This window comes from Ricinus communis, chromosome 8 (genome assembly GCF_019578655.1).
Source record: "Ricinus communis isolate WT05 ecotype wild-type chromosome 8, ASM1957865v1, whole genome shotgun sequence".
NCBI classification, from domain to species: Eukaryota; Viridiplantae; Streptophyta; class Magnoliopsida; order Malpighiales; family Euphorbiaceae; genus Ricinus; species Ricinus communis.
The window spans coordinates 19343955-19488133 of NC_063263.1; the positions used below are offsets into that span (position 1 = coordinate 19343955).

The 144179-nt window shown below is 29.9% G+C and overlaps 11 protein-coding genes and 1 long non-coding RNA gene across 23 annotated transcripts in view; 8 read left to right on the forward strand and 4 right to left on the reverse strand.

Moving 5' to 3' along the window:
- The window catches only part of LOC8280413, a 7042-nt gene extending 2307 nt beyond the window's left edge, over positions 1-4735 (reverse strand). For both annotated transcript variants that reach the window (XM_002533396.4, XM_015727944.3), the window contains exons 1-9: positions 4569-4735; positions 3761-3837; positions 3166-3241; positions 3008-3080; positions 2871-2922; positions 2330-2391; positions 831-894; positions 158-215; positions 1-55 (exon numbers count right to left, since the gene is read on the reverse strand). The exon at positions 1-55 is cut by the window's left edge and continues 32 nt beyond it. In XM_002533396.4, coding sequence (XP_002533442.2) covers positions 1-55; positions 158-215; positions 831-894; positions 2330-2391; positions 2871-2922; positions 3008-3080; positions 3166-3241; positions 3761-3837; positions 4569-4660 — 609 coding nt within the window. In that variant the 5' untranslated portion in view covers positions 4661-4735. The remainder of the gene's footprint in view (positions 56-157; positions 216-830; positions 895-2329; positions 2392-2870; positions 2923-3007; positions 3081-3165; positions 3242-3760; positions 3838-4568) is intronic.
- A 1913-nt stretch (positions 4736-6648) lies between these two features.
- On the forward strand, positions 6649-7290 carry LOC8280415. Its single transcript, XM_002533395.4, has one exon. It carries the CDS (start codon positions 6682-6684, stop codon positions 7081-7083), a length of 402 nt encoding a protein of 133 aa, XP_002533441.1. The 5' UTR covers positions 6649-6681; the 3' UTR covers positions 7084-7290.
- A 10864-nt stretch (positions 7291-18154) lies between these two features.
- On the forward strand, positions 18155-30767 carry LOC8266750 (protein SEMI-ROLLED LEAF 2). Of its 2 annotated transcripts, none has more exons than XM_002533003.4 (20): positions 18155-18444; positions 18776-18944; positions 19509-19583; positions 19950-20065; positions 20555-20669; positions 20855-20983; positions 22122-22169; positions 22311-22489; positions 22582-22778; positions 22878-23170; positions 24116-24265; positions 24352-24711; positions 24805-24951; positions 25905-25980; positions 26672-26799; positions 26927-27115; positions 27588-27728; positions 27805-27933; positions 29676-29876; positions 30261-30767. In XM_002533003.4, exons 2-20 carry the CDS (start codon positions 18810-18812, stop codon positions 30417-30419), a joined length of 2967 nt encoding a protein of 988 aa, XP_002533049.1. In that variant the 5' UTR covers positions 18155-18444; positions 18776-18809; the 3' UTR covers positions 30420-30767. The 2 variants fall into 2 exon arrangements, with proteins under 2 accessions (XP_002533049.1, XP_015583218.1); XM_015727732.3 differs by lacking the exon at positions 18155-18444 and adding an exon at positions 18458-18570.
- Positions 30768-33323: 2556 nt separating this feature from the next.
- Positions 33324-38512, forward strand: LOC125370821. The gene is made up of 3 exons (XR_007216902.1): positions 33324-33984; positions 36289-36353; positions 37151-38512. It is a non-coding gene; the product is annotated as an uncharacterized LOC125370821 (long non-coding RNA).
- A 7537-nt stretch (positions 38513-46049) lies between these two features.
- LOC112536880 lies at positions 46050-46709 on the reverse strand. Its single transcript, XM_048378395.1, is given in 4 exon segments — positions 46050-46099; positions 46102-46183; positions 46186-46539; positions 46650-46709. Coding segments are annotated over 4 exon segments (546 nt in total).
- A 5932-nt stretch (positions 46710-52641) lies between these two features.
- Positions 52642-61870, forward strand: LOC8266749 (ATPase family AAA domain-containing protein At1g05910). Of its 3 annotated transcripts, none has more exons than XM_048377829.1 (11): positions 52642-52802; positions 53952-54224; positions 54822-54923; positions 55009-56856; positions 56940-57128; positions 57647-57789; positions 58629-58874; positions 59592-59778; positions 60829-60894; positions 60965-61214; positions 61351-61870. In XM_048377829.1, the coding sequence occupies exons 2-11, from the start codon at positions 54000-54002 to the stop codon at positions 61743-61745; spliced, it is 3651 nt and encodes a 1216-aa protein (XP_048233786.1). In that variant the 5' UTR covers positions 52642-52802; positions 53952-53999; the 3' UTR covers positions 61746-61870. The 3 variants fall into 3 exon arrangements, with proteins under 3 accessions (XP_048233786.1, XP_048233785.1, XP_048233787.1); XM_048377828.1 differs by having other exon boundaries at positions 52643-52802; positions 53866-54224; XM_048377830.1 differs by having other exon boundaries at positions 52646-52802; positions 53891-54224.
- A 1278-nt stretch (positions 61871-63148) lies between these two features.
- LOC8266748 lies at positions 63149-72838 on the reverse strand. Of its 4 annotated transcripts, none has more exons than XM_015727736.3 (11): positions 72685-72838; positions 71480-71664; positions 69889-70414; positions 69441-69591; positions 68334-68444; positions 67135-67483; positions 66127-66339; positions 65641-65710; positions 64932-65107; positions 63917-63983; positions 63149-63769 (listed from the first exon to the last, which is right to left on the reverse strand). In XM_015727736.3, exons 2-11 carry the CDS (start codon positions 71630-71632, stop codon positions 63621-63623), a joined length of 1965 nt encoding a protein of 654 aa, XP_015583222.1. In that variant the 5' UTR covers positions 71633-71664; positions 72685-72838; the 3' UTR covers positions 63149-63620. The 4 variants fall into 4 exon arrangements, with proteins under 4 accessions (XP_015583222.1, XP_015583221.1, XP_015583219.1 ...); XM_015727735.3 differs by having other exon boundaries at positions 66127-66345; XM_015727733.3 differs by having other exon boundaries at positions 66127-66369.
- A 9310-nt stretch (positions 72839-82148) lies between these two features.
- LOC8266751 (NAC domain-containing protein 41) lies at positions 82149-83159 on the forward strand. The gene has a single exon (XM_015727730.1). It carries the CDS (start codon positions 82149-82151, stop codon positions 83157-83159), a length of 1011 nt encoding a protein of 336 aa, XP_015583216.1.
- A 35021-nt stretch (positions 83160-118180) lies between these two features.
- On the forward strand, positions 118181-119546 carry LOC8266392 (NAC domain-containing protein 100). Its single transcript, XM_002534072.3, has 3 exons — positions 118181-118390; positions 118505-118758; positions 118952-119546. The coding sequence occupies exons 1-3, from the start codon at positions 118243-118245 to the stop codon at positions 119303-119305; spliced, it is 756 nt and encodes a 251-aa protein (XP_002534118.1). The 5' UTR covers positions 118181-118242; the 3' UTR covers positions 119306-119546.
- A 2133-nt stretch (positions 119547-121679) lies between these two features.
- LOC8266393 (endonuclease III homolog 1, chloroplastic) lies at positions 121680-127755 on the forward strand. Of its 2 annotated transcripts, XM_015728351.3 has the most exons (11): positions 121680-121935; positions 122073-122185; positions 123210-123273; positions 123680-123748; positions 124432-124550; positions 125400-125466; positions 125944-126035; positions 126164-126301; positions 126388-126492; positions 127061-127147; positions 127280-127755. In XM_015728351.3, exons 1-11 carry the CDS (start codon positions 121788-121790, stop codon positions 127421-127423), a joined length of 1146 nt encoding a protein of 381 aa, XP_015583837.1. In that variant the 5' UTR covers positions 121680-121787; the 3' UTR covers positions 127424-127755. The 2 variants fall into 2 exon arrangements, with proteins under 2 accessions (XP_015583837.1, XP_015583838.1); XM_015728352.3 differs by lacking the exon at positions 123680-123748.
- A 420-nt stretch (positions 127756-128175) lies between these two features.
- LOC8266391 (protein farnesyltransferase/geranylgeranyltransferase type-1 subunit alpha) lies at positions 128176-130822 on the reverse strand. 2 transcript variants are annotated; one of them, XM_048378079.1, is made up of 5 exons: positions 130459-130822; positions 130235-130344; positions 129297-129453; positions 129054-129149; positions 128176-128787 (listed from the first exon to the last, which is right to left on the reverse strand). In XM_048378079.1, the coding sequence occupies exons 1-5, from the start codon at positions 130699-130701 to the stop codon at positions 128356-128358; spliced, it is 1038 nt and encodes a 345-aa protein (XP_048234036.1). In that variant the 5' UTR covers positions 130702-130822; the 3' UTR covers positions 128176-128355. The 2 variants fall into 2 exon arrangements, with proteins under 2 accessions (XP_048234036.1, XP_002534116.1); XM_002534070.4 differs by having other exon boundaries at positions 129333-129453; positions 130459-130820.
- Positions 130823-141194: 10372 nt separating this feature from the next.
- LOC8266394 (gamma-secretase subunit APH1-like) overlaps positions 141195-144179 on the forward strand; it is a 3989-nt gene continuing 1004 nt past the window's right edge. Inside the window, exons 1-6 of one of the 3 annotated variants that reach the window (XM_048378033.1) lie at positions 141268-141393; positions 141605-141783; positions 142666-142691; positions 142766-142851; positions 143484-143609; positions 143828-143955. In XM_048378033.1, the coding sequence (XP_048233990.1) occupies positions 141637-141783; positions 142666-142691; positions 142766-142851; positions 143484-143609; positions 143828-143955 (513 nt within the window). In that variant the 5' untranslated portion in view covers positions 141268-141393; positions 141605-141636. Of the gene's footprint in view, positions 141394-141604; positions 141784-142665; positions 142692-142765; positions 142852-143483; positions 143610-143827; positions 143956-144179 lie in introns of all 3 variants that reach the window. The other 2 variants (XM_002534069.4, XM_025159939.2) reach the window with 2 other exon arrangements.

The window sequence follows — 144179 nt, forward strand, 5'->3', positions numbered from 1 at the left end:
TAAGACGCATGACTGTCCATTAGACTTGCAAGCCGAATCACAGGACTCACCTTGCCTATCAAAAACCAAGGATAAATTCATAGGAGTAAGCTCCAATTGAATAATTCATTTGCTCAAATGGAAACTGAAGACAACTACCATCATCATGCTAACCCACCTCCCAATTATTACATTAATGCCCACTAGTCTTGCCTCTAGTTGTCTATAATTGGCACCTGTTTCAGTCAAAACGCAAGAGAACTTAACATAATGGGAATTGATAAACAATGCCAACATGGATAAACAAAATTAGGCTCCACTGTCAAGAGCTAAACTGTCAAAAGGGATCCAACAATTTCCCTTTCTAAAATGAAGAAAGAGAAAAGAAAAGGATCATTCAGATTGTGCTATTAAATCACAGTTTAAGGATCCTACTACTAATTAAATTCATTGATCCGTGAAACTTACCAAACGGATATACTAAGAGAACAAGAAAATAAAAGAAAATAAAAATGCTTAACTAGATTACAATTTGCCCATCCCACAACTCACTGGAAAGAGAGAGGTAGGCGTTTGGTAGTGTAGAAACTAGATTTAACGCAGCAAGAAACAAATCAAAATATTGCTAAACATAAAACAAAAATCCTCTCCTTCACCTACCGACTCCTCCACAAATGAAAAAAGAAAGAAAGAAAAGAAGAAAAGGTTAATATAAAAAGGTTACAAGCATACGGAAAAGTACAAGAATGTTCTACTCAATTTAACTTATAGGCACTTCGTGTTGCTAAAATATGTAATTGGTATAAAGCTGAAGGCTAAGGCTGAGCAACATAACAGAAAAACCTACACACCTGTAGAATTTGATGGCAGGGAAAAGCAGTGATGGAAATCACTCAGATAAGCATTTTCGTGAACCTGCAATATTCATACTTATTTCAGGTGCAATATCATTGCTATTATTAACAAACTAATACGATTAGCAATCACATTGAAATCAGATATAAAAATTTCTGTTCATGTTAGCATTTTACAAGGCTACCAGTTGGAGGCAGCATATAACTATATTTACCTCAAGTTTTAATTCGTCTTAACGTGTTTGACATTAAGCCTAACAATGATTTCACAAGTACTAACATATTATTATGATTATCATCATTGCCATCATTGTGGCAGTTGCTCATATTATTTTGCAACCATAACAATCGATATTATCTCTTTTCATAAAAGTTAATCAACAAGCAAAGAAAGAACTAGTATGCAGAATGCATAAAGCACAATAACAAAAGTGAAGTTACAACCTGCTATGAGTATAACTTGCAGTATATGATACAAATGAAACTCAAAGCACTTGTATCTTGACATTGCTGAACAAAATAAAATAAAATAAAATACCAAGGAATAACCACTTTCATATTAACCAAGGAGATTCTTTCCATAAAACACAGTTAAGAAAAGCTGCCCATATCAAATCCATAGTTTGCCTTCTTTAATTCTTTTGCAGCCTCAAAAAAAGTTCACCTCTCCTCAAAAATCCTAAAAGAAATTGTCCTTTGTTTCTATCTAAGAGACCTTTACAGTTCCTTATTTCATTTGTCGGAACTGCTTATAGCCTTGAACACAAACAAATGATATTACATGTCTTTTCATGTGAATAACATTTTCATCTTGCTTATATGGACCTAATTATCACTAGATCATCTTTCCAAAACATACTAAGGCACTAAAAATATTACAGAAATGCTTGTCCATATGAAACATCAAGAGGAAAGGAAAATAAAATGTGAACACAATAAGATAATAAACAGAGACCAGAGTGCAAGAATTCCATGATAACCAAGAATGAAATAGGAAAGACAATGCAAAGAACTACAGTCATCCAAACAATTAATGATCACTGTATCTCCATTTTCTACTCTTACAGCAAACTCTAAATTTCTAAAGAAAGAACCCTGCCTTAGTGCCATAAAGTTCCTTCAAGTAAAAGTTCAAAACCAATTTCTTGTTGCTCCTTTTCCACAGATTATATTCACAGACGATATGTGCAGAGCATAAGTCGCTCTAGAATATGATCCATTAACTAAAGCTCCAAATCTTGGAAACAACTCCAATGAGTTATCCTACTTTCCACTACCAAATGTCTGTCTTTAATTGCATAGTTATTCAATACTTAAAAAAAAAAAGAGCCTAATGGGTTAGTCCTCAGGCAGAGATCATGCCATCTTCCATCTGTTATTTAAAAGGCTAACATTCTAGATTAAAACACTCCAGTCACCTCTAAGGGATATCATTCCAAACATTATTTTATCAGAACATTCAGAGAAAAAATACTAAATCAGTAAGTAGAACTCACCACACTCTCAGAATTATGACGGCACCTCCCAGCACAGAAATCAAACGTACTTGTATATGTCCCTGCCATAAAAGAATGCAGATGCCAGTTATCATTATAGAAAGTATATTAAATGGTAGGCATAAATTTCTCTCATTTCAAGTCCCTTCAAAATTGCAGGCTCAAACAACAAGTGGACCTCATCTGTGAGCACCAATCACAAATAGCAATCTCCTATCAAAATTTACTATTTTTTATTTATACAGCTTTCAACTCCTCAGCAAAGTATCGATTGTCCAAAAGTTTCTTGCATGAGATCCAACAAGTAATTAACCACCCCTGCTACCCCCCACCCCACCACACAGACACAGATACAGACACACACACACAAATCCAGTATCTTCTCAGTAAAATACAACTTAAGTATATTCCGGATTACATTGTCTATAGGAACCATCTCTGCTGTTAAGCATCATTTTGAACATTTTTTGGCAATTTAAGTTGATTTTCAACCTTTTTCTGACATATAACAGAAGGGGGAAAATCAATGAAAGAAAAAAACCTGCAGTTGCCGGCTTGGCTATTTTCAACTTCATGACTTCTTCCTCCTGTGTCTGCAGAATAAATCCAAGCAATAAGTCTCATTCTGCAGTTTACATGATAAAAGCAACCAAATCCAATAGGTATTCAAGAAAATACCCTTGCAGGATTCAGGCAGCATGAGACACAAAATTCATAGGAATTGCAACAATGTGAAAGAAGGTTGCATCCACTGCAACCAAGAACAAATTTTTCATTAGCTTTTCTAATTGTTGTAAAAGGAGAAAACCTCAGAGACATGCTAAGAAAGAACTCACTGACAAGAAAATTTCTCTCCTCTCACAGGGCAGCAGCGGGACTGTGGATCTAATGATAGAGCATCACATACATGGCCTAGAATGCAAAAATTAAGATGAAAGTGGGTTTAGTTCAAGGAATTAATATACAGGATAATAAGTCCAACACATTCTCAAAGAAACTGCAAATTTTTTTTTTCCCATTTAAGTTAGTCAATCATGCATTTCAATGCATCATTACAGGTTTCATACCTCATACATCAGACAATAACATTTATATTATAATAGTATTTGCATTCTGTTATGCTATTATGTGTATTAAAGATAAAAAGGTGTTTCAATGCATATTTCATGGGTTGCAGGTTCTGAGAGGGTATCTCTTCAAAATATTTTGAATTTAACTAAAGTTTTTAAGGGGAAAAGCTTTTCTTGTCTTTTATTAGGCTAATCTTGCTTAGCTTTATCAAAACAAGAAAAACAATTTCCATCAGTTCATCATCTATTAGAAAAAATTTATTACTGTAAATGATCTTCATAAATGCATTTCAAGATCCTCAAATAAAAATCCAAAAGTAGAGCTTGATAAAAATACCAAAGAAATAAAGAGAATTCTCACCATTATCATCAGATAGTAGAAATCTTCCTTGAACAGTGGTTCTGCAAATTTTCATTTCATGAAAGCCAATATCCCTCCTGCAGTTCAGTAACAAGAATCCACAAATATATACATTATTCAGACAATAGGAACTAGAACTCAAATAGAGAAAGGAAAATAGAAAAGAAGTAAAGAAATTCAATCTGAAATCATATCAACTCTGAAACCGGTGCTTCCTTTTAAAAAAGAAAGTGGATAAATGACATTTCCTAGTAAATTTGTAAGGATTTTAACCATCTATTTATGTTTGCTTCACTTCTATTTCTTTCTTCAAGGGACGTTCTGTTTTTATTCTACTTGATATAAAGAGGATAAGGATTTTAGTCCACTCTACTTTGATCAATCGAAATGATATAGTCAGTAAAATGGCAGCCCGAGGAATCTTACAATGTATCCATCTTGAAAACCCCAGGGTAACTAAAACAACTACTTATGCCACACAGGCCCTTGATCATCTCAATGCATCTCGCTACAGAAACCCTATTCTTTCTAAATCTCTTCAAAAAAATAAAAGGTTGTAGGTTTTTCCAGTCTATTAGCAATAAGTGGAATTCCTATTGAAACTAGTAAGATGGTTTGACAAAATCTTGAAATCAATAATCAAGAAACTGAAAAGTGAGTATGGAAACTTAAAAATTTATGCAAATAATCTACATTTTGGAGTTCTATCAGCATCATGAACAAGAAGATTCCCAAAAGCCACATGCATTAGCATGAAATGAACTGGATTATTCAAAAGAATTTTTCTTTAAAAAGATAAAAGTCATACCTGATTGAAAAAATTACAGGTAAAAATTGAAGGATGAATAGAGGGAAGAGTATACAGGGTGCATTTAATCCAAATTTCGACATACTTCTCATTGTTATCGCAGACTAAAATTTTTGAAGATTTATTGAAGATCGATAAATTAGGGTATTTCCCTCTTCTTCTATTAAAGAACAGTTAACCGAACAAAATGGGAAAAAAACACCATTTATAAGCCCCTAGACTTTCTCAGTATTGCCTATTACACCCTGAATTTTTATTCTGTCATACTGAATTTGAGGACTTCTTCCTTTTTTCTTTTTTGTTTTCTATGGCTAATTTATTCTATTAATATATCTAAAATATAATAAAGGCTCAACAGTACAAATAATTTATAACTTAATAACCTATAATAAAACTTACTATTTGTTGCTCAACATTGTTCAAACATAATTACTACTTAAATCACTAATTTAATATGTAGAAATACCTCTAAAATATATTTTTTAGTAAGTTATTAAAAATAAATAATATATTTGGTTCTTAAAATAATAAATATAGAAAGTCCCTAAATAATAAATTTAGATGAGATTCTCAATACACTAATTAAAAAAAATTTTAAAAATATAAAGTTTAAATACGATATTTACAATTTTCTCGAATAGATATTATAAATCTAGAGCAAATATTTATTAAGTTGATAGTTGAATTATTCTTTACCAAAAAATGATATTTGAATTACTTAAATATTATTTAAAGATTTTTTTTTTTAGAAAAATAATAAATATTTTTTTAATCATCAATTTTGTCATCATAATAAACTATAATTTTATTAGATATTTTATCTACGTTTAATGAAAAGAAATTAGTTCATCAAAAGAGCAAATATTTATTAAGTAGATAGTTGAATTATTCTTTACCAAAAAAAATAATATTTGAATTACTTAAATGTTATTTGAAGAGTTTTTTTTAGAAAAATAGTAAATATTTTTTTAATCATCAATTTTGTCATCATAATAAACTATAATTTTATTGATATTTTATCTACGTTTAATAAAAAAATTAGTTCATCAAAAGATTAAATTTAATTAAATATTAAAATTCTTCAATATGTATTTGATTTAATTTGTTTTTAAGAATTTATATTTTTATTAATTTATTAAAAAAAAGTATATAATTTTATCATGTTATGACTTAAAATTGAAAAATCGAATTTTTAAGTTGATATAATTAAATCTCTATAATACTTAGAATGGATATACAACTGAAAATTTAAATGTATCAAATTTAAGATATAAAATTTTTAATAAATAATTTATATTTGATACATATAATTTTTATTTTGATATGTATATTTATTTTTTAATAAATAAAATTTCTATTTATATTTAATTGTATTATTTTTAATTTAATATTAATAAATTATATTTTTAAGTAAAATAATAATTCTACTCTTAAAAAATAATATTTTTATATATTTTCAATATCATATAAATTAATAGATTAATGTTTTAAATAATTATTTTTGAAACCAATTAATTCTATTTTCATTAATTAATAAATTAAAAATTTTAATTATATAATAAATTTTAATTTTAAAATATAATAATATTACTTATATTTATAGTCATAGTATTTATATATATTATATTAAGATCAATTAAAACTGTGTTTTAAAATAATTGAAAATCAATAAAACCTAAAATACTAAAGAATCAAGAAATAATATTATTCTTATTTTTTAAAATATTATAAATAAATATAAAAATTAAAAATTATATTATTTTTATTAAATTTGTATGTTACTGTTTATAATTAAAATAATTATAATAATCATTTATGAATAAAATATATTTATAAATTAAAATAAATTTATTATATTAAATTAAATAATTACTATAGATTAAAAATTAAAAAATCGAAAGAAATTCTTTGCTTACCTCGAATGATTATAAAATTATATGAATTATATATTTATACGAATAAATCATATATTAAAATTATGTAATTATATACTTTGAATCAAATTAAAACTTCAATTCGAACGACTAAATAAGTTTGATAAAACGTTGTCGTTTTAGGCAGCTAAAGCTATTTACGACCTAGCAACGGTATCCCATCATCTAACCTCGCGAAAATGGCAGGGAATAATCAACACCTGCTACGCCTGGTTCTCTCATGCCGCAAAATCACAGCTCAAGTCACAAATCCTAACACCTCAACAATCATAGCCATGGCTTCTTCAACTGAGCAAGAATTCCTCGCGCAATATCGGGCCAGACTCAACCGATTCCCTCGATCTCACAACTTTTGGGACGCTAAAATGGCGTCTCGTGTAGGCGAGAAGTTAGGGTTTCGACTTAAAGAAATTGGAGTCACTAGCATAAATATTGATCTCGATGAAGAGCTATCCCGTCCGATTCATTACAGGAAGAGAGTGTTACCGTTGTTTGATTCGGTGAAACGCGTCGGTGTTGACGTTGGTGGAGTTGATAAATTGGGAGAGATTGGGCCTGTCGAGATAAGGATTCAAAGATGAGCTCCTTTTGTTTTTTCTCTTCTCTTAATCAATTGTAATTTTATTTGATTTGATTCTAATTTGAGAGGCAATAATGAAAAATAATTTAATGATTTTTGACACTAAAGATATAGAGATGCAATTAAAATTGTATACTTTATGTATCTAAATTTTGATGTTTTGAGATGTTAATAGTGAATCTGAATGGAAACCCATTCTTCATTAGTATTTGGAAAGTCTAAGAATGCAATTGAATTGAATTCTGTTAGTCAATTCTTGTGTTTGGAATGTAAGTAGGCATGGCATTTTAAAAGAAATGAAAACAGACTACATAAAAGACATTTTTTTGCATGAATTCAAGTTGCAGATGAATCATTCTAAAGCTCGGAGTGATTGTTTGAATTGACCGAACTGGAGTTCTATAGGGCATCATTCTAGTTTTCAGTTAGTTTTAGATAGCTGAGGAGAAATCTAGTAGGATGATGATTCACTGAGGACAAATATTCTCTAAGAGTAGAACCTTGTAAAGTAAACGCATCGGTAATGAATTGTTTTGCGAACTGATATCATAGCTCAAAGAAAGAAAGACGGTGGAGGATGGGAAAATAGAGACAGTCAGCTAGAAGCTTTATTCTGCAGATGATAGATCAGATCCTTAAGTTATATAAGATTATTCCAAAGAAGATGGAGAAGCGCACTCGGAGATGGGAGGTAGACAGTGTCTTTATGAGGCAATAGGTAATTTGCAGATTGTAGGGTGGTAGGCTTGGTTAGTAGACTACTAATAATGCTGTGGAATGATTTGTGCTCGAGTTCCTTTATACCCCTCTCTCTGCTCTCTCTATTTGAGGACATTCTTACGAATCAAATCTTCCATCTGTTTGGTTTTCTCGGATAAACTTAATGTTGTTTTTGCTGAGCTCTCTTTGTTATATCAGTTCTTCTTTTGGCTAGTTACATAGTTGCTTGGGTGGGGAACGTTCATCACATAAGGTCCTCCTCAGGTGGTCTCTCTCCTCTTTTATTAATAAAAACGACTGAGCAAATAAAAGAGGAGTCCGCTCGAACGTTATTTCTTCTCCAATGTATTTTCCACAGGATAACATTTGACCTCTAAATGCACAAGGTTCAATTATCTCAATAAGATAAACAAAAAAAGGGAAGATTAAATTGGCATCTTCTGATATGAGAGCTAACCATCTTAGAGGTGAGGAAGAAATCAATTTTGAAGAATATAATGGAGAATATGAAAGAGAAAAGAAAAATGGAAATTATCAATTTGAATTTGATGATAATGACGTTGAAGGACAATATTCAGCTTCATGATATGATTCATTGTGCTTTGAATTGATAAGTGTTTTAAGTCACTTTAATTTAGTATAACTAAGATTAAGAACTTTACTTAATTTTAGTAATTATGATTATCGCAAATGAACTATCAAGTGCTTTCGAATAGTCAATCCTTTGCAAGTTTCAGGAAGAAAGTTCTAGAATATATTTTTGATTGTAGAACTATTTTGATTTTGATTCAGGCAGATCATTATTGCTAAAGTTTACAGCTGTATGATTATAATCATATCTTAAGTGAAAGTTTTGCTTTAGTTAGTTTATCAAAGTTAATCAAAGTGTTCTTTTTGGGCAAATGGAAACAAATTTGGGTTACAAATTAATGGGAAAATTACTATCATCCCTTTAGGTTTGTCACAATGTGCAATTCCAATTTTGCATTTTCAAAAGTGAATTAGTGCCTCTCTTGTGTTTGTTTTTATTAGACATTTGATAGATTAGATCTTAGTATTTATCAATTATTTTTATTTTTTATTTTTTAATAATATGAAAGTTTTATACTGCGCATTAAGCGTAGATTTAATTCTACTATTCGGTTATCACTTAAATTGTCATCCTCCATCTAAAATATAAAATGAATTTGAAACGTTAATATACCACTGTACCAAGATACTGAGACTAAATAGCCATTCAAAGAAGAAAGCTAAAGAACTAAACATCTATCTTGATGAAACGTTGAAAATTAATGAATTGGGTCAATGCAAAGTTCACTAATGGAATTTGACTTAATTCCAACTAATATCATAATGACTAAAACTAACTATTTAATTAATTAAACTGTTAATATTGATTAATTATTTGATTTTTTTTAATGACATAAAATTTCTAACACATATTGATTTAAAGAGTCGTATCAACTAATTAACCCGGTCTAAGATTATGAAAGCACTAAGCCAATAAATATAGATTTAAGTTTATACCACTATTATTTATTTATATTTTAAATGTTGATTTAATGTAGTTACTGCTTTAAATTGATAAAAAATTTAAATAAATTAATTACATACATTATTATCATAATTTAATACTAATCATACGTAAAATAATCTTTTAATAACACAAAATTATATATTCCATTTTTGTTAATGTTGCTAAACTTTATATTAATTTCTTTCAATTTAGTTACATATAAAAAATTACACAATTGAAAATAATGTTATTGCTAAATTATTCCACCTTAAGTTTATTATTTATTTATTTTAAGTAAAGTCTTATAAATATAATAAGTTGAAAAGATTTAAGATATTATATAGTTACTTTAATTATTAAAGAAATTACATAGTTATTTTGAATAACCTGTTTTGCAGACGTTTGGTTGATGTTTAATTGATGTAAAGATGGTATAGTATATATTGGATTGATGTTTGGTTGATTTTCCAATCTATAAAAAATTTGTCTTCAATTTCTTTCCTTTGGCTCATTCTATTTTTCTTTTGGTCTCTACTTCAATTTCCTTACAACGCTAAAAGTAATAATTTCTTTTGTAATGAACCTATATTAGAAATAAGAAAAAATTTATTTTCTAATCCATATTTGTTTAGATTTTAATTTTATTCATTGATTTTATTTATTTTTTTTGTAATTGAATGATTTTGGTAGTTTTTGGTTGATGGTTAGTTGATATGTGATTGATTTTATAACTAGTATGGTCGATGTTTGGTTGATTTTTAGATTTATGAAGAATCATCGTCAATTTTTTTCTTGAAGTATTATTTTTTTAAGATTTCAACTTTATTTTTCTTTTCTGATTTTTGTCATTTCAACTCTTTTTTTTATGTAAAAGAAAAAAGATTGTCATTTTAAATTTTTATTAAGATTTATAGGATTTTGCTCTTTGTAAAAAGTTTAGTTTTATTTAAATTTTATGTAAAATAAATTATTTTGGTTTAAACTCTTATTTTTTGCGTTAAATTGTTTTGGTTGATGTTTTATTAATTTTTAGATATATGAAAATTTATCTTTATTTTTTTTACTTTAATTGTTAATTAATTGTTGAATACTTCCAAAATAATAGTATTTTTTATTGAAAGTGTTGAAAAATATTAGAAATTGAATTTCAATTTCACATTAATGATTTCTTTCCTCTTTAAAAAAAAATTCTCATCCTGAAGTTGAAAGAAAAAATAGAAAATTCTATTAATATAAATAGAGTGAAAGCTCTTGCATAGGGTGGAAAAATTACTTTCTTTTAAGAAAAAATTAACTTTTGTGCAATAAAAAATGAATATTGTAAAAAAAGAAATATATGAATAATTAAGAAAATATCTTTCCTTATAAACAATTAAAAATCTCTATAACCAAAGAAAATATATGTATAGTATAAAAGAATAAAAGTAATATATGAATAATCAAGTAAATATTTTTCTTATAAAAATAAAAAATTTCTAAAATAAAAAGATAAAAAATGTGTATAATATTAAATAAGAAGCTGGCACCTTACTATCATATTTATTTCTTTCTTTTCCAAATTCTTTCATAAATTGAATAAAATATAGTAATACCGTATTTTTGCAAAAAAAAAAAGTTGGATAGAATACTTTTGTGAGCTTGTGTATTTAGGGGTATAAATTTTATTAATTTTGTAAAATTCTCAAATTTATAATTTTATAAATTTCTCAAATTAAATTATATTCGAAAAATCAAGTAAAATGGAATATTTTGATAAGTCTAAAGAATAAAAAATTATAAAAAAATTATCATTTACCGTCATATTAGCTCAAAAAATGTCTAACACAAACTATGAATGAGACAAATTTCAAATTTTAATTTGGAGGGAATAATTTTTTTTAAAAAAGGGTCATATTTTCATTGAAGCCATCCATATTTATTTAGTTTATGTGAAATAAATATTTTTTAAAAATAAAAGAATAAATTAGATTCATATAAGAACACATATCTTAAAATTAAAACAAAAATAATTATTTAAAAATCTAAAAAAAAAAATCCACTAATCATGTTTCATTTCATGATTTTATTTCTATCGGATGTAAAAGGATATAGCAATATTCTGATATTATTGAAGTTGAAAATAAAAAGCATATTTTTGCAAAATTTCTTACATAAAAAAGGAAATTTTTGTAAGACTTTTCTTCTTAATGTAAAAACATTATTTTTGTTGTTATAAAAAGGGGTATTTTTGTAAACAACCTAAATTATTATCACCCTCTTAGATTTGTCAGGATGTATGAGTCCAATTTTTTACATTTTCAAAAAGTGAATTAGTGCCTCTTTTATATTTGTTTTTATTAATTGTCACCCTTCTTCATCTATTTTTTTTTTTATGTTAATAGATTAAGTTAAATGACTTAATTGGATAAATAAAATTCAATTTAGTCCTTAAATTTTTTATTATGTATCAGATTTGTCCAAAATTGAATTTTATTCCCATTTTGTAAAACTTATTTTATTTTTACAATAATTTAATCTTAATTTGTAAAAAGAAATTAAATCAATAATTTTGACTATGATTTCTCAATATAAATTTAACCTTAATTTTAAAATTTCTTAGTATAATTTAACTCATCAATCAGTAATTTATTCTTCAATTCGTTAAAATTTCTTCAATGTGAAGTCTAAGTTATGGTTCAATAATTGAGAAAAATGCCACTCTTTTTACCCTCCTTCCTCTTCTCTTCCTACTTTCTAAAAGGCTTCTGCATGAATGAATTCCATTTAGTCTAAATCAACTAATTTAACCGCTCTTGTCTATGCATATCATATTATCTGAGTTTTTATAAAATTAATTATTATTTTTCAGTAAAATTTAATTTTTAATTTTAGAATTAGGTATCAAGCTCGTTCAATTTTTTTAATTGAACTAAAATAAAATTTTATTGTAGACGAATTAATTTTAATGTCTAATAAAAAAGAATAATTAATAATTTTTATTTGCACTAGTTCGCTTTTTTTTTTTAATTTTTAGTACAATTTAATGTAAAAAACTAAACAATTCAAAAAGACACTTATATTTAAATAATATTGTTAATTTAATATATCATTTATTTTCTTAAATTTTAAAATAATATATTTTATAAATAAAAATGATTTAACTATTCTAAATAACTTTTGTTTATAAAGAAACCAAAACTTATAACTTCTAAGACCAAAATAAAATCTTACTACAGTTTGATAAAATAAATAATTTTTTTTAAAATTTGATATTTAATAATAAGTTTAAAGATAAAATTATAACTTTTTTTATCAATCTAGTCTTTAATTGTTACGACTTTGTGGAGAGAATAGTAATTAATCTTTATATAAAAAAACACTCGAAGAAATTTTGTTATAATAAAAAATTTTGAGTCTCCGTGTAAAACCTGAAATGATAAACCATAATTAACCCAATCAACTAAATAACATACTTTCTAGTCAAAATATTTGATCCACAATTTATCTGTACTAAAAGACTTTGACTTGAGGCCAAATATGTGGATAGCATTCAAAGGGTAAATTGCATAAATGGTACTATAAGTGTTGCTATTTTATGAAGTTGGTACCCTAATTCTATAAAAGATCTCTTCCCACATATAGGCCGATATTCACTCCAATGATCAAATTAGGTAGTTGCTTTGGTAATATGAGGTGAAGTAAATTACAGGTGAATAATTTTATACATCTCTCCTCTTACCACTTAAGTCTATTATATATATACCTTAATCTCTTACTTCTACTCGTACTTGGACTTCTCTAGACTTTGGGTGAGCCGAATCTTAATACAATCATATTTACTTTGTAAGATAGGTGAAATCGTATTGTGATAGAATTCTTCTTTTCTTTGCAAAATAGGTGGAATTAAATTGTAATAGACCTCTCATTATCTTTGTAAGATAGACAAATTGTATCGTGATAGGACTCTCTTTCTCTTTGCAAGATAGATGGGACTGTATCTTAATAAGACTCTCATCCTCTTTGCAAGATAAGCAATGTATTACAAAATAGGCAGGACCGTATCATGATAAAATTCTCACTCTAGATATGCCTTATTCATCAGCTTTCATTAGAGAATTCATATTTAGGATTGCTTTAGAATCTTGATATGATTTTTCTTTTCCTTGTTCCAAGTGTTATATAGACACGGTTAACTACAATTAATGTAGCCTCAACAACATGTGTAAAAGTATGAATTCTAAAAGTTTCTGGCAGCATATATTTTTATTCATATAGTAATTTTTGAAACTTAAAATATGTATTTATATTTTAATATATATATTTATTTTTAATATATAAGATTCAAATTTATATGTAGTTTTATAAATTTTTATTAATTTATTAATTAATTCACATTACTGATTAAATATTTAATCTAATTCTAAGAAATAACATATTAATTAACAAATTAGTTTTCAAATTAGATAAAAATTCTAATGTTATCCTAACACATAACATATTAATTACATTTTAAAATTATATTAATTAATAAATTAGTTTTCTAATTAGATATTATTCTAATTTTAGAAAATATATCTTATATTTTATATTATATTTACTAATAAATTAATTTTTTAATTATATAATAATTTTTAATGCTAAAAAATAATAATATTAATTATATTGATAGTAGTAATCTATATAATACTAAAATCAATTAATAATTATTTTTAAAAATAATTTCTATATTTTTGTAATAATAAAATCTTAAAATATCAAAAAAATTTTAAAAAATATTTAATTTACTGTTATTTTTAAAACATTATAAATAAATATTAAGCATTAAAAATTTTATTAAATTTTATTTTATAAATTATTTTTATAATTAAAATAATAACAATAATTATGCAACACATGAGCATACTATTAATATATTATAAATATATTACAAACTTAAAAAGAAAAAGCATGTATTGAGAAATGATTGTAAAGTTAAAATTAAAAAATAAAATAAAATAAAATTAACAGCAAACGTTGATGAAATAAACTATTACAAGTATGAATAATGTGTTTGTATACTAACAAAGAGAAAGGACAAAAGCACAACTAATAACTAAATACAAAAAGTATGAAAAGATTAAGATCCATTGTTCTTATAGCATATTTAGTTGGCATCTACCTTTGGCCAAAATTATACATCCCATCTTTACTTTAATGCCTATTTAGGAAGTAGTTATATATCAAGCCATTTTGATTTGATGTGCCACATACATAATCAGTTATATATACTAGTTCAATAAATTTAATTTATTTTTAGTTAAATTTAAATAAATTTAATTATTAATCAAACCATCTGTCACAATCGCTTTCAATTTTACTTTTCTACTTACAATTAGTTTTCATTTAATAATATGGATCTCACATAAAAAATAACCTAAATATAATTATTGATCAGACCATCTATCACAGTCACATTCAATTTTACTTTTCTACTTACAACTAATTTTTATTTAATAATATGGATCTCGCATTAAAATTAATAAATAAAAGCTAGCATACGGATTCGTATTGATGTTTTTAACTAAAAATGATAATCAAATAAATTTTTTATGAACCAAAATAGAAGTTCAAATTCATGTTAGTCTGAATTGAAATTGGCTTCAACTTACAACGAGCAAAAATCAGAATTGCCTAATGAAATGAAATTAGTCCTCAAATCTCAATTCCTGAGCTCAAGAAAAATAAAAAGCAAATAGCTAGTAGTATGAATCAACCGAAGCATGATCATGCCTACATATATAAAAGGATTGAACTCTACACCAATAAAGCTTTCTCATTAGATAATGACAACCCAAGTATCTTGAGACAAAACCCATGTTTTCATATTAAAAAAAAAATGGATAAAGGTGACAAAAAAAAAAAAAAAGGAAATTCCTAGAGGAACCAACTTTTCTATTGCAATTGTAGTGTAGATCACAATGCCTTCCTTTCAAAGGCAATAAAAGTAATATTGCCTATGGCCATCATATCATAAATAAAGGTGACAAAATAAAGTGGAAGTGGTCATCAATGAGCATATGCCTTGCCTTGTAGTCTTCTTCTTCTTCTTCTTCTTCTTCTTCTTCTTCCTGCTAAACAAGACAAACCTAAATTGCCTAAGCAGCTAACTGTAGTTTCTGTTGCCAACATTTATTAGTTAAAAACAAAGATGAAGGGGAGATTGCATTTAGGGTACCAATCTCACCAAACTCTTCCTTTCCTGCTTTTCCAACTTATTGTTCCTAATTAAGATGGACAGTTGGCCTTCTTGTGAAATGACCCTTTTGGCTCCTCTTTCTTTCTCTATTTTTTAGATGCTTAATTGATACCATTACTTAAGAGTTGTTGTATAGCTGAATTTTTATGATCAATTTCCCTCACATATTGATTTTTAGTTAATGATCTGGGTTATATATATAATCATATGTTTAATTTGATGATAATATATGATTGAATAATTGTGATGGTATAATTACATCTAATTATTTTACTAATAACTTTTCTCTCTAACACTTTATGTATGAAGAATATGTTCTTTTATATGATTGAACAAAGTTTACTTATCAATTTCTTCTTAGCAAATCATGGATTGCAACTACAACTTTGGGATTCATGTTGATTTTATTCGTTTGTGTAACTGTCTAAACTAACTAGAAAGAAAGTGGAAAAATAGTTTAAAATTTTATCATCAAGATATAGTATTCAGTGGAGTTAATTATTTCTTTTAAGGAAATACTTATTGATGAAAGCAATTAAAACCTCATCAGCCTTTCTATTCTCTTTTCTTTTATTTATTTTTTTACTTTCTTTTTTCTAATTATTTTTCGTCAATATTTTTTGATAATTGCCGATCCTCTTTTAAATCGATGGTAGTATTTTTTATTTATTTATTTATTATATCATTATATTTTAATCAATAAACTCTGTTTTTTCTTTATTATTATTAGGATTTCTTGATTTCTCATTTTCTGAAGTATTATTTTTTTGAGAGATTTTGATTATACCATTTATAAGATTTAAATACTTTTTTATGGATGCATTCTGAAATTTCATGGAGCTATCTTGCAATTGGATTCATTTAAAAACTAAATAGTTAACTTGTGATTTAAAATAACCATCGAAAAAACTGTGCAGATCGGCGAGTTACAAATTAAAAAAACTCTATTAATGTGATTAAAAAAGATAAACACAAACTTTTACTATTTAAACAAAGTTTTTTTACAGTTATTAATTATAGCAATTTTTATTTTTATTATTAATCAATCATATTTTTTTATTTTCAGTAAATAATAGATTCATATTTTATATTAAAAAAATATAATATTTAATTATAGAACTACTGACTTACAACACAATTAGAAATTGATTTAACCTGTATTCATGATAATTAAATATAAATTTTATTAGAATATATATGCTTAACATTACATTTTTATTTTTGGGTTAATAAATACCATGGCACTTCAAACTTAATTTTTTTATTCAAGTTCCACCATTTATTATTATTATTATTATTATTAGTATAAAAATGTCAGAAATTTTACATTCAATATATTGATGTCATAGGCAACCAATGCATATAAGTTAAATATGCAACTTCAATTCCATTATTACCAAATATTATTTTACCCTTTTATTATTATTATTATTCTTACAAAATGAAATGTATTATATGTTGAATGTATAATTTAATTTACAAAATTAATTAAGGAAAGAAAAGTGACAAAATAAGTAAAACCTCAAAAGGGAAAATAGATTAAGATGAGGGGCACTTTGGTCAAACAAAAATTACGAAAAGTAACCCCCTTAAATCGCGGGAGCCCGGGACCGTTGGAATTTATATAGTTTAGACGTGATGTTATTATTATTATTATTATTTATTTTTTAAAAAACCTTTAAATTTTGATTTTTTTTTCTTCTAATTTTTAATAAATGGAACAGCTGTGCATGTTCCCTATTATTCAGTTTTCTCTTCAAAAATGCTACACTGACAGACTTTCACCTGCTCTTCTTTTTTTCTTTTTTCTCTTTCATCAATTACAGGATAACAGGAAAACGATCACAGCTCCACTGACAGAAAAAGCTGTAAGTGAATTTTAGTTCAAGATTACTAAATAAATTTAATTAATTTTATTTATATATATATAAAAATATATATATTTAAATATTTTATTAAATTAATACCGACATACAAATGAGATATGATTACAATAACAAATAATTAATAGTTAGATTTTCTAAATAAATTGAACTAGAATACTTGATATATAGTTACTAATTGCATTAAATTATATTAAAATATTTTTATACTCAAATTTATCGAATGTCATATTATAATTTAAATTAATTTAATAATATTTCATTTAATTGAATACAATATAATAATTTATGTAAATTTTTCTAATAATATTAAATTAAAAGTTTGAATACATTAAATTAAAAAATATAAAAGAATATATTTATAAATAAATAATAAAAATAAAAAATAGAAATTAATGAGTGATTTTTTTTATAAAAAATCATAAATCTTACATTAATTGAAGCGTCACATAACAAATATATTTGAGTAGTTGGAGTTGGACTAATTTGAGTCTTATTTTTGGATTAATAGACTTAATTAACTCTGGTGCATTCACAAATATTGGCTTATTTAGATATTTATTTATTTATTTAACTTTTTTTTGCTCGAGAGTTGAGATCCTACCACAAATAAGTGGCTGTCACCATTACAATGATACTGTCTGTAAGACTATCATGCCATCTGGAATTTTGTTATTTTTTCTTTTTGAAAAATTATGACAGAACATTTCTCAAATTTAACTGAAAAATATCAAATATTTCAAGTTGAAGGAAAAAAAAGAAAAAAAGAAAAGACAGCCCTGAGGGAGATGCCAAAAGGCCTCTTCTTTCCCTCATTGGCTTTATTTTCCTTCTTTTTTTTTTTCTTGAATTTTGTTTTTATTAAAAAATCCAGTTCAATTTTCACTTTTTAATTTTTTTTTTTCTCATTTGGCAATCACTTGTATTGTACCCTTCTGTTCTGTTATGATTTCTAGCTTCCTGGCAATTTCCACATCGTGATCACATATCCTAGATTGTGTCTAACTAAAAATTCTCTCATTTCAATTGGTGGGTACCTTTTGTCTTGTTTTCATTTTTTCATAATTTGGCTCCAATTCTTGTTATTCAGTTTTTTCTTTTTGTTTTTGAAGTTTTTTAAGTTCTTGACCATAGAGTTCTGCTGAATCTTTCTGGGTTCGTGACATTCTAATAATTTTGATTCTTGGAATAGCCAAAACTCCATCTGCATTTATTAAAAGGCTACTATTTCTTATTGATATTTTGCATAAACACAGTTCTAGTGTAGTTTTGTGAATTTTAGCTGTATTGACCATTTGGGTCAATGAGATATGAATTATTGATGATTGAAATTTGTTGCTTTCTGGATTGAATTGTGCAGAGAACAGAAGAAAGCTTTTGAATTTGCATAGAAAATGGGGGTTATGTCAAGACGGGTTTTGCCCGTCTGTGGCAGCCTCTGTTTCTTTTGTCCTTCAATGCGAGCGAGGTCAAGACAGCCTGTTAAACGTTACAAGAAGTTCCTTTCTGACATCTTTCCTCGTAATCAGGTAGTGTTTTAATTTTATGTTTCATGTTAATTCACTTGAAATTGTCTTTGTAAGCAATTCTATTGTTTTTAAATTCCTGGGCGAATATTGGAGTGATGTAGCTTCTTTCTTTGTTATTGCTTATGGAGATGATTCCTGCGTTGTTATACTTTGAAAGTTGAAGTGGTTAAGTAGTGTTGATCTAGTGGATTTTTTAATCTATAGAATATCAGCTTCTTGGCGTATATGAACAAATGTTTTGAGTTTTCATTTCATTATTAGTTGTGTAAATTTCACAACCACTGATGCATTGTTTATCTGCAATCACGAATGTTATCATTATCAGCAATCTAGGATAAAACTTGAAGTGAAGTTTAGTGGAATTCTCAGGGTGAATAGATTAGATAATGGTGTCTTGCTTGTGAAAAATGTTTGATGTTTCTGGTTGTCTCTCCTTCAAGGTTCTTGAGGACTTCTGATTCTGAGCGTCCATCCCTCTCCCTTTCACCCAATAGGGATAGAAAGAAAATTATTTTAATGTGAAATTAGAAATTTATGTATGTTTATTTTCTGTGATTATTGCAGGAGGCAGAACCAAACGACAGGAAAATAGGAAAGCTTTGTGATTATGCTTCAAAAAACCCATTACGAATTCCTAAGGTTTGTTTACCATAACTGTAAATGAATATGCATTGACATTACTAAGATTTAAAATTTGGTTTATTATTTTCTTTGATGGATTTGAAGGGGAAACAATAGTTTGAAGTTACCATGAAGATCGTTCCTTTTTCCCCTTGCTATATACCCTTCTCCCAGCACTGCTATCACACCATTCAACAGCTATCTGATTGAGCTATGAACCATTCTTGTCTCATTTTTATTTGCCTGGTCCTAATTGCACTTTTGATAAACTATAACGTCGTGATAAAATTATTTAAATTTCAGTATGAAGCTCTAATAAGTGGTTCAAGTCTATTGGTGAGTTCCAATTGCATGCGCTTTATCTTTTTCCAATTATCTGCACAGATTACAGAGACATTGGAGCAAAGGTTTTTCAAGGAGTTGCGGCATGAGAATTTTGGATCTGTGAGAGTTGTGGTATGCATTTATAGGAAATCGTTATCGTCATGTAGGGAGCAGATGTAAGTTTCACACTTATTGTAATAGATTCAAGTTATCATACTCAAAACGAGATAAATATTCAAAACTAGCTGGAGATGACCTTGTATTTTCATTGTAATGTACCAAGCATGCATTTCAATGCTCAGATTTTTTGCTTTAAGATAATGCTACATTTTTTATGGTGCTCACCCATCCCTTTTCAAAAACCAAAATTTGATGAAAAAAAGAATGAGAAGAAAAGTTAACGATACTTTGTGTAATATGCAACTGGAGGAATGTAGTCTAGACTCTAAGAAGAGAGAATAAAATCTATTGAAAATGTTAGGTAAGTAAATAAGAAAGGAAGATGCATGTATTTAAAAAACTAAAGGATACTATTATGTTATTGATGACTAGACATGAATACATGTCAAAATGAAACTTTATAATGGTATGATGGTGCTTCTATTTTTGTAAATTAAAGCTATTTTTATTGCTGACATTTTCTGGAGCTTGTCATTGGTTTGCAGGCCACTATTTGCCAGTAGTTTATTGGGGATAGTGCGGACTCTTTTGGAAGAAACAAAGCAGGATGAATTGCGGATACTGGCTTGCAATCTTCTTGTCGACTTTATAAACAGTCAGGTTTGTAATGGATAAAGCTTTTGACATAGGCTCGGCCACTTTGCAAAATGGCATACCCAATTAATTGGTCTACAAGAATGATAATACTGATTGGCAGTCTGCATGTACCACAGTTTAGATGATCTGTTTCTTAATATTAATTTTTGCCTTTTCTAAGGAGATGCTAACTTGTTGATCGAAAGTAGACAGATAGCACACACATGTTCAACTTAGAAGGCCTTATTCCTAAGCTCTGCCAATTAGCTCAAGAAGTGGGTGATGGTGAAAGAACTCTACGCTTACATTCAGCAGGACTACAGGCTTTGGCGTCCATGGTATGGTTGCCCAACAAACCCCTCTCTTCTTTTTTTGTTCTTCTTTTCTTCTTTTTCTTATTCTATTCTTTTTATAATATTTTCCCCTAGATTCAGCACTACTAGAAGTACTTTTCTTTATGGTCTGTACTAATTTATTTGCCATAGTTTGATTGTTGAAAGAAATCCAGGTGATATGCTTTAGTTAGCAGTGATTAGTTTGATATTGCCGTCAATAAGAGTTAATTATCTCATTCTTTCTTACCTTTGCATTAATCATGATAATCACGAAGTTTGTAAGTAGCAATCCACTTCTATGAGTTGTTTACTTGAACCAAATTAAGTATAGTTTATGAGTCTACCTAGTGGTTGAAGGATGGTAACTGAACTGGTTCCATTGTTTCTTCTCCTTACTTTTGTTTTCCCAGCTGTTGAATCACCTAGATATTTTTGATTCAATCCTTTCCCTCCTCTTTCTCCTTAGCCTCTGAGACTAAGGGCTTTCAATTCCTAAAGAACATAGAGTTTTACAAAGCCATTTCCCTGAGTTTCTAAGAAATAGCAAATTTTTTGATTTTGTAAGCTGCCATGCACCTTTTTTAAAGATGACGCAGTAAAATGCAATAGAGTGATGGCTGTAATGTGTTGCAATTGCACAAACTGCTTATGGACTTCTTATCAGTGTATATGGTTCATCCTGATGTGGAAACTGGTTTCTAATTGTTTGAGTGCCTTAGCAGTTGATTTTATGTACTAGAGGCCAATGCAGTTTTCTATTCATTTTTGTTATGCATATTAGATCCAATATTACCACCTAATTCTATATACGACCTGAGTTTTCCCAATTGTTAAGATTGCAGTTAGAAACTTAGATCTAATCTGCCTGTAATTTAAATTTGATATGGTTAATTGGATTAGATTTGGACCCTGACTTGACCTTCAGAAGGTAAATTTGTTCTATTCTAACCTTTTTTCACCAACTTTCTCTAAATACTGTATTCCTAGATACAGGTTTATCTGTCATTGCTGTTTCATTTCAATCTTCCTTTTCTTTTATTCTGATTGTCACCGTTATAAGCCAGAAACTTTGTTATATGATCTACTGTATGCTCATCTTTCCCTCTTTATTGATGCCTTCTTAACATTGTGTTATTCGTAGGTGTCTTTCATGGGTGAGCATTCCCACATCTCAATGGAGTTTGACAAGGCAAGCAATGGTCTTCTAGCCTATTACTAATGTCTTTGATAAAGAAATAACAGATATGTTACAGTTAAAGAGCGAAACCATTAGGAAACTTACAGTTGCTGGCTTATGCTAATAACTGAAACTCATTTTGTTTTACAATAGATTATATCAGTCACTTTGGAGAACTATGTAGATTCCCAGACAAACCAAGAAGATCCCAAGGGAGATCAATGGGTCCAGGGAGTGCTTAATGCAGAAGACAAGGATTCATCTTTCCCAGATATTAGTAAGAAGGTTTCCTTGCCAGGACACACTACCAAACCCGATTTGGACCCCTCAATGTAAGGATTCATTTTATTGAGTCCATAACAGTTAAGTTGAGTAGAAATAATTTTTGTTAAATTTGCATCTTCCTTTTTTGCCACTGAAACAGGGATACTTCCAGAAATCCATCTTACTGGTCTAGGGTCTGCTTACTTAACATGGCCAGACTGGCAAAGGAAGCTACTACAGTACGGCGTGTGCTTGAACCTCTGTTCCTTAACTTTGATGCCAATAATCATTGGCCTCTAGAAAAAGGAGTCGCCTACCCTGTTTTAATATATTTGCAGTCACTTTTGGAGGAAGCAGGTTATAGTGGAATCTTGAAGCACTGTATTTTCTAGAAGCATAATGGTTCTAGTATTCGTTTCTTCTTATTTATATTTGATATTTTTGTTTCAACATCAGGAGAGAATTCGCATTTGCTGTTAGCTAACCTGGTCAAGCACTTGGATCATAGAAATGTTGCCAAACAACCTCTTGTACAAATAGATGTTATTAATGTCACCATGCAGCTCGGAAAGAATGCAAAGCAGGAGGTCACAGTTGCAATAATTGGTGCAATATCTGACTTGATTAAACATTTACGAAAATGCCTGCAAAATTTGGCTGAAATGTCCAGTTCTGGAAATTGTACTGATAAACAATATGCTGATCTTCAGTTTGCCCTAGAGAAATGCATCTTACAGCTCTCCAATAAGGTTTGTATTGGTTCTCTTCTTTTTATTTTCTCTTTTTCTTTATTTTTTTCCTTTTTTGTGTGGCCATGTCTTGAAGTTCACCTTAAGTTCGTAGCACTTTCCATCTCATTTATGGAATTTGATGACCACTACATATTTATAAAACCAGTGTTTGTCATGGCTTAATTTTATCACGCACATTGTGGTTTCTGAAACTGCCAATCATGCTAACAGTTACAATTCAGATCCTTTATATCCATAATGCTGCTTGTAAGCTATTTACTTCTTCTATTTCTGTATCTCATATATTCTACTTTATTTCATCCATATGCACACCTAAAAGAGATGTGTACTTCAATATGATTCGAATGTAAGAAAAAGAAAATGAGAAAAAGAATTGAAGGTGCCTGTGTTAGTGTATGTGATACCCATACTTGAGTCTTTGCAACATTGTTTTTTTTTTAGACCACATTATGGAATCATGTTTGATACTTTAACAATTGCCAACTTGTACTCTTTGCTTATACCACGGAAATTTGATGAGGAATATCCAATTTCATCATCATAATGTACTAAGACTTTCTTCTTGGACAACTACTGACAACTGAACTATATTTGTTATTTCTTTTCAAAGGTTTAATTTAGAGCTCCATATAGTTAATTTTATGTTTAGGTCATCTTAAGTTTGTTTTAAAATATTTTCTTTTGCGGTATGAAATTCACCCTTAAATGCAACTCTATTTGCCTATATCTAATGTTCAAGGACAATACCGACCCTTGATTATTTAGAATTGCGGTTATCGTCACTTCACTGTGCATATTGTACTGTAAAGATAAAGAAATGGCTATAAATTGGGTTCTAGTAAATACGGTTCATAAGCGAATGTCTTTTTTGGTCGCCATTACATATGTTCCATTTTATGTCAGGTATATAATTACTTTACACAATGCAATTGTGATTAATAGGTGGGAGATGTGGGGCCTGTACTTGATAAAATGGCTGTGTTCTTGGAGAACATTCCAGCTACTACTATTGGAGCTAGAACCACAATGTCTGCCATTTGTCAGACAGCAAGGATTATCGCTTCCATCCCTAGTGCATCATATCAGAAGAAGGCAAGTAGGCCAGCTTTTACTGTATTGCTTCCTGTTCGGATCTTGTTAAACATCTATGATTTGATGTGACATTTGTAAATTTTCAGGCTTTTCCTGATGCTCTATTCCATCAGTTGCTCATAGCAATGGTCCATCCAGATCATGAGACGAGAGTTGGAGCTCACAACGTATTATCCGTTGTGCTTATGCCATCCTTGCTTTCTCTTTGGTCAGACCAGAATAGTAAAACATCAGAAGCTTTTTCTGAATTTTTTGGTTCATGGCGGAAGTCAAGGGGTAAGAGTTTCTCCTTTCAGGAAGAAAGCAAGGATAAGGCAGACTCCACGCATGAAGGGTCAAGAGATGAAAACAGTCGGATATTGGATGTGGGTGCAAAAAGATTTAGACAACATGACTCTAATGGTCACTCAAATATCCTTAAGGATGCTACTACAGATGGAAGAAGTGTAAGAACCCCTACTTAGATTTATCTTTTGACTAGGATTTCTTTGTTTTAAATCTTATTTGATTGTCTGATGTGATTAAATTATCATCTGCAGCAAACTTATATCCGATTAAGTAGTCATCAAGTCAGTCTCCTGCTTTCATCAATATGGGTCCAGGCAACATCTGCAGAGAATAAGCCTGCAAATTTTGAGGCCATGGCCCACACTTATAACATTGCTTTGCTGTTTACTCGATCTAAGGTAAGTCATCCTCACAGCAGTGTTGATGTGGCCTGCATACACTTCAGTTCTCTTGCCTTCTATCTAATGTTTTGATCGATGGCAATTTTTGGGCGGTGGTTTCTATAACTCACTATTGTACTTCATGCAAGCAAGATTTTGGTGCTTGTCCATCAATAAACTTTGTATCATCTTAGTCATGACTCTTAAATCATAAGAAGGCATTTTATGTATGCAACTCTGAGGATTACTAGACAACTGCATGAAAAGAAGTTATTTTTAAAATTAGATGATTTGCCGCTAAGGATTCAGCAAGTCAGTTGCTTCTCCATTGTGACTGGGTGAGAACCCTGGGGAATAATTTGGTAGATGCAAAGAATTTAGAAATGGAGCTAAGCTTCTTTGTAGATCTTGAACGAAAGAGTTGAGTTGTCATGTAGTTAGTCCTTTTTTGATAACTAGGAAAGTGAGAAATTCCAAGGCGTATGAGTATAAAAATTCACCCTTGAGTATTTCTGAGAAAATTTTCAGGGAATTTGAGTATTAAGAAACACCTTTGAGTGTGAGTCTCAGAAAAATGAGATACCGTACGATTTTTATGTAGTAAACCTTTTGAACCTTGTTCTTTGTTGGCAGTTCTATAAGTATGACATTCTGTATTCTAAGTTTATGCAGGTGATACCACCTATTTATATGTGTTTAATATCTTTTATCTGAGAATGAAAGTTAGTAATGATCCATGGGATATTATGTACATAAAGTTTGTTATCTGATGGTAGCCTTAACCTTGAGGATGACAATCGCAGAGAAGTTTCTGTGCAGACAGAGTTTTAAATGTCATGCTACTTTGTGCGAATCTTTTTGGCATGCCTTAGTTAATATAAGAATTTGATGTGTTGGTCAAATGCCACGCCATTTTCATTCATATCTTCTCAGCCATTCTGAATTGTGTTGAATAACTTTGCTGATGACAGACTTCCAATCACATGGCTCTAGTTCGGTGTTTTCAGCTGGCATTCTCTCTTAGGAGCATCTCTATCGATCAAGATAGTAAGTTGGATATGTTAGTAAATAGTATTTGTTTAATATTAAGCCAAAGATAACGTTTGTTTAGAAATAAAATGGGTGATCATTAGGCAGGTCTACAGATGATTACATTCATGAGATCTGAAATTCAACTGAAACACTCCCACTTACACAAGTGTGCAAACAGATATAGTAATACTTCTCTAAATTGATACCCCAATAACTAATATCCTCTTATTTTCCTTGCATTTAATTTTAAGTTGAAGATATGTACCATCACTGTATTTGATCTTTTGACTGGAGATATAAACCAAGCTCATCATAACATACCTAAGACTAAATATTTAGGACTAAATTAGCATGAAGAAATGTGTCTAACTACCTAGAAGTATGCAGTGAGATTATATATATGAATTTTTTTTTAGTAGTTCTACAAATTAATAACCTCTGCTATTAAGTAAACTATTATTCAAGGGGTCATATTAATTTAGAGAGGTATTACTGTACTTTTTATATTTGTTATCCCTTCTATCTACATTCCTAAATCTATCATGTTTGCTCCTTAAGTTTGCTTCTTAAGTTTGCTCCCAAGACCTCCTTTTTCATGTTTTAAATCTTTGTGATTCATGTATTGGAAAAAGGTTTTCTGGGTGACAGTCAGAGTAGTTAATTGTTAAAATAGTTCTGATTTATGTATCTTGTATGCACATTGAAGGAGGTCTACAACCGTCTCATAGAAGGTCTCTCTTCACCTTGGCTTCGTACATGCTTATTTTCTCAGCAAAGGCAGGGAATCTTCCTGAGCTAATTCCTATGATCAAAGCATCTCTGACAGAAGAAACAGTTAAGTTCTCTTTCCATTCTCTTTAAGATAACAAATAAGTTTAATTTATTGTATCTGTCTACGTCTAATGTCTGTTTTTTTCTAATTTTCTTCTAATGTTTATGCATCAAATTATACTTTTGACAGGCTGATCCTTATCTTGAGTCTGTGGGCGACATCAGGCTTGCAGAATCTGATAGAGGGAAGATGGTATATGGATCAGAGGAAGATGATATTGCTGCATCAAAATCTCTCTCAGCAATAGAATTGGATGATCATCAATTGAAGGAAACTGTGATATCTCAATTAATGACAAAATTTACAAAACTGACAGAGGTGACTTTCAGATTTATACTTATGCAATTTATAGGAAGATAAAACATGCATCCATTTGTCCAGTGGGTTCTCAAAGGCCAAATCATATATTAACTAGTGGATATAGTTTCATAGTGGTTAATGATTACTCTCAGCAAATCTCTGACATGCAAAGACAGTGATTGTTAATGAAGTGCACACTTACTTACATGGAGGTACTGAGAGAAAAGGAAAGGATGCATATTTTAGGAATTTATGAGTGAGGCTGATTCTTACATTATTGATTCAATGCAATGCTGCCATTGGATTAACTCAGAAGAAACCTGGATTATTTCAATCATACATGTGCAGCACAATGTTGAATTATGCTTAATTTGGGGTTGGTCTAATGAGAAAACTACTCCACAGGGAATTGTATAGTTAGTTGTTGAGTTTTGATTTTAAAGGGTCTTCTCAAAAGATTTCTAATATATTTATTGATTTGCCCCTCAAGGGTGAGTTATTGGGCATAAAGACGCAAGTTCTTCAGGAATTCTCGCCAGATGATGCATACCCATTGGGAGCTCCCTTGTTTATGGACACGCCGAGGCCAAGTTCTCCTCTTGCCCAAATGGAGTTTCAGGCTTTTGAAGAGGTAACATCAATAAGGTAGTTTCCAATGCTAGGTAACATGGCAGTAACAGAGTTTTCTTGTTGTGGTTTACTTTCAGATCATGCCTGCAGCTTCCTTGACAGATGATGAAACCATCATTGAAGCTAATGGGAGTCAGTCAGCTCGCAAAACATCGCTTTCTGTCAATACACTAGACATTTTAAGTGTCAATGATCTTTTGGAATCAGTAAGATAATCGCTGCTTTTCTTTTAATATTAGAGTGACAATGATAACATCTATCTTGCTTACAATATGTCCAACTTTTAGTTTTATCAATTTGGGCTAGATATTAGTTTTATGGTACAATCATATTTTCCACTGGACTTCCAACCATAAATATTATTAGCTTGCTGATATCATCATTAGTCAAGAGTTATGAGCCCATATTGTGTTTAAGAAAAGCGAATGTGGCATTTATTTTAACCTCTGGGTTTTATATGATGGCTGCGGTGTCCTATTTGGAGTGGCCCCTCTTCTTTGGCACCCTTACATTCTCTTGGAGGTTAAGTTCATGCCACATCTGCTCAATATGGATAACACAACTCCTCTTTACCATCCACATCAACAAGTTAATAGTAAATTTGGACAATATATACTTGCATTATTAACCAAGATTTGTGGCCTAAATTTAAAATTAAATAAAAAAATCAGATATCATAAACAGCACTAAAATTTGGGATGTTTAGGTCTTTATCTTACATCTAACTGCTTAACAGATACAATTTGCTTTCCTTGACTTCAGTTCTTCCCTGTCATGCCAATTGTTAGGGGTGGGCATGGCCAGGTCATAGTAATATATTAGGGCTCTAGGCTGGTCCTGGATTCAGACTCAAGGGGGACAGCCTGAGCCCAACACTACTAAGAAATTTATTTCATTGAAAAGTCTTTATATCTATTGTCATCTTTAAAATTCTATTAAAAAAATATTAAATTATGTGTTATTCTATTTGTCAAAATTATACAAGATTCTTTTATTTTGTCTGGTAACGTAATTTATAGTATATAAGTATTTCTATTCATATTGGGCTCAGGCCAGCTGGCCATGCTCACCTGTATCTGCTATATCTTCTTTTGCTTTTTGTTGGTTAGGGATTAGGGTAGTAATTGAGCCAAGTCGAGTCAATATAGTGTCTGTTTGTCAGGCTTAGAATCGACTCAACTTAAAAAAATTGAGGCCCGAAACTTGACTTGACTTTAGCAGATGTTAACGATTCTCAAGCTTGGCTCAATTCAACTTGATTATCAATATATATTCAATTAAAAAGATACAAATCACCTAATTAAGGTTCAAATATGTCTGTGTAATCTCATGGTTAGATAACATGTTGCCCATGTAGTTACTAAAGTTGATGGACTTGCATACCTGGTAATGATATGGCAGATTAGCAAGCCTTTTCTTTTTCCTTATGAATTATTCCAGGCTGGGACTCGGATGACCATTTACCCACAATACTTGCAATTGCAGAAAATAAAAGTTCTGCACTACAAAAAGAAGTGAATTTAATTGGTTTACCTTCAGATAAAAATTGCAATTCCTCTGAGTGTTATTATCCATCAAGCAGTACAAATTTAAAACGCCAGAAATATTAAGGAATATTTAGTTCAATTGTAATTCATGAGTTATCTGTCGTTTAGATCCTAATTCAAGAGCCCAAAAAGTATTACTGGAGTTCAAATATCATTTATAAGATTTAGCCATAAAAGGAGACAAAGGCAGGCTAATATTGCAAGATAGAACAAGGTATTCATAATAGACAATTATTCGTTTTATCTGTTTCCAGTTGCCAGTGTCAGATTATCAACCTTTGCTCGAATCTTGTTGGTTTTTATATTATACATCAATAATATCTTTTATTGTTTTCTTCTTCTTGATTCCTACCTGTCTGTTTCAAACTTGCAAATTATTTGGGTTTTTGTAATAACTGCAGGTCTTGGAAACTGCACGACAAGTTGCAAGCTCCCAGGTTTCCTCCACACCTGTACCTTATGATCAAATGATGTCTCAGTGTGAAGCTCTTGTCACAGGCAAGCAACAGAAGATGTCAATGCTTCATAGCTTTAAAACTCAGCATGATGCCAAGGTTTTCCCCACGGAAGTTGAAAAAAGAGGCACCTCAGCATTTAACGAGGTGAGTTTATTTACTAAATGAACATATTGATATGATGAAATATTTTTCCTCGAGTTTCTGCTTCTCCAAGCACCCAAATATGACAGGCAAATGGCATGTTTAGGTCTCCAGGTAATAAATTATAGTGCTTGTCGGCATCATCGATAACTTGAAGTTGATATGTTGGAACATTTTTTTCCTTCACTTTGGTAGTTCAACTGATATCATTTCAGCAGCCACTCCTACAACCTGATAAAAGATTACATGTCAATCCCATGATCTTTATTAAAAAGTGAACAGAAAGCTTTTTGAATTATCTTGCATCACAACATATCGTATCAAGAATTCAATGATTATATGTTTGTGTATACTTGATGACATGGCATTGTTTGGCCTTTGTTCCAGATAGTGGAGCATTCACCAAGTGAATTGAAGCTAAATAATAACGATCAAACTAAGGCATCGGACCAGCTTGCCCTCTGCTCAGTCGAGTATGGACCAAGTTCTTTCAAATTACCACCTTCAAGCCCCTATGACAAATTCCTGAAAGCAGCTGGATGTTAAAGATTCACCAATGTCTTTTTGTGTCTATATCGTGTTCATCTTTTTCTTTTTTCTTTCCTTTCTTCGAGTTTATTGTCCACCATTTTGGCCTATATTCTTTGTCAGACCTTTTTTCTCCATTTATTTATTTAGCATTAATCGTAAATTCGTGTTAAGTTTAATTAGATGGCTCTGCTCTGCTCTGCGGCCCCAAATGTATGGATGGGAGGGAAGGAGAGAAGTGGTATTACTTGGAAGACATGTCATAGTGGCACATTGTTTTGAACATTATAGGAAATTTTTATTTGTTAATCACGTTGATTAATAGATGTTTATATGAATATAAACACCTGCTGATTTGTACTCAAAGGACATCAGAATATTTACTGGGTTTGCTATATACGTTAATAGATGTTTGTACCAGTAGGCTTCAAATCTGATTGGCCAGGCATGTGTTCTTTTATCTGGCCAAGCATGTATTAAAATATTCCTGCAAATGCTGTGAATTTGATGGCTTTTGCTGGGGGAAAACAAGGTGTTTTTGGTATAATCAAGAGCTTTCAACACTTTATGATTAGATACTAACAGGAATTTACTGATGTTAAGTAAATGCTGATAAGCAAATATAGTTTTACAATTTAGAGAAAATATAGCCTAATGTCATTCAAATTAAAAGAAAGAAAAAGAAAGACTACTGGGAGTCTTCTTGATCCAACATTAAGGTGTTTCTTTTATTACAGAAACTCCTTGAATTGTAAATATAGTAACAATAAATATTTCTTTCTTTACTTTTCAAAAAGGATTTTGTCGTGGTATCACTGCTTGATATAAGTTTAATATAGTATAAGTTGAAAATTGATGATATAAATTTAAGAAATAAAGTGCAATTTGGCCACTAATTTTGTCACACAGGCTTAATTTAGTTATTTTTTAAATTTATGGACTTTTTAACTCAAATCTATGTATATTTGGTTCAAATTAATTTTGTTTTGAAAAGAATGAGCTCTCCTGAAAATAAAAAAAATAAAAAATTATAATTTTTTAAAAATATTTTATAATTTTAGTGACATTAATATAATTAAACAATAAGTAGCTATTACCACTATAATTCTTGTTGAAATCGTTTTTACTTTTACTGTCGTCGATACGGCTGTTATTATAATTGTCTCTTTCACTATCCTTATTAGGAAAAAACAATAAGAACGCTGTAGTAATATTTATTTTTTATTAATTTTTTAAATATCAATATATATTTTTTATATAATAAATTAATATTTTTTATTTTTCATTCTATCCACTCTCTTTTTAGGGGGTGTAACTCACTCTCTTATTTTTATAAAAAATAGAGCTAATTTGAGCTAAATATATAAGAGTTTGGATTAAAATGTCTAAAAATTTAGAAAATTGCTAAACTGGACTCTATTCCTAAATTTAATATAATATAATATAAATTTTGAATTTTAATTTAATTTTTTTTAAATCAAGCTAAATAGATTTTAGAGGTACTAAAATAAAAAAAATATATACAGAATATTGAAATTTAGAAATAATTAAATAAGGATTCACTTAAACAAAATCCTTCTTTTTCTTTTTTTTTTCTAAAAAAAAAAAAAAAAAATCTTTTATATGCATATCTAAATTCATCATTCAATAAATTTAATAATAAAATAATTAATAAATTGAAATAATAGACCCATTTTATAGGTCAAAATAAAGCATTATAATATCTGAATTTAATTCAATATTCTTTAAAGGATTTTTTGTTTAATGGAGAAATTATAGATGAAACTTTTTCATTTGTGAAAAAAGACTTATTGTTTGTTAAAATGCACAATTGTGGGTAATAATAATGTCTTTTATGTAGTGGCCATCCAGAAAACATTTCTTACAGATTTTAAGAGAATCATACTTCAAAAGGTACCATTAAAATGAGAGTATGCAAATCATTCAAAGAAATTATGAAATATTTATACACAAAAATTATGAAATCTTATAAAAAAATTAAAGGGTTAAAATATTTATTTTAATAAAAATTTCAAAAAGACAATGTTAATGTGATCTTTTATCTTACGTTTTCAGTATGCGTATGCTATCAAATTTTTCGGCTGAAATATTTCTATATCATTTCAATAAGAGATAATTTTATATATAATTTACATTTATAATGTAAATTTTTTAAATTTAGTAATTACAAATAAATATCTTCAAAAAATATAAGTTCGGTAGTAATTACTAAAGTTATTGGTAATTATTAAGACTTTAAAAGTATTAATAGAAGTAATTAGCAATTGGCCTAAATAGGAATTTAAATAGAAATATGTAATAATTTTAATAATTATCTTAAAATTCATATTTTAAACATATAAAGATATAATAATTAATATAATAAAATAGCAATTATTAGCTTATACTAAATGATTCAATTAACTTTAGTGAATATGATAATAATAAAGTAAAGTAAGTATTTATTAAAAAATGTTAATTAGAGCTATTACATTTAAATTCTTTACATTATAAAATAAAAATATAAAATGTTAAATAAAACTTCTTAAAGGAGAAATTAACATACAAGGGCATTAAATATAATGAAAGAAAGTATTAATTAGTAAGTGTCAAGGAAAAAATAATAATTATCCTTTTAACTTTTTTTGGAAAGGATTATCCTTTTAACCTTTAATTCAGTCAATTTGAGGATATTCTTTTCCTCTAATTTTAATATAACAGCAAAGTAATGAAAAATAACAAAAAGTAATATAAAAATAAGACTAACTTGGATAGTACAGAAAATATTAAGGAGCAAATTGTAATTATTCCTAGCGTTTGAAGATCTCAACGGTAACTTTAGAATTTAAAAACTACATAAAAGAGGAATCCAACGTTAACATTCTCTACGGTAACACAGAGTTTAGATTTCTTCTTCTTTTCTTCTGATTTCTGACTTTTTTTCTTCTTTTAAGATTCTCCTCCTTCTTGTTCCTCTCCTGAATTCCGGTTCTGATTTTCTACTTTTTCTTCTTCTGAATTCTTGTTCTGATTCCGATTCTTCTTGTTCTGAATTTTTTTTTCTGATGCCAATTCCTCTTCTTCTGATTGTATAGTTTTCTCCATTTCCCAAAAAAGTTCAAAAATTCATTTATTGAGAACGAGGCGATTGGGCATTTTCTATCAGAATTATACAGACTTGTTCTCGGTTTTTCTCTAATTTTTTACAGATTCTTTTGAGCGAGAAAACATAATTACTTTGGACCAAGAGCAAAGATGTTTGGAGATTGAGATTCTCCGATTGGTTTAATGGTTTGTGACTCAGATCTATGGATAATCCCATCCGTGTTTTCTTAGATTATATTTGCTGGTACTAATAATCTCTTTTTCTTTGATTGATGAGACAGTAAAGATGCCTGTGGAAGATTAGATTCTTGGGTGTTCTTATATCACTTGAAAAGGGTCAAAGATTATATAAATCTCATGCAAATAATGGTAAAACAAGCTTTTTCAAATAGTTATCAATGGTAAAGAATCTGTTTGGCACCTGAGATTGAAAATTAATGGCACTGAGATTATTAGTCATTTGGGGATTCCTATGCCGGTACTCATAATTCTGCTTTGATTGCCTTCTTATACTTTTATTTATTTTTAAATATACAATTTTCTTTTCGTATACATACTTGTGACTGTGCATGATTTGTTTACGGTAAAAACCAAGATCGAGAATGGTTCTTTGGCACCAAAGTAATTGATATTACAAATCTGAGTTTCAGGTTTTTGAAAAAGAAAACTTGAATTATGGTTTTTTTTTTTTTTTTGAGAAAAGAACTTGAATTATGTTGGATTATTATACTATGAAGTAATTTAAACGTTTAACAAAGAATACAATTAGGAGATTGATTGTATGACGTTTGAAGTCTGTTTGATGTGCCTTTTTTTTCTTTTTCTGAAGAAGTTTGATGTATCCTATTTGCTTTATTTGGGGCGTTGTTTGGGGCAATATTATTTTATTGAGATATATATAGTGTGAACTTCTTGTTGCTAATATTATAAAATATACTAATATGATAGTAGCTTTTAATTATTAAATTTTATTTTTTTAAGAAAATATTAAATATTTACATCAGAAATCACAATTAAAATAAAAGTTCAAAATTTAATATAAAAAGATAAGGAAAATTATTTTTTATTAAACCAAGAATGTTTAACTATTAGAAAAAAAATTGCTAAAAAAAATTATTAGATAAAAATTTAATTTCAATATATGACTTTATGGGAATATTTATTTATAAAATGTCTAAAAATAAAAGGTGTTTAGGTATTATCTTTCATATAACTCCCAATTTATTTTTCGCACACATAAATTCTTATAAATTTAAAGTTTTATTTTCAATTATTTAAACAACAATAAAATCTTAATGAATTTCTCATAACTTTAATTCTATCAATTATTTTTTCTATTAAAAGAATAAACCGTAATGAAAAATTGAATGGCTATTTTTTCTATTCAGATGTAGGATTTGATGCTTTTTGACCAACAATGAAAAGTAATTGATTTTCTAAATTTCTTTGAAAGGTTGGATAAATAACTCAACTATTTAATCAAAATTATTTTTTCTAGCTTAGATTCATAACTTTAGGCATTGATGTGCAGTTTTCCTTCAAAGGTATATAATTTTGTGTAGCACAAATGTCAAGCAGCTCTAAGATAAAAGGTCATGGTCTAAATCTATTTAGGTGAAGCTACAATGTAGTCGTAATTTTAGGACAGGAGTCTAAAGTCTCAAATAAGGTCGTAGAAATGGATAGAGTTAGCTATGTTTACAAGATCTCAAAGTCTAGGATCTATAGGGGTATCTGGTGGAAGGTGTAGTAGGAGACACATAAGGTGTAATAAGGGTCCAAGTCGAGTAAGGTTTAGGTCTATTTAGACCCTTAAGAGTCTAAAATCTCGAATAAAGTTTAAGGTCTCAGGGAAAGGATAGAGTCGGCTATGCCATCCTTGGTAGGGTCTATGATTACTACATAGTTGTAAATTTAGGATAAGAGTCTAAAGTCTGAAATAAGGTCATAGAAATGGATAGAGTTAGCTATATTTACAGTTCTAAGTCTTAAAGTCTAGGATCTATAGAGGTATCTAATGGAAGGTGTAGTAGGATACACGTAAGTCTATTTAGATCCTAAGAGTCTAAAGTCTCGAATAAAGTTTAAGGTCTTAAGGAAATGATAGAGTCGGCTATGCTATCCTTAGTAGGGTGTATGATAACTACTCCATAGTCGTAAGTTTAGAATAGGAGTTTAAAGTCTCAAATAAGGTCGTAAAAACGGGTAGAATTAGCTATGTTTACAGTTCTAGATCTTAAATTCTAGGATCTATAGGGGTATCTAGTGGAAGGTGTAGTAGGATACACGTAGGATGTAATAAGGTTCCAAGTCTAGTAGGGTCTAGGTCTATTTAGACTCTAAGAGTCGGCTATGCCATCCTAGCTTTAAATCGAGTGTTTTTTGATTATATAGAAACTTTGAAGAGTTATCTAAAATTTTTCTTCTTTTAGTTCGATCTGAATCAAACTCTATGTTAGTATAATAAGAGAATATATTTTATTGTTCAGTTTCCATCTTTGGTTTGAGTAAGGTGGATTGTTTTATAGGGATATTTCTCTATACACCTCCAATTGAAACAAAATCAGTTTTAAATTATATTAGACACATAAGATTAGTGATCTGGAAAGTTTTATCATGAAATTTGTTGTATAGAAGTTTTGGTGGATTTTCAAATTCACCCTATTAATTTTTTCATAGTTGGCAGCCACACATATTTAGATAGTTTAGTGATGTTATCATGCTAGATAAAATTCTATTATTTTTAGGTGTTTAAAAATAAGTGAATTATGATCTATTTCAGCTAAGCCAATTTGGAATGAGGGTGACACCCAAGTTAATTCAAGCAAAGGAAAGGGAGCAATAAAGGTAAGTGAATAACTTAATGTTCTATATGAATATAACACAAAATAAATAATTATAATTTATTGTTAAATTGACTGATTAAGGGAAAAATGTATATAATATATTAATAGATATTAATTTTTATTTATGGTAATTTTTAATTATAGTTTTGATGGGTGATTGTTTTCGAAATTAGATTGTATATATGAATGTTGATTGGTGAATTCGGGTGTCCTGTTATAATGCAAACAGTATATTTGATTTAGTCATATATGGAGTTTTATAACTCTAAATGGAGTGCTACTTATTGCTATAGAAAATTTGAAATGTAATTTAGAAATGTTATAGAAATAGAGGAAGCTTGATTTTACTATTTTGATGGTCAATCTAGATCATACTTTCTATTGCTTAATTTTATTGACAGCTTGACCATAGTGGATTGTTTTTTATGTTTATCTTCCTATACACATCCAATTGATGTAAAATCAGTTTCAAATCAATTTAGACTTGTAATATTACTGATCTGGAGAATATGGTTTTGGAATTTCTGTGTGCGATATGGAATTCCCTATAAGATTATAGTAGGCGGTGTGCGTATGGGGATTCATGAAAAAAAAATTATTATTATGGAATTAAATATAATTCATAAGTTCATTGTTGTCCTAGGAAAATACTATGACAATGTTTATATACACATTATAAAGTTATAATTAAATATCAAATGGTTTGATGCTTGATAATACTACATGTTATTTTTCATAGGAAATTATGTTATTCTTTTGCTGAGTTGCAGGTTCACTCCTCTGCATTATTTTTTTCAGGATTAGAAGAATTATAATTAGTCTTGACGAAACATTTGCATCTGTCCCACTAGCATTGTGTCAGGTAGGTCAGCAGGAAGTCGCCCTCAGTTTTTCTTGAACGTGACATGTCTAGTGGATTTTGTTATCATGTATAAAACTAGTGCATTTTATGTGTATATAAGAAAAGAGTACTATTTGATGTTGTGAGCTTTTTGGTGTGTGATTTGTATAACTCATATAAATAGTTTTTATTATACATATTAATTTTGAGTTAAAAGTTAGCAGTTAATGAACATTTTATGTATCAGTCATTTTGCATACAATGTATACCTGACATCCTTTACAGATGTTACATTTAGTGGTATCAGAGCACGGTTTAAAATTTATCGGGATAGAATTGTAAAAGCATTTAAAGGCATGAATGCATATACATGTTAGGGATGCATATGAATGCAAGAATTAAAAATAAGTGTTTGTATTTTTAATAGGATGAGTAGAGAGGGACAATCGAGAATCCTGCTGACCTAAGTGAGTCTGAGTCTGTGTATGGAGTTGAGCATATAAATGCACCACTTGGTGCTCAGGAATTGCCACTAGTAATGCAGCAATTTCTTGAGTCTTTGCAGCAAATAGTGAATCGGGTAGCCACTCAGCTAGTCCAATAACCAATAATGCAACAAATGGCAAAAGTTAGAGAAATAGAGGCTAAAGATAAAACTTACGATAGGCTGAGAAAACAAGGAGCTACAGAATTTGAGGGGATCACTGATTCTGAGATAGCAGAAGAATGGTTACGGGAGACAAACAAGGTGTTGGATAGGCTGGATTGCACACCAGAGCAAAAGTTGAAATATGTTGTATCTTTGTTGAGAAGATTGGCTTTAGATTGGTGGGATCTGATTTTAGGAAGTAAACATAGACCTATGACCTTAACTTGGGATGACTTCCTTAGGGAATTTGCAAATAAGTACACACCACCAATGTATAGAGATCGGAAGAAAATGGGGTTTTTGAGCTTGGAATAGGGATACATGACAATATCAGAATATGAAATGCAATTCTCTCGATTATCAAAATATGCATTAGAAGAAGTGGCTATAGAGGATGCAAAACAAAGACGGTTTGAAAAAGGCTTGAGAATGGATATTCAGAAAAAGATTTCCTTGAAGCCACCAAGTTACAGTACTTTATTAGAGGCTGCATTGAGGGTAGAAGAATGTTTGATTGAGAAAGATGCAATGATAGCTAAGAAAAGAAAGATGATAAATGAATATGATGGTTCAGAAAGGAAAGGAAGAGACATTTCTTTTAGAGGTTCCGGGTATCAAGGGAGTAGATATTATAGGAGAGGGGTTAGCCAACAAAGTATGAGTAAGTCTGCTACAGTGACATCGGTGAGGGCAAGTGGTTCTGAGTAGGTAGAGTAAGAGAGGTGAGGGAGGTGTTTCAGTTAGTCGTGGATATAGTTCACCATGTGCTAGATGTAATAGGTTTCACATGGAGAGTGTTGGGGACTAAGGCAGATACTTTGTTTTTACTGTGGTAAGCCGGGGCATATAGCTAGAGATTGTTGGAGTGAAAATCGAGCTAGTGAAAGTCAAGTTTCAGGACAAGGCAGCATAGGTGAAAATATGACTCATGGAGGAGGAAGAGATAGAGGAATGGGACGAGGAGGAGGTTCTAACATAGTACAGGCTGGACAGATAGGCCAACCTCAACAATCACTGCCCCAAGCTAGAGTGTATGCAATGACAAGACAGGAAGCACCTTTTGCAACTGATATTGTGACTAGTAAAATCTCTATTTATGGTTTTGATGCTTATACGTTAATTGATCCAGGATTAACATGTTCATTCATTTTATATGAATTTGCATTGAAAAACCACAACGATATAGAAACCTTGGGATATAACATTTGTGTATCAATGCCTGCTGGGGGTACTGTAATTGTAGATAAGGTTGTCAAAACTTGTCCTGTAATCATAAATGGGAACACACTGTATGCGGATCTAGTAGTGATAAAAATTAAGGAATTTGATGTTATTTTGGGAATGGATTGGCTATCTAAGAATCATGCTATAGTAGATTGTCACACAAAAGAAGTGATTATTGAGACCTCAGTACAGAGAAAGATAATTTTTGTGGGTGTAAGAAATATTGTTTCAACTTGTTTAATTTCGGCTACTGCTACTTTCCATTTAATCAAAAAGGGTTGTGAAGCTTATTTGGCTAATGTGGTGGATATATCCAAAGTTAGTCTAGGAGTAATGAATATTCCAGTAGTGAAGGGATTTGTAGATGTATTTCCAGAAGAACTACCGGGTTTACCTCCACATCGAGAGACAGACTTTGAAATAGAAACTATACCTGGAGAAGCACCAATATCAATTGCACCATATAGAATGGCACCTCTGGAGTGAAAGAATTAAAGAAGCAGCTGGAAGAATTATTAGAAAAGGGGTTCATTAGACTGAGTACATCACCCTGGGGAGCTCCAATATTGTCTGTAAAGAAAAAGGATGGCAGTTTAAGATTGTGCATTGATTACAGGCAGTTAAATCGTTTTACCATAAAGAACAAATATCCTTTGTCGCAGATTGATGACTTATTAGACTAGTTAAAAGGAGCAACTGTATTCTCCAAGATTGATTTAAGGTTTGGATATTGGCAATTAAGAACTGCAGAGTCACACATACCAAAGACTGCATTTAGAATACGATACGGGCATTATGAATTTATTGTGATGCTATTTGGACTAACAAATGCACCTGCTGCTTTTATGTCTTTAATGAACAAAATATTCCAGAGGTATCTAGATCGTTTTTGTCATTGTGTTTATTGATGATATATTGATTTATTTTGAAACTCGAGAACAACATGAAGAACATTTGAGAATAGTGTTGCAGATTTTGAGAGAAAAGCAGCTTTATGCAAAATTTAATAAATGTAAGTACTGGCTAGAAGAGATTGCATTCTTGGGCCATATTGTTTCCGAAAATGGTGTACAACCTGATTCTTCGAAGATCGCAGCCGTAAACGAGTGGGAATCCTCTAAAAATGTATCAGAGGTACAGAGTTTTCTAGGATTAGCTGGATATTATAGGAGATTTGTTGAAGGATTTTCAATCATTGCTAAACTATTAACAAACTTGCTAAAGAAGAATGTGATATTTAAATGGGATGCTAAATGTGAGAAAAGTTTTAAAGAATTGAAGAAAAGACTCATTTCTGCACCGGTTCTAACCTTACTATCAGGAAGTGGTGGATATGTAATTTTTACAGATGCATCACAACAGGGATTGGGGTGTGTGTTAATGCAAAATGGAAAAGTCATTGCTTATGCTTCTCGACAGTTAAGGAGTCATAAACTGAATTATCCGACTTATGATCTAGAATTGGCAGCAATCGTGCATGCTCTAAAAATTTGAAGGCATTATTTATATAGAGAAACATTTCAGATTTTCACTGTCCATAAAAGTCTGAAAAAGAGTTAAACTTAAGACAAAGAAGGTGGATGGAGTTGTTAAAGGGTTATGATTGTACTATAGATTACCATCCGGGAAAAGACAACAAAGTTGCTGATGCTTTGAGTAGGAAAACCATTGAGAGAAGTGTTGGAATGACTTGTCATATAGTATAGTCATTGGTAGAGCTTAGAACATTGCATGTAGAAATTGCACTTCGGGATGATATACTTCTTGCAAGTATGCATGTCAAGCCTTTATTAGACAGTAAAATTCAAGAAAGGCAGATGGGTGATCCATATTTAAGAAAATTGAAGGATAAAGTGTAACAAGGAATGCATGAACAGTTTGCATTGAGACACGATGGAATGTTGTTGATTAATGGACGTATTTGTGTTCCAAATATAAGGGAATTGAAAGAAGAAATTCTAAATGAAGCCCATTATGCACCCTACGCAATGCATCCGGGAAGCACTAAAATATACAGGGATTTACGATCTTTTTATTGGTGGCCTACAATGAAGAAAGATACAGTTGAATGTGCAGCAAAATGTTTAACATGTCAACAAGTAAAAGCTGAACATCAGGCACCAGCTGGTAAGCTTCATTCATTGTCTATAACAAAGTGAAAATAGGAAAAAATAATGATGGATTTTGTTCTGGGATTGCCTCGAACCTTTAGGAAGCATGGTGCCATATGGGTAATTATTGATCGACTTACGAAATCAGCTCATTTTCTACCTGTGCGACAAAGTGATTCGCTAGACAAATTGGCAGGAATATATGTGTTAGAAATTGTAAGATTACATGGAGTGCCAACATCAATTGTGTCAGATAGAGTTCTGCGGTTTACATATCATTTTTTAGGAAGTTTGCAAAGAGCTTTAGGGACAAAATTACATTTCAGTACAACATTTCACCCCCAGACGGATGGACAATCAGAGAGAACAATTCAAACATTATAAGATATATTAAGAGCTTGTATGCTGGAATTTAAAGGGAATTGGGATGAGCACTTACCATTAATTGAATTTGCTTATAATAACAGTTATCATTCGAGTATTGGTATGGCTCCATATGAAGCTCTATATGGCAGAAGATGTAGAAGTCCTGTTTGTTGGGATATGGATGGGTTATGACAATTAGAAGGTCCTGAACTGATATAAGAAATAGTAGACAAGATTCAAATAGTTAAAAAATGCTTAAAGGCTGCACAGGACAGACAAAAGAGTTATTTAGACAAGCATAGCACATGACAGACAAAAGAGTTATTTAGACAAGCATAGAAGAGAGATGGAGTATGAAGTGGGTGAAAAAATATTTTTGAGAGTGTTACCATTCCTAACCATATAGTACAAGAGTCAGAAATACAGTTAACTGAAGATTTAAGTTATAAAGAAGAACCTATTGGAATTCTTGATAGGCAGATAAAGAAGTTACGTAACAAAGAAATTCCAATAGTAAAGGTTAAGTGGAGTCGACATTCACCAAAAGAAGCTACATGGGAAGTGGAAAAAGACATGAGAGTTCAATACCCTTACTTATTTTCTGAGAATGGTGAGTCTCATTTAATTTCGGGGACGAAATCTTCTAAGGTGGGGAGAAAATGTAATGCCCATCTAATGCATTTGCATTTATTTTTATAACATGCATAACATATAGATATGAGAAATGCATGAGATATGTATGGTATTAATGCTAATGTTAAATAGAAAACGATTATAAATGTTACAATTAAGTCCATAATAAGAATTAGAAAGTTAAAGGATTAAATTGATTAGTGTTAAAAATAAAAGGGTTAATTAAACCTAAAAAAAATTAATATAATAGAAAAGAGGAAGAACAAAGAAAAGGTGGTAGTTCTTCTTCCTTCTTCTTCTTCTTTCTTCTTCTTCTTCAGAAAAAAAAATCTGAATTTTTCAAGTGGAATTTGAAGGTTTAGAATTCATTTTAGATCTTAATCTTCATCTACAAAGGCTTTAGATATTTATTTGGTAAGTAATTTTAATAATTTATTGAATTGAGTTAGGGTTAGAATACATAGAATTCGAGCTCTAAAGATCAAGTTTTTTCCGTCTTATTATTTTGATCATATCTTGAGCTAGGAAGCTTTAAATTAAGTGTTCTTTGATGATATAGAAACTTTGAAGAGTTACCTAAAATTTTTCTTCGTTTTAGCTCGATCTAAATCAGGCTCTATGTTAGTATTATAAGAGAATATATTTTATTGTTCAGTTTCCATCTTTGATTTGAGTAAGGTAGATTGTTTTGTAGGGATATTTCTCTATACACCTCCAATTAAAACAAAATCAGTTTTAAATTATATTAGACACATAAGGTTAGTGATATGGAAAGTTTTATCATGAAATTTGTTGTATAGAAGTTTAGTGGTTTTTTAAATTCACCCTATTAATTCTGTCACATTTGGCAGCCACAAATATTTAGATAGTTTAGTGATGTTATCATGCTAGATAAAATTCTATTATTTTTGGGTGTTTAAAAATAAGTGAATTATTATCTATTTCAGCTAAGCCAATTTGGAATGAGGGTGACACCCAAGTTAATTCAAGCAAAGGAAAGGGAGCAATAAAGGTAAGTGAATAACTTAATGTTCTATATGAATATAACACAAAATAAAAAATTATAATTTATTGTTAAATTGATTGATTAAGGGAAAAATGTATATAATATATTAATAGATGTTAATTTTTATTTATGGTAATTTTTAATTATAGTATTGATGGGTGATTATTTTCGAAATTAGATTGTATATATGAATGTTGATTGGTGAATTCGGGTGTCCTGTTATAATGCGAACAATATATTTGATTTAGTCATATATGGAGTTTTATAACTCTAAATGGAGTGCTACTTATTGCTATAGAAAATTTGAGATGTAATTTACAAATGTTATAGAAATAGAGGAAGCTTGATTTTGCTGTTTTGATGGTCAATCTCGATCATACTTTCTATTGCTTAATTTTATTAATAGCTTGACCATAGTGGATTGTTTTTGATGTTTCTCTTTCTATACACATCCAATTGATGTAAAATCAGTTTCAAATTAATATAGACTTATAATATTACTGATCTGGAGAATATGATTTTGGAATTTCTAATATGAAATTTTTGGTGTATTTTTGAATGTGCACTATTAAATCCGCCATGTTGAAATATGGTATGTTTTTTTGTATATCATACGTATATTATGGTTTCTTATATATTGTGGAGATGTTGATTATTTAAATGGAGTGGTATATTATATATATAAATATAAGAATTATGGTTGGATAAATGTAAGGACACAATGCTACTTATGAATGAGGCAAGACTGTATGCGATATGGAATTCCCTATAAGATTATGGTTGGCTGTGTGCGTATGGGAATTCATGAAAATAAAAAGAAAATTATTATTATGGAATTAAATATAATTCACAAGTTCATTGTTGTCCTAAAGAAAATACTATGACAATGTTTATATACACACTTTAAAGTTATAATTAAATATCGAATGGTTTGATGCTTGATAACACTACATGTTTGATTATGTTATTTTCTATAGAAAATTATGTTATTCTTTTGCTGAGTTGCAGGCTCACTCCTTTGCATTATTTTTTTCAGGATTAGAAGAATTATAATTAGTTTTGACGAAATATTTGCATCTATCGTACTAGCATTGTGTCAGGTAGGTTAGCAGGAGGTCTCCCTCAGTTTTTCTTGAATGTGACATGTCTAGTGGATTTTGTTATCATGTATAAAACTGGTACATTTTATGTGTATATAAAAAAAGAGTACTATATGATGTTGTGAGCTTTTTGGTGTGTGATTTGTATGACTCATATAAATAGTTTTTGTTATACATATTAATTTTGAGTTAAAAGTTAGTAGTTAGTGAACATTTTATGTATCAGTCATTTGCATACAATGTATGCCTGATATCCTTTACAGGTGTCACATTTTTAGAGATACTTGTATAACCACATTAAATGGCATATTTTGCTAAACAGCCTCTAAAAATCTACTATTATGCATTTAATATTTGTTATTCTTGAATTAATTTCTGCAGTTTTAGTTGTTGTAAGAGCTTGAATGCTCTTGTGAGGTTTGAGTGTTAACTTAAACTCTTATAAGAGTTGTGTATAAGCTAAAACTCAAAGTATAGTGTGAGCCTTAAAATATTAATTAGGAAGTGAGCTTGAAAAACTCTATTTGTAAAGACAAATAGTATAGGATACGAGGGTGTGAATATATGTAAGATTATATAATGTACAAGTAAAGTTAATAATAACATGTGGTGCATGCAAACCTATATAGTAAGGGGCATGATGCATCATATATAAGTGGGTTTTAATCGTTTAAGGGATGGTGAAGCAGAATTGACAATTCATGTTGTCGTATTATATAAACATACTATGTCAATATAAAATTAAATTGTATTATAAACATACTATGTCCATAAATTTCTTCTAATTGTGATAACAAAATAATCAAATTCCTTAGTTTTATAGTTATCAAAATCCTATTGAACTAATATACAATCGACCTTGATAGATCAAGAAATGATTAAATATGAAAATTATTAATTTATTAAGTTCACAATGCAACTATTTACTTAATTGGCATAAAAAATCAAGTTCTAAAATAATTTCATAATTTTTTGGTGGCATTTATGTTAAATTTCTTTTTATACTCAATAACTTTTAAAAAAAATATATATTTGGTAACTAATTTTAAGTATTAAAATAACAAACACCAAATATTTATTGAAAAATTTATTTTATTTTACAAATGAATTCTTATATTTTGTATGTTAAATAATAATTAGGATTCACTTCAAATAATATTATATTTTGAATAATTTATAATAAAAAGAAGTCATAGTAATAAGTTATGGTAATACTGGTTGTTATGCTAATAGCAGCGTCGGGTAGCTAAGTTGGTATGGAATAATTGTTGTATTATGGAAAATCCTTCTCTATACAATCACTCTCTTTAAAATCCTGGCTTAATAGGAGCCTTTTTAACCACTATACAATACATTAGTAGAAGTGTGAGCGAGTTAGTGAAGGTGCTTAGGCTAATATTGTTGATGTGTAGCCTTCATTCTATTACATACACAGAGGTTACGAAGTCACTTAGCTCGACTTTAGGAGAGTCAAAAGGGAACGTCATACCTATATAGAAGAATCGATGTTTGCTCTGCTATCTATTAGCCTAACCTTTTCACTCCCCTACTAAAAAGGGGAAAAGCCGCTTTGTACCACTGATAAACTACTTAAGATTCAATTTAAAAGGCCCTACTTAGTTTCATAAGCTTTTGTCATTCATTGTCAGTCAACTATAAGTAAGGTTTGAGGCCCCCTTTGAATCCATAAATCTGAAGAGCATGCTTCAACAAAAAGATGGTCCCCTATACATTTCATTCTTTCTATAAGGGAAGAAAGTACCCCCATCATGGTGAACCTCTTCTTATGATCGGGATGAGATAAATGCCTCCCAGCCGGGAGCGAATCGAATCAGAGTTTCCTTAGGTAACCACTGACCTGCAATTATCCTTAAACTTCTGTCGTTGGTAAAAAAGAAGTAAAAATAAACATACACTCACTCGTCGTCTTGTTCTCTACCGCGAATTAAGATAACTCGCCAGCTAAGTCAGGTTGGAGCAACATTTTTTGAGAATATATTACCTATCTTCGGGGACAAGGGGCGGAACAGTCTCTCAATCTACTTACTGTAGCCTAGGAATAAAAATATTTCCCTAGGCATTTCCTCTTGCTACAATCCCCTTTATAGGATGTTGTTTGGGCCAGGAGCCATAATTAGTTGTTATTTTCATTTGGTTATTTTCTTCTCGTTGTTAATACTAGCAAGATCTAACCAGATGATGTCTACCGGTTGGTATTGAAAGGACTCTTAGTATCTGCATACCCAAAAGGGGGATGCTGATTAAAAAATAATCATTTTATTTTTATTTATTGCTCTTCTTTAGCAGTGGGAAAGGGGTCTTATCTATCTACCTAGCTTTGGTAGATTTCCCCTAACACAATCCATAAAAATTCCACGAATCCCTTGGTAGATATGTCCAATGACACAATAGCAGTGTCAAAATCATGCATAGTTATGGGGCAATATGTAGGAATGCACATAAGAGTATATAATAAACCCACCCTTTTATTCATATTAGTAAAGGAACTAGATGCATAAGGAAAGTGCACGTTTGTGAGACCTTAGTCGGGATGCATAGAGGAGCCAACCTACGAGTAAAGAATGGCAACGATAGTTTATAGCTTGTCTTTTCTTTGCTTTCAAAAGTGATGTGGTGTGTAGTGAGCTTTCTAGCATAAGGCAGACTTAAAACTGATTTATAGTTTGCTTTGCTCTAGAGGGAGCTTCCCGAGTCAGACCAACTTGGCCACTAAGTTGTCTAAATGGATTGTATTTATTACATCCACGGGCACTCTTGAAGCTTACTCGGATGGCGACAGAGAATTATACTCGAATGAGTTTTTAAATTTTAAATTCCTGGTAACCAAAATGATTGATATGTCGTTTGATGTTTCATATAACGTGCCTACCATAATGAGCGTAATTTTTCAATTTTGCTTTATTAAATGACCGTAGCGTCCATTCTCCAAAATGTTCCTTTGTTTATTTGAAGGACATTTTCAATATAAGAATGGCTTTATAAATTTATCCTTTCTTCTTATCATTTTTCCAAATTTGAGATTTTTCATTAACTTCCTCGTCCTCTCTTGTTGCATCTTTTGCAGCTTATGTTCTTCATTTTACTTTCCCTTTGAGTCTTTAGAGCATATTTCATTGTTTGCTACCAGTAAGTACCTTCTTCTTTACTTATTTTTTGTTTTTGGTATGTTTTCCGTTTCTTTTATCCTCTGCTATAGGTTCGTCCTAACACCATTTTGTCAGGGTCTGTAAATGAGGAAGAATTTACTTCTCATAATGAAGAGGTGAACAGTTTTGAATCCTCCTTAGAAGGAGATGATAATGATAATCACCTCTATCCCTAAAAAATGAACTTAACTTACTTAGGCTTTGTCTATAACAAATAAAGGATTCACGATCCTTACACCTTAAAAGAGTTCCTATATGATTTTTTAGGCAATAATACACCAGAAACTGGACATATCATTCTTTACGAAGATCACCTTAGATCCACTAATTAAGTCGGTTATTCAATATATGAATGTCGCCATCGCTCAATTTCATCCCAACTCTATTCACATACTAATAGCATTTAAACAATTATGTAAAAACTTTAAGATCGTACATTCTCCATATCTATTTTTTTAGTTTATATCTGATTGTTCGTGCATCTATTTCCAAGCTCGGTCCAGAAATAAAATTTTAGACGGGCTTATGTCTTATGTTCATAATTGGTGCGATCGCTTTTTCTTAGTTGCCTATCCTATTGAGTTTATCAACTTATCGAAGAGGTGGCATATCCCCCTTAAAAATTTGATCAAACTTATTTTGAGGTAGAATATTCTTAATTAAAGAACTCTAATAAGTGTTAGGAAGAAAGGGGTTTCCTCTTCTAGTTTCTCTTTTGATCTCCCAATTTTTGAAAAAGTTGCATGTCTCTTAACAACAAGCTGATTTAAGCGCTCGACCTTTAGGTATGCCTTCTCGGTAGATTTTGTTCGAGCTCATTCTTTCTTCTATTTCCTTTGTTTTCTTATGGGATTTCTTTATTTTTTATGTCTTGACTTGCTCTTATGTCCTTCTCTCTTTTATTTGTAGTGATTAATTTCAAGCAACTAAAGAGGGCCAAGGCTAAGAAAGGTAAAAAAGTAATTAGCACGACCTTGGCTCCTCCTGCCTCGACTTTTTACTAACCTCGAGCATGAAATTCCTCAAGACAGCTCGGTCTTACCTAACTTTCTACATCGAGCTTGTTGTTGGCTCTAACCTCTCTTCCTCCTCTAAACTATGCTCTAGGTTTAGGGTTAGCTATTTATCATTAATTATCAAAATATTTCTTTTAATAGTCAATAGGAATCAAGAAAAGTAAGTAAGAAAGAACTCATCTTAGGAAACTTTTTTAGAATGACAGTGATTTTCTAAAGACGCTTTTGATAAATCAAACACCATAACAAAATCTAAAAAGCATTAGATTCATATCCAATCTTTGATTCCACCTTATCATCATCTCTAGAGAATCAAGGGATCAACACAATACAGTGATAACTTGAGGGTTTTCAAATTCGGCATCATCAACATCTTTTTCTTTTTTCTTTAATTTTTTATGAGTTTAAAAACATGATTAGGGTTGATTATTTTTTAATGCTCTATGTGATTTATGCTTTCAAATCTAAGGTTTTGTAATAGTTTAACATGTTTCTGAAATGTTTATGCATGCTGGATTTTAAATATGATAACATGATCTACATTAGGTTTTGAATCTATAACATTTTTATTGTATTTTAAATATGATGAATTAAATAATAAGGTTAACATGTTAGATTCATTTTGCCTTTATGATAATTCATCTAATGATGTGATTAGATATGATTTTAGGATTACATGATTAGTTTTAGGATCTGCTATGTTTTTGTCTCTTATTAGTTTATCATCGTTTGATATTATTTATATGTTTTGGCTTTGTTTTATTCAATTTTTATGCTTTTTTCATTTTGATTTTTTATATATAATCATGTTTGATATTTTTTTGTGCATGTGAATCAGCTTTTGGGCGAGCTGGAGACTATGCAAAATCGACCTAATCAAGAGCCTCTAACAGATCAACTCAGTGACTTTACCAATCGGTTATCTTCAATTTTTGCCCTAATTTTAGAATTTTTGACCCTTTCTGGTGATAATCTGTACTTTATAACTTAAATTAGTTATTTTCTTAGTGTTTTTTAGTTATAGAAAAGTTATAATAGTTAGTTTAATTTTCTGCTTCATTTTAGATGTATGGTAAATATCTGAGTATTTGACTGCTAAATAAAAAAATGGACATATCGATATTAGACTTTAAAGTTGGACATTGACATGAAAATTGTAGTCCATTAGTTCATAAGACGGTAAATTGGACTTAAATTAAAATTTATATAGACTTATTGGGCTTTTGCCATGTTTTTAACTAATTAATGGACTAACTTAGAATAAAAACGCATAATTTAGCCTTGACATGTAAAAAAGGGTAGTCCATTTAGGTTAAAATTCCGGTAATAAAAAATATAACTTGTAATTGGGGTATACTATGTGGACCTCAATATATAATTAAATAATTAATTAGGTTAACAATTTAAATGGAGATTAGGTTTAATTAGATTGGGCTAGACCTAGGTGAACCTCACATATTGTATTGGTTACTTGTAGAAATATAATTTTTATGTTTATGGGGAATACACCGTTAAACAATAAAATTAAAAATAAGGATACACAAATAAGGAAGTTGGCTTTCGGATCCATCTTTGGATATGGCGAAGCATTCTTATGTAATCGAGAAACGCCACTCAAATGGTAAAAGCATCCCGTAGAATTATCTAGGCGACGACTCTTATCTTTGCGCTAGTCTCTATGACTAGTTATTACGTCCCCTATTAGATTGAAAAGTCTTGTTTTGTCATAGTCGCTATTAACACTTGAGTGCACGTCCAAAACCGCCGCCTATACTTTATAAATTATAGTATATTACTTTGTCCATTATGAAATAAGTGTCATTTTAAAGAAATTTTTTCTTATTTTAAATTAGGCCTAATAATAAATTAAATATTATATTTTACACTTTTAATAATTGTATCCCATTATTTTAAAAATTTTAAAATAAATACCTATATTTTTAATTTATTTTCAAAAATATTTTTTGGTAACAATTTTTGAAATATTATAATGAAAAATGATGTGGCAAGTCAATTTTACTTACTAACATAAAAATTAATAATATTATGTGTAAAACTAATTGATTCTATTTCAATGCCTTCGAGTGCCTGTTAAAATTAAAACAAACAAAGAAACTACTTATGTTTTGCGCATAGAATCATTTTTTTTTGCCTTTCTATTTCGTCATTACCATATCATGGGCTGTTGGATGGGAATCCGTGTGATGGTTCATCAGTGGTTTCAAATATTCTTCGCATCCATCTTCAGCTTTGTGTTCGTCAGTAAAAAAATTATTATATTTAGATGTAAAATATGTGAAAAATGGAGCATTTATGAAATTTTTAATAGTCATATTCTTAAGTTTAGGATAAACTATTTTTGCTGATTCATAATTATTATTTTTTTAGTAAGTATAATCGACTTCCTATATTATTATTTTTTATTATAAAACTTCAAAAATTATCACTGGAAAGTATTTATGAAAATAAATTAAAAGAAGGAGTATTTGTTTTAAAATTTTAAAACAATTGGATAAAATTATTAAAAAGTATAAAGTTCATGATTTAATTTGTAATTAAGCCTTTAAATTATTTGTTGTTTTAAGTAACTAATGAAGTATTAATTACTTATTTTCTAATTTTATCTTTATTCATTGTGAGAGAGAGTATTAATGAGTAGGAAAAATGAAACTCAATAAAGTGAAAAATAATTTTATAGAAATTTTGTATATTTTAATAAATTAATATTTCTCGTATAAAATTAGTTTTTGTTATAATTGAGACGATTTAATATATTTCTTAATTATTGAGTGTTAGCTTTAAGGGGACTTATTTAGAATATAAAGAGTAGTTTTTATGTTGTCAAATTGAGACTTATTAAATTTTAAATATATTGAAATTTAAACTTTATATATTTTATTAATTAAATATTTTATAATTTTACTTTATTAATCGGAGCTACTGATGTTCGATTATGACCGGTTTGATTTTTTAATCTTTTTGCTTACCTTTAGTTATATGGGATAGGCTTTTCAAAAATTATGTTACAAGTAAATGAATTGTTAATTTAAAAGATAGTTGAAATTCTAGTAAGAATAAAAAAAAATAGAAAACAGAAAAGAAGTGGCAAATACCAATAAATTTTATTTTATTAATACTAAAACTAATTTTAAATTTTGAGATTTCAAATTTAAATAATACTTTATAGAAGGAAAGCACATTTAATTGTTAATAATATATAATATTTATTTAAAATAATAACAAATATAAATTTATAAATAAATATAGTTTTAAAATTTTTTTTAGGCTAAATGAGGAAAATATAATTACATTGATAATACAGGTTTAAATTTTTTAAAATTAAAAAATGAACAAAGAAAAAAAAAGAATATGAAAGAAATGTTCATTTTTTTTGTCTTTTTGACCTTTTAGTAAATGGTTATATCAATTTTTTCAAAAAATGCTGCTTTTTTTAATAAATTTATTGATATATATATTTTACAAATGAAAATGATATTCCTATAAAATCATTTAATTTGAAAATAAAAGTATTATTATAATTAAAAAAAGATTTTTACAAATAATTTTGAAAATTAATGATAGAATTCATTAATAGATATTCATATTTAATTTAATCCAATTTATATAAATTAATTTTTTTTTATTTTTTTACTACCGATTTAGTTTTTATATATTTTACATTTTATTACCATGCTTATATAATAAGTGCGATTAAATTATAAGGATGGAATTTGATAATTTCTGTTTTTAAAGGACACCTCTTTTACACCTACTTGTTTGACAATCTAACTTTTTGTATTAATTTAAATAAAATAAGGGTGCATTTAAGTGTGGTAATATCCATGGGCTTGCCCAGCAAATATCCATTCATTCATCGCCACGTTATAAATTTCAACACCAAAAAACTCAAATCACCACATTGGAAGTCCTTATCCGACGTGGCAAATTTCCAAAGGCTTTTTACACGTTACCACCAAGGATTCGTAGAAAGAAATATATAGAAAACGTGCGCACGTTGACTGGACCAACCATAAAATTAGGTCCCACTCCATAGAAAAAAGAGCTCATGTCCTAACTCGGTCCCTAAAATTTTAAACTAACCCAATGAGTAACTCATTGAGTGGGACTCAGTAAACATACTCGGCCTCCTTAGTTAATATTAGGTTTTTTCTATTTATGAATAGGAAAAAAAAAGAGAAAAAACCAAACTTGGGGTTTTAGGAACTCTCTCTCTCTCTCTCTCTCTCTGTATCTCTATTCCTCTGTTTCTATTTTATATATTTAATCTCATAACAAGGCTTGGCTTGCTCTTTCTGTGCAGCGAGATCTCTGATCAGGTAGATAAATCTCCACCATCCATTTTATTTATTTATTTTCGTTTGTTTATTTGAATAAAATGAGCGATTGGTATGATTTGTTGAGACAGTGATACAATTTTAAGATTTTGTAACTGTAACATTGCTATTGTTCGATTTTAGAGATGTTAATTTTTTTTTTCTAAAATGGTTTTTGTTTACTTTATTGACTGCATGCATTACATTAATTATTTGCGGTTAATAATCTATGAGGTTTTCTGTTTTTGTTCTTTTTTGAGTTCACATTGAAATGAAAACTGAGAGGTTATTGAAATTAGAGGGGGTTAGGTTAGCTTCTAAAGTTTATTAGGGTTATTAAGTTGTAATCTTTGAAATGCATGCACAGAATGAGATTATGTTTAGTCAATGATGAGCTAAGAACAAAATTAGGTTTGTAATGTATAGTCTAAATATGTAAATGCATTTTTGTGTGTGTACTTGTTTATGGTTATGCTAACATATGTAGGCATGTGCATAGGCATATAAAAGTTACTGTTCCTGTAAATATAGTAGTGTGTTTTGCTTGATTCCCATTTCTTTTTATCTGATGGTTCCTTAATGTTTTTGGTGTGTTTTGTGGGTTAACTTGACACCTTATGCATTGGCTTAAAATTTAAGGCTCTGTTAGGGGTGCTTTTGGTTTTTCGCCTTTAAAGATCTCTGAGGCTTTCTTTCTTTCTTTCTTTTGAAATTTATTGGTGCTTTTGTTTCCAGGCATCTCTGTTTCTCTTGCTGCTTTTGCTTTAGTTTGGTTTTGGAATTCTTTCTTTAGGTTTTTAGCTGATCATTTCTGATTGCTGCTATTGTTTCTGGTATTTTAATCTGCTCTGGAAAGATCTCTTTGTAATTAGTGATTTGCTCATTCTGTGTTCTGAGTGTTCCTTAAAAAAAAATAAAAATTCTCAAGATTTCTGTAACCGGGTGATTGATTATTTTGTTATTTCTTTTTATGCACCAGTGGAAGTATTTAGTTTACATATTCAGTTGAGCTATCAATATTATGTACCAGTTTCATTTCTGTACCTCTAATTAGGGCTTAATGTAGGGCCTCGTTTTGGAATGTTCTTCAGATGCTTGTTTCCTTTGGATCTTAGCTGAAAACTGCGTTCATTGTTTCTCTGATGAGGTTAGGCACTTCTAGTTGCATGGAAGAGCAAAATCACTAGATCTAGCGTGCATATGCATTCAAAACGTTCTGGTCAAGGAGATGGGCCTGTATCTAGGCCAGTCCGAACTAGTGATAGACTCAGGAGAAGGCCAAAAGTTTATGGTCGGACATATTTGTATTACACTCCAACCATCATTCGCCCTAGGAAAAGTAAACCTAAGACGAGGACAGCTGCTTCTCGAATTGCCAAGATGCTGTGTCCATCGAATCGGCCAGCACGAAGTCCAAACAATAATGTAAGTTTCATCCTTTAACCATTTCCCTTCTTTCTTTTTCTAGAATTTGATGATATTGAATTCATGTTGGAGGAAAATAAATGGCTCCTTTCAGCTGATTGAGAACAATAATTATGGTTTGTTAAGTTTCGGATTTGCATGAGCCCATTTTGTGAGGATGGACCTATACAAAATCTTTTCATTTCTTCTTTTCACATTCTTGGAGTATGAAATTAGCCAATTTATGATTTTGTAATGTGTCTAATAATTTTCTTTAGCATTCCTCTTTTTAAGGATGTGGCCTCCATTAGATTATTTTCATTTTTGGTTAAATTAATCTTTTGGGTTTGAGAACCTGGATTATGTATCAAAGGATTAAGTTTAAGTGCCAAAAGGCCTTGGAAAAGTTATCCCTGATCTGTAAAGCTTAAAAATGAATGGAACATGATGATGCAAATTAACTTTCGACATCACTATGAAGGTCACTTACTATTGGACCAACATGTCTTCTTATCTGGTGTAGTCTACTGAAGAGAAATTAAACTAAAATCTGTTTTATTTTCTCATTTAGTTGCTTATTCTTACTAAACATCTGCATTACTTTCACTTTTGTTGCAGTCAGGTGCTTCCAATCTTCGACGCTCGACTCGAAAGAGGAGGATTTCTGTAAATCTTGAAGATTATACAGATAGTTCTGGATCAGAAGATGAAGACTTGATGGTGAGGAACTATACTCATGCATACACATTAATTTGTGGGGATCATTTACCAAGTTTCATCAAACTTTGGGTAATTTTGTTTTCAGAAACCAACGTTTCGAAGATTGAGGAACCGCATTGACAATAGTGTTAGTCAAGATGAGTTATCATCTCCAAAGCGTAAAAAGATTGCGGAGACTAGATCAACACCTAGACGTGAAGGACTACGGCCACGTAGGTCAAAGACATTAGCACGAGAAAAGTTGAATTTAGAATCTGGTGATGAGCAAGATACTTTTGACAACAAAATTATCGAAGATGAGACTGAAAATGGGAACGAAATTGATGATAATGATGCAGATGATGGTCAGAATGATGGCGAGGCTGAGGATGAGGGTGATGGAGAGGGTGAGGATGAAGGAGATGAAGATGGTGATGACGAAGAAGGCGAAGAAGAGGAAGAAGAAGAAGAAGAAGAAGAACAAGAGGGAAGAAGGAGGTATGATCTCCGAAATCGTGCTGAAGTTCGTAGGCTTTCTATGGAAGAAGGTAAACAAAGGCCTCGGTCTCCACGAAGGGTATTGCATCAAGGAATAGGGACTAGGGTTAATAGGGATGTAAGAAAGGGTGGATCACGAGTTCACAAGCGCCATCGTATAACGAGAGCTGAAGATTCTGATGACTCCCTTCTTGTGGATGAGCTAGACCAAGGTCCTGCTATTCCTTGGGCTCGAGGAGGGAGCAGATCTGGTCCGCCTTGGCTCTTTGGGGGACTAGACATGCATGGAACAACAGCATGGGGACTGAATGTTGCGGCATCTGGTTGGGGTCATCAGGGTGATAATATTGCTGCATTGACTTCTGGGATCCAAACTGCTGGGCCAAGCTCTAAGGGAGGGGCAGATATCCAACCTTTACAAGTTGATGAGAGTGTAAGTTTTGATGACATAGGTGGGCTATCAGAATATATCGATGCTTTGAAGGAAATGGTTTTCTTTCCCTTATTATATCCAGATTTCTTTGCTAGTTATCACATTACCCCACCAAGGGGGGTTTTGTTATGTGGACCTCCTGGCACTGGGAAAACATTGATTGCCAGAGCATTAGCTTGTGCGGCTTCAAAAGCTGGTCAGAAGGTTAGTTTTTACATGCGTAAGGGTGCTGATGTACTTAGCAAGTGGGTAGGTGAGGCTGAAAGACAATTGAAATTGCTTTTTGAGGAGGCACAAAGAAACCAGCCATCCATAATTTTCTTTGATGAAATAGATGGTCTTGCTCCTGTGAGGTCTAGCAAACAAGAGCAGATTCACAATTCTATTGTTTCCACTTTGCTTGCCTTGATGGATGGTCTAGATTCACGCGGACAAGTTGTTTTGATTGGAGCAACCAATAGAGTTGATGCCATTGATGGAGCCTTGCGTCGGCCTGGTCGGTTTGATCGTGAATTTAATTTTCCTTTGCCTGGGTGTGAAGCTCGCGCTGAAATACTAGACATCCACACTCGGAAGTGGAAGCAGCCTCCTTCAAAAGAACTGAAATCAGAACTTGCAGCTAGTTGTGTTGGATATTGTGGTGCTGATTTAAAGGCACTATGTACTGAAGCTGCCATCCGAGCTTTCCGTGAAAAATATCCTCAAGTGTACACAAGTGATGATAAGTTTCTGATTGATGTTGACTCAGTCAAGGTTGAAAAGTATCATTTTATTGAAGCCATGTCTACAATTACCCCTGCTGCCCACAGGGGTGCTGTTGTGCACTCTAGGCCATTGTCTTTAGTAGTTGCACCATGTCTGCAAAGACATCTGCAGAAGGCCATGGATTTTATTTCCAATATATTCCCCCCCCTTGCATTGGCATCAGAGTTTACCAAGCTTTCTATGCTTTCATATGGATCTGCAATTCCTATTGTGTATAGACCACGGCTTCTGATGCTTGGTGGTGAAGGTTCTGGCCTGGTAATTATCTTGGAACCTCTTGATTTTAGTAACTGGTTTATGGGAACCTCAAACTAAATATACTTACTGATATAGTTTAACAGGATCATCTTGGGCCTGCAATTTTACATGAACTGGAGAAATTCCCTGTTCATTCTCTTGGACTTCCATCTCTTCTTTCAGACCCCAGTGCAAAAACACCAGAGGAAGCATTGGTGCATATATTTGGGGAAGCGAGGAGAACAACACCTTCGATCCTTTATATACCTCACTTCAATCTTTGGTGGGATAATGTAAGCTCATTCCTCCTTTTTTTTTAAGAAAAAAAAATTCTTAAAAATATTTGCTTGGTTTATTACTGAATGAACACAACTTTTGCCTTATTCACTTTTCTGGCCTAATCTATGGAACTGCATTATAATGGCCTATACTTCTTGTACTTGTTACAGTTATATCTAAAGTCTAAATTTCTTTTGGATAGTGGCATGGCTGTTAAAATAATACTTCTTAATGAAATGATATATTGTTCGGGTTAAAGAGGTTATGTTGATTCAATATATACTCCATCAGATAGAAAAAGACTGCATTATCACTTGGATGAGATTTTAGATCTTGATACAGCTATATTTGATATGTGAAATAGGCCCTATGCATTTCAAAAGAATTGGCCAGAACTGTATTTCGTGCACACCCCACCCACTAATACGAGTGTTTCCAAAAGCCAGTCTCAGTTTCCCCAGCCCACCCCCTCCCCAGGCCATAAATTTCCCCTTGTGTTTGTACTCTGAGTTCGTTAATATTGATGTTTCAGGCACATGAACAGCTGAGGGCTGTGCTATTGACTCTATTAGAAGAATTGCCATCTGACTTGCCAATATTGTTTCTGGGAACTACTTCAGTTCTACCTACTGAAAGTATAGAGCTGCAGCATGCAGTATTTCCTCAACGATCCATGTATGTCCTACTAATTTTCCTAAACCATTTTTTGTTTCAAATTATGGCACATCTGATAATTTCTTTAGCATAATATTGATTCATGGCAATTTCTTTTCTCATTGAATTATTAATATCATATGGAATGAATACTTCTTTTTTTTACATTAAATCTTGTTTTATTTTCTCCTTCTATTCAAATGCTAGGCAGTTCTTTAACATACAATTCTTATTAGTTGTAGTCTTTTTTTTTTTTTTTCTGTTTTATCCAAATATAATCAATGTTGAGCCTATATATGCTCTATTGGATTGTAACATGGAAACGCGTCAGATAACAGAGACTAAAAACAAGCTGAATACCTTTAAGACCTCGTTTTGGATTGAGGGATTTTTCAAATGAGTAACTTTATGAAATCCATGGATTTAACCTAAATCCAACATTTGCCAAGAAAGAAAAAAAAGAGGTCCAAATCCATGGCTTTTAAGAAATTTCCATATCCTCCAAAATCTCTCATACCTCTAGGTATGAGAGACTGTTATGATATTTCTTTTCCAATACTCTCCCTAATAAATTTATTCCCAAAATTATCCTTAACCCTAAACAAAAAGAAGAAAAATTGAACCATCAATTCATTGTTTTTATGTTTAGTTCAAATGATGGAATTTTTGAACTCCATAGATTCATAATTCCTGGATTTTAAATCCATAGATTTTAGCTAAATCTGTAGATTCTAGAATCCCTCAACCCAAACGAGGCCTAAGTTTCTTCCAGTGCCTTTATTGGGTCAGTTTTATGTATCAGCTTTGACAAAGTTTCTTAAATTCAGTACTATAATCATAGATTGACTTTCCATTGTCAGCTATGAAGTGGGCATACCATCAACTGAAGACAGATCTTTGTTTTTTGAACGTTTAATTGAAGCTGCTTTATCAGTCTTGTTGGAGGGTGCGACCAAGAAATCCCAAGAATCAGAATCCCTTCCTGAACTTCCCAAGGCACCAAAAGTGGCTAGTGGCCCAAAGGCCTCAGAGTTAAAAGCTAAGGTAGAAGCTGAGCAGCATGCCCTTCGTCGAATGCGGATGTGCCTCAGAGATGTTTGCAACCGGTAAGATGATCTTTAGCTTGTCTTAGTCCTTCCTCAGATTGTATAGTTCAGTATTTTCTGGACTCTATTTTTTGTCATGAATTGTATCTTGCCTCGTGGCTTGAATTAGGGACCTAAGTTACCTCTCATCATATGCTAAGAATATTTTGAATATTTCTAGTCTCAGCTGTGGCGAAGAAATCAGTTTAAGTATATAGGATTTTCCTATTCTTTTTCCGTATAAATCTAATAGCTGATGGTATCATGGAGATGACAAATGTTGGCTAAAAATTGAGAAAACTGGGATTTGATATCAAGGAATATTTTAAAATGTAAATGGGAAAGATAGAGCACCTAAGCAAGTTAATATTCTATTGTGGATTTATAATCTGTACATATATGCAATGCTGGCCAATCTCTGCACTTTGTTAAGAAAATGGAAAGAAGCACCTCTGATGAGTATGATGAACTTGGGCAAATTGCCAACCAAATTGATCAAACAAACTTATTAAGATAAACATAGTTTTGTTATAAGAGCATACACGAGCAAAACTAACAAAACCCCCTTACTCAATAATGACATACGGCATATGAAAAATAATGAAAATGAGACTAAGCAACCTCTCTAACTTTTCTTTCTTTTCAAAGAATCTCCTGGCTGATCTTACTTGAAAATCATGGTATATAAGCTTGGTTGATTCTTTTTCTCCTGTTTTTTTTTCTTTCCTTTTGTTGCAGGATATTGTATGATAAGCGGTTTAGTGCCTTCCATTATCCTGTCACAGATGAGGATGCTCCAAACTATCGCTCAATAATCCAAAACCCTATGGACATGGCTACTTTGCTGCAGCGTGTTGACTCTGGTCAGTATATTACATGTTCAGGATTCCTGCAGGATTTCGATCTCATTGTGACCAATGCAAAGGTATGCTCTACTAATGCTTTTGCTTGTAATTAAAATTCATTCGACTAAAATTTTTTTTGCCTTTTTCTTATTCTTTTTCTTCAAAACTCCTTGATCTTGATTTATTAGTAATTAGTGGTTGATAACTCATAAGGGGGTTTGACACTGCCACACATATTAAAGCAATAAAAATTACTCAATTAGAAATAAATTGCATAAGAGTATTTAGTGAGCATATACTCTGTCCAATACATATTGCATGTTAGTACATGATGTGCATCATTCATAATTATATTATCTTCCGAATCACATGTACTGTCTCTGCAGTTTATGATATTTGTTGATGATTGGTATAGGCTACTCTGGTATAGCCTACATGTCTGTTTAGAACAATTTTTTTTTTGAAAGGGTTTAGTACATTTGTTAGTATATACAACATTACCGTTTTAATGAAAAAGGATACTGTATAGAGCAGTGAAAGCATTAGCAAGAAAAAGAATACAAGCTATGATATCAGAAGCTAGTTTCTCTGCTATTGCTTAAAAAGATAATTTCATAATTATAATTATTGCTACCTTTTAGCTGACATTAGTTTTTATGGATATTGGCATTTTTTATTTGAAGCGGCAGTGTCTGTTCAAACAATTTAGCAAATCCCTTAGGTCAAAGTTAGGCAGGCTTGTATGGTGAGAAAAGTTAAGTATGGTTTAAGCATGATGTTTAAGTTTAGCAGTTTCTAATTGATGTGCTGGAAATTCTATAATTTTCAGCCTGTAAAAGTCTGAGATCTATTAATGACATGATCTTTGTTTTGGAATTCTATTTTCTACCCTTTGGTGCTTTGTGCTTTGTGTCTGCTCTTTGCTCTGCCGTCTTCTACTGTACAGTGCTGAACTTAAGTGAAGTAGCCAATTTTTTCTTTTCTCACTTCCCTGCTGCTTTGGGTGTTGAATTATTCAATACTCGCTATATAGTTCTCTTTCCCATGAAAATATGATGGGTGTTATATCGAATACCAGTTTTTGCATGCATAAACTTCATTTATGTATTATTTTTGTGTTTGAAACTCAGGTGTATAATGGAGATGATTACAATGGTGCTAGGATTGTCAGTAGAGCTTATGAACTTCGGGATGCAGTAAGTTCTTCTGTTATCACATCTTGTATCTCCTGCCTCACAGGTCTCATAAATCTGTCATTCTTTTTAGGTGCATGGAATGCTGTCACAGATGGACCCTGCACTTGTTGCCTTCTGTGACAAGATTGTTGCTCAAGGGGGTCCACTTCATGTGCCAGATGATTTAGGGGGATCTATCTTTCCTTCAACCCCAGTGGTGCAGTTGGGAGCTGTTACCAGAGCAAGTGCTCGACTCCGCAATGTCCAGCCAGAGGTTAATCTGGATCAAAGCTATGAGGCTTTGAAAAGGCAGAAGAAAAACATTGATGTTGCACATGCAGGTAATGGTCATTCATTTGTTGGTATTTACAATTTCCTGCCTATAACTTTAAGCTACTTCCAGAAAAGAGGTACTGGACTTCGTTTTTGGAAGAATTATGTGATCCCTTAATTACCCTTTTGCTTTGTAAAAATCAGCTTCAACAGCAGAAGACAAATCACGAAACATAGATCCAGCACAAGCAGCAAAACCATCAGAAGAACCAGGGACAAATGACATTAATTTTGAAAAGCCAGAATCCTCATCTGCCAATGGCAATCAGCATGAAACTTCTGGAGAAGCTTCTAGTGATGCTGAAGGGAGTGGCTCCCAAGATGTTACTATGTTGGATGCTGAAATGTCAAGCCATGTGGAGTACATCAAGCGGCTTTTTATCGAGCGCACAGAAAACTATGGCATTCCAGAGCTTGAAAGGCTGTACACGCGCATAATGAAGGCCATTTTTGAATCCAAGGACACAGTTGAAGACGACCCTAAGTACTCAATTTTGAAGGTTTTGGTGAAATTTGCTGAGGACGAGGCAAATTTCTGACCTTCTCTCAATAGGAAAAAAAAAAAAAAAAAGAAGTGATAGGAAAAGGAAAAAAAATTCTTGCAGTTAGTTGATGTAAAGTCGGGATTTTCTTTTCTTTCAATGGAAAATTATTGAGTGTAAAATAGCTCTTCTAAAATCCCCATACATTCATTCCCATTTTCGTTAGCTGAGCACAAAAGGTGCCAAAAGTCTTGCGCATATTTAGGGGTAGAGTATTCCTTCAACAATATTTAAATCACATAAATGGAAACTCTCCTCCCTAAATTCCAATGTGTAAAGCCTTATAAAGTTCCTTTAAAAGAAAATCATTGGAATTGATGAATCATAAGAGAGTACTAAGGACTACAAAAGGTGATTATTCAGAGGGGGACGCTTAAAAATGATTTAGGGTTTAGGAATCACGTTAGTTGGAAAAACCTTGTATGTCGTTTCTATGCACATTTTGGTAATTCCCAATTGCTGTATGTGGACGATAGTTTTAGACGTATATTTAAATGTTTTTAGCGATTATGGTACTGTAAAATTTTTTAATTTAATTAGAAACACGATAATTGGTCACAGAGACCAACTTCCTTATTTAAGTATTTATATTTTTAATTTTATTATTTAACGGCTCATTTTTTATAAAATACAATATGAATATCTTTTGCATACTGAGCACCACAGTATGTGAGGTTCACCTAAGTCTAGCCCATAATTCTCATTCATATTATTAGCTTAAATTAATTATTCAATTATGTAAAAAGAAGCTAATATAGTGTAAACCAATTACCAATTATGCTTCAGTTATCAAGTATTTATCCTAGTTGGGCTACATTTTTACATGCCAAGGCTCGATTCAGTTTTTGTAATCTAAATAGATTAATTTATTGATTAAACATAGCAAATCCCACCTAAATCTAAATGAATTTTAATTTAAGCCTAAATTACCAATATTTAATCTAATAGATTATAATTTACATGCAAAACTCAATTTAAAGCCTATGTTTAGGTATTCAATTAATCAAATATCAATTATTTGCCACTAATCAAAATAAAGCAAAAAGAAAACAGTAAACTTAAATTATTACAATCTTTTTTACAACTAATAAATTAAAAGAAATACTAATCTAAGTCCGAAAAGGAGAAAAAGAACGACAATAAGACTCGAAAATCACAAAACATGATAAATTTTGGAAAACTACCGATGAATTATACATAATAGCTAATTGGTCTGCATTGTGCAAATTGGCTCTACACTTTTATCCAAAGCCGATTTCGGTATATGCAATGAGGGCCATTTTTGAATCCAAGGACACAGTTGAGGACGACCCCAAGTACTCAATTTTGAAGGTTTTGGTGAAATTTGCTGAGGACGAGGCAAATTTCTGACCTTCTCTCAATAGGAAAAAAGAAAAAAGAAAAAGAAAAAAGAAAAAAGGTCGGAATTTATTTTTGAGTGAAAAATAGCTGTCTCCCTCGTCTAAAATTGCTATACATTCATAGTCTGTCTGAGCACAAATGGCGCCAAAAGTTTTGCACATATCCATGAATATCAGAGCGCTGCCAGTAATTGTAGGAAAAGCTCGTATGGAGTGAACAAGTAGTTTGCTATATTCTCGTTTCGGTAGTTAATGATTGTTATGTTATGCACGAGTACTGCAACTATAATTTCTATTTTCTTCTCCTCCCCATTGCTTTTATCTTTGTGGGGTTGAGAGAAACATCTAAATACTAAAGTATCACAACTCTAAAAAAAGAAAAAAAACTGATTTCATCTACTCCATTTGGGATTTCCCAAGTCTTAAATGGTAGGTTTTTGCCGTCCAAATACATTAAAGAAGCCGGGTATCTCAAGCTAACCATGGCTACTGTCATCTCATTCTGAAGGATCTACTGGACAATTTCTGCTTTATGCAATTCGGACAACATCTGCAGAGCAGCTGATTCTCTTGCTTCATGTGGATGAGGATGCAGATCACCACCACCAGTTGAGTACTCACAATCTTTCCCTTTCACAATTACATTGGCTTGAAATCCACCTTCAAAGACAAAAGAACCACATTACGTTTAATGAATATGGCATGGCTCGATGTGCACTAAACAGCATTTTACTTAAAATCTCCTCTCTTTTTCCTCCCCTCTTTTTTTTTTTTTTTCTTCGCCATCATCACGGAATTTTATATTACCATCTGGTGCGGACACTTGATAAGTTGGTAATATCCAATTCTTTTGACGACATAAATCATCCAATTCCTGCAGAATCAACGGTAAGTTCATTAGGTTCAATGTAAAATGAAGTATGTATTTCCATCTTTTTTCTTCAAGAAGAGGTATGGGAAATCTGCAAACTATCTGTAAACGCAATTTTAACCTCTACAAGACATTTATAAGCATATGAATCAAATTATTGGACCAAACAAACAAGCAAATAGCTAAACTTCTTTTCCTCCATTTTTGTGCAGAAGACACCCAGAAAGGGCTCGAGATAAGGCTTTACTCTAAACACATAAAATCCAGAATTGAGTGTCAGCAGACAATTACACAAGATTAACACTAGTAAATACTTTCATACTTTGAATATTTCTTCTTGTAGTTTGAATGAGTATACTTCATTTTCTTTAGTTGTTCATAGCCTCTTGATGCGAATACTAATACTTGTGGTGAAAGCCACCAATTACTCAACATATAACATACTAAGAAAGCTTTGCTTACTTATAATACTCAATCACCGTTTGACGCAAAGATCAACGTTTGTGATTAAGACCCTCAGTTACTAAGTGACTAAACACTAGCGGAGTAGAAAATTAACTCAAGATTCTCATTTATTCAATGGAACAATTAGAGACACAAGTAAACACAACAATCAATAAGAAAGGACTTGTATTCTGAAATTATCTAAAAAAGACTGTTGAACTTCCAACTAAATTTTAGTAATTTTATGTCTTTTAAGGCCGCACTTGCTAACATTGCTGTCAAATGCAGCAAAGCCACACAATCACCTACTATAAATTTTGTGCACCCACCCGCAGGTAATGCCCACGCTAAGATGACATGGGGAAGTCTACCATGTAAAAATTGAAGTATAGAGCACCATTTTGATAGTGCAAGAAGTAACAATCAATCATATAGGTACTGGTATTTCATATAGCTTAAGTTTCAAGAACACAAGCAACGAGACAAACTAAAGATGCACAAACTTGCCTGACATGGATTTTGCTTATTCGGTATATTGGCAGGCAGTCTTGTACTTTTGATCAGTGGAGTTGAGGGTTGGTCCTCCTTGCAATGTTGAGTTTCTTTGACAAGACTTATTAGGGATACATCATTACAACCCTCTAGGAGTGATTCTATCTTCAGGGCCAAATCACCTTCACCACCTGTTATTAGAAGGAAAACAAACACTAGTTTAGATTTGGTCTTATACCTACCTGCAAAGTTGAGACCATGGAGGTAAAGTACAGTCATAACAATTAGTTTAAGAGAAAAATTTAAAAAAATTAGAGCTGTTGGATTCCTGTATGTGCATTCAGTACATGTGATACACAGACAATGACCAAAACGTGAATTCTAATTATGAAAAATGCAAAGTGACTATGCAACTGAAGTGAGTAATAAAAGAAAAGACTAGGGTAGCAAGAAAATTTTCAAGCCATGTAGACATTTCATTCTTTCTTTTCTATCAAATGGAACTTTACTAGTCATTTGTTAGTTCTACTAAGTCAGGACTCTTCAGTGTGTTTGCAATGAACCATAAGATACAGGAAGGATTCTACAGGACAAGTCAATCTTACCAGTATATACCAGCAGTAGGCTAAGGTTTCTGATCCTGCTCATTTGTTACTCTAATGGAATACATTTAAGAGAAAGGAAAAGGGATGAATGAAAGTGCTAGATGGAAATCAAATCATACCATTCAAAATTGTCTGGATATTTTTATCACATTGGGCAATCTGATCTTCAATGTCTCGCAGCTGTAAACACTGCATCCATATGTAAAATTTTTTAACATGATACTTCCAACACAGAGAAATTCAGAAATCTGGGAACTTCAATCACAATACAAATGTGGAAGATGCCAATTAAAATAATAGCTACAATATGCATCCTATTTAAGGTGATTTGGTTCATGTATATTATTGACATGGGTACCAATATATAATTGGAAGATGTACTTAGTTATAACTGATATGTTTAGGTACAAAACAATCATCTATCTACTTACATTGACCTATGAATTACCATCCTATTAAGAGAACATTTAATAGAAAATATGATCATGCTAATTACTAATCCAATGTGCACGTTGTCTGCAGTCTATGTGCAAGTTGAGAGTGTAATCATTTAAAAGGCACATTTGCATGTTGAAAATGGTCAGTTGTAGAGAAAAGCATCATACCAGTTTAGCTCTTTTGCTTAAAACCACTTGCAATGCAGCTTGTGAGAGTTCCTGATCTTTTGAAGCTATGACAGTTCGTAATTTATCAAGATCATTGGAATTTGAACGATCCTTAACAATTGCATGACCATTTCTTGGAATCCCATCTTGATCTGAGGAGGTCCCTTTCAAGTCCTTGTTTCTACTGGCAGCAGGTTCATCTCTGCTAATTTTCTGCCTCTTCAAAATGTCAGCCATATTAGCCTACATACATAGTGGCAGCTCACATGATAACTACTAAAAAAATTAAGAGATAACTACCAAAACTCCTAGACAAGAGTAACAACATAGGAAGACACCCAAATGCAGGCTTCAGCTCTACAGTGATAAATCTCAGATATGCATGCAAGACACAAGCATGTAATAGTTATTTATTTCGACAACTAGAAGATAGTTACTGAAGAATAACTTAAGATATATATATATATATATATATATATATATACCTCATATTCCAGCAACAAATTGTTGCCGTATCAGGTAACCATTGCCCCAGGCCAGAGTTACACAAATAGATGATAAATCCATTAAATAGCCTTCAAAATCACCAGAAACAACACGATTTAAATAGCTATGAGTAGAAAAAGGGAAAGTACACATGCAAGTGAAATCTGCAGAAACTTGCACATGTGCAAGACAATAACAGAACTGGGAAATCTTCATTTTATCATTGTCTTCCTCCATATCAAATATAGCTCACAGCACAAGCATGGATCAGTATTTTGATGATGATTATCACAAAAGCCAAGAATCATAAGAAAAAGAAAAACTAAAGGAATGAAGGGGCAGCTGAATGACTATGATAAAACAGTGTGCATGGTAAGTTATTTGACATCGATTTCTTTTACAAGCACTCAGTATTTCTACAGTGAATTATTAAGAATTATATTCATGCACATCCAGAATTAGAATAATAGAAGTATGCTCCTAACTAAATTGATTTTTATATGCAAGTAACAAAAATCTAACCTTATCTACTGAACCATTTGAAGACCCATCTAGAGAAGTCTTCTTTTGGCAATTCTGAGGTTTAACTTTACTAACAACATTTGTTACTTTGTCTTTGGTTTCAGCATGAGCCACAAAAGAGTCGTCCACTTCCATTTTGCGGGGCCCATCAATATCATCAGTCAAATCAACCGCATAAAATCCATCATCCTCACGCTGCTTTGCTGATCCAGAGCCTTTCTTGCTACCTAGATCCCCATCGTGTGAACTTTTAGGAGCTTCTGGTATACAAGGTCTTTCTATCCTTTTGGAGCTGTTAACATTTATGGTTTCTGATCCTGGGTTCTGAACTTGCAAACTACTGGATTTCCTGTTGAAAAGACAAACCTGAGAATTGATAGTGTAGCGGGAGTCACCCCTGTGTCATAAATGATAAGTACATGGACACAACCAAAGAAATATTTTAAAGTATTCAGTGGTAAAGCCACGCTTATAAAGGGGACAATGGCCTCCCTTGGTTTCTGTTAATACAAATACATAAACATTGTCAATGTATTAAGTTTAACACTATTTTTATATTGGATGTATTTAACCCCTTACTTTTCTGTTATATATTATTCTAATAATTTTAGGATGTAAACAAGTAGATTATTCATGTGAGAACTTGGAAATTTCTTTTCATTAAAGTAAAATCTACATATTAGATTCATGAATGAACCTAAATTTATTAATGTGGAAAACCGCTTGTTGATTTAGATTTAATAATGACTTATACATATTTCATATCCACCTAAATAGGACATTTATTCACATTCATAACTCTAACATAATTCATGAATGTAATAAATCAAAGATAATATTGTATTGTCAAATCCTAATCATACCATTTCATATTTCTCCTTTCAAATGCAATATTGAAGTCAAATAGGAGTGCAATGTAAAATTAAATAACAAAAGTTTCAAATCACAGAAGTGGGAAGAAGAAATAGGTTTGGGAAGTGAATAGGTGAAAATCAAGACTAGCAGAAAAGCAAAAAGTTGGCTTTCTATAAGGTAACAGATATTTGGTTGTTTCTTTAGTAGCATCTTTCACACAAAATCTGTTATACCTTATCTTACATAGGAGGCATTATTTGATCCAACAACAACTAGGTACTGACTAATACCGATAAATTATAAGCTTTCAGTAACAGAAACAATAACGTATCAGAAAATTTTACCTGGCGAGCCAGTCTGAAAGGATTCCCGCGTAAGGAAGCAAATGGAAGTACTCAACAACTGAGGTATGGATCCATCGGCTAGAACTCCTTACAAACAGAGGGCCTTGCAAGCTACTCAATAGTAAAGGCCAGTTACTTTCACAGTTTTTTCTTTAGTGATGGAGCCTTTGATGGCTTCAACTGAAGTGCTATTTTATGGAATAGAATTTAACTACAGGGAAAACTCCATTCGGGACATAAATCATCATAAAAGGTAATTCCTCCAGAAATTCCACCATACATTACATCACAAACGGCATTCTTAATCCCAAAATAATTATCAATTAACCATTCCAGCAACTAAGAATTAAAAAGGGAAAAAAGAAAGTATACCCAATATATTTCTTTCCAACGTCATCGTCTAACTACTAGATTGATTTCATATTTTCTTTTGTTTCTTAATACCTTAACATTTAATGATTAAGAAACAAAAACAGAAATATAAACTCTCACTACTTATGATGCTCGAGCCAATAACCAAAAAATTTGCAGGAAAAAGATTCACCTAACAAATATTACCACATCATTTTTATAGCTGTTTCTCTTAATCATATATCCCAAGATAAATGAAATTTGACAAGTCTTATAGCAGCCAAAAAGGAGAAATATTTAAATTAAAACCAATGACAAAAACGCTTAAGAACTTTGGTCCCTGAGCTAATAAGCAAGAAGAAAACTGTCATGTTAGAATATGCTGGATTTGCAGATCATTTCAGCTTCTGCATAAACATACAAACACACAATCTGTATGCAATTTACATAGTTCAAATATGTTGTAATGCACATTATATTTTTCCTATGCAAACATATAATTTTATAATAAACATTTCCCAGAAACATAAAGCAAGAATTCCATTTGTGTGTAAAATAACAAGTTACCTAGTTTTGATAGTAGAGGAATGATCTGCCAAAGTCTAACAGAATATATTTGATTCAATATACACATGAAATACTGCAGAAAGCAGGAAAACCAATTTCTCATCCAACTTTAAGCCACAATGAAACCTTACATAGCGAAACCAATATAAAGTGCATTGCTAAAAGGGGAAGGTTTTGTAGTAACCAAACCTATTAAGAGCATCTTCAATAGGAGTTTTGGTAATGTTATTGTTGTTTGATTGGGCATACTGCATTATATAAAAGCATGCAGCTGCCTTTTCTTTACTCGTAGAATATACATCATGTCTTTCCAAAATCAAAAGGTCATTTTGATTAATTCCTGTTCCAACATGAGGATAATATTCAATCATCAGTTTCCACTAAAGATTAAAATACAAGCCAAGATAATAATAATGAGTTTTAGGAAATACACAAACCTAAGCGGTGGGCTATAGTTGGAATATCGAATTTTCCGTTAAGCTTATAATTTACTGAGCTTAATTAATAATTCCATATGAATTGGCACCTCAATTACAAGCTAGTAGCAGGATAAAGCTTAACCAGCATTAAAATTGTTCAAAGTTACCTACATATATAAATAGTATTGGAAGCTAAGTTATATTCTATAATCAATTACCCGTTACTTCCTTGACTGCTGAAAACGCAAGTTGCTGAAGATCCGCCTCATCAGCTACTGACACATTATTCAAAGGTTTTCTGATAAATCTTTTCTTCTTGGTTACATGCTCTGGGTCAATTGTACCCCTTGAACTTTTATTAGAGAGATCCATATCTTTCTCAATCACCGACCAAACCCCTTTAGTGATGGAACCAAATTTCAGTAAGCAATTCTCCTTCTTCAAATCTATTAGAAAAACAGCAACCTTGGAAATTGGCCATCCCTCAATGGTTGGAGCTTGCCTGGATGCATCTAGGGTTGTTGATATATCACATGCATCCATAATCATTTTCTCTGTCAGTGAAACCTCTTCTTCCAGGTTATCCAGCTCAGTATCATTCGATAGTTGCATTAGTTTCAGATGTGCCAGTAAAGTAGGTCTCAAAATTACAGCTAACTTGCAGAAGTTCTCAAAACCTAGATATTCTAAATGGGGATGTTGCTTCCGGTAGTAATAATTATACAGTAACACAACTGCATGAACCTGAAGAAATCAATCGCAACAGGAAAGAGAGAAGTTAAAGAGTGAGTACTGAGTGATAAGTGCTAAGTAAACTAGATATCCCAAACAAACAGTACCTTATGGTGACATTTACAGATATTAACATGTGAGTATGCCTCTGTGCACATTCACATCCAGCACAAATGATAATATGGAGAATGGAAAACAACACTCCAGGGATGGCTAACAAACAAATAGCATTTAATATTTATTTTTGCTCTTTTATTCAGTTGAAGATACTTCTAACAAATAATGCAGATGTAATAAAGCATTTCTTAGAATATTGTTAAGATCTTTACCTAATATTCCTTTCTGTAATAAAGAACTAAGAATGCTTATGTGTGAGAGAAGGGAAAGGAAACAAGAAATATATTGTTTGATGTTATATATACATTAACGAGAATGTGGGTAATCATGTTTTACGAACAGGAAGAGGGAACTTCACTTGGTGCAGAGTTTAGTATAAAACATGGTGGGCTCTTTGGAGCATTATAACATGTTAAATTTGTTCCATTTAGCCAGGTTAATGAAAGTGAAGGTATAGTTCTTAATTGGAAGTCCAAATGAATTGAAGTCCAGTTAGCCAGTCCACTATAATTTCTAATAACATTGTTTTCTCAATACGGAGAATCAGCCAAGCGAACCTATATGTATTGGTCTTTTTTGTCCTCCATTGCAGTATCCAAATTTTTATGTAAAAGGAAAAACCACAAAAAGGAATGCCTATGTGCAACTCAGGCCTCCAAAAGAAATTAACTTCACAGCTTCCACCAATAGAATCACGATTGCATATATTTTAAAGCTCACTTTTCCTGCATTGCTCTTGAACAATTCCTTACGTGATTCATATGAGTTAAAATCATAAACGGCAATGTTAATTTTTTTTTAATAGTTTTCTGAAGTAGTTACCATAACCTAAAATAAGTTATCTAAAAACAAAACTTTAACAGAAGACCAAACACCAAGAAATTTACAGTAGTAATTGCAAAATTCCAATATAAGACAGATAATCAGAAGAAAAGGTCAAAGACAGAAAGCAATGGACACCTGTTTTCCAACTAATTCCTGATCGAACTGTGTCGGTGTAATCCTTGCAGCAGATTTTGAGGGTAGCTTTGGATCAACCAGGTACTCTAACAAGGTGCTAAGAGCATCCTCAGTTGGGCACACATCCACTGAATCCATGACCTCCAACATCATTCCAATGACGACTCGCCCTCCAATTGCTAAATCTATAATGGTGGTGATGAAACAATCAATTAGGGCTTTTAACTCCTAGGCTTTGTCAAAGAATGAATCTTAATTTTAGCAGCAAAATATACCAACACAGAATTTTTATTTTTCCCTTTATGAGGTAAATATACTAGTTACATGCTGTTTCATCAAATGATAGCACAAAGTCCTCGCGAACTTCAGGTCACTAACAACTTCGCACTTACCTCAGATTAATTTCTTCAAAGAAATCAGACCAAACAAAAAGTTAGATCATTCATTTTTTAGAGACCAGAAGGTAAATGAAAGTTACACAGCCTAATTCAACACCTTCGGCTATTTCAACTTCACACTAAATATTATCTTTATCATTTTTCTCTTGAAAAAAGTCAAATTAAAAAAAAGGAAATAATAACTTTTGGGGGACAAATGTAGCATCAAATATGAAATGCAGATGGTAACTTTCTTGCTGTGTCACTTGGTGTTTTAGGAAAAGTTAAGAACTTTTCACGAGAGAAGTCAAATCTTTTAAGATGGCTTTCAATTCATAGAATAAGAAGATAAGCTTCAGCAGAAGATTGCAATCTCTTTACACCTCAAAATCTTTTACTTCCATTAAATGGTCAAAATTCAACCTTTATCATTAAAAGAAAAATGCCCAATACAAACAGAACATTATAAGTCCAATAAAAATATAGCAAGAATATACCAAATTTAAGGATGTGAGTCTAACATAAGACATCATAAACACTAGACAACCCAAGAACCAGAAAAGGAAAAAGCTCAAAAAAGGATATAAGAATGAACTCAAAGAAATGTGGGCACATTAAGGTAAGAAATATTACATGATAGGATGACGAAGGAAAACCCAAAACTAAAGACAAAACTAATATGATTCAAGCTTAAAACAGAATACCCAAAACCCTAAACAAGTGATAGAGCTAAGGAAGTTACAATTCCTTTGAAGCAAAACCAAAATGCAAGCAAGGAGAGAGAAAGTGATCAAAGAAAGTAATAACTGAGAGAGGAGAGAGAGTTACCAATTGAGGAAAAAGAAAAAGCATAAAGTCTGCTAGCAAATTGGAAATTCTGTGACTTTAAAAGTGTGAGTGATTCTTATGCATGTCAGTAGTCAAAGAAAGAGTGAATGCTTTTTGTGTGTGTTTGTGTACTACTTGACAGATGAGAAAGAGAGGAAGGCGCCAATTACCATTTAATCACATCCAAACAATGTCTATGTTTATGCTAAAAAAATGGAAAAAGAAAGCTTAAATATGTTTTAATAGGTGTAATTTTTTAAACAAATCATCAAATAGCCCCTGAATTTTTAATTTAGGGCTAAATAAGTTTAATTTCGACTATTTTAATAAATAGATCCATAACTTCTATCTAAAGGTTAAATAAATTCAAATTTTGACTAAAACTAATGAAATTGATGGCAACGGTGTTAATGATGGTTTAGCAAATTCAACGATGATAGTGAAATAGAACAATAATTATTAATTTTTATCTTTTCAATAAAATATATAAAATTTTAAGAAATTAAATTATATTTTATTTTATTTTGATTATTAATTAATATTGTATAAATTTTATTTTATTTAACTAATTTAAATAATGAGTATGATAGATATATTCATAATTTCTTCAAAATCTGGACCTATTTTAAATAGAAGTTATAAGCTTATTTATTAAAATAGTTAAAACTAGACTTATTTAGTCATAAACTACAAATTTAGGAGGGTATTTAACCCTTTATCCAAAATAATACTTCTTTGTCCCAAAATAAAATAATCTACTTTCAATTTACACTAAAATAGGTTTCAGTCTTTTCCATAGTTGGTAAATTAATTTTACTAAAACACCTATTACTAAATATTTTAAGTACCAATTAATCACATTAATTTTATTTGACTTGCCAATTTACCTATTCTTGCTATATAAATTTTAAGTATTGAGATTCAAATGAAAAAGGCATAATTATAAATTAAATCTTAAATTTTATATTTTTTAATAATTTTATCCAATTATTTCAAAATTTTAAAATAAATATTCATATTTTTAATTTATTTTTAAAAATATTTTCTGATGATAATTTTTGAAATTTCATGGTAAGAAAAATGACGGAGGAAATCTATTGTGCTTATTAAAAAAATTATAACTATAAATCAATAAAAATAGTTTATCCTAAACTTAACAAGATGGTCATTAGAAGTCTCACATATGTGCATCATTTTACACATTTTATGTAACACTTTTTCAAGATGTAGCTCCTCCAACCAACATAATAACACAACCCAAAGTGGATCATTTACTATCTTGGCATCTTGCAAATAGAAATCAGGATACCCAATGATCTTTAAATTGTCTGATCTTTTATATGTTAGCATGAAGAATTTTATTCTCTATAAATACTGCATAACCCTTTTACCTGCTTTCCAATGATCCATTCACGGGTTACTTGGGTATCTGCCTAACAACCCCACTATAAATGCTATATTGGGATGAGTACGAACTTGAACATACATTAGACTTCCTATTACCGAAGTATATGGAATTTTTTACATCTATTTTATTTCAATGTCACTCTTGGGGCATTATGTGAGACTAAACTTATCTCATTTAGCTACAAATGTATCTTCAGGCGAGCAATCTTTCATGGCGAATCTACTTAGCACCTTTTCGATATAGCCTTTTCATGATATGCCAAGAATACCTTAAGAGCAGTCTTGCAGTATTTGTATGTCTAACACAAAAGAGGCATCCCCAAGATCCTTCATCTCAAAATTCTTAGTGAGAAATTTCTTAGTTTCATGCAATAAGCTTATATCATTACTAGCCAATAGTATTTCATCAACATACAACAGGAGGAAGATAAACCTACTCCCACTGAACTTGTGATATACATAATCATCAATTATGTTTACCTCAAAACTATATAAGGTAATCACTTGATGAAATTTATGATACCATTGGTGAGAAGCCTGTTTGGGATAATAGATGAATTTCTTTAATTTACAAACCGTAGAATTTGAATTTTTTAAATTCAAAGTCTTCTGGCTGAACCATGTAAATCGTTTCATCAATGTCTCCACTGAGAGATGCTGTTTTTACATCCATCTGATGTAGCTCTAAATCAAAATGAGCTACAAGTGGCAGTATTATCCTAAAAGAGTCTTTAGATGAAATTGGAGAAAAAGTCTATTTTTAATCAACGCCTTCCTTTTGAATGAATCTTTTAGCGACTAGATGAGCCTTGTATCTTTCAACATTGCCTTTTGAATCCCTTTTGATTTTAAATATCCATTTACAACCAATGGATTTTGCTCCTTTAGGTAATTCAACTAGACTCCAAACGTCATTGTTTTTATGAATTTCATCTCCTCTTGCATGGCATTAATCCAACGTTGAGAATCAGAACTTTGAAGAGCTTCACGAAGGTTGATTGGATTATCTTTTACTAAGCCTGCAAAATCTTCTTGTTCTAAGACGAATACATAATAATCATCTAGAATCGCATTCTTCTCTTTCGTTAGTTTACCTCCTTAATGGCACTTCTTGAGGTTGTTGAGTTTGTTGTATAGGAAGAACTTCATTATTATCTTAAATTTGAGTTGTTTCTTGAACAATGTCAAAAATTATTGCCTGGTCAATTTTAATAACAATATTGGAAAGAGAAATGAATTTCTCTGCTTCAAAGATAATTTTTTTCATCAAAAGATACATTCATTGATCCTTCCCCCACAAACTCCACATCCTCAAGAAATCTCGCATTTTCTATCTCAAAGAGAGATCAGGTAGTGGGATTATAAAACTTAAATCATCGAGAGCGTTCTACTTATCCCACAAAGTAGCAACTAACTGTCTTAGGAGGATGTATTTAATTAAGACTTTTATAGACTTTTTTAAAATGAACTACTTTTAAAAAGTTCCTGAGTTTTTAATAATTTTTATAGTGTTCGTGATTTTATGAATGACTTTCATAGACTACTTAAAAATACTTTTGTAGACATTAATAGACTTTTATTGATTTTCACATACTATTATTTAATTATTTAAAAATGAATATAATCATTTTTTTCATTATTTTCTTCATCTTTTTCATTTTTTTCATTTACTTTAAACATATTCCACATAATGTTATATGCAATTCATACATAAGCAACATACTTCATTTGTTGTGTTCAATTCATATCATTTTTAAATTTTCTACTTCATAACATGAACACTATTTTTTTTTTGTCTAGAGAATAATTTTTTTTTAAAAGAAATTATCATATTACAATTTGTCTCCAATTAAACCACCAAATTCATATCATACTCATACTCATTCTATTTTATTTATTAACTTATTTGATAAATACTTAAACTAACAATAATCACGCTTACTAATTATTTGATAAATACCTATACTAACAATCACGTTTATCAATAAAAAAAGTATCCAAATAATCTTTCTAATAAAACCTAAAAGTCTATATATGATGGGGTTGTTTGCTCAAAACAATTCACTAAATGCTTCATTTAAAATTCATATTTTTTATGATGGCCCTTTTAAAATTAAATTAAAAAATTTTAATTAATTTTTTTATATGTATAAGTACAAGAAAATATTATTAATAAATAATTTTTAATTTCTGAGGTTCATCCAATTTCTTATATTTTTTAAGATGGAGAATATAGTGAAGAGAAATGAAAACGATACTGGAGGAGAATTTAAAAAAAAAAAATGAGTTTTCAAAAAAAAAATTCTATTGAAATCTTGAAGAAAAATGAAAGAGAAATCTTAAGAATTTTTATTCATAATAATGCATAAAAAGTCATTAAAAGTATATAAAAGTCTATGTCTATAAAAGTCAATGACTTTTTAAATACTAACTTACTTTTAAAGACTTCACAAAAGTTGTACTTGAATACTCCATAATTTCTATAGACTTTTTTAAAATTTTTAAAAGTCTATATTGAATATCCCATGACTTGTACATAATCTTTTCAAAGTTATAATCGAATACGCCATGACTTTTAAACTCCATCAAAGTCTTTAAAAGTCTTAATTGAATACACCCTCCTTAAAGTCCAATTTCTTTTCATTGGGCCTATAAGGTCTTGCTTCAGTTGGACATCCCTAAATGTATAAGTGTTTTATATTGGGATTTTTACCGGTCCATAATTCATATGGAATTTTAGCTACTGCTTTGTTAGATACTCTGTTAAGGATGTATATTATAGTCTTTAATGCTTCTCCCTAAAGAGATTCAGGTAAAGAAGAATGATTGATCATACTTTTTACCATGTCCTTAAGCATCATGTTTCGTCTTTCAGCAACACTATTGATACTGGATTTACTCGACATAGTGTACTGTAGGATGATACTTTAGGAAGTTAGCAAAAGATCTTGAACGTTGTTCACCTGATCCATCATATCTTCTATAGTAATCTCCACCACATTCAAATTTGACAGCTTTAATTTTCTTACCAAGCTGAAGTTCAACTTCAGCTTTGTAAGACTTGAACACATCTAGAGATTGAGATTTCTTACTTATTAAATATAGATAGCCATATCTTAAGTAGTTGTCTATGAACGTAATAAAGTACTGTTGACCATTCCATGCTGGTGTAGGGATGGACCACAAATATCCTTATGTATTAGTTCTAAGACTCCTTTTGTACATCTATTGGCACCTGATTTCTTTATGTTTGTTGTTTTTTCCTTAATGCACTTAATACAAACTTGAAAGTTTGTTAAATCAAGGGAATCAAGAATTCAATCCGACACAAGCCTCTGAATTCTTTGTTTAGAGATATGGCCTAAATTCTTATACTATAAAGAAATAGAATTCTCAGTTAATTTATGCTTTATATCTTTTGAATTTAGAGAGATATTAACTTCATTATTTTCAAAACCACAAAAGTATCCATATTTGTTCAAAGAGAAAATAGAAACTAAATTCCGTTTAAATTATGGAGCAACAAAAGTCTCAACTAAATCCAAATAACAGCTAGTATTTAGAAATAATCTAAAATGCCCTATAGCTTCCATATGAACTTTATTGCTATTGGCCACATAAATAATTCTTTCAACATCAGTTGGCGGTTAACTCCAGAGGCAGCCCTGCATAGACATGTAAGTAGTAGCACCAGAATCTAACCACCAAGCGTCTATCAGTATAGAAGCCAAATTAGCTTCAGAACAAACTAAAGCAAGAACTTTCCCTTCTTTGCGCGTCAGACAACATATTTGAAACTCTTTCTTTATGTGTCCTTCCTTTTACAAAAAAAGCAAGTGAATGTATCACTTTACTTCTTTGCCTTTTTCTGCAAAGGTGTTACAGTTGAAGTATTCTTGACCCCCTTTTTTTGTTATTCTGAGAGGTTGATGCTAAATGAGCACTTTCAGTCTTATCCCTTTGGATTCTTTTCTCTTCTTGCACATATTGTGAAATGAACTCATTAAGAGTCCATTTATCCTTTTGAGTATTATAACTCATCTTAAATTGACTGAATTATATAGAAAGAAAAATCAGAATTAAATACACGAGTAAATCTTTATTTATGTCTAAATGTAGTGCTTTTAATTTTTCAGCAATGTTTGACATTTTCATAATGTACTCTTTTATATTTCTTTTTCTTTTATACCTCATAAAAATCAAAGCAATGAAATGACTATTTATTTTTTATTTCTCATTCTTAATAAAATACTATTATATTAGTATAAAAAATTAGTTAGGATTATTGCTCTCAGAAATAGGCCGCGGAACCTGTCAGCTGTAGCAGCAGTGGACTGATTCTTTTTTTCTTTCTTGTTTTAGAAAGGGGACTGATTCTTAGCTAGGAACATGACTATAATCAATGCAGGCAGTGGCTACAAGAGTGACTGCTAGTTTTACCTTTTGCCCTTGCAACTTCAGTTTGTATCAAGACACAGTTTTGCAACTTTAGTTTCATATCATAACTGAGTTTGTTCTGCTTTAAATGAACAATATTGAAAAACTTTTTATGATTTTATTTGTACTTTCAATATTTTTAATAAAGAAAGAAGCTCGTAAAGTGTGGAGTAATGCAAGTACATTTATCTGGTTATAAAAAATCAGCAGAAAGGCTCAAGTAATGCAAGTTAGTAAAACATATTGACCATCAACAATTCAATATTTAGACTCTCTTTCTTTTTGCATAAAATATTTTATCTCTATAAAATACTTATTATAGAATTTTTTTTAGAAAAATGATTTTTTCTAGTAACTTGATTATTGAAAATCAAAAGAGAAATTATTTTCTAATATTTAATTGGGAAAGCAATTTTCTTTTCAATAAAAAAGAATATTGAAGTACTTAAAATCCATAAAAAATATATTTTTAATTTATAATTAATTATATAGTCATACTAAAAAAAATGAAAATCAATGTTTGTAATTACTAATAATTGAAATATAATAAAACTTTTCTATAATGATACCCTATATAGGAATAACCTCTATATAGTTATAAAAAAACTTCGGTTTCAATTTAGGCCAGTTATAAATAAATAAAAATTTCTATATTATAATAAGTTATATTATTTTTAAATTCCATTTAAAAAAAATATTACTCTATAATATATATATATATATATATATATATATATATATATATATATATATATATGACTAGGAAGCCAATCCCTTAGGCTCCGTATCATATTCTAAATCGCCATCAGAAGCTCGCACACAAGCCTTGCTCGAACGAATCAAAGAATTTCTCAGGAAGCAGAATGCTCATATATATATATATATATATATATATTATACTATATTTTTTCTCATAAATTAATATAGCAAGATATTAGTTGCTATCATTTCACCGACATTTAAGTTCAAAAAATGTTTTAGTACTCAAACCTCTATTAAGTTATAACCTACTCGTAGTCATAAATTTTATTTGATTATAAGTATATTTTATTGTATTAATAGATATAATGAATTTTTAATTATTTATATAGTTAATTAAATTTTATATAATCTTATTTTTATTTTTACTTTTATGTTTTCTTTTTAACTATAAAATTATTTTTTATTGTACAATTCTTTTTGAAAATGCACTAAATATTGAAAAATGCAAAAAGTAGATAAAATAATTACTAATAATAAAATACGTCATTGTAAAAGAAAAGATATTATAGGTAGAATAAAGAATTTGGATTGTTATAACAAAGAAAATAAAATATTATATTTTGTAATTTAATGTAAGAAATTGCCGCTATTCGGCCTCCTGGTCAAAATGCGGGTGCTGGAATTTTTCCAGGAACGGTAAGTTTTATACTTCTTCTGCTGATATGCTAACCTTGTCTCACGTCAGGAATCATAACCCTTTGTGGAAGATCATTTGGAAATGGCGAGGTCCGTATCGCATTCAAGCTTTCCTTTGGCTGGTGGCTCAATATCGTTTGCCTACCAAAGCTCTTTGTATGCGTCGTAATATTGTCTCCTCCAGTATGTGCCCTTTTGTAATGAAGAAAAGGAAACCGTTCTCCACGTTTTCTAAGGGATTGCCATTCTGCTCGCTCCTTATGGTTTCACTTTATTGCTCAGAATGATTGGACACGTTTTTGTGCTATGCCTCTGAATGACTGGTTGCTCTCTAATCTATCCAGTCCCTTACTTATGATCGAGATCAGATTGATTGGCGGCTTCTGTTTGGCTCACTCGTTGGTCTCTCTGGTTTTGGAGAAACAAACTCGCGTTCGATGGAAATGACAATAACCAAGAAGATTAAATTCACTTCTTTAAGAGAAGATGTTTGGAGAATTTAGCTAGTGAAGAGCATTACAGTTTGCTCTTTGAAGCTCGAGTGAAACGTGTGCCTGGTTGGGTGTCCTGGTCTAAACCACCTCCAGGCGTGGTTAAGTTTAATACTGATGCTGCGTCTTGTGCCCATAATGGCCTTACTGCTGATGGAGTCATTAGGCACTCAAGATGATTGGATTATTTGGTATACGCTCCCTTTAGAAGCTGAATTGTGGAGCTTACTGCACGGTTTGAAGCTTGCGTGGGATATGAAGTTCAGAATAGTTGAGGTTGAGATCGATTCTAGTTTGATCGTGTAATCTTGTAGGCAACTGCAACGCTTGAGTCAACCGGATTAAAGATTCTCTTTACCAGGACTGGGAAGTCAAGTGTGTCATGTTTTTAGAGAAGCTAATCTTTATGCTAATAGATTGGCCCAGTTTGCTTTCCACATGGATGCTGGTTTTCACATCTTTCATTCTCCTCCTGATGATCTGTTGGGGACTTCCTTAGGTGATATTCTGGCCATTGTAGGATTAGAGATGTTGCTATCTAGTTTCTTTGTTCTGTTTGGGTTTCTTTAGCCCCTCGTTTTCGACCAAAAGAAAAGAATGTCCTTGCGTTACTTATATATATATATATATATGAAAAATATGTAGTGTCTCTTTCTGAAATGATGGTTATTCTATGTTTCAATTGAATAGGTATCCTTCTTTTGTTGAAACACAAAGCACTCAAGTCCATATAGTAATAAAAACTTGGGTTTTCTTTCTTTTCTTGCTATGCTTGACAGGATAAAATAATTATTATATCATACAATAAAAACTTAGTTTTTTATTTCTTTTAAAATTAAATCTTTTGATGTTTATATTTTATCCTTTCATTATTGTACTTAAATCATATTATGATAATTGCAATTAAATTTTGACAGTTATTCCTTATCCTAGAATTAACATACTCAAAATAACTTAAATTTGGTGATATATTATAAATGACCTTTAAAAATAGTTAATTACTCATTTTTAATTAGAAAATAATTTTCTGTCCAAAAAGTATCATATTAATATTATAATTTAATATCAATTTATCTAACTGCAGTTTTTTTTGAGTAATAAATTATTATTACCAAAATTAGAGTTAATTTATAAAATTACACTTTAATCTAAAAGTAAAATATTATTAAATCAAATTGATTTTAGTATGGTAAATGACTTATATTCTAATTATATAATGGCCCCTTATCCTAAAACAATCACATCTTCTAAAAGGGCAAATAATAATATAACACAATTTTTTATACTATTTAAGTTGCTTTTAAATTATTAAATAGTTTTAAAGAATTAATTCTTTTTTAAAAATTTCCTTAAGGAAGAATGACTCTCACTCTCCCATTGAGGGGCTATTTGAATAAAAAAAGAAGAGTAAACTAATGAATTAAATTAGCTAAGAAATTAAAAAGGAGCCAAATTAAGCTTGTCCAATAAATTGGGGGCCAAATAGAACCTTGTTCCTCATTTATCCAGAAAAAGGAATCCCAAACGAAATCGGTTTTATCCGAAACAAAACCAACCGACTATTGCCTTATAAATACTCACTGCCCTGTCCTACGTATTGCTCTCATGCCAAGAAAGAAAAACTGAGTTTCAGTAATCTTAACCCTAACCCTAACCCTAACCAACTTTTCTTTCCTTTTTTCTCTTCTCTTGGATTTCTATCTCGCTCAAGAATATTGAACTCCAACAACAATGCAGCAGTTAAAGGATCAAATTCCAGTTGGATATAGATTCAACCCTACTGACTGTGAGTTAGTAGGTTATTATCTTTTCAACAAACTCAATGGTTGCCTTTTACCCATTGACAACATGTTAGTGGCTGATACTAACTTGTATGGCAAGGACGAGCCGTTGCAATTATGGGAGAAATTTGGAGGGAATTGCTCGTTTTATAGTGATGGAGAGATTTACTTGTTCACTAAGTTAAAGAAGAAGGGTTCAAGAATCTTGCGAAGCGTTGGTGCTGGTGGTACTTGGCATGGCGTGGATGCTGGAAAGCCTGTTAGAATTAAGACTAATAGAGGGCAGTTGATTGAAGGAACCAAAAAATGTTTTAGTTATAGAAATCCAAACTCTATCCATGATGGTTGTTGGATTATGCATGAGTTTTCTTTGTTTGATATCAGCTACGATTGGGTTCTTTGTCGTCTCAAAAAGAATTTCTCTACTGATGAAACAGGTGTTTCTGATAATGTGCCTGGGATTAAGAAACGGGTTTCATCCAAGAAAAGGAAAATTGTTCATTTTGCAGGTGACTTCAATAATTCTGAGTTTCTTACATCCGACGAACGTTTCAAGGTTACTGATGTTGTACTTGCAGAACAAGCGTTGTCAGGTTTCAGTTCTAATGGGGCCTCAATTGCAGTAACTGAACAGGGCAATGAGATCGTAGTAGCAGAATTCAATTCTGAGGGTGTTATATCAAACAAGAGTTTGAAGGCTGATGTAATTGTTGAAGAACAATCTAATGGGGCCTCAACTGCAGTTACTGAACAAAGCAATCAGTTGTTGGGTTCTGACGATTTGATTGAACGGCTGATCAACACAGATCTTGCTAATTTCACTGTTGAGTTGTTAGGGGATGATCAAAGCTTTACACAATCGAATGATTTTGCTGAGCTTGAACCATTATTTCAGCATGATTCTTATTTTTGTCTATTTAATGGAAGAGGATGGATGCCTTCCTATCAACAAAAAGAATGATGATGGTGATGGTGATTAGCTCAAATTCTTTGCTGGGTATCAACAATTTTTTGTTGGTAGCTGATTAGTTGTTTTTCCTTTTGATCTTTTGGTTTGTGGTTTTAGTGTAAGACGAAAGAATTTTGGAATATTAAATTTAATAGTTAGATGCTTGAATGCAATGAAGGGGGAGTTTGATTTTTTTCTACGTATTTAGTCTCTTAGGAATTTTTATTATAATGTTTAGAATAATATTTTCTAGTATGCTGAATTTATTTGATTCATATATGTAAAATCCTAGTACCTCATATGCAACAGCCTTTCCCTTAATCTGCTATAATTCTTGTGCTTGATCTGCTGCTGCTGCTGCTTGCTTACTTCGCTTATAGTTGGAATTAATTAAAAATGCCGTTTAGATTACACTTCCTATAATGGTAATCAGTACTCAGGTTTTAGAACCCTCTTTGGTGCCTTTCAAATGCTAATTTAGAAAACCTAATTTGAAACTATGGCGCAATTTATCGGTTCCCCTTTCTAGAGAATCAAATAGCATTGAGAGAATTCCAGTGAGGCCGAAAAGGAGCATAATTGATTTCGGGGCCTCCAGCACCCTCCTGAGCGACTTGAGAACACTATCTCCTGTGCCAGGAATGCTAGACATCAAAGGAGACATACCACAGACTGGAACGAACTCTGAAGAATCACCATATTTCAGCTACCAAGATTCCAGCAGCCTATAGAGGCTATATCTGTGAGTTTCTCTGTCTCATTGATTTCATTATAATGACTCCTGAAAAGTAAATATTGCATATTCAAGACACATTTCAATGAAAGAAGCTACTAAATTAGTATAGTACACTAAATCCTGCAATTTCCAATTTCATGAACAAGCCATTTTGTAATTGAAATATGCATTTCCAAAGATTGACCACAACTGTACATTCAGCTAAATTTGAGCTAATGTTTTACTCATCAATCCTTTATCCCGTATGTTTGATACTCGTTTAGCCCCTTTTTCCCCTTTGTTCGTTAGAGTTAATAACGTCCATTTGTCAGCTTAAATTTGATAACCATGATACATCTCAGGGCTGTTATACTGACTCTTAGAAGAATGGCCATTTGACTTGATATTATTGCTTGGAAGGAACTAAAGTGAGAAGCTACCATCTGCAGTATTTCCTCCATATTCTATGCAAGCCCTACTTATTCTTGTAAACAATTGTTTGCTGTCTGTACTCTCTTATGCATCATCGTGATCAATCGCAATCTCATTCCTCATCACACTGTTGAGTATGAACAATCTTATATTTCCTCAACTTGTATAATCATAATCACCTATCAAGTAGCGACTCATCGCTGAAAACAGATCTTAGCATTCTAAATGTTTAAATAAAGCTGCTTTATTGGTCTTGTAGGAGGGCATGACCACAATCCCTTCTGGACTTTCTAAAGCACCGATAGTATAGAGGCCGAGCAGTATCCCCTTCACCAATTAATACGAATGTGCCTCAGAGCTGTTTGCAACCCCATGAGATGAATACTCAGTTGGGTTATGACAGAGATAAAGATAAGCAAGAACACCATTTTACATGACATGAATTCCTTAATGTCTATCAACAACCACCGATAAACTAGCATTACTGAAACATGCACCAGCTTCCACAAACTCAATATGGCAATCCTTATTGTCATCAAACAACAACAATAGTTAGAACCAAATGAGGAACACTCTTTTTTAGCACCCTTCGTAATGTAGGAGTGTATGAACATACTTGTTACTTTTGAGTCTTTTCTTAATCCTAGTTTTTTTCCCAGGACATGTATTAATAGTTAAACTCATTATTCTACTATTTTTTTATTAATAAATTTAATAAAATTCTATGAGAATTTAGATTATAGTCTCCTAGCTCTACAAATACTTTTAGATAGTAATTAATTAGCAAATAATGAATCTATTAAAATAAATTATTAATAAGATATTATTTTTCCTTTGTCTAAATTTGACAGGCCACTCTCGTTTTATACATAAATTATTAAATATAAATTTTAGACCTATATCATTAATTCGTGTCATATTTTTTTCTAAAATATTCTTATTACACCTTTTTTTAAATTAAATGAATCACACACAAATATATATTTTATTAATATCGTTTCGGATAACTGATAATTAGCTATTAAATTAATAATTAAAAAAAAAACTATATCTTGGGGTCGATAAACAAAAGTATCAAAATGAGATGAAAGATTTAATAGAGTTGAAATTTTAGTTAAAAGGTTTCTAAATCTATAAATATTTTAACTTAATAAAAATTAAAAATATTTACTTAATCAATTAACGTTAATACTATTCGATTTGAATAGATCAACACTTATATAGGGGTTATGTTATAATCTAAATTATTAAATATGAAAATTTATTTTTAGTATCAATTATTATTTTAAATTTGTTATCCACTAATTTATCATTATTTGAATAATTTAATCTTCTAACAAATTCATCTTGTTGTATGCTATTTTATAAACGATTGAACAGGTTAAGCTTTGCGAAAATCCTTCCATTTATAGTTTTCTAATTTTACACTTCACCTAATTATTTATTTACCTTTTTTATTAAATAAAACTATTATTAAATCTAGAAAATATTATTAATTAAATTGTACCTACTAATGACTAAATCAAATCATTGTTATAAAAATATTGGAATATTTTACTAAATTTATTTGTCCCTTTCCCTGTTCCCTCTTCATACTTTCATATATCATATTAATTTTTAATTTTTCACTGATGCAAATTATACATAATTTATGATTATTAGTTTTTCACTGATGTAAATTATACATAATTTATAGATATTGAACTCTTCAATTATAATTATTTTTTTATTTTTATATATAGCTATGCATAATTTTAAAAAAAATTATTTCAAGAAATTAGTTATCTAATTAAAAATTCTATTTTTTTCTTACACCGCATAAGCAATTTAAGCACCCACTATGACTATTGCCAAACTCATTTTTCACATCCATAATTAATTAGTTATGTGTAAATCAATTATTGTTTTTCGGTTTCATGTGTGGGAATATGAAATTAAGAAATAAAATAATGAATAATCAAAATATAACTCCAAAAATATTACTATTCGATTTGAATAAATCAACCCTTTCTATTTATAATCTTAACTATTAAATATGAAATTAATTTTTAGTATCAATTATTCTTTTAAATTTGTGATCTTCTAATTTATTATTATTTATTTAAATATAATCTTCTAATAAATTCATCTTGTTATATGCTCTTTTATAAACATTTGAATAGGTTAAAATTTTGCGAAAATCCTACCATTTATATTTTTTTATGTTACACTTCACCTAATTATTTATTTTTACCCTTTTATTAAATAAAACTATTATTAGATCTAAGAAATATTATTAATCAAATTGTACCTTAAATCATTGTTATAAAAATACTGGCACAAACATTTTATTAAATTTATTTGTCGCTTTTCTTGTTCCCTCTTCATACTTTCATATATCATATTAATTATTAATTTCTTACTGATGTAAATTATACATAATTCATAGATATTAAACTTGTCAATTATACTTATTGTTTTATTTTTATATATAGCTAAAAACATTATTTCAAGAAATTAGTTATCTAATTAAAAAAAAATATTTTTTTTTTAGCCTGTATAAGCAATTTAAGCACCCACTGTGACTGTTTGCCAAACTCATTTTTCGCATCCATAATCTGATTAGTTGTGTAAATCAATTATTATTCTTCAGTTTCATGCATGGAAATATGAAATTAAGAAACAACATGATGAATAATCAAAATATAAGTCCATAAATATTACACTTAAGATTGCTAAAATTATGTCCTAGTATTCATTCAAAAATTTAAAAGAGAAATCATCATATAAAATAATTAAACAAGATTATTATAGATACAATATAATTGATATTGAAATTTCTAATAGAGTTGGACTTCTAGAATTACACATATATTTAATAAGATATTTATATTATTTATTAATAAATTTAAATAAATAATTATACTAATACAATTAATTAAATAACTAGTGAGAACATTTCAGTAAATTTGACTATCCCCTTTGTTTGTACTTTTATATATGTTATTATTAGATTTGGTTTTAGAAATAATACTTTGTTTAGAAGATTTATTTACATATGTTTCTTTTTCTTTAAAAAACATGCAAATTGGTCTTTCTTTTTACTCTTAATTGTATGAATATTAGAAAATATATTTAAGGTCTGTTTGGTTTAGCTGATAACTAATAGCAAATAGATAATAACTGGTAGCTGATTCATGTTAGTGTTTGGTAAATATTTTTCAGTTATTTTTTTTAGTATATAAAATGATGAGTATAAATTATATTTAAACTATAATATACAAATAAAAATATTATTAGAATAAATATTTATGTGTAATAATGTGAACTGAATATACAACCATAAAAAAATGCGTAATACTACACAACTCACCTATTTTTGTTCTAATTTTCACCCACAAGATGTGGTATATAATATTTTTATAAAACAAGCCCTTTACCTCAAAATATTAAGAGATTATTTTGTAAAAATATTATATGTCACATCAAATGAATAAGAGTAAAATAAAAATTGATGAAATGTTTAGTATTTTCCTAAAAAGATATTATAATACAAAGTATGTCTTTCTTGTGCCTGTTTAGTAATTTTTTCCTTATTTATATGTATATATATTAATTAATTCTAGATATTAATTAAAATTGGTAAGTCAAGATCAACATGGAAATGCATATGACAAAAACATAGATGAAATTATCAACTTGTTATGAATAAATATAAAAGCTACATATTGACAGAATCTAGAGAGGATAGTTTAAATAATTAATAAAGAAAATAATTTTGTGTGATGTATAAAATTAATATCACCAGTTGGCCAAAAGTTGTTAAGAGTTAATCCTATTAGCTATTGTTTTAGTTTAAACCAGCTGCTAATCCTACCAAACAAATCTTATTCAGCAATTGGATCTAAATCAACTAACAGTAATCCCAACAGCTGAACTAAACACCCTCGTAGGATCTTACATGATATAGAGAAACATAATGCTTTTGGAGGTTACATATTATTTTCTGACTTTTATTTCTTAGAGCCTATTTGATTCAGCTGATCAATGCAGTTGATAGCTGGTGGCTGATAGTTGGTAGTTGATACTGATTATTGGTAATTAGTAACTGATAAATTAAACTGTTTAGTAATGTTTTATTAGTGGTTGATATTAATATATTAAATGGCCATTGAGGATATAATTTATTTTTAAATGTTTTATTTTGTTATATTATTTTTAATTATACAAAAGTTAATAAAAATAGCTTATAATAACTAAAAATATTATAATTAATTTTGTCTAGATCAATTATGTTTATTATTAAAAATATTTAATAGAAGTCATTTCAAAATTAGGGATTAATTAAATTCCACTAATAAATTATAAATATCATAACAGTTTAACTATCAAGTGTAATTTTAAAACAATACTATTTATCATGAATTATAAAAAATTAATTGGATAAAAGATCAAATACATTCAATTTAATTTATTTTAGCAAATAGCCTCTAAACTTATATTTAAAGGTCAAATACACCCGATCTGAATTTTTTTAAATAACATTAGATGTTTAGGTTTAATTGAGTTATAAAAATTAAACATAATTTTTATTTCATTAATTTACTGATACAATATCTAGTAACGCGTTATACAAGAGCGTGTTTAGCAAAATTTAAAATTTGGGAGGGTTATTATTGAAATAAATATTTATTTTTAAATTTATAATTCAATTAAATCTAAAAATTTAATGCTATTTCACTTTTAAAAAGTTTAAATTGGTATATTTGACCTTTGGATATAAGTTCAGAAGGCTATTTGCTGAAAAGTTTAAATTAGATATATTTGACCCTTGGACATAAGTTTATGGGGCTATTTGCTGAAAAAGTTTAAATTGGTGTTTTTGAACATTGCACAGAAGTTCAAGGGAAAAATTGGTCTAAAATTAATATATGATATCAACTTAAAGAAAGTTTTAATAAGGATAATATTATCTAAATAAATAAATAAGATAAAATCAGCTATCAACTGATAAGAAAAGCTCCAAGATAGAGCTTATAGGATCAGTAATTGATTGAGACTAAATCAACTATTAGTTGTTGATTCTTAAGTCTTACCAAATGGGTTTAATATAATTGTTCAGTTAAAAACAGTTAGCAGCTGCATAAAACTTCTGAACCAAATACCCTCTTAGTTAATTTAATAGCATATAAATATCGTATGTAAAGAGTTGACATTAAATAAAAATTTACTAGAATGTTGTTTCTTCTTTATCCAAATTTTGGAATTCTGCTTTAGAATAAAAAAAATATTAATTTCGTAGTATATTTTTGCGAATTAAAAGGAAGTCATTTTCCATATTCATGCACGAACCAATAGATTAGTAGAAGACTGCTTTCCAATTTTTCGATCATTTTTCTTATAGAACTTCTGCAACATTTGCATTAGTCATGGTAAACTTAATTAAACTTGTTGGATCTACAAATTTGACTTATGTTATAGTCCTGTAATTGCTTTATTAAAGCATCTCTAACAAACTCTTAAATCATGCTCATTTTCTATTATATAGGAGTACATGCAGAAAGTAGACTATCAAAATACTTCCTAATTCATCATCCTTTCCCTAATAATGACTTAAGAGTCAAATTCTCTCTTCTTAAGACAGTGGCTCTTAGAGTATTTCCAACAATACTTTCTATATGTCTCTTTATTAAATTATAATTAATTAACTCTCTATTTTAACTTGTCTTGAAATGTATATGTATTCAAATAATAATTTCTATTTTACTCTCTAATTAATTTGTTATTAATAAAGTAAAAGGAAAGAAAAGTGAATAAGGAGAGAGAATGTAACTCTTTAAGAAAAAAAAGATGAAAAAAGTAAGAAGGAGAAATAATAGAATATACTTAAAGTCACTTAAGAACCACTTTCTTCCTCCTTAAATCTATGTAAAAAGTGTTTTGACACATATTTTCTCTTTCTTAAGTGGCACTCTTTCTTGTTTTTTAAGTCATTTCTTTCAATTTAGGCATATCCTTCTAAAAACCTTCTCTTCTTAATGGTAAAAAATTATCTCTTTGCTATTAATAGATTTTCATTAAACCTTTTACTACTCTTTCAACTCATTCCGTTAAATCTTTTACTAGATTATAACAATTTTGAGGTAGGTCCTTTCTTTCTTCGAGTCTCTTTGTATTCTTCGTTTATAAAAGAGACAGAGAGTTTCTACAAAAGAGAGTATCCTTAGTCTTCAAATTAATATAATTCCTAGGAGAGTTTTTCTTCTTTTATTACTAAATTGCTTTCCAGCTTAAGATTTTTTATATCCATTTATTTCTTGATTTATTTTGTTATTATTTATTAAGTATCATTATCTCATTTTTAGAGTGGCTTTTCTAAATCAATTTCTGCACTTTCCATCACCTTTCAATCTTCTATATCTTCAATTGCAAAGTCATGGCATCATACTCTTTTGATCAGAGATTTCAATTTTCAGATTTTTCTCCTTGTTTCTCTTTGGTTATTGACTCTAATAGTAACACATTTTTTTATGGTAAACTAATGCAGGTTTTGGTCGCAGTAATAGACTGGTTTTATGAATTACAACTTCAAAGCATGTCATTCATATAGTGGCAGTTTCATTGATACAAGAGGCTTTATAAGTATGGTTCAAAAAGATTACATATCTATTTATTCCTTTGGCTATCAAATTTGGCCTAATATCTTACCAACTTTTTTTCTTAGCACATTTCTATTCAAGGGAGGTTGTTGCTTTTATGGCAATCAATGATCCTTCATTGATACTAAGTATATATTATTCTTGAAAATTAGGTTCAAAACCTCTTGTCCAACGATCCATTTATAGCTGCTTTTATATGCCTTTGTTTTGAATTATTATTTGTTATAATTATGATTACATATTTTCATGAGGCGCTTTGTTATTTCTTAATTAGAAAAATATTTCACTTCTTGGTATAAGCTTTCTTTTCTCAATTTTTTAAATTTAAGGTGTCATAGCCAGGCTTCCAATCCATCTGGAATAAGGCAATAATCAATTCTAGCATTCTAATTCTTGGTGGATATGTTCTTGAAAAATATTAGTTTTATTGTCTACTAATTATCATTTATTCTTAAGACATTGTCCTAAAGCTTTGGTATTTAGTTACTTTTTTAAGTGATTTGGCACCCTACATCTTCAAACAATTTCTTAAGGCAACCAAATGGATTTTCTAAATCTATGTATTGTACTGTGCTTTGAATTAATAAATCAACAAATTTAGTTGTTTGGTTTTTGCTTATTTTTTGGACATTCCCAGTAAGCTCCATGGATAGTAGAAAAATATTTTCTTAGATATCGCACATTGCGCGAAAAGATATACAATTTATCTACATTGTAGAGCATATGATCTTGGTTTTTATTATTGCTCTTCTCTCCACTTTTTTTTTGTTGTCCTAACATAAAAGCAAATGTCACAATCGAAAAGAATATAAGAGATAAGGAAAGAGTGTGGAGGCAGAAACCTATACTACTGGATGACCTTCTCTGGTGGGGAGAAAAGGTCTAATTGTATTAGGTGTGGAGATTTGATACATGTGAATAAGTTTCTGTAAGGTAGTATTTACAGAAGAAGCAATTATTTTTATTGTACTAATGATACACTAAATTATTTTTAGTTAGAAGTGATTTAGATAATACGCAAGTGATGACACTTAATTTGAAAAGTGAGATGTGTTTAGCTTTTCAAGTTGTACTTATACTTTTTGTGATTTCTTTGCTCTTTTTCTTATTTATTTTTTATATGTGCGATGCAGGTGGATTTAGAAGGAAGAAAAAAAAAAGAAAAAGAACTGTAACAAATGATGCAACATATTAGTATTAGAAGATATTGGAGTTGAAAATGAAAGAAGTGAGATAATTCTTTCTCTCTTTCTATCTCAGTAATATTTTGTAAAACTCCAAAGAGTACAATCTTAATGTGTTTTTTTACCTTAATGAACATTACGAAACACCATGTCTATATCCCATGTGTTAAGGCCTATCAACTTGGTCATTTTTATTTGAATTACTTACATCATAGAATTTGTCTCTCTCAATTGTAAAGAACTCTTTTGTTTGTATGTTTTTAAATATCCAATCTAGATAAGATGAGTAATTTAGTTTGGATCGGACATTGCTAAAAATTACTTTGATAATTATAGGATTATATTTTAATTTAGGCTACTATGAGTTCTCTTTGATAAACCAATTGGTTTGTCTTAATATGTTTAAATACCTTTTTAAGCCAGATGACAATGTTTCATCATATTTTTTCTTATTGTGATCACATTATTTGCAAGTCTGTAGTTTTTTTATGAGTTATCTTCTTCTCTTTAATGTTTTGAATTGTTGTTCCCATTTGTTATGAAAGAAAGAAATGAAATTTTATGAACCTAGGTTGTCATATTCCATGTTTGGAATGATTCTTATGCCATAATTCAATTTTATTGTATCACATATTCTTACTAGAAATGTGACTTCATTCATATGCGAGTCTGAATGAATGAGATATAATTGTGCCTTTACAAGTGGGTCATGACATATTTGGTTAAAACTTCTATCTTGGTACAATTCATAAAATGAGGTTTGAAAAGGGGTTCAATAAGTATCACATATATTTGTTTATTTTTCAACTACTTAATGTAAAGCTTTTTGTCAATTTTTTTTATTTTTCAACTACTTAGTATAAAGCTTTTTGTCATTCATGCCAGAAACTGAACCCTGAAATTTTAAGCAACATGTTACAAAAGTTGTCATCATTCTTGCTGGATGTCCATACCAGATTTGAGATCTTAAGGGATATCACATGGGAACTATGAAAAATTATATTTTAAAGAGCTTATTTCAATTGATTTTACCATGAAATGTTATTATTCGGTAGTTTCAGTTGTTAGCAATTTAATAATATTGTTGATATATTATTGCTACTGTTGTATTGCGTGCATCTGAAATTTTTTGATTGATTTTATATCTATTTATAAAAATATTCTTGTCATCTATATTTTTTTAACCATCCATCATTTGCACAGACTATAATGGGAAGGTTAAACAAATCATACATCATAAATTTAGTAATGAACTTGGTCTGCAGCCTTATGATGCCCAAGAACTCAGGTAATTTTCTCCTAGGTTACATGACTTTTTATTTAAGTCTCAACCCATTTGCTGATATGTTATTTTTGTATTCTTCTTGTAATGTGTAAATACAAGTGATGGATTTTTTGTTATCAATTACGCTATAACTAATTACTCTTTTATTATCAAGTTTTTATATTTATGATATTGGCTAAATATTCTTGGATGAGTTGTTGAGATAAGAGGTTATTATTAATTTATTAATGATTTATATTAAATTTCATAATGCAACGAAATTTATAAAAGAATTTGAAATGTTCTTTTTGCAAGTTATAGAGGTGCATATATGAATAAACCAAACTTTTACCTTTATCTTTTCATTTATTGTAGTCCAACTTTTGGTATTTTTTTATCTTAACATTTCTCCTTATATTTTTTTAGTTGGTGGTTTTAACATGGAGAATACATGTTTGTCTTGAACTTATTGACCATAATATGAAATAGTACAATGTAATAGGATACTTTTAGAATAAAGAAAACTTCACAATACAGTTTTGACTTGAGTAATGGTTTGTCAAAATGACTCAAAATTATTTTATTTTATTTTATTTTTAATGCAATGAACTAAAAACTTATGTTGATAGTTAATGAACTAAAAACTTATGTTGATGTTTAGTGAAGTAAAGTAAGAAGTGTGGAACATCTATTGATTTGTAAAGCAATGGCACATAAAGTTAGTGCTCCTCAGTCTTCTGATATCTAGAAAGGCGTCTTTGTGAATTAAAAGAATGTAGCTTGTTCTTTGGATAGTCTTCGTGTGTGTCATAATTATCCTTTGGCGAAGTCGAGCATGTGGCTGCCTTATTGTTGACATTTTATTTTCTTATTCTCTTGTTATTTTGTTACTTTCTAGGTACTAACAAGACACACGGTTCAAGCAAGTATGTACTATTAAGTCGAGTGCATGTTCTTTCTCTCTCCTCCCTTGCTATTTTATTCTTTTTCTGCTACATCATGAAACCTGTAACTAAGTTTTAATAAGAGTCCTCAATTTGATATATTTTCAAAGATGACATTTGGAAGAGCATGTGAGGCAGCATAATGAATAGACAACAACTATTTCAGAAGCACATAATCCAGAAGAGAAAAAAGATGAACGATGATGATTCATATGAGGTGACACTTGATGATGACTTTTTAACGGCTTTGGAATATGGGATGCCACGTACTTCAGGAATGGTAATCACCTCTATATTGTGCTTTTTTATTTTTTCTCAAAGAATATCACTAGCGAAAATCAACGCTATCTAATGAAACTCTTCATGGTAGAGGTTGGAAAAGATTCTCAAACTATTTATTTATACCCTTGAGAAATGTGTCCTATAGTAAATTTATTAGCAATATACACAAGTTGCCCTTTGAAGATAATTTAAGATTGGACTTTATCTTTTCAATTGTTAAAGTCAAATTGGCGTCTTATATCCAAAAAGACATTCATGGTTTTAATAAGTTAAAGATTGATTTGCCTTTCATATTATATAACTTTCTAGGGGAAAAACATAATGGGAATAGTTTGTTTTGGATTAGAGATTTGGCATTGACAGGTTGGTGGTGCTTTTGACAAACTCTGCTAGCATTCTAGATGTAATTGCTTTTCCTATGCTCAAGATTCAGTAGTAGGATTGCAGCAAAAGCTGGGGATAGGCTCATTTTTTGTGTCAAAAGTTAGTTATTTATGGTTCAAAGAGAATATTATTATTCTTATTAGGTTTTTTTATCACCTTGTGACTATTTTAAATTTTGGAACTCAAGAAGCAAAGGGCGTAATTTAGGAGACTTTTATACAAAATAAGTTTTTGCCTACATTTGCCAAGCCTTTTGGTTATTTATAAGCTGAGAAAATATGTTGGAACTGTTAAAACTATATTAAGCCTTCACAATTTTTGGAGGTCTCCAAGTATGATTTAGATTTGTATCATTTCTTTTGGAGGTCCCTTTTAATGATTTAGATTTATAGACTAGGAGTAATATCATTTTCCAATAATCATATGAATTATGGTTGGATATTTGTAGTTATTTATATTATTATTTATTGTTACAAATTATGTTTAACAATTAATTGTTTATTATTATTATTATTATTATTATTACTATTACTATTATTATTATTATTATTATTGTGCTTTAGTGACTTATGAAAATTAAAAGAAATAACGGTTACACGACACTGAACTATTTTCAAGGATTAACTATTAAAGGTAGTTTGGTTCAGATTTTTATAAATAGAACTAATAATTCTAATTTGGTTTGGTTAGGTTTTATTAATGAAAAAAATTAATAATTTTAATTCGGTTTATAAAATAGCTCAAACGAATGAAACCGGATTGTGATCACTACTACTATTGGTTACAATAGGTTCTTTCCAATTCATTCTTGTAATTGAAGTTGCACATGTCTTTATAAAAAGAAAATTTACACGTTTAGAAATCTCTAAAAATGACACTTTAGTTTTTGTCCTTGTATAGCTTCCTATGACGACCGGAACCAGATCACATGAGATATTGTCCGCTTTGGTGCCCCCACTGGCCTCACGGTTTTGTCCCTTTGGCGGGTTCGAGAACTTTCTAAGAGGTCACCCATCCTGAAATTTCTATGAATCAAGCACGTTGAACTTTGGAGTTTCTACAATTCCGCAGCCAAACAACTAAAAGGTGCCTCATATGATTAGTTCTAACTCCTTACATATATGTAATCAATCATTCCCCACCCCATTTAGATGTAAAATTCGATTCATTGATGTACCACCGTGCCTTAGAGTACTACCCTCTTAGAAGCCTGCCAGAAGCCGCTCATTATCCAGGCATCCCATCTTTGCCCCGGCGTCCACTTCCCGCCCTCATCATACTGCTTCTTTAGGCTAGGCTGTCACATGCCCACATTTACTAGAAGGATCCTGCTCTGATACCATTTGTAAAGATCGGAACCAGATCACATAAGATACTGTCTGCTTTGGCCCCCACTGGCCTCACTGTTTTGTCCCTTTGGCGGATTCTCTGAACCAAGCACGTTTAACTTTGGAGTTCCTACAACTCCACAGCCAAACAACCAAAAGATACCTCATGTGATTAGTTCCAACTCTTTACATATATGTTATCAATCATTCCTTGTCCCATTTTGATGTGCAATTCGATTCATTCATGTACCCCCGTATCTTAAGGTGCTGTCATCCTAGAAGCCTGTCAGAAGCCGCTCCTTGTCCAGGCATCCTATCTTTGCCCCGGCGTCTAATTCCCGCCTTCATCGGACTGCTTCTCTAGGCCAAGCTGTCACACTTCCCATGGGTTCTTTTTCGAGTTATATATATATATATATATATATATATAAGAGAAGAGTTGTGCAATTTTTTTTTAATAGCTCGATTTTTTATGATTTAAAATTTATTTTTTTAATTTATACAGCCTTTTTTTTAACTGCATTATAGTATCTTATTGGTATATTTTTAATATCCTTTCAGCATCATTTTTCTTAGTAAATAATATAATCAAATTCATTCTTCATCTCTATTTAAAAATCTAAATAGCTACTATAAACACAAAACTATTATCTTTTTTTGTATATTTAAATGACTTTTTTGGTTTTATATTAATTTTATCTTCATATATTTTTAATAGCATTTTGAGTATATTTTTGGTAAGACACACATCTTTATTATTGTCAAAATACATAAGTTACTATAAGAAATATGTAATATCCCTTAGTATATGGATATCAAATATAAAGATATAAAAAAATGATAAATCTATCTTACTTGGCTGGTTTGACAATAATGCAAGTTAAATGATATCATTTTGATATCCTTTATGTATACTTTTAGTAAAAAATTTCTGACAAAATTTTTAAAAAAAAAATTAAAAAGCATACAAATAAAAATTTCTTAATTAAAATTATAAAAAAATTAAAAAAAGTGGTGCCAAATTTAAATTATGAATGCAGAGATTTGTGCTAGAAATTGGTGTGTTGTAATCGAGGTATTGCATGAAATATAACTTGCACTTAAAAATATATGTGTCCACAATGTGAAAAGCTGCAAATTAGACCACATAGACCTATAAGCACAAATATATATATATAGTTCCCTTTCTCAGTTTATTGGTATAAATATAAATTTGTGATATCTTATTATACAAATAGTGAATTACTAAATATTTGATGCACAAGTTTTATCTTTCTACAACTTAAAGAAAGGGAAAGAAAATGCATTTTTAAGTACCAAAAAAGATACTCATAATATCAAAATAAAAGATGGAGATTTGTAGTATCAAAAGATTATTTATTCCAATTAAAACGAATCATTTTATTAAGACCAAGATTAAAATTTAAACTTTCTAAATTAAAAGGAAGAGATAAAAAAAGAAGAAAGAAAAAAAAGAAGCATAGTATCATTAATATGCCATAATTTAAATTATTATTATAATACGCAAAATTATAAACTCATCCAAAATTAAATGTCTAAAAAAACATTATAAATAATACTGTATCAATTTAAAAATAAAAATAAACTTCAAAATCAATTGTCATTATTTTTAATATGTCGGGCTTGCTTAAATTATATCCATTAAAAATATAACAACTGATTTATACAAAATCAAAGAATAAAATCATTGGACAATGAAAAAGATAGAAAAAGTTAAAGCCTCTAATGAGCTTAACACAATATGATTGTTTTGTATACTACATACAAAACTCAAGTATATAATTGACTAAAACTATCACTTATTTTCAAGTCATAATTGTCAAATACAATCAATAACATACATTGATCGTAAATATAAATAATTGTAACATATTTATACAATGTTACCGTATAATTGACACATAAGAATATATTCTTTATTAATAACAAAAACAAACAATTTGATTCTATTTATTTATTTATTACAATGACAATAACAAATTAATTTAAGTACAAAATACAATAATTGAGCCTAATAAAAATATATATTTATTGGCCCATAGGACTGGCATAAAAATTAGTTTAAGGTGAGAGAATGTGGCTCTTAAGTCATTTTAGGAAAGAGAGATAAATTAGAAAGTCTCTTGGAAGCCTAATTTTTGCATATGTCCTCCATAATAGAGAATGAACACGATTTAAGAGTTTGTTGGGATGCTCTTAAATATGTTTTATTATTTCTCTTTTATTTTTTTCATCTTTTATTATTTAAAAATTATATTATCTCTCTTTAATTATTTTTCCCTTATTTTACTTTATTAATAAAAAATTTAATTAGAGAGTAAAACAGGCTGGACACACATTTTAAAACAAATCAAAATAGAGTGTTAATTATTTATAATTGAATAGGCAGACATACAGGAAATATTATTAGGAATGCTCTTAACCTTTATTCTCAGTCTCATTTACATATTCATAGAAAAAAAAACTTATTTTTAAAAAATATATTTTTTGATGGTAGGTTATACACGCAAAATCATAAAATATTTTTTTTTTTTATTATTAGTATGTTTTGAAATAGACAAAAAAAAAAAAAAAAAACCTTTGAACAAATTGGAGAAGAATAATTATGTCCTCATGTTTTAAATGTCTCAAATATACCCTTTAGCTTTAAAAAAAATGTCCAATTGAATCCAATCACTAACACTGTTAATAATTTTGTTAGCATTTCGACCCATATAAAATGATAAACTAATCAAATAGTGAAACCTAGCTGTATTATTTTTTATTTTTCTAAAAGAAAAATTAAAAAAAATATTATATTAATCCCTCGAATAATAATAATAATAATAATAATAATAATAAATCTATCTATTCCTCTCTCTAAACCAGTTTGAAATTCTCTCTTAAGCCGTTCAAATTCATGACAACCACCATGCAAATCCCCACCAAATTACCACAAATCTTCATCACCAACACCATTAAACAAAAGCTTCACAGTATACCCACAAGTCAACCAGCGGTGCCACCATCATACTACCATAGTAGTAGTAACCTAGTGATGTAGCCGACTTTTTGCTTTCCGTCGCACCATCCTATTACTTTGCTACCAAAGATATCAATGTTCATTACCACCTGAAGCTTGTTGATTTTTTTTTAATTTTGCTTTGGGTTGTACATTACAAGAAATCAATGAAATAGCGACGGATTTTAATGACGGACTATTTCCATCCCTATTTTAGAAATGAACTTGCGATAGAGTAAGGATTATGAATTTTTTTCTCTTTAGCAACGGATTTATTACAAAAGAGCGACTGACAAAATTTATTACCATTCCGTTATAAATTATAGCGCCAATTTATGAAGCTAGATTTTAGTGACAGATTAGCGACTGAATGTCCTTCTCTAATTAGCGACGGACAACTATACTATCGTTAAAACTTGGCGCGTGATTGGTGCCATGTTTACGATGGATAACTTCATTGCTAATTAGCAATAGACGTATTTTTGTTGCTAATTAGTAACGGAATATGTATCCCTAGCTAATTAGTAATTTTTTGTCACTAAGGAACAACGGACAACTATATCATCGCTAAAGTTTGGCGCGTGATAGGCGCCATGTTTAATGATGGACAACTCCATTGCTAATTAGCAACAAAAGTAGTTCTACGCTGATTAGCAACGGAATATGTATCGCTAGCTAATTAGCAAATTTTCCGTCACTAAGTAGCGATGGACAACTATGTCATTGCTAAAATTTAGCGCGTGATAGGTGCCATGTTTAGCAACAGACATCTCCCTTGCTAATTAGCGACGGACATATTTCCGTTGCTAATTAGTAACGGAATATGTGTCCCTAGCTATCTAGCGATGGATTAATGACAAAAAATTATGTCACTAATCCTAAAATTTTTCCCGCCTTTTTTCTTAGTTCTCCCGCTTATATATTTGTTTAGCTCGGATGAAGTCAGCACCACTTGTAGGTTCAGGAAAAAGCGAAGGTATAAAGAAAAAAAGAAAGAATCAAAGTTCAAGATGTTGAATGAAATCTCAATTCTTTTAGATATTAAAAAAAAAAAACTACTTTTATTAGTTAACTAGTGTAGCAAAAAGCCAAAAATCCTTGATTTAATCAAGAAATACGTAGTTGCTAATTTAGAAAAGTAAAAATTTCCACCAATATTTTTTAATTTTTTCCACTCATTTATAGTATTAGCGATGGAGTATTTCCGTCGCTAATTTTAAAATAAAATTTCCGCTCAATCTTTTTTAATTTTTTCACTTATTTAATATTTTAACGACGGACTAGTGACAGATTTTTGGTCATCGCTCAATCTATTCATCTTTTCTTCTTCACTCCATCATTTTTTTAGTCTATCATTATTTCTTTCTTTCTCTCTTTTTTCATTCTTTTCTTTTTTTCTCTTTTTTTTTTCTTTTTTTTTTATTTGTATTCTCTATTTTCTTTTCCATCTTCATTTATTTCTTTTTTTCGTTTCTCCATTCTTTCATTTCTTTTTCTTTTTATAACCTTTTATTTATTTTTTTCATTTCTTCCATTTTTCTCATTTCTCTATTTCTTCTTCTTCTTTTTTTCAATTTTTTCTCTTGTTCTTTTTATTATTATCATTGCACTTGCTTTGTCTCTCTTCATTTTTTCTATCTCTTTCCATTTTCTTCTTATATTATTTATTATTAGCTTTATTAGTATAATTTCTTCCTCTTTCTTTTATTTTTGTTATTTATATTTTATTAAATAGAATTAATTAGACATTAACATTTCCGTCGCTAATTTTAAAATAAAATTTCCGCTCAATCTTTTTAATTTTTTCACTTATTTAATATTTTAACGACGGACTAGTGACAGATTTTTGGTCATCGCTCAATCTATTCATCTTTTCTTCTTCACTCCATCATTTTTTTTAGTCTATCATTATTTCTTTCTTTCTCTCTTTTTTCATTCTTTTCTTTTTTTCTCTTTTTTTTTTCTTTTTTTTTATTTGTATTCTCTATTTTCTTTTCCATCTTCATTTATTTCTTTTTTTCGTTTCTCCATTCTTTCATTTCTTTTTCTTTTTATAACCTTTTATTTATTTTTTTCATTTCTTCCATTTTTCTCATTTCTCTATTTCTTCTTCTTCTTTTTTTCAATTTTTTCTCTTGTTCTTTTTATTATTATCATTGCACTTGCTTTGTCTCTCTTCATTTTTTCTATCTCTTTCCATTTTCTTCTTATATTATTTATTATTAGCTTTATTAGTATAATTTCTTCCTCTTTCTTTTATTTTTGTTATTTATATTTTATTAAATAGAATTAATTAGACATTAACATTTCCGTCGCTAATTTTAAAATAAAATTTCCGCTCAATCTTTTTTAATTTTTTCACTTATTTAATATTTTAACGACGGACTAGTGACAGATTTTTGGTCATCGCTCAATCTATTCATCTTTTCTTCTTCACTCCATCATTTTTTTAGTCTATCATTATTTCTTTCTTTCTCTCTTTTTTCATTCTTTTCTTTTTTTCTCTTTTTTTTTCTTTTTTTTATTTGTATTCTCTATTTTCTTTTCCATCTTCATTTATTTCTTTTTTTCGTTTCTCCATTCTTTCATTTCTTTTTCTTTTTATAACCTTTTATTTATTTTTTTCATTTCTTCCATTTTTCTCATTTCTCTATTTCTTCTTCTTCTTTTTTTCAATTTTTTCTCTTGTTCTTTTTATTATTATCATTGCACTTGCTTTGTCTCTCTTCATTTTTTCTATCTCTTTCCATTTTCTTCTTATATTATTTATTATTAGCTTTATTAGTATAATTTCTTCCTCTTTCTTTTATTTTTGTTATTTATATTTTATTAAATAGAATTAATTAGACATTAACATTTCCGTCGCTAATTTTAAAATAAAATTTCCGCTCAATCTTTTTTAATTTTTTCACTTATTTAATATTTTAACGACGGACTAGTGACAGATTTTTGGTCATCGCTCAATCTATTCATCTTTTCTTCTTCACTCCATCATTTTTTTTAGTCTATCATTATTTCTTTCTTTCTCTCTTTTTTCATTCTTTTCTTTTTTTCTCTTTTTTTTTTCTTTTTTTTTTATTTGTATTCTCTATTTTCTTTTCCATCTTCATTTATTTCTTTTTTTCGTTTCTCCATTCTTTCATTTCTTTTTCTTTTTATAACCTTTTATTTATTTTTTTCATTTCTTCCATTTTTCTCATTTCTCTATTTCTTCTTCTTCTTTTTTTCAATTTTTTCTCTTGTTCTTTTTATTATTATCATTGCACTTGCTTTGTCTCTCTTCATTTTTTCTATCTCTTTCCATTTTCTTCTTATATTATTTATTATTAGCTTTATTAGTATAATTTCTTCCTCTTTCTTTTATTTTTGTTATTTATATTTTATTAAATAGAATTAATTAGACATTAACATTTCCGTCGCTAATTTTAAAATAAAATTTCCGCTCAATCTTTTTTAATTTTTTCACTTATTTAATATTTTAACGACGGACTAGTGACAGATTTTTGGTCATCGCTCAATCTATTCATCTTTTCTTCTTCACTCCATCATTTTTTTTAGTCTATCATTATTTCTTTCTTTCTCTCTTTTTTCATTCTTTTCTTTTTTTCTCTTTTTTTTTTCTTTTTTTTTATTTGTATTCTCTATTTTCTTTTCCATCTTCATTTATTTCTTTTTTTCGTTTCTCCATTCTTTCATTTCTTTTTCTTTTTATAACCTTTTATTTATTTTTTTCATTTCTTCCATTTTTCTCATTTCTCTATTTCTTCTTCTTCTTTTTTTCAATTTTTTCTCTTGTTCTTTTTATTATTATCATTGCACTTGCTTTGTCTCTCTTCATTTTTTCTATCTCTTTCCATTTTCTTCTTATATTATTTATTATTAGCTTTATTAGTATAATTTCTTCCTCTTTCTTTTATTTTTGTTATTTATATTTTATTAAATAGAATTAATTAGACATTAACATACAAATAACAATAACAATTAATTTATTAAAAATTAATTAAAATAAAAATAATTATAAAATAATTATGAATAAAAATATACCATTAAAATAAAAAATTTAAAGACAAATTAGTAATGAATTTTATGTATTTAAAAAAATAAAATAAGCGACGGATTTTTATCGTCGCTAAATTTAGTGAGGGACTGTCCGTGACTAATTAGTTACTAAAAAATTAAGTCGTCGATAATAGAGCGACTCTTGCCCCTTATCCATCGCTAAAGCATTTGCGATAATCAGTTTAGCAAGGGCAACGTGTCCGTCGATAAAAGACTTTTAGCGATTGATTTTTTCTGTCACTAAATATAGTTTTTAGTTTTTTTTGTAGCGAATGAAATTAAACTTACAATGGACATCCATTAATTAATATCGAATTAATATTACAAATAAATCAATACATTTAAAAGAAAATCGGTTCCTTTGCTTACATCAAAAACAATAGAAACCTTTGAAAATCCTACGCAATTATCTCTTGGAAGTAAGAATTTAATTTTCGTCATATTACATTGCTTTTTCAGACTTTTATTACATTGATTTGATTCAAAAGAAAAAAGAAAAAGGCTAATGTGAAAATTTAGTGCATGTGATTGATCACTAGTTTATTTTCTTTTCAATTGTAGGGTCAACTATCAAACATCAAACCATATTTATTCAGTGGATTTGGAATCTTTGATAATTTGGTGCAGGCATCAAGTGTAAGGAAAAAGAGATGCTGCAACATACAATATTTATATTTATATATTGAGCAGAAAAAACACGCTAAAATAAGTCATCTTCCCCAATCAATATTATGGGTATACATTTTTTTAATAGATATTCAAAGCACTATTTGGACTCCATGCAAGGAGTATACTATCTGCAATTTTTCTCTGTAATATCTCTTCCTGTCACAAAGAAAGGTAAAATTACTGACTGTGAAGGACTAATGATCCTTGAGAAACAGTTGTTCAATCTTGTGCAAATAATTCTAATTTCCCAATCCTTCAGGCTGAGCAACTTTAGCGAAGATGGTAAATATTGTAGAATTGATCTGCTTGAGAAATTATTATAAACAACGTCTGCACTTCAAAATTAAATCTTACAAAGTCAATCCTTTTACATGAGAAAATTAATGTCCCCAAGCACGCCAGGTTTCTAGAATCCTAGTTTCTTTTCAGGGTCTCATCAACTATATATATATAGTTCCAGTTTCCAGGCTGGGCATAAAGGATTGTATATGTCCTCGGTCCTGATGCATTATGTCTCCACCGCTAAAGACACTTTATTTCCATCTATTAAAAAAATATCTCTAACAATGTTTTTTCTCCTTAAGTTTAAAAAGATTAAATTATTTAAAAAATAATAATATTCTGTACATAATACTTTTATAATAAATAAACAGCATGATTTAAAAGATGCTCTTATGCCTTTATTACTCAGTCAAGATTTTATTTTTATTTTGGTTACTGTAAAGACAATAAACCATCAAATTATGCCAATAAAGTCTTTAAGCCTTTGAATGTTTGGAGGGATATTTCAGTGTGAAACCATATACCCAAGATAAAGTATAATCATTGTGAAGCATCCGAGGGGTGCATATATCTATTCAAATTCATACTACAACAACTGTTTGATTGGGACATGCAAATTTCATCCCAAACTTTCCTTATCAGTTTCTCTTTTATTATCCTCATTGAACACCACTGTGATTTGATTTGGTTTTCTTCTCTTACCATATCAGATTATGAACTTAATGTGATTCTTGTCTCACCATCAAAATCAAACCAAAAACAAATAATTCATTTGTTCTAATTCTTTCTTGCTCCCCTGATATGTTTCTTAACTTCAAAATATGATTTTGAATTAGAACTAGCAAAAGAAGATTTCCTCTATTTTGATCAAGACCTCTCTTTTGTGGAATTTTCCATACCAATGCTGCCTGGTCCCAAGTATCTTATGGATCTCTTTAGGATCATATCAGATCTGGTATCTATCTTCGGATTGTTCCATTGCACGTTTGTCTATATAAAAAGAAGAAAGAAATGTGCATTGACTTCATTGAATTTCTGTGTTTAATTAATAATTAAGAAACTAAACTTGGTATATTTGTGCTTCATCAAAGAAGAATTTGGTACATCTGTGATCTGTGAGGGACCATATGTCGCCCTTCTCTTATCATTTGGTGCAGAAACTATGTGAAGTTGTTGGGTGGTGAGTGGGCACAAGTTATACTTTAGAATAAGAATTTTAAAAGACTTCAAATGCTGGAAGGTGTTGGAGTCAGGATGAAATGTTAAAAAGGGTCAAGTCTATATTTTATAAGGATTAAATTAAAATATTAAAAAAAATAAATTTAGAGTTTCTTTTTCTTTAAAAAAAAAACAAGGGCCAAATTTGAAATTTTCAAATATAAGACACTATAATAGTAAAATTACAACTATTGAATTAGTATAATAATATACTAAATAATATGTTATTTTCTTAATTATAATATTCAAATCTAATTTTGAAAAAGCATGTGATTAATATATAAACTAACAAGTTAATTTTTCTAATTAAATAATGTTTTTATCCTATTATATTTATAATTTAAAATATCAATTAATATACTATTTTAATTAAATAATAATTCAATTTCTTAAAAATATTATATTAATTATACTTTTAATATTAATTATAGGGTAAAATTAAAGAAAACTATCATGTCATTTGACAGTTTTATACTGGAGGCATAAATATATTTTTTGTATAAAGGAATACCAAGTGTTTTATTTGTTTAGCATTTTCTTAGATACATATTTTTTTATATATAATTTTGTATGATATCACTAAATTATGATTTTATAAATAATATCCATCTAATAATACATTATAGAATTCTAAATATATTAAAATTTTATTTTAAAAATCTAACTACAACTAAAAAAATATATATTTAAATAATTTATTTTGATTATAAAATATCTATTCGGATATTAAATTAATTAAAAGTATTTATTTTATAAAATATTTTATATTTTGATTAATATTTACAATCTAATAAATAAAAAATATATAGTATATATCTAAAAAGTTTTAAATAACAAAATAGAGACGTATTACTGCTTTAATATAAGAAATATTGTTGTTCCTCAAATATAAAAGCACCAAACCACACTATAGCTTTTAAATTTTACTCTAATTTATATAAATATATGTAATATATTAATTAGTTTTTTACTTTATATGATATATTATCCATTATAGCTGTAAAATTTATTAATTTAGTGCTAATTAGGATAAATAATAATATTTTTTAATTAAGAGACTTTTAGAAGTTCACTTTTTTATAATTAAAATAACAATATCAATATTACAACATGTGAGTAGAAGAATAATATATATATATAAAATATTTTGAAACATAATTTTTTATATATTTTATTATATTTTAATACGTAAGATTCTTATCTTGATATATGTATTTATTTTTTATAAAAATAATTTAAATTTATGTGTAATTTTATAATTGTTTATTAATTTATTAATTAATAAATTATATTTTTAATTAAATAATAATTCTAATTTTAAAAATAGTATTTATATTTTTAATATTATATTAATTAGAATTATATTTTTAATTAAAATGTAACTAATTTTAAAAAATAACATTTTTAATTATATCTTTAATGTGCTTCTTAACTACAAAGTTAATTTTTTAATTATATAATAATTTCTAATCTCAAAAATAGTAATTTATATAATATTAACAATCGATTAAAAATTCTTTAAAATAAATTTTTAATTATATAATAATTTCTAATCTCAAAAATAAAAATTTTCTAATTATATAAATTTTTAATTAATTTATATAATATTAATAATCAATGAATAAATTCTTTAAAATAACTTTTATGTTATCACAATAATAAATATTTTTGAAACCAATAAAATTTAAGATATTAGATATTTAAAATATTTAATTTATTATCATTTTTTGAAATATTATAATAATTATAAGATATTAAAGATTAAATTAAATCTTATTTATAAATTTAATTCACATTATTATTTATAATTAAAGTAATTATAATAGCCGTATATGGAGGACTAGTGTTTATAAATTGCCAAGCATAAACTTATTGATCCAGCCCCACTTGAAGACACATCTCTAATTTACTTTAAAAATTTGTTGTTAACCCCACAAAGTAGACTTTGAAAGTGACTACAATTAATTAAGGAAAGATTGCAAAAGCAAAAAGGTAGAGACATATATCAAGATTGGAAACTATTATTATTATTATTAATTATTATTATTAACAAAATTCACTGATAAAAGCAAGTTGTAGTATCACTAGTGGCTACATCACTCAACAGGATAGCCATAAACTTCATTAATGAAGTCAGTTTAAGAGATTATATTGACTTGAGTTTGAGGTAACACCAAATTTAAATATTATTTCTAACCAATATGGTATATTCAAGCATTATTTAGATTTTCGTTATTATTTCAATTGTAAATATTCTTTTAATTTAAAAATTATAATTAAAATTATTTATTTATTTAAAGGGATTAGTATATATAATATAACTAATAATATATATATATATATAATTTTAGACATTCTTTTATAGAATTTTTAATAAGTGACATAATTGATAATCATTAAATTCAATATTTTAAGTGACATTCTTTAATAGAATTATTAATATGTTAACATTCTTTCTTTCTAAATTAATATAAAAATACAATTATCGAACTATTCCTTAAAACTAAAATTATTATTTAATTAGGAATTGTTTAATGTTAATATACAATATATAATGAATTTCTTAAAGCGATAATCAACAATTCAAGTTCAATTTTCAGATCTCGATAATACCTTGTTTAATTATGAGATGATAATATGAATTTTTTTAAAAATAAGTTCTTAATCACAAAATATATATATGTCTTTGAACTTATGTAAATTAATTAGTTTAATATTTCAATTTTTTTATTTAATTTATAAACATCTTAATGGTATATATTTATCTTTTCATAGTAATCTAAACATTTTTTTACTTTTAGTTTTAATCTAATATCTCTATCTTTTTTATATAGACACCTACATGCAAAATATATGTCTAAAAGTGTTATACTATCATTAAAAAACTAAAATTTCTATTATATTATATCAATATTAAAGATATTAAAATAATTAAATAACTAAAATTTAAAATATAAATAAACAATTTACGACTAGTAAGTTAAACTAAAAGTGGTTGCAATTAGAATTCCAACTTGTATTCTAATTTGTTTTAATTGAAAAGGTTTCAAATTCGAGTTATTATGCTAATTATTTATTAAAATTAGTGAGGCTTTATACTATTTTATTGAAAATATATTAAAAGTAACTATTTTTATCTTTTAACTTACTGTTAATCAGATTTTCAATAAATCACAAGAAAAATGAATAAATCAAATAGCGAGGGGTCCTAACCAAGGATAAGAAATTTTAGGGAAAAAAGAAAAATGAATGGACCCATTTGACAAGGATAATTAAGCAGCAGTTTATAAAGAAGTTAACTTATTTCAACTTTTCTTTTTTGAATCCAAAGATACACCAAATCTTTCATGATCTTACAATGATCCATGCAAATATAAAAGACTTTGATCTTTCAAAACAAAATAGAGAAGACTTGGACACGAGGCATGCAACTTGACCAAAAATGGAGGATCCATTTCATAAGTCTTTTCAAAGATCAAGATTATTATTATTAGCATCTTAACACATGACCCCACTGCCTGCTTTTTACTATTGGATGCATCTCTCTCACTTCACAATATAGAAAATTCAAGGTCCAATTTACATATTTAGAGGCTAATTTAGAGCTGTAATTATATGATTTTTATATATAATATTGTGAAAATATGTATTTTTATTTCAATTAAGTTGTCTATTTTCAGATAATATTAACCAAAAAAAATATGGAGCTAAATACTTAAAAAGAAGCTTAATTTGACAAGTTCGTGTCAAGGCTCAAGATTAAGACGCATAGATTGCTATTTACAAGATTTAGCCAAAATTTACAAGGCCTAAAGGACATTTTAGTCATTTTATATAATTATTAAGATTTATATTAAGATGTATTTATGAGATAGTACTTAGTAGAGATAAAAATACTTATATTTTTATCTATTAGATAATAAGTATTTTTATCTATTAGATAAACTTATATTGGTATACTTATCCCTAGTAAGACTTACTTAGAGGAGGACTCTTCTCTATATATATCTCTACAAACTTAGTTCTAAAGGAGAAAGATAGTTTTTTCCTATATGCTCTTTGCATCTGTCCACTATTATTTTTTCTATAGTTCTTCCATAAACCTTTAGTTTAGTTTTCATTACTCTTTTTAAGATGTAAGGAGCTTTTCAAGAATTGGAGAGTAAGGACCAATCATTTTCCTACTTGAAGAAATTCGAAATCTAGATGGAGTTTTTACTTTATTATTTTATGTCTTTCTATTTAATGCCATTATCATTGGGTTAAATAGGTTATGCTAGTTTTCATAAGTGTTTAGTTTAGCCTTTTTACTTTTGTATGAATCTTGTTATTTATTTATTTATGGAATAATTTCTTTACCTTCATATCATTATTAGTTTCAGTTATTATTGTTAGTTAACTGTCATATTAATTTAGCAATAGTAATTATTATGAACATATTTAGTTTGAATGTATTAGAGACACAAACTTTACTTCAATTTATGTAGGTATAAGAAACTCTAGTTACATCATTAGTTTGGGTGACTAAAGGAAAAGGCACATCACACTATCTCATTCATTAGATTGAGGCTTAAACTAAAAGGAGGAGATTACTAAGTAAATGGCTAGGCTAAATACTATCTTTAGCATATAATTTTAAATCATAAGCATTTGCATATTTATTTATTATTTAGTTAATTTACTTTATGAATATTATTCTCTTAAAAATACTGATTTAGAGTGTTCAAATTTACTTTTATTGTTTTGTGTTAATAATTAGTCTTTATAATAAATGGTCTCATAGTTTCTTGAGAGATCGATTTCGTGGTGAACTTACCATTGCTATAAGAACAATTCTTACACTTGCGAGTACTAACTTAAACACATCAATATTAAAACTTGAAGGTTATATTCTTAGGAGAAGAGTGTTTATATTGCTTTTGTAATTTTCTAGATTTACTTGTATAGTAAGTATGCATATTGATGTAACAAAAAATATTAACATATTTATGGAATAGAAAACACCAACAACAATTAGCTTTTGTTGAATAAAGATTTAATTTATGAAATAAAAAGTAGTACCTTTGAGTTATCACTTTAGAGATAACTACTCGTGAGGAAAGAGACTCAAATTGGCACAGATCAGTTATAATTTGAACTAAAATTGGAAATTCGATTCTGATCCGGTTTTAAGTTGTTAGAGAAAATTTTGATTCTTTTTCTGAAAAATTGACCTGAAAACAGACCCGGTTTTTTGTTGTATAACTTATGGTTCTATTTTTAAATAAAATAATTTTTTTATTTTAGTAAAATTAATTCTTTCTCATATTTTTATTTGAAATAATTAGAACTCATTCCTGTAAAATTTTAGTAATCCTTTAGTTGATTAAGTTAATTAGCAAATATAAATATTACTAATAATTCATTAACTATAAATTTAATTCTAAAAGTTCAACTCTTTCAAGATTCTCATTAAGTATAACCACTTCAGTTTTTCTATTTACATTAATCACTTAAGTATTACTAAGAACTGATAAAAGAAAATCTTAGTAAACTAATTGTCAATTTAAATAAAATATAAGTATACATTTATGTTTAAATTAGGCCAATTTATTTAAAACATCAAATATGTAGTTAGATAGATTAAAATGAGAGTTGAGTAGCATAGAATTTAAAATACAAGCAGGTCAATCCATTTTATAGCAATTTATAATACTAAAACTATATTATTATTTTAAAGTTAATAATTATTTTATTTTCTATTATGTGGACAATAACGAGTCTAACTATATTAACACTCACGTACATAGCACGTATATAAAAATATTAGTATATATACACATAAAATATGAATTCAATTTAAAGGATTAATAAAAAAAAGTTCTAAAAAAAGAATTTAATAAATTACCAGTCTAAGTCTTCCATAAACTTTCTTATATTAATTGGTTGTAATAGTATTTTCTTTACGCATGCTTGAATCATCTCTTATATTCTTGTTTGAAAATCTATTTCCATCTTTTTACATTCCTGAACCATTTGGCTTTTCTATTTGAGCTCTTTGAACTAGGAGCCTTCACTCTTGCACATTTTCCATGAAAATAGTCGGGCTTTTCTGCATGAATGAAATTATAAATTGCAAAGATAATGCTTCAGAAAAATATCATAAACATTAGTTGAACAAATCACTAAAGCAACTTTCAATTACAATTTTTACTCATATTTTCTAATTTGCAAAGAGTTAATGATAATACACGTTTCTAAAGTAACAAACATTACATCACATTCCATTATTGTTTATTTTAATTTTTTAGCTATAATCTTTTCTATTCTACATTTACTTAGGATATAAGACAAACTCTTTGTCTTTAATTGGATTAAATCTACATTATTGAGTTAATTACATCCCATAACATTAGAATATCTCTTTTAACTTTTTTTTATTTTATCTTTCATCTTGTCTTTTTTTAAATGAAATGAATTTTTTTATAAATTTTAATGAAATATAGTATAAATTTATACTTGTATCCCTAAATATCATTACTCGCTAAATTTCTTGAATTTTAATTGAGGTGTACTTCTGTTATCCAATTTAATCTTTGATAGATGGAAAATTGATATGAAATGACACTTTTAACTACTTTTAAGAAAAAGAATTCCAGGCCATTAAAGTCGACACATAAGCTTATTAATCTTTACCAAAGCTCATTAATTTTTACATGAAGAACACAAAATGGAAATACAACAGATTAAAAAGAAAGAGAACACCAACAAACTCTAGATGTTATTTTGTTATTTGATTTAATTTAGTGTAATTTTTTTTTATTTTAATATTACTAGTCCTGATAATATTGATGTGGCATTTAATAATGACATGAATTTTTTTTAGATATAATCAGTTAAACTGTTACATCACTTTTCTGGTAAGTTTTTAACTACAAAAAGAATTTTAGCGATATCTCAATTAAAATCTAAAAGATTTTATAATATAAAATTAAAATTTAAAAATTATTTTGATACATAAAGCAAATTTAAAAGACCATCTATACAATTTATCCTAAATTACAAATTACTTGATGTGTTTCACTTGTTATTTGAACTTAGCTACTTCACTAATTTAACTTTAGCTAAGTAGTCAGAGGTGGAAATTAAAATTTAAATATGACTGTTAATTCTCTATTTTATGAAAAAACTTTCCTCTTTTATCATCTAATGTTAGGAAAAGAAAAACATGATTATGACTACATAAACAACTATTTATGTACTTTAATTCCGGCAGCTAGGCACCTATTCTAACTTTATTATTGTAGCACGACTTTATTAAAAGCATGCCCCATATTTTATTAATTATTCACTTCCATTTCTACAAACGTTAATTAGATGATCAACCAGATTGGATGATTTAGATTATTAAGTTGACTAATGTGTTTGGACTTTGGACTTAAACGTACCTTAAAAGATTTTAGAATTGAGATTTTATTTGACTTAATTGTTAGAATAAATTTGAGAGCAATCTAGAAATTGTTGTATTTGATTTTTTTTCTCTATATTTTATTAATGAAAATTCATCATTTTTACAGTGAAATAAAAAGAAAAAGGATAAAAGCAAGGGGCGGACGAGAAAAATAAAGAGATTTCTATTTATTGTTAAAAATATAACATAAATTTTTTATCGGTCCCGAATAAAGACAGTTTTTAAAGTGGATCGGACTTAATTATCTCTAAAATAGGTGGTTTCTTGTTATACCATTGGTGGTTTATTCAATTTGTAATGAATTAAAAGGAAATAAATAAAAGAAGAATCTTAATTTGAAAACTAACTTATAGAAAATGTTTAAACAAGTAATAAAAACCTATGTAATGGTAGTTGAGAAATGGAAAATAATAAATTTTTATTTTTGCCTGTGATATATAATATTTTTTTATTAAATTATTTATAAATTTTTAAAATTAAATAACAATTTTAAAAAAATATTATATATAATGTAAACAAAAATATATAAAAAAACAAAAAAACAAAAATAGATGGATTGCTGCCCAGATTCCATGAAATTCTGTACGTGAAAAACAAGTTTGCATCGCTATGTTCCACTCAGTCAGCCGGAAAGGACAAAATGTCCAAGTCATCTCCTACGCCTTTATCTGCCCAACAAAGTTCTTCATTTCTTTAAGTCCTTTTAAGGAATGAAATAAAAAAAAGTTAAAATTCCACCTGTAATATATTTCCAAATTTGTTTAATTTACTTAAAAAAGCAATCTTATATTCCAGTGAAATAGGAAACAAAGTACTAACTAGTTAAGTTAAATTTAATTCAGGCTATTTTATTGCTAAATTATATCTCGTGTAAATAATTTAATTGTAAAAATTAATTTATCTTTTTAGAGTTTCGTTCAAAAGATTTAAAAAACGAAACATTTCATAACCCAAATCAATGTATATTTTTCTATGAATAACTTTCTAGTAAAACAGCTATCATGAGTAACCAATTATGCTCATTTTGTACTAAGTAAATGTTCATATTAAACTTTTAACTTTATTAATTTATATTTTTAACTGTTTGCTTGAAATTTTTGTGAGTGAAAAAAAAATAAAAATAAAAATAAAAAATAAGTACGAGATTTTTTTTATATTTTTTTTACTATCGTGTTTGAAGGATGAAAAAGCATATATATATATATGCTTAGAAAGTTAATATATAAAAAAAATTAAATATAATTTTATACTTTTGATTTTACGTTTTATTTATTATGAAGTTATAAAATAGTATTTTAAAATTAAATGCCAATATAATAATTTTAAAATAAAAAGTAAAACTTTTCTTTTTCTTTGCATATTTATTTTTATATATTTTGAAGAGAAATTAAGAAAAAAAGAATCGCTAAACTTTTTATTTTTAGTATTTCTTCTATTCTTTTGATAAAATAAAATGATTTTTCTTTCTTGTATTTTCTTGATCCCAAACATGAAACATAGATTGAGTAAATCTTAATGATCTTACCAAGAAAAACAAAAAACTGTTGTCTAGTTCGAAACATACCGACCAAAGTCAAAAAGACAATCTGCGGATCCCAATGATACAGTACACTATATATATATATATATAATAATCATGTGCCCTTTAAGTTGAAATATATACAAATGTTTGTCATAATTCTATATATAAAATTAAAATTTAACACATAAGATTTTATTAATATATTAGTGATGATTTATTTATGAAATTGATAATATTAAATAAAAAATTTCTCATTACTTCTATAAATAAATAAAATAGTTAGACTTTATGTCGAATCCACTCGATCATCAAAGTTAATTCTAATAATGAAGGAATAAGAAAGTGTAATTATACTGATATAGTAAATTAACTGAACTATTTATCGGTGACATTATCTTGATATAGGCCTACAATTCCCACACCTCTTAATATTCCAAGTTTTTTTTATTATTATTTAATTATATAATATAACAAATGAATTTCTTTAGGATTAGGCTTTTTTTTTCCTTATTATTTATATAATTCCAAACTGATGGTAAATAAAAAGTTCATTTTTTAATTGATCGACATATTTATGATGCTCTTTCTCTAGAATGGTATAATGCTCTTGGCTGAACTGCTCGGCCTTCGTTCAGTTCCTTTTTGGCAAAGCAATTTTTTGTAAAGTATTTTATAAGGGTTCTTTTTGCAGAACAATCTCATTTGCAGACTTTTATATGGGTTCCTCTAGCAGAACAGTTTTACTTGGCTGTTGGTTTCTCTAGTGGAACGCTATCTTATAAGGACTTTTATTGTTGGTTCCTTTGACGGAGTAATCTTTTTTTGTTTCTTTCTCAGAACAGTCTCATTTGCAGATTTTATTGTCGGTTTCTCCAGTGGAACAGTCTAGCGAAACAATTTTTATTAATTCCTTTGACAGTACAATCTCACTTGGAGACTTTGTTATTAATTCATCTGGCCAAACAATCTTTATTAGTTTCTTTGGTGGAACATTCCTCAGTTGGAGACTTCGTTGTTGGTTCCTCTAGCGGAACAATCTTTATTACTCCTCTGGCAGATTATCAATTCTTTTGGTGGAATAGTCTCTTGTAGAGATTTTTACAGAGTTCCTCTAGCGAAATTGTCTCTTGTAGAGATACATTTTAGTATTTATATTTATAAAAAATAAAAAACTTTAAAATAAAATTGAAAACATTAAACGACAACTTATGCAGTCAAAGTTCCTTTGGCTCTTTGATTTTGCCCTTCTTTTCTTATCTGCTTCACTAGCATAATTTGCTGAATTATCATTAGTCCTCTTCCTCTAGTAACAGAGTATTTATACTCAGTACTTAACTTATTGAATGATCTGCATAGTAAATTGAGGCAATGATGTTCTAAATATCATATTTGACCGTGCCATTTACGATCTTGTAGCTTATATCAGTATCGATGTATTTGAGATACTTGTAGCAATACATAATGGATACTCTAAGAATATACCCATTAATGCTTGGATTTAGGACAAGTGAAAAATAGGATACTCTTAAGTATCTTTCTTCACCACTGTTGCATTGTCCCCAAATTATTTGAATATTGGATACCATTGTGTCATCAAAAGTAGATCTGAGTAGACGAATATGAGGGCTCTTCTTCCACCAAAGTGTTCATCTGGGTTGGTTTATGATAGACATGTCTTAGCACTTACTAGCATTCCCTGGAGATAACACGAGCCGTAACTTTCCTTAGTACTTCTTTTGTTCCTTGAGTTATAGTTCTAGTCAGCATTTTGAATTTGAGAAAGCCTAGCAATGATCGTTAATAAAGCCGGGGAAGATTACAATTGCAGCATTATGCCGCCGATTGATGAGTTGTCTAAAATACTAATGTTATTGAATAAAAATTCTCTAATTATACCTGTAAATAAATAAAAAAGAGTTGGATAGAATATTCAATTTTATCTCTAATATTCACTCGGACAATTAAATTAGTTTTTTAGCAATGAAAAAATAAAGAATTATAAATGTACTGATATCTTGAATTAACTAAAATATTTACTTGTGAGATTACTTTTATATACGTCTACTATTTCTACTCCAAATATTTCAACTCCTTTTTTATAATTATTTAATTATATAATATAGCTGAATTGAATCCCCACAAGATTAGGCTTTTCTTTTTCTTATAATTTTCATCGGTTTCATCAATTATATTCAAGTTTATATGTAACCTTATTATTTTTCTATAAATTTATTTAATTAGTAAATTATATTTCTGATTAAACAATAACTATAATTTTAAAAAATAGCATTTTAAATTTTTTTAATATTATATATTATATATATATTATAATTTTAATATTAAATTTTTTAATATATGTCACTATTTTTGACATATGTACTTATTTTTTATACATGAAAATTTAGTTTATATATATTTTTATTGATTAATAAATCACATTCCTAATTAATAATAATTCTAATTCTAAAAAAAATAGCATTTTAATTTTAATATTATATTCTAACAAACTGATTTTCTAATTAGACAATAACTATAACTTTTAAAAAATAATATTTTTAATAATATTTTTAATATCATATAAACTAATAAATTAATTTTTTAAGTATATAATAGTTTTTAATTCTAAAAATAGTGATATCAACTATATTTATAAAAATTAATTTATATAATACTAAAAATAAATGAATAAATATTTAAAAAAATTATTATTGCATTAATAAAATTTTAAAATGTTAATTTTTAATAAAAATTTAAAAATATATAATTTATTACCATACTTTAAAATATTATAATAATTATAGAATATTAAAAATTATATTAAATTTAAAAAATAGTCGTATAATGCATGAGTACATAACTAGTTATATTAACAAATAAATCAGTTTGCTAATTAGACAAAAATTCTAATTCCAATAGATAATATTTTAAATTATATCTTTAATATTTTTATTAATTAATTAATAAGTTAGTTTTCTAATTATACAATCATTTTTAATTCTAAAAGATATAGTAATACTAAATTAAATTTACTGTATTAATTTATATAATAAAAAATTAATTAATAAATATTTTTAAAATAATCTTTATATAATTACACTAATAAAAATATCCAAACCAATAGTCTTAAAATATTGAAAAATTTACTAAAAACATTTAATTAATTTATTACTTTTAAAATATTATAAATAATTATAAACTAAAAATTTTATTAAATAATGTCTATAAACTAAACATCATAAAAAAAAGCCTAACTTTTAATAAAATAATCAACCTGTAACCTAATTAAATAACATATAAAAGAAAAAATAACTTTAGAATTATAAGTCATTATTTATTATACTCTCTTACAAGTATAATAAATGTAATTCTGAGGTTAGTTATACTCCAATTATTATATTTTATTACACTTCTTCATGGCTTCTAGCTGAATTATAATTCATGGCTTTTAGATTGAAGTTTAAATTTAAGATATCACAGTTGTAGGGACTCTGACATCAGCATGTACGTCCATGGAGATCGCTTGTTTGCTAGTTATAGTTTAAAAACATTGCTTCTTGTCTTCTAGTTGAGCGACAGTTAGCCAGTCTGCTATATAAATGGAAGCATGAAGAGCGGCTGTCTTTGGTAGACTCATTACCATTTGTTTTGTCTCGTAAGTAAGAGATAGAAAGAAAGAGAGAGCAGTTTGGCTTTGTTTTGAAGATGGCTTCACATGTTCATGGGTTCAGGTTTAATCCCACTGATGAAGAGCTCATCAAGATTTTAGACAGAAAAGCTTCTGAGCAAGAAATGCCTCTGGAATTCATTGTCCACACCAATCTCTACGACCAGGAACCCCAACACCTTGAATGTACGTTGTTGCAGATGCTTGCTTTCTTTCTTTCTTTCTCTCTTTTCATTCTTCTGATGGTTTGATTGTGTCTAACCTGATATGCTAATGCATTATTATTATAAATTGTTATAGGGAATGACAATCCGAGTTTAGGGAATAATGAGAGATACTACTGTTGCAAGAGGGAAAATGATTCAAGAGAAGTAGCAGGAAGAGGATGGTGGAAAGCTACGAGCCATGTCAAGAAAATTTATGTTAATGTAGTTCTTGTTGGCTGCAAAAGGCCTTTAACATTTCATAGGTACAGGGACAATGATAGAAACCGCAAGAATGCCATCAAGACCAATTGGATAATGCATGAGTATAGCCTTGAATCAAAAATAACGGTTTGTGCCATGACCATTTCTTTTTTGTTTTCGTTTGAGTTAAAAGATTCTATATAAGTCAGATATATGAACTAGACAACAGCTTTATAATGTGTTGGAGCCTAAATTTATTGTCTTGGTGTCAGAGTCTTTCTGTTCCAGCCTTGTAGTGTTCTTTTAGCCAGTTTGTTTTTAATTGCTATACATTCATCAGGAATGGAGACTTTGCAAGATCATACACAAGGGGAAGCCAAGCATACATGAGGAGATGGAGAATATCAGGCAACATTTTGAAGCAGCAGGCAGTTCAGTGGACAGTCAATTGGGTTCTGAAAGAGAGAGAGCGCAGCAAGAATGCTCCCCTGCTTTACCTGCAGTAAATTCAACAATGCCAAGTTACAGCCAGTACTACTGGCACCTGCAGCAGTTCCCACAAAGCCCATATCGTATTCCTTACCATCAAAACTTGGAGAGTACTGGTTACTATTTCAATGAGCAGCAAGGGCTGTCATTAGAGCCCAGCAGTGAGGAACAATTTGGTGGCAGCCTTTGGCCTTGGCAAAATTAGACTGTCTTGTCACATAACTTCCTTTTTTATTTTTGTTTTCGATATGGAATCTGTGCAAATAAATTTAAGCATCCCTTTTGAACTACGGACCTCCAACACATAGTAGGATTCGTTGTGTTAGTTTGGTTCGTATTAGTTCTATATTTGCGATGTCTAGTAAATGGTTATGACATGTGTGATCTCACTTGTTATTCCTCTTCTTCCTTAATATAGTTACCACCAGCAATCTTGTTGTGCATTATACAATGTTTATCTTGCAAACTTCTTCTCAAGTTCCTAGCATGAAAAAGACCTTCAAACAATATATATATATATATAAGCAAGACCAAAAAAGAAAAGATTGTGTTTAAAAATTATATATGTAGTAATTTTACTCAAAAATTAAAAAATCGATCAGGCTAGTAATTCAGTCAGTTTTTGAACAGTTGAATCATTGACCGGATTCATCACCAACACAATTTTTAAAATAATATTCTTGGCTGAACGCGTAGAGAAAAAGAAATAGAAATGTGATTATGTCTTCATATTTTTGTTTTTCTATTACAGGGTCAAGCCTAAAATATTCTTGTCACAAATAATGTCTAAGATTAGGAAAGGAATGTTACATCAACCCAAGACACCAAAATAGAGGTCATTAACAGATGTTAAAGAATTTCCTCATTTTTCTTGATACAGAGTCTTTCTAATGGTGAGGCAGACATTATTTCTTTTGGCAGCTTAGCCTATCATATTAGCTATCGACTTCGAGAGTGAGGGTTCTAGCCGGGGGAAGGTTTGCCTGCAATTGATGGCAGAGACCAGTGACCCTCTTCTTGTTCCTCGCCCTCTCCGGAAAGCCTGCAATTCTATATACTGAGGGATTCCTCAAAACAGAGAATAGACTGGCCAAATATTTACTTTGATTTTCAATCTCAGACATAACTTTAAATTAAATTAAGAGAAGGAGAAGTGGGAAATAATAGACTTTTTGACAGTGCAGAAGAACCTAATGAAAGTCCGAATCTCTTTTGGACGGAAATATGAAAATTATAATTTCTTTTTAAGGCTTATTTAAACGAATTCACACTCCATCTATTGATTTATCTTTTTTATTTTCCCTTATTTTTGACATTTTTTATATATTTAATATATATTATTTACTGTATATTTTAAAAATTATCTTATATTTTTATATTTTTTAATTAGAGATAATTTAAGTTTAATATTTTTTAATTATATTAATTTAAAGTGTACAAATTTAATATTTTCATATAAACAATATATCCCAGTAGCATTTTTTTTTTTGAGAAACTCTATTTTTATTATTCTTATTATGATTTATACAAATTATAATTGATCGGTCCAAATTATGTATAGATATTTAAAGATATTTTAAAGTTTTAATGATATATTTCTATATATATAAAACGGTGAAAATATATGTTTTGACCTCACTTAAACTTAATTGTCTATTTTCAGAAATATTAATAAAAAAAAGAAGATATGGAGCTAAAAGAAGCTTAATTGGACACGTTCGTGTCAATGCCTAAAATTAAGATGCATAGACTGTTAATTACAGGGCCGAAAGAATATTTTAGTAATTTTGTATAATTATTCAAATGGACTGTGCTTCTCTGATTCTCTCTTCACACTGGAAATGCTAGCTCTCCGGCAAGCCATCCTTTGGGCTATTAGCAAGGGGTGGCGAAAGGTATTATTCGAAGGTGGTCAATGGAGTCTCATCTCCTCCAGCAGACTCGGCTTTCTTGCTTGTTGCCTAGTTGACAGACTTTCCAGGCCTACTAGGATGGGATAGGGGTGGATTCAACTAGAGCACCATCTCTCAACCTCTGATATCACTAAATTAATAGCTTTCTTTGATAAAGTTTTATTCTGAGACCTTAACTCCGCAGCCCACAGTGTTATTAAGAAGGTTCTCACTCATTAACTATCGTTGCTGCGGTGGTCTTTTCTTATCAATATATTTTACTACCTGCTGGTTAAAAATAAAATAAAATAAAAAAGCACCTATCTCTTTGAGTATAAAAGTGTTAAAACCACAAAATAGTTTTTTTTTTTTTCAACTTTATCTCTTTTTCTTTTTATTTCTCTAACAAGATTTAAACTCTCTGCCTAAACTCACTTAATTAACTATGTTGAGAGGGATACTCTGCTCCCAATGATTCATGAAGATTTCTATTTGCCACTTGATAACTAATTGTTAATTTTCTCTTGTTAATTGAGCTGTAAAATTTAACGACTCAATTGCTGCCACCTAAATCATTTATTATCACTGAGTCGCACAACTGCATTAAAATCTATGTATAGTATATAATATATTAACAGAGTTTTAAGAAATTCAAAGTACATCATTAGTTAAGAATTCTTGAAAAAAGAAAAGAAAGGAAATAATATTTTAGCATTATCCTAAATCCGAAAACAAATATTTAAAACAATTTTTTGATTGCAGTTTCAGGCTGTCCCTCCAATAAACACAACCCAAATGAATGGTGCCATCCTCCTAAAAAGTCCTTTCCTTTCTAAAGCCTTTAGGCGACTGCAATATAACAAAATGCCAATTACCAGATTCTCTTCCAAATCCCTCCAATCCAAAACAGAGATTCAGATTCTCTCTTCAGACCCAATTCCAGGTTAGACATAAACAATAACCTTAAACTCCTCGCACATCCTTTTCTTTTTTGTTCTTCTTTTTTTTTTTTTTTGTACAGTCCTGTCACAAATTTATGGTACCATACTTAAAAGATTTCATTTTTATTGCAAATTTCAGGTTCTAATGAAGCCACTGAGCCAGCAAGTCGGGTTTATGTGAGGAAAAAGAGAGCTAAAAGGACTCTGGAAGTTGCAGAGAAAGAGCTTAAAGTAGAAACTAAGGAAGTGAAAGTACAGTCTTTCTTTCCCCTTCTTTAATGGTTTCTATATGGTTGTGCGTCGTTGCAATTTTACTTTCTTTTTCTTTTCTAGTTTAATAATCCAATGAAATTATGGTTATGGGTTTTCTTTTATTCATAAAATAGAGTATAAATAAAATGCGAAATAGAGTTTTTTTTTTTTTGGGAAATCCCCTTCAATTATTGTCTGTTTTGAATGCTTATTAAGTACTGCTTAATGTTGAACAAATTTTAATTGTGTTGCATCATTTGAGCCTAACGTTGGGTTTTTGTCGTTGAACTGACCTCTTCTTGAATCATATGGGAAAGAGAAAGTTGTCATAAATGTTTCCCTTTTGCAACAATATGATTTTCATATTTCTCAGTGGCAAAGAGAATGCCTTTAGTTCACCTTGTCTGGATTGAAATCACTCGTGTGATTTGTTTTGTTCCACTTGTTGCTTCATTAGTTACATGGATGCATGCTTGAGAGTGTAATATGAATCTCTAGCTGTTGCAGGCATTGCAAATTCAAATAGAAATATCATGGCAAATGTAGAAAAAGCTAAGATTGGTGAAGAATTGATTGTGACCCATAATCCAGTGAAAAAAATGACTATGTAGAGGAAAAATATTGTACCTTAACCACTTTAGATTTTCTAATTATTCTAATTAGTTGTTCATCTATATATCGAACTTTTTTTAAAATAAATAACTTTTCTTTGTCTTCGGTGATGCATTTTTCTATATGAGAAATTATTCCAGTTGTTTGCGCTCATGATATATTCAATTATAGACTAAATGTATGTTCCTACATCTTCGATGCTATATGCTCTGAGGCTCTTTATATTTCTTCCTAAATTACCCTAATACTGAATGACCAATGTATGAAACGCTATAGTATTTCAACAAAATGCTCATTGCTTTTAGTTTTCCTTGCTAAAAGAATAAAATAGTCAAATCTGGATAATATGAACTCATTACATTCTTCTTTTTGGTACCTTTTTATGGGCAGCTAATTGCCTTCTTCCATGCAGCAATCTGCCCTACCAGACATAGAAGATTTTTCATTTAAAGGGACAAATGGATCTGCCTACTTAAGTAAGCACCCTCTTCGGCAATGTTATTTTTGCATGTATGACTCCAGATTTGTCAAGTCCTTTTTGACACTTGGCCGTACTTAGTACAGGCACTGTTATTTGTTTTTAATAAAATATTTGTCATAGAAATGCTGAGGCTCAATTAATAGAAGGTGAACTTTTATCCATTATGGTTAACCTACTAAAGAAAACTACATATTAAGGAAGGATCATTAAGATGCCTAATAATGAGACACATTAAATTTATGTATTATTAATGCAATGCCTTTACTCGTATGTGGACCGTATTTTTGGGGTAGATAAAGAATACTTATCTTCTTTACTTCTTATTCAAGCTGCATTTGTTATACCATTGGGCTAAGCTTGGATTTAGAACCCTGATTTTTCTCATGCAAATGGTTCTGCAGGGAAGTCAAAACCCAGTAGAGATGTTCTTCCTGTTGACAATGAAGTTGCTTGTACTATTAGGCCATCAGGTATACAGAAGTGTATGGACTCAAATTGGATAAACTTAAGAAAAAACTAATGGTTTAACTAAATTGTTATAACTGGAGCTCACAACTAATTGCAGCCGAGTCTCGTCTTAGCTAGGCATGAGGTGGTACATATGATTCGGGATGTAGGATTTATGCATGTTACTTTGTGGGGTAACTAAATTATTTTCTTTTATTTTTAAGATGGACCAGATTGAAAATATGTTGTCTGCCTCAAAATATATATTAACCAGATTTGTCTTCTTTTATTATAGAAGTTCTCTTGTCAGACTTTATATCTACATCTCTCCGTGGTTCTTTGCATATTAGTATACTATATATACATTTTATTGGCAATCAAATGCAATTTTTTCTAAATGGATGTAGTAGTAATTCAATGATAGCACATAGTTAAAGTAGGTGTTTCCGTGCACAAACACCATTATATATATATATATATATATATATATATATTATATTCTGTTGCCTTTGCTATTGATATAACCAATACATGCCTTGGATTTTATGACATTGTGAGTTACCAAGTGGAGTATGTTCTATGTTACACACAGATCTGATCCAAAGAGGAGGCAAGATGAAACGTTTTTGTTGTTGGATAACTAGAGAAATAATTTCTGTTTTATCATGGTGCTTGTTTTTTGAGTTGGGCGTTTTATTTGATATAGATGAACCCCCTGCCAATTGGGAGATAGTCCTTGAAGGGATTCGCAAAATGAGGTCTTCAGAAGATGCACCTGTAGATACAATGGGATGCGAGAAAGCTGGAAGTTTTCTTCCTTCAAAGGTATTATCATCTACAATTTAGCATAGTGAAAGCAGAACAGGGAGACATTAGGTGTTTTCTTTTTCTTCATTCTTCTTTGATAAATAATTTGCCATCCTTTCCCTTTATAAAAGTCTCTTAGGTTACAGCTTCTTCTATGTTTATATAGTTATAGCATAAAGTTGTTTGTACATTTATAAGTCCCTTTTTGCTGCAATAGACTTTAAACTCTTCATTATATGGGGTTACTGATTGCATCTTAGCTTAGAAGCATTTAAAAACCTTGCTAATTCAGTAATAGGGTACATACATGAACTGTCTTGATGAGTGCCTAGATCTACTGAACTTCTAGAAGTACATTTGCCGAGGGAGGTCTTATAGTCTTGGTTTATTCTTGCTGTTGAGACGCCTCCAAGGTTGCAGCACTTGCATAATTATTCTGGATGATTTTCCTTATTCAGAAAATCTCCTCATTTGCAGGCTTGCATTATAATGTGTTTGGATTTGGCATATACCTTCCATAATCATCTGAAGGTCATCTGGAAATAACATAGTGGCTGTGATCATTTGAGGACATAAAAATTAATCTAGTTTGATTTAGGATATGTAATAGGAAATATTTCTTCTATTTTGATTGATTAGTAGACTGAAATTTTTTTTTTAAATGGCAATTTTCGCAATTATCATCATTTAACTTGACTTGGATGATTTGAAACATGAATATCGCAATTATCAGTTTCTTGACTTATTATGAAGCTCCGGTGCTTTTTCCCTTTTTTGTTTCTACTGAATTTATAATGTCTAAACTTGGTATGACTTAATATTCTAATCCTTACATCAAACTTTTTTTTTGTTCCCCTCTTTATTTAGGAAAGAAGATTTGCTGTCTTAGTGTCTTCACTTATGTCAAGCCAAACCAAGGATCATGTAACGCATGGCAAGTTCTTACTGATAAGATCTTATTACAAAAATGTTTATTATACAAACTACAAAACGTTATGTTGCTATATGGAATTTTTATCAGAAGAGTATTTCAAGTTGAAGTTACGATATGTGCTGTGGCAGCAAGATAATTATGTGTATATGGTTACTATCAGTATGTGCTATAAATAAAACTTATAAAACAGTAAGATTTATGGGACAAGCTGTGACAGGGAACACAGAAATGAAACAAAAAGCTAAATAAACTGATTGTAGAGAACCGAGATCACATACCTGATTAGCTAGCTGACAGGCAGATAATGTTCACTTTATTCTTCTCGTAAGGAATTTGAGATTAAATATTGAGCTCATAACGAAAGCTTGTTTGTCTATGGATGGAGTGAAGATTTGTTTGCATGTAGTTGCATGTCTTGGTCCTTTTCTTTTTGGTTTATTACCCCTCTTATTCAGAAAAGGTCCTCTTGGAGTGCAGGAGCAGTTCAGCGTCTTCATCAAAATAGTCTACTTACTGCCGATGCCATTGACAAAGCTGATGAAACAACAATCAAGGACTTGATTTACCCAGTAAGTTTTCTCAGGACACATCAATAAATGAAAAACCGTATACATTCGGCATCCTAATAAATTTAACCATCAGAGGCTTTTCTTGCTTGTCATATGTGCATTTTAAACTTCTATTGTTATTCTTTTAGGTTGGGTTTTATACAAGAAAAGCAAGTAATTTGAAGAAAATTGCTAAAATTTGTCTCATGAAGTATGACGGAGATATACCTAGGTCTTTGGAGGACTTGCTATCACTTCCTGGAATAGGTCCTAAGATGGCGCATTTGGTAGGCCCTAATTGCATTGCTTATTATTAATTGTTATCAGATTGTTGGCTATTTATTTTAAAGTACTTCGGCCTGTGCTTCTTTAGGTCATGAATGTTGCCTGGGATGATGTTCAAGGGATATGTGTAGATACCCATGTGCACCGCATTTGCAATCGGCTTGGATGGGTGTCTCGGCCAGGTACAGAGCAGGTAAGACCCCTTGCAATATTTGATATGGCATTCCATCAGAAACTAATATAGTTTTTGCCATTTTTCTTTTCTTCAAGTTGATAGTTTTTGAAATATTCAAATCCTTACTTTATCTTCTCCTTTTATATGCTGTAAAATATGCAGTTTTAAAATGATAACTATAAAAGTAAAAGACGGTATAAATGTTGCATGATTTGATTATACGATCAAGCTAAGGTGGTGATAGGAAATCGGTGACCTCGTAACGTGTATGAACATATTGATAATTTATCCACCATTTCTGACCTATACAAATCATATGAAAGGAATTTTCATTGAAATACTTTTTCCTAGAGCTATTGTCATCTTACCTGTGAAATATAAAAATAGACGATAAGTATCTTATGCTGTGATACGAAATGAGTTAAATTAATATTTGATCGAGGAATGTATTTTATAAAAATATGTTGATCGGAAAACCTAACTATCTGTGTTCTGGGACTGAGTGATTCAAATTTTCTATCATTTTTTTTTCTGTGATTGTGTTTAATAAGGGGCCTTACATCAGTTTGCTTGTTTTCTTTGGCAGAAGAAAACTTCAAATCCTGAGGAAACAAGAGTGGCTTTACAACTTTGGCTTCCAAAGGAAGAATGGGTCCCAATAAACCCTCTTCTGGTATGTGTTAGCTCATATATCCAAGCATGAAGACACATAACATTACTCTATCAATAAATGCAGTTTTGCAAAGCTGTAATACAAATAAATATGCATGTAACTTAAGGTCCTACGTTGCTTGCGAATAAACAGGTTGGATTTGGGCAGACTATTTGTACTCCACTCAGGCCTCGCTGTGGAATGTGCAGCATAACTGAGTTCTGCCCATCTGCATTTAAGGAGACCTCAAGTCCGGCATCCAAGATGAAGAAGTCTGGTTTGAGCAGGAAGCGATAAATGGACATTAATTTCTGGGAAGGAACTTGGTTTGGTACTCATTTAATCCTTTGGTTTTTGTCGCGTATTAACTTTAATGGCAAATACAGTATAGTTTATGGTGTTTCACCCCAAAATCTGTATCGTAGATTATTTATTCAGCATTAAAGACAAGATGACTTCCCTGAAAGAAGCAGTGGTTATGGAATTTTTCATTTTGGTAAATATGGCAATTTCTTCCTTCTTTGAAGGGCTGCCTTGTACATGTCAAATTAGGTTTTGTAGGGTGTAACTGAACAAAAACTATCAAGTGATGGTGATAGTATAAAATAGCAACTTTTTTTTTCCTTCCATTTTTCGAAAATTAAATAGAATTTCCTGATGATAGCTACACATGGAAGTTATTCATATATTTATATTATGTTGCTACCAGAAATTCTGCACTTCCTCGCAGCCATTAGCAGCCAATTTTTCATTTGAAACTATTGCTTTGCTTGTATGCATCTGGAGTTTTATTTCTGTCATATTTCCATGGAAAAAACTTCTACTGTTAGTACAAATCTTTTAGAAGCTGGTAGATTCCATTGCACTGATGACAAATACATGACACTGCTTCATAAAATTAGCACAGATTTAATAACAAATTCATGCTTATTCAACCTGCATTACTGACTATCAAATCAAATTCATAAAAGAAAACATTGATACTAGCATTAGGTATATCTCAATATCCAAATATAACAAATAAATAAATAATAAAAGCGAAAACAACATTGATATCGGTATGGAGGTTTACTCAATCTCAAAATATCATGTTCTACAGTGAATTTGACAGGACTGAATGCAGATCCTTAACAAAGAGAAACTAAATTGGGGTTTCATACTAATACAAATTACAGGAATTATGTGTTAGAAACCATTCAGCCACAGATAATGCTCAATTGAGTAATCAATTAGGCCAACACAGGCAGCTTACTCTTTCGCCAGATCCAATAGTTAGCTCTCATTGGATCCACATGCTCCAACAGAGAACATACAGCCTTTGCCAAGTCTGGTTCTGGTGGATCACAGTTTGATGTCCTCAATGCATCAACTGAGTCTCTTATCTCTTGGTTTGCTTGAAAACCATGGCAGAGGAGATCCAAAAGCATGCTAAGAGCAAATATATGGTTGGTTTTGGCACTCAAAACCTTGAGGCATACAGAAGAGACTTGAGGATCATTAATCCAAGATTGCGTGTCACCTTGGTAAAGGCCTCGAAGATATCGCCATGGGCTCTCATTCTCAGGGTTAGCTAAAATGGCCTCAACTGTGAACTTCATTTCAGACTCTCTCACGGCCTTCAGGCCTCCCAATAAGGGAGATCTAGTTATAATAAAATATCTCTGTTACAAGACCCAGAAAATTAAACACAAATTTCTTAGCCCAAAATGGAAATGAAAAGATATATTTGATGTAGGGTGCAGGAAATGCATAATAGCTGCAGTGTGCATGTACTGGGAATCATTCCTTAGACATTTGTTGAATGCAAAAGGAAAAAGTAATAAGTTAAATATGTGGCATACAAAATTAAGATGTAACAAGAACATATTATTGTTGTATTTCTGCAATTAATATATAAAAAGTATTTCCTAAAATGTCTTATTCTTACCTGATTCCAAGCAGAGTTGTTAAAAACATCATGCTCAAGGAGCTGCCGACAATAATCAAGTTCATCTTCCCATCCTCCCAGAGCCTGCAGTACCCACTGCACAAAGAGAGAGGAATTGCAAAAACTCATTCTAACACTTTAACACCTGATTAAAAGAAAGCAAAGAAGCAAAGAATAAAGAAACGAAAAAGAATAAAGAAACGAAATTCTGAAAGTTTCAGATAGAAGAGAATAGTGGCATGCATTCCACATATAGGGGATAATAGAGGAAGAACAAACTTGTCGGTGGGACCAGGCATGATAATTTTTAGCATCAAGGGAAAGAATCTTCCTGGTAAACTGAAGTTCCTTAGCTGCAGCATCAGTCCCTAATTTCTCAGCAACCCACCGCCTATGATGCCTACAAAACATCTAGCATTAGGATCAACATTCAGTACCGGTATATTAATGATTAAAACTAGAACAAGCTTAAGAGTTGACTAAACTAAATCAAAGCTTCATTTGGCTTTTAAAAATGGCATGGGTTAGAGAAAAAGGAACAACATGAGATCAAAATGTTCCAGTGGATATTTACCTACAAAAGTAAATATGAATCACCATTCCATCAGCTACCAATTAAACGAGTAGACTTTAGGGAAAAAAATATTATTCTTACATACTTAAACAGAAGAATGGTAGTAAACTTAATGTTTAGGCCACCGATTCTAAGTCCATATTTCACAAAAGCCATCTAACTCACCGGAAAGCTCACACACACATCAACCATCACTAAGTAACCTTACCATTTGTGCTCAAGAACCTCCGCAAAAGAAACACACACATAGAACTATCTAAAGCACAACAATAAGTTAGGAAGTAGCTAAAATTTGCTCCCATTTTTGTCAAACAAACATTGAACTCTAGTAAAAAGCAATGAAAGGACGCATATAGAAAAATTAATGAAAACAACTCTCATGCCAAATAGGCATCATCTTTGAATATCATACTCAAGTTTATGATAGTAGTTTCAAATCCTAAAAGGAGTTCTTAAATAAAACAAACAAAAAGGAGCTACCTTGATCAATAATTCACCAGCCAACTGCATAAAATATTCAATTTTTACTTTATCTATAATAATAAAAAATTGACTTCTTAACAGTCAACATAGCAAACTAATAATTGTAAAAGCATAATCTCCTCACCATATCTGATAATTTTTGGTATTTTTCTTAGCAACTCGTTCAATATAATCAAGCTCTTCATACAACTCCGCATTCAATGCCTCAAGCACTAACCGCCTGAAATGCCAAACCTATTCACAAATAAACATAGAAAAAAATCAATCCAATTCTGTTCAGTTTAGTAGTTGAATATGTAAAGGAAAAAAAAAAGAACAAATAGAAAACCAAAAGGGTAAGTAAGTTACAGTGTAATTTCCGGGATTAAGGAGGATAACCAAGTGGGTAAGTTGGAGAGCTCGTGGGGATCGCTCATCAGAGAGATAAATAGCTCGAAAGTAGTTCATTGTCTCTTCAAACTCAGGCTTGTATGCGATGGGAACAACTGGGTTTGGACCATCGTCTTGCTGTACTGGAATTACATCTGACCACTCCGGTCTCTGGCTCAGTGGCACCGTCTCTTCCGGCCGCAAGTCGTCATCGGAGTCCATCTCTTTGCTCTACTCTGGATCAGCAAGATTGAGCTATATTCGAGTGTGTATTCATTAGTATAAGCTATAAATATGAAAGTAGAATGGGGATTTAAGTTTCTTTTCTTTTCTTTTCTTTTTTCTGAAAGGATGTTAAAAGGAAACACTTGTAATTCACAAAAACATAAATAATTTTTCTATTTTATTAAAATTCATTCAATCAAAATTGTACAATTTTTATTAGCAAATTGGAGAAACAACACTTACTTTGATTTGTTGATTAAAACTTTAAAAATAAAGATCAGATTCATATTTTTATTCATAAGATTTATTTTTAAAACAAGTCAAATTTAAACAAGAGTATAATTATTTATATTCTAGTGGTTTTAGCATTAATAAGATGTATTTAACATATTTATTTATTTATTCTTAGCATATAAAATTTAAGTTGTTATATAATTTTATATTCTTTATACATCAATTTACATTGTTTGTGAAATAGTATTTTATTATATTATTTCTAATTATATATATTAAAACTTTATATTATATGAATTACTTACTTTGTTTTTTATTATATTAAAATTTGAGTATAGTAATTCTATATATTAATTAATAAATTAAAACGAGAAGAGGAGGTTGTCTAGAAAATTATTTTGGTTTAGGTTAAAATGAATTTAGAACCTTTCTTCTGTAGATCTTCTTCTTTCTCAAATTCTTCTGCCTCTGAATCATCGAGGTACAAAGGTCTAGTAAATAGTGAAGAAATCACTATTGAAGATTTTTCAAAGCATATTGACGATTGGGAAATACCCAAAGTCCAAAAGAAACAAATTTATAAGTTTTCAAAGTTTCCTCTCTTCAAAACTGATTTTACAATCAAGACTGAAGAAAGAGATATCCAAATTTCAAAGCCTTTTGAAGAGATTTATCTCTTAAATCCAAAGACCCTCAAAAAGCATATGGAAAAGGATTATAAGTATATCCACATAGGTCTAGTCCAGGTAGGTAATAAGCCCCTTACCAGAGAAGGTCTAGATACTTCCATATTAGCCGTCCTTAGGGATGCTAGGTTTACAAATTTCTATGATTCCCTGTTAGGTACTGTTGAGTCGAGCCTCAATAAAGGACCTATTTCTTTCAATTGTTTTCCAAATATCACGATTTCTTTAAACGATAAAAATGTTTTAAAGAGCATCGTTCTTCAAATCAAAACTCACAATTACAAAATTCTTGAAGGATCTATTCCGATAGCATTAATTTTTAAAATTCATTACAAAGCTATGATTTCTGCCTTTGGTTCCAAACACAAGCTTCACTCACCAAAAGGAGAAACACTGTTCCTACAAACAGATCTATCCAAATCCCACGCAACTATTCCAAAAACCATTCAATGGAAAGACATTACACTTCCAGAAGAATGGATCCTTGAAGGTGCAACCCAATCTACTTCTCCAAAGCAAACAGAACCAAACACAAACCTTAAACACATAGCCCAATATCCAGATGGAAAGGTAAAGATCACATTCAACAGAAAGTCAACTTCCTCTAGATTTTCTGATGATGGTTCTTCAACCTCGACCATAGATATTGGAAGGGTATCCAAAATAACTTCTGTTATCTATGCTCCTTACAAAGAACCAATTCCATCTCAAACTCAACCCAGATTTTCAACATCTGATGTTCCAAATACACTTGAATGTTGATTACCAAAGCAATATCCCGGACCGGTTTACAGCGATCCAAAGAAAGATAACGAAGATATGGAGATAACCTCTACCCCATCTTCACCATCACCATCAGCCATAACCCAAAACCTTGAAGCAGAGATCAACATGATTTCAAAAGAGTTTGAAATTGACAAAAGACTCTTGCATGAAGATTTCTATTCAAAGAAAAACCATCTTAAAAACTTTGGTTTTTAAGAATTTTTAAAAGAAAAAGATAGTATTCAGGAAAAATACTATCAATTTTGCATTCAAAACAAAGCCCAAATCAAATTTTTTGATTGGTTTCAAATTTACTGCAAAGAAAATGGCATCCTTTATCCCTTTAAGGATAAGTCCATTAGTCTTGTCACAGTAAGGAACAAAGCCCCTGAGTGGAAGGTAGGAGAAAACCTAACTGTCCAGTCTGAACATCCTCCCCTTAGGAAGATAACCATTCCTTATGGAGAGAGTGAGATAGAGGCAACACCTTACAAACTGGTAGGCGAAGACCTTGAAAAGAATGTCAAGAATATTGTTCAACAGAACAATTATTCGAACACCTGCACAAACACTATAGGAAAGCAACTGGTTAGAATAGAAAACCAGATTCAAAGGCCCCCTGTAGTGGTGACATCTCCAATCCCCAGTACTAGTCAACCAAAAGAGTCGAACCAGTCAGAGAAGCTTAAAAACCCAGTTTTTAAGCCATATCAGCTTACAAAGCCAAGCCAAGACCATTTCCAAAAGCAAACTGAGTTTGCCAAAGCGATCAGGAGAACAAATTTAAGTAGATTAGCAACCTCTGAGTCATCCAAAAACCTAGTACTAGATACTCCTCAAAGCAGTAGGAATATCAGTGCTATAGGACAAGCCCAAAGCGATGAGTCTAACGATTCAGAGCTTGAAAGGCCCATTCCAAAACCCTTCAATATCAACAGATTGGGAATCCAAGCCCCTAGATTGACCTGGAATACTCCTAGGAGTACTGCTCCAGATCTAGGAATTGAGAACAGGAACAACATCCTAACCCGATCTAGATTCAATGCCTCCTCCGTCTATGAATGGAATATAGATGGAATGTCCGAGTACAACATCCTTGGTCTCTTGCAACAGGATGACCATGGCGTACCAATGCCTACAAAACCCAAAGTGGTACCTTCGATAGAGCCATTCTTTGAGCTCCCCGATACTGGATTTTCCGGCCAATTAAAAGGATGGTGGGATTATCATCTCACTCAAGCACAAAGAACTCCAAATCCTAGGTGCTATCCAAACCACGGTGAAGGAACTCCCATTCTAGATGAAATAGGAAATCTGATTGAGAATGCAGTGTCAACTCTAATCCTCACTATTTCCCTTCATTTCATAGGAGACCCTTCTCTGCTCAAAGACAAAAATGTCGAGCTCCTTAGCAACCTTACCTGTAAGAAGCTTAGCAATTTCCAAAGTTACAAAGACACTTTCCTAACCAGAGTCATGCTTAGGGAAGATTCTAGCCAACCTTTCTGGAAAGAAAAGTTCTTAGCCGGTTTACCTAAGATTTTAGGTGAAAGAGTTAGGAATACCATAAGAGAAGCCCATAACGGTCAAATCCCTTATGATTTCTACACTTATGATGAGTTAGTTAGCCTAACCCAGAAAGAAGGTTTAAAGATTTGTCATGACCTTAAGCTTCAAAGACAGCTCAAATGGGAAATGAAAAAGACTAGGCAGGAACTAGGTAGTTTCTGTAACCAGTTTGAGTATAACCCAATAGAGCCCGTGTCTAGTTGCAAAGGGAAATGCAAAGTTGATTCTTATTTAAAGTCTTTCAAAAAGAAGCGATTTTTCAAATATAGAAAGCCTTCTAAAAGCAAGGAGAATTTCTATAAAAAACCATCTTCTTCCAAATTTCATTCTAAATTTCCAAAGAAAGATTCTAAAAAAGATTTTTCAAAAATTACATGCTTTAAATGTGGTAAGAAAGGCCATACTTCGAAGTATTGTAAGTTTTCCAAAAGACTTCTTGAGCTTCAAATAGAAGAAGAAGTTTTGCAAAAGATTTCTGCTCTTCTAGTTGATTCATCTGAATTAGAGTTCTCAAACAGTGAGGAAGAATTTCAAATTGATGAAATCAAAACCTCAACTGATTGTTCTAAGACAGATTCAGAATGCTCTTCAAAGAACATTAATATGCTCACTAGGCAACAAGAAGCTCTTCTTGAGGCTGTAAAGCATATTAGTGATCCTCTTATTCAAAAGCAGGTTTTAAAAGAGATTTTAAAAACTGAATCTCTCGTTCCTTCTTCTAGTAAGAATACTTATGATCTTACTATGATTTTGGACAAAGGGAAGAAGTTGAAAAACCCTCTTCCTACTGTTCAGGAACTCCAGAAGGAGATTAAAACCATCAAAACAGAACTCAAAGAGTTGAAAGAAAAACAACAAAATGATTCTGTTTTGCTTCAAAGCCTGATCCTCAAACAGAATAGTGATTCTGATTCTGATGAGGAAAATGATTTTCAAAACCTTGAAGTTTCTGAAAATGTTCTTGAAAACTTTATCAATGTTTTAAAGAAAATTACTTCAAGAAAATATTTGATTCAAATAAAGCTTGTTTTCCCTGGTGATTTCCAGATAGAAACCATCGCGTTGTTTGATACAGGAGCAGACCTCAATTGTATCAACTGCGAACTGGTTCCTAAGAGGTTTCATCAAGAAACCAAAGAAAGGCTGACTTCAGCCAATTCTTCAAAGATTAAGATTGCTGGTAAAACTGAAGCCGCAATTCTTAATAATAATATTGCTTTAAAGAATATTTTTATTCTTACAAAGGATCTTCAGCAAACTGTTATCTTAGGGACTCCGTTTATCAATTTGATAACTCCCTTTAAAGTGACAACTGCTAGTATCATTTTCAAAGCTAAAGATTCAAAGATTGTTTTTCCTTTTATAGAAAAACCAAAAAAGAGAAATTTGAATCTTATCAAAGCACATTCCATTTACAATTTTGAAATCAATGTTTTGATCAAAGGTAAACAAACCCATCTTTCTCATCTTCAACAAGATGTGGGTTTGAAGAAAATCCTAGATCAACTGCAAAATGATTTTATTCAAAGAAAAATTTCTGATTTTCAAATGAAGATTGAGAATGAACTTTGTTCTGATCTTCCAAATGCTTTTTGGAATCGAAAGCAACATATGGTAGATTTGCCATATGAAAACGATTTTTCAGATAAGCAAATCCCTACTAAAGCCAGACCCATTCAGATGAATGAGTCTTTAGAAAGCCATTGCAGATTAGAGATTAAAGATCTTGAGTCTAAAGGTTTAATTTCAAAGTCTAGATCACCTTGGTCTTGTGCAGCTTTCTATGTCAATAAGAATAGCGAGATAGAAAGAGGAACTCCTAGGCTAGTGATCAACTACAAACCCTTGAACAAAGCTCTTAAGTGGATTAGGTATCCTATTCCAAATAAGAAAGATCTTTTACAAAAACTGCATTCTGCATTCATCTTTTCAAAGTTTGACATGAAATCAGGATTTTGGCAAATCCAGATTGATCCAAAAGATCGTTACAAAACGGCATTTACAGTCCCATTCGGCCAATATGAGTGGAATGTGATGCCTTTTGGATTAAAAAATACCCCTTCTGAATTTCAGAAAATCATGAATGACATTTTTAATCCCTTTTCAAAGTTCTGCATTGTCTACATAGATGATGTTTTAATCTTTTCAAAATCCATTAAACAGCATTTTAAACACCTAGAAATATTTTTCTATGTTGTTAAGAAAAATGGTTTAGTGGTTTCAAAGTCTAAGATATCTCTTTTTCAAACGAAAATTAGATTTCTTGGTCATTACATCTCTCGGGGTACAATTACTCCAATTGAGAGATCCCTTGCATTCACTTCAAAGTTTCCAGATAAAATTTTGGAAAAACCCAGCTTCAAACATTTCTTAGTAGTTTAAATTATGTCATGGATTTTTATCCTAATTTAAACTGTCTCGCAAAGCCCCTGCATGATAGGCTAAGGAAAAACCCTCCTCCTTGGTCTGATCAGCATACAAAAATAGTCCAAAGCATTAAAAAACAAGTTTTAGAAATTCCTTGCCTGCATCTAGCTGATCCTTCTGCATTTAAGATTGTAGAAACGGATGCATCAGAGTTAGGATACGGTGGGATTCTAAAGCAAGTTCAAAATTCTAAAGAATGTATTGTCCAATTTACTTCTGCTCACTGGAATGATACCCAAAAGAATTATTCTACTATCAAAAAGGAAATTCTTTCGATAGTTCTCTGTATTTCTAAATTTCAAAGCGATCTTTTAAATCAAAAATTTCTTTTAAGGATTGATTGCAAGTCTGCAAAAGAAGTTTTACAAAAAGATGTCCAAAATATAGCTTCAAAACAGATTTTCGCCCGTTGGCAAACTATCTTATCTATTTTTTTATTTTGAGATTGAATTTATTCGAGGAGAATCAAATTCTATTCCTGACTTTCTAACCAGAGAGTTCTTACAAAAACAGGAGTGATACATAATGCCAAGAAAATCGAAGTCCAAAGAAGAAAAGTCTACGGCTAGTTCAAAGCCGGCCCAAATTCAAAGCCCAGTGAAGGAAGTTCTCCCTTCAACTTCAAAGCCCATCAGGACTTGGACTGAGATAATCCAAGAAGAAATTAATCAACCGGATCCAGTTCAACAACAAATGGATCCTTTCAAAGCCGATCAAGCCAAACAAATTCAGGAATGGCTTGCTCAGCAAGACCCTGAATTCATTCAAAGGGTGGAAGAATACAAAAGACAAATGGTTCAATCCATGTCTGAACAATCTACAAAGCAAATTATTCCAAAGCCAGAAACGACTCTAAAGTCGTCCTCTTCCTCTACAAAGGGTAAAGGTATACTTTCTATCCCTTTTCAAAATACCGAGATAGAGATTTTCCCTCTAAATCTATCTCAAAGTTCAAACAGTTTTTCAAAGCCAAACTCTCAGGAGATTGTTTTGAGTCAATCAAAACGTTTTAAATCAAATGAGTATTTGGAAAAACCTATTTTTCAAAATGTTTTAACCATTGAGGAAGGATTCTGCACAGAAAGCCCCTCAAAATTGGTTTCAAAGATTTTCCCTCCAGGTTGGTTTTTTAAACCCTGGAATATTTCAAAGCCTCAGGCTTATTACCAATCAATCCTTGAGGTTACTAGTTCAGCCAAATTCAAGCATTTCAAAAAAGACAAAGCCCATAAAGACCCTGCATATTCAACATGCACAATCTAAAGAATCCTTCACCCATCTGATTGGGGTATGGATTTACACTCTCCTCGTTCTTTCCCTACTTCTCTAAAAAGAACCTACCCTTCAAATCTAAACACCTCTTTCTCCTATTGGGATTACCAGCAAGCCTGGTTCAATACCTTTCTTATCCAAAACGAAGGAAGAAGCCACTCATGGGTATTCTACTTCGACACCAATATCCAAACCTCCAAAATCCCTTACTGGTTTAAACAGTGGTGGAATTACTACGGTAATGCACCTGAGACTCTTATTCCCGAAGTTTTACCCCTGTTCAACCTCTTCAAAGCAAATTACAAACCAAATTCCATGGAAAAGCGTTTTTCCCCGCTTCTCCTTTTCTGTTCAAATTTCTTTTTACCCTGGGCATGTGTATGGTACTTTCACTTCAATCTGCTTCCAGATGGTGAGATTACACTTATCCGTCGATTCAAAGTAAAATGGTGGGACAAATTCAACCACCAAGACAAACTGTCCCTAAAAGCCGTTCAAAACTTCTTGACCAAACATAGCTTCTTGCCTCCTCCTAAAGAACAGACAACGTTCTTGGCACAGAAGTCTTTTCTCCTTCCAAAGCTTGCTGCAGCCTAAACCGAAGAAGATTTCCTACAACTTATAAAACATTTGTCTGAGACAGCTTCTTCTAAAGGCAAATCCAAAGCCTCATCATCATCCTCTTCCAGTGCTAGTACTGCTGCATTCGATTTGGATGATCCAGCGGGAGACGATTGTTATGGGATACTCAAAGTCTCATAAATATTATCTCATTCTTTAAAAGCTCATGGGTTGAAAACCAGAAATGGTAGCCCAAGATTATTTGTGTTGGACCAAAAAGCCCACACTAAAGCCCAGAAAAAGAAAAGAAAAAGAAAAAAGAAAAAGAAAAAGAAAAGAAAAGAAAAGAAAAAAACAAAAGACAAAAGAAAAAGAAAAGTCAAAAAAGCAAAAGATTCCTTCAAAGCATGGCCGACAACTTTCTCAAAAGACGGTTGACATTATCAAAAGACTCCAAAGCATGTGAAGCATCTCCACAAGACTCCAAAGACAAGTGGAATCATTTCTACTCCACTAAGCAAAGCATCCAAAGCCCGTGACAAGTATCCAAAGCTCCAAGACCTCTATATATAGAGGAGTCCTCCTTCTTCATCCCTCAGAACTTAGAAGAGAGAAGAAAGCATTCTAGAGAGAGAAGTTTTTCTATTATCTAGTTCTCACAGAAGATATTAGAGTGAAAGAGTGAGTAAGAGAGAGAGAAATCTTGTAACTCCTCTTGTAAGTCTATATTCTTCTTGTCTCAAAGATTTACAAAGTTGTATGTTTATTTAAAGCTTTCAAAGTTGTTTATATGTCCATGTTCAAAGTCTGTTATTATTAATAAAGCAATTCAAAGTTTATCTTCTTTATCTATCTTCTTCTTCTTTCCCCATCATCAAGCGTATGCTCTGTGCTTGCCTCGTAAGAGGATCCTGCACATCAGAAACTTGCTGTTGCAGTTAGTATGTTAAATGTCTATTAAATATATAATTTATCTTTCAATATATTTATTTTATTATATTATTTTTAATAATATAAATTAATAAAAATAGTTTATAATAATAAAAATGTTAAAGTCAATTTTATTTAGCTATTTATTATTAAAAATATTTATGAAAGTTATTTAGCGTCAATAAAAATTTTGATTTTAAATACTATAATTATAAATACTATAATTATTTAATTATATAATTCTAAATAATAACTACTCATATTATGAATAATAAAAAATTAATTATATAAAACTGACTTAAAATAAATTATTATTAATAGTTTTAATAAGAATAATATTTTTTAATAAATAAAAATTCAAATAAGCTAGCAGCTGATAAGAAAAATGTTCTAAAATATAGCTCATACACTTTGAACTAAATAAGCTATCAACTGTTGATTCTCTAGTTTTTACCAAAAATTTTAATATAGTTGTTCATTGAGAAACAATTATTAACTGTATAAAATCTCTGTACTAAATAACCTCTAAATATTTCACTAAATTATTTTTTAATTGATAATAATAATAATAATCATAATCATTCAATATAAAAATACATAACTGATGTATTATTAATATTGATTTTCACTCATGAACATATTTGTATTTAATAACTAAAAAAATTTGAATAAAATTTAAAATTTCATTATCTTTAAATTTTACTTGATTAATAAAATAATCCAAACACTTTTTTAAAATTTATCTTTTCTCTAAATTTATTAATTTTTTATAATAAATTAAAACTTTAATTATGCTCTTTAATAGGTGTTTCAAATTCCTTATTGAGTATTTCATTACTAATAGTGTGTTATTATCTCTCAATTATATTATATAAAAATCATTAGATTCACAAATATTAGAATTTAATTATTTTAATAATTACTTTAAAATTTAAAAATATTAACATGAATTATTTACACAATTTAATTACTTTATAATCTCATATAATATGATTTGATTATAAAATTCAATAAACTTGACATAATTAGTAAAACATATTCATCATATACATTAAATTTGAAATTTTATATTATGAATTAAAATAAAAATAAATAAATCATATTGTGTTGAGATATATCGAAACAATAAAGATTTTAATTGAGAATGAGAAATTTCAAATATTTAAAAAGAATATCTTAAACATATAAATAAAAAGAGTAATTATAAATTTGATGTCTTAATTCTTTAATTTTTTAATTTTAAATTTTAAAGCATTATTTTTGTTTAGTTAAGTATCCAAATTTGCCAATTTATATATATTATTGTATTTCTTACGAGCTTTACAGATTAAAGTCATAATTTAACTTATTTTACAAATTAAATAATCTAAATATTTTTGTTCCTCATTATTTATGATTTTTTTATTTCTCTTTTTTTTATCTTTTTTTATTTTTTATTCAATATTTTCTTAGCACTAAAAATCTAAAGATATTGGATTATTATTATTTTTCTTTTTATTCTTTCTTTTGAAAGAATTAATTATCATTTTTTAATTTCTAGAAAATATCTTTCTTTGCAAAAGAATTTTTTTCTTCTTTTATTGTTTTAAGATTAAATGAATGTAAAAATATAAAAAAATAATATATAATTTTTATCTAGATAATAAGAATTAATATATTTTTTAATTTCTTCAAAACAAACACAAAATCAAAAAAATACTGAAATAATATAGATAAAATAATAAAAACAACATATATGAGATTATATTATAAATTAATATTTAAGTCAGTTTACTATTTAAAATAAAATATATAAACATTTCAATCTATAAAACTGATTAAAAACACTATATTAAATATTATTATCAAATTTAAACACTAATTTTAAAATAATTTAAATATCAAGATTGAGAAAATAAACATTAAATTTATAAATTTTCAAAATAAAAGGGTACTACGTTTAAAATAAGTGAAGGATAAAAATTCTTAATAAAATCATTTTTTTGAGATAAATTTTATGAAATCAAATTGAAAATGAAAAATGAATAAATGATAGTTTTCTTGAAAGAAAAAGAAAAGAAGTGTTGGCTTTGGCCTTCCTTTATTAAAACTGGGAGTAGTAGATACAGCTATCTGGTCACAGGAAAAAAAAAATGACAGTAGCAGCAGGAATCGGGTACGCTTTGCTAGCTTTAGGACCCTCTCTTTCACTCTTCGTCTCTGTTATCTCCAAGAAACCATTCTTGATCCTCACCCTTCTCTCAAGGTACTTACTTTTCTCCTTTTTTTTTTTCTTTTTAAACATTTCTTAAAGTGGCCCATTTCTTTTTTCAACAAAAGGATATAAATTTTTGAAAGAAAAATTGAAGAATAGTACTTTTCTCACATTTATTTGGTTGAATAGAGAAAAATGATTATCAATTTTAATAGGTTGTTTAAATATTGAATGGGTATTTTAATTGATCTGATTTTATCAGTTTCTGCAATCAATTTTATGTAGTACACTCTTATGGCTTATAAGTCTGATTGTGCTGTCTGGAGTCTGGAGGGTTTTTCTTCCTTTGAAAACAAAAACATGGTGGCCTTATGCTTTACTCATAGTTACATCAGTTTGTTTCCAAGAAGGGCTTCGTCTTTTATTTTGGAAAATTTACAAGTAAGTTTCTTCCCTTTGTATTCTTTACTATTTTTTGATTTTGTTTCCATCATATGTGATGTAAGTGGGACTCACTGTGGTGTTAACATAGTTGAAGGCTTGAAGCATTTCTTAAAGGACTTTTTTGGAATAAATTATGTGCAAGAATTTAGTTTATTTGTATTTCTGAAAAATCTGTTAATTTTGAAGTGATTTTATTTCTTTCAAAATGTACTGCTTTTTTAAAGTGGAATTAATTGGATTTTAGCAACTATGAGCTTTCCAAACTTGAGAATTGACTGAAAAATAGAATTCATTTTAGTTGACGTGGATTCTTGCATTTTTAGACTTTCCAAACTATAGGAAAGCAATGGACTGTGTTTTTGTTTATTGTATACTATGTTTATGGATGTAGCTATGTGCAAATTGTGGTTTTAGAGAGTTGTATCTTTTATACCTGCATGCTTTTATATTCTTAGTTTATAATATATCTATCTTTGAAGGATAAGATTGATCTTTGAAATTACTTGAGTCTGCTAATAAATTTCACAATTGGAGTTGAGAAATAGTATTGGCCATTCCTTTGTAAAGTAAAAAATGGATATGAAGGAAAGAAAGTGTATGTATACAGTTGATCAACGGTTATGAAGAATGTTACAAAATTTTCAATCTAGAGATAGTTCCTAACTTACTAATACCTGTAGCTGCTGGTTCTATTTGTTTTGAATTTTGCCCATAATTTATGCTCTATTGCAGTTTCTGTCACCTTCTTGAAACTAAATTTAACTCCAACCCCCTATTTTCTTTCTCTTTCTCCTCATATCATAAAACAGGAACATTCTCTTACCATAATGCTTGTTAAGTCATAATATTACACTGACTTTGTGTATATATTTTGGGCAGAACTTAAATTTAGGAATCCTCCACAGGTACTGCAGTATATATTGTCCTTTAGATAGTTTTCTGTTTGTTGTGTAACATCTTTTTGTTGTGGACTTGTCAGGCGGTTGGAGGATATATTGGATGATTTTGCTGACAAACTCTCAAAACCACGCTTATTTTTGACGGATAAGATGCTAATTGCTATGGGTAAGCTTGGAAGAGCTTTTGACTTTGAAGAGCTCTCAAACTTCTTGTATATTGCCAATGGATGTATCCTACAACTTTCCTTAATATTGCAGCTTATGAACTCCATTTCTTCCTTTATAAGGACGAGAACTGTGGGCTCGTTAGTTGATGACATTTGTAGTTGCATCTATATGATGGAATTTATATGGTTTAAATCTGTTCAACCATAAGGCATTCACTAGGAAAAAGTGGTAAAAGACTCGAGTAAGACTATGGTCTTCTTCAAATACTAGTTTCTCTCAACCATGTCTTGCATTTAGTTCTTCATACAATTGGCCTCTATAATATGAGGTGAGGTGTGATTGATCTTTCATGATGGATATCTAGGTTTTATTGACTGACAAATGTGAATTTGATTTAAAATTCATAAGTATTGAGCTCTTGTTGGGACTTTCGTGATGAATTTCAACTTATAGTGCCAGCCAGTAATATTATACTGGTAGTGTACAAGGATGAAACCAAGAGATAGGAATACTTTCATATTGGTATAATATACCCGCAGCATTGCTTGTTCTAAAAATTCATCTTATTCCTTTCATGCATTCTTCATAATTTTATATGTGAGCTGTGCTTACCTGAATGAAATCATGCAGCTGGTGGTTTAGGTCATGGTGTAGCCCATGCTGTGTTCTTTTGTCTTAGCCTCTTAACACCGGCATTTGGCCCGGCGACGTTCTTTTTAGATAGTTGTTCACAAATACCATTTTTTCTTGTTTCTGGTAAGTTTTTCTTAAAAAGATGTTGCATGCATTTCAGTTTCTTTAGAAAATGTGAAACTAGTAAACACGTTTGTCTTACCAATCTATAGAATCATTTATTTATATATTTTTGTGAGCCGAGTAGATTATGAAAGTTTAGAGTTCAGAGGTTACAATCTTAGATATTAATTTGAGTTATGATGATTTTCTCTAATGACTTTTTGTCTTACACATTGCAGCTATTATTGCCCTTGCATTTGTTACAATTCACACTTTCTCAATGGTCATTGCATTTAATGGATATGCAGAAGGAAATAAAGTGGACCAAATTTTTGTCCCTGTAGTTCATCTTGTTGCAGGATTGGTGGTAAAGCAAAACTTTCATCCTTATTTACATATTCATGCCATTATGTGTTTGTCTTTTTTTTCTATTATTATTATTCTTGAGATATAATCTGACGTGTGCTTGTGAAATTTAAAAACAAAAACTTGTGAACAGAACAACTGAAGCACCAGTAGTTGTGTATGTTAATTGGCTTGGCCATTTAACCAGAGGACCTTAAAATTGGAAAGTTTTGGATCATTAGAGTT

Excerpts from the sequence above, each read along its gene's own strand:
- LOC8266392 (XM_002534072.3), top strand. The coding sequence starts at position 118,243 with ATGGCTTCACATGTTCATGGGTTCAGGTTTAATCCCACTGATGAAGAG. Across the intron at positions 118,391-118,504 it reads GGAACCCCAACACCTTGAAT|GGAATGACAATCCGAGTTTA; the intron begins GTACGTTGTTGC and ends AAATTGTTATAG. Across the intron at positions 118,759-118,951 it reads GCCTTGAATCAAAAATAACG|GAATGGAGACTTTGCAAGAT; the intron begins GTTTGTGCCATG and ends TACATTCATCAG.
- LOC8266749 (XM_048377829.1), top strand. The coding sequence starts at position 54,000 with ATGCATTCAAAACGTTCTGGTCAAGGAGATGGGCCTGTATCTAGGCCA. Across the intron at positions 54,225-54,821 it reads CACGAAGTCCAAACAATAAT|TCAGGTGCTTCCAATCTTCG; the intron begins GTAAGTTTCATC and ends CTTTTGTTGCAG. Across the intron at positions 57,790-58,628 it reads GTATTTCCTCAACGATCCAT|CTATGAAGTGGGCATACCAT; the intron begins GTATGTCCTACT and ends TTCCATTGTCAG.
- LOC8266393 (XM_015728351.3), top strand. The coding sequence starts at position 121,788 with ATGAATGGTGCCATCCTCCTAAAAAGTCCTTTCCTTTCTAAAGCCTTT. Across the intron at positions 123,749-124,431 it reads TTGTACTATTAGGCCATCAG|ATGAACCCCCTGCCAATTGG; the intron begins GTATACAGAAGT and ends TATTTGATATAG. Across the intron at positions 125,467-125,943 it reads CAAGGATCATGTAACGCATG|GAGCAGTTCAGCGTCTTCAT; the intron begins GCAAGTTCTTAC and ends CTTGGAGTGCAG.
- LOC8266391 (XM_048378079.1), bottom strand. The coding sequence starts at position 130,701 with ATGGACTCCGATGACGACTTGCGGCCGGAAGAGACGGTGCCACTGAGC. Across the intron at positions 130,345-130,458 it reads TTAATCCCGGAAATTACACT|GTTTGGCATTTCAGGCGGTT; the intron begins GTAACTTACTTA and ends ATTTGTGAATAG. Across the intron at positions 129,150-129,296 it reads TTATCCCCTATATGTGGAAT|TGGGTACTGCAGGCTCTGGG; the intron begins GCATGCCACTAT and ends CTCTTTGTGCAG.
- LOC8266750 (XM_002533003.4), top strand. The coding sequence starts at position 18,810 with ATGGGGGTTATGTCAAGACGGGTTTTGCCCGTCTGTGGCAGCCTCTGT. Across the intron at positions 25,981-26,671 it reads CATCTCTATCGATCAAGATA|GAGGTCTACAACCGTCTCAT; the intron begins GTAAGTTGGATA and ends TGCACATTGAAG. Across the intron at positions 29,877-30,260 it reads GCACCTCAGCATTTAACGAG|ATAGTGGAGCATTCACCAAG; the intron begins GTGAGTTTATTT and ends CCTTTGTTCCAG.
- LOC8280415 (XM_002533395.4), top strand. The coding sequence starts at position 6,682 with ATGGCAGGGAATAATCAACACCTGCTACGCCTGGTTCTCTCATGCCGC.
- LOC8266751 (XM_015727730.1), top strand. The coding sequence starts at position 82,149 with ATGCAGCAGTTAAAGGATCAAATTCCAGTTGGATATAGATTCAACCCT.
- LOC8266748 (XM_015727733.3), bottom strand. The coding sequence starts at position 71,632 with ATGATGTTGGAGGTCATGGATTCAGTGGATGTGTGCCCAACTGAGGAT. Across the intron at positions 70,415-71,479 it reads AGGAATTAGTTGGAAAACAG|GTTCATGCAGTTGTGTTACT; the intron begins GTGTCCATTGCT and ends TGATTTCTTCAG. Across the intron at positions 66,370-67,134 it reads CAAATGGTTCAGTAGATAAG|GCTAATATGGCTGACATTTT; the intron begins GTTAGATTTTTG and ends CTATGTATGTAG.